The sequence below is a fragment of the Juglans regia genome, chromosome 7 (assembly GCF_001411555.2).
Source record: "Juglans regia cultivar Chandler chromosome 7, Walnut 2.0, whole genome shotgun sequence".
Taxonomy (NCBI): Eukaryota; Viridiplantae; Streptophyta; class Magnoliopsida; order Fagales; family Juglandaceae; genus Juglans; species Juglans regia.
This window is the reverse complement of record NC_049907.1, coordinates 41,833,694-41,942,605: the sequence shown is the minus strand read 5'-3', so window position 1 is coordinate 41,942,605 and position 108,912 is coordinate 41,833,694. Positions and strand designations below refer to the sequence as shown.

General features: G+C 34.0%; 10 protein-coding genes and 1 pseudogene across 12 annotated transcripts in view; 5 read left to right on the top strand and 6 right to left on the bottom strand.

The window, feature by feature from the left end:
* The window catches only part of LOC109009793 (beta-glucuronosyltransferase GlcAT14A-like), an 8,610-nt gene extending 1,210 nt beyond the window's left edge, over nt 1-7,400 (top strand). The window contains exon 4 of the mRNA XM_035692545.1: nt 6,635-7,400. Within this exon, the coding sequence (XP_035548438.1) occupies nt 6,635-7,149 (515 nt within the window). The 3' untranslated portion in view covers nt 7,150-7,400. The remainder of the gene's footprint in view (nt 1-6,634) is intronic.
* A 3,213-nt stretch (nt 7,401-10,613) lies between these two features.
* On the bottom strand, nt 10,614-18,611 carry LOC109009791 (protein PAM71-homolog, chloroplastic). The gene is made up of 10 exons (XM_035692544.1): nt 18,302-18,611; nt 17,510-17,669; nt 16,471-16,654; nt 15,509-15,556; nt 13,251-13,347; nt 11,987-12,150; nt 11,776-11,841; nt 11,425-11,475; nt 11,214-11,318; nt 10,614-11,134 (listed from the first exon to the last, which is right to left on the bottom strand). The coding sequence occupies exons 1-10, from the start codon at nt 18,426-18,428 to the stop codon at nt 11,069-11,071; spliced, it is 1,068 nt and encodes a 355-aa protein (XP_035548437.1). The 5' UTR covers nt 18,429-18,611; the 3' UTR covers nt 10,614-11,068.
* A 4,984-nt stretch (nt 18,612-23,595) lies between these two features.
* Nucleotides 23,596-25,765, top strand: LOC109009792 (GATA transcription factor 1). The gene is made up of 2 exons (XM_018990407.2): nt 23,596-23,968; nt 24,677-25,765. Exons 1-2 carry the CDS (start codon nt 23,786-23,788, stop codon nt 25,286-25,288), a joined length of 795 nt encoding a protein of 264 aa, XP_018845952.2. The 5' UTR covers nt 23,596-23,785; the 3' UTR covers nt 25,289-25,765.
* Nucleotides 25,766-41,448: 15,683 nt separating this feature from the next.
* LOC109009790 lies at nt 41,449-46,665 on the top strand (annotated as a pseudogene).
* Nucleotides 46,666-48,383: 1,718 nt separating this feature from the next.
* LOC109009785 (protein AGENET DOMAIN (AGD)-CONTAINING P1-like) lies at nt 48,384-49,378 on the top strand. The gene is made up of 2 exons (XM_035691547.1): nt 48,384-48,744; nt 48,822-49,378. The coding sequence occupies exons 1-2, from the start codon at nt 48,384-48,386 to the stop codon at nt 49,223-49,225; spliced, it is 765 nt and encodes a 254-aa protein (XP_035547440.1). The 3' UTR covers nt 49,226-49,378.
* On the bottom strand, nt 49,230-50,438 carry LOC109009782 (S-protein homolog 5-like). The gene is made up of 2 exons (XM_018990396.2): nt 50,102-50,438; nt 49,230-49,342 (listed from the first exon to the last, which is right to left on the bottom strand). Exons 1-2 carry the CDS (start codon nt 50,436-50,438, stop codon nt 49,230-49,232), a joined length of 450 nt encoding a protein of 149 aa, XP_018845941.2.
* Nucleotides 50,439-54,760: 4,322 nt separating this feature from the next.
* LOC109009781 (S-protein homolog 3-like) lies at nt 54,761-55,126 on the bottom strand. Its single transcript, XM_018990394.2, has one exon. It carries the CDS (start codon nt 55,124-55,126, stop codon nt 54,761-54,763), a length of 366 nt encoding a protein of 121 aa, XP_018845939.2.
* A 3,749-nt stretch (nt 55,127-58,875) lies between these two features.
* On the top strand, nt 58,876-63,382 carry LOC109009788 (cyclin-L1-1-like). Its single transcript, XM_018990403.2, has 10 exons — nt 58,876-59,184; nt 59,413-59,583; nt 59,691-59,772; nt 60,076-60,216; nt 60,429-60,598; nt 61,538-61,811; nt 62,133-62,538; nt 62,661-62,690; nt 62,778-62,861; nt 62,981-63,382. The coding sequence occupies exons 2-9, from the start codon at nt 59,432-59,434 to the stop codon at nt 62,846-62,848; spliced, it is 1,326 nt and encodes a 441-aa protein (XP_018845948.1). The 5' UTR covers nt 58,876-59,184; nt 59,413-59,431; the 3' UTR covers nt 62,849-62,861; nt 62,981-63,382.
* Nucleotides 63,383-77,271: 13,889 nt separating this feature from the next.
* Nucleotides 77,272-78,030, bottom strand: LOC109009787 (S-protein homolog 5). Its single transcript, XM_018990400.2, has one exon. The coding sequence runs from the start codon at nt 77,987-77,989 to the stop codon at nt 77,555-77,557; it is 435 nt and encodes a 144-aa protein (XP_018845945.1). The 5' UTR covers nt 77,990-78,030; the 3' UTR covers nt 77,272-77,554.
* A 3,852-nt stretch (nt 78,031-81,882) lies between these two features.
* Nucleotides 81,883-88,430, bottom strand: LOC109009786. 3 transcript variants are annotated; one of them, XR_004802032.1, is made up of 8 exons: nt 88,336-88,430; nt 87,483-87,575; nt 86,823-86,957; nt 86,616-86,705; nt 86,091-86,240; nt 83,589-85,189; nt 82,164-83,116; nt 81,883-82,051 (listed from the first exon to the last, which is right to left on the bottom strand). XR_004802032.1 is itself a non-coding variant. In XM_018990399.2 (7 exons), the coding sequence occupies exons 1-7, from the start codon at nt 88,396-88,398 to the stop codon at nt 82,219-82,221; spliced, it is 3,030 nt and encodes a 1,009-aa protein (XP_018845944.2). In that variant the 5' UTR covers nt 88,399-88,430; the 3' UTR covers nt 81,883-82,218. The 3 variants fall into 3 exon arrangements, 2 of the variants coding, with proteins under 2 accessions (XP_018845944.2, XP_035548436.1); XM_018990399.2 differs by having other exon boundaries at nt 81,883-83,116; XM_035692543.1 differs by lacking the exon at nt 88,336-88,430 and having other exon boundaries at nt 81,883-83,116; nt 86,823-86,961; nt 87,483-87,524.
* A 9,470-nt stretch (nt 88,431-97,900) lies between these two features.
* Nucleotides 97,901-98,943, bottom strand: LOC108991282 (glycine-rich protein 23-like). The gene has a single exon (XM_018965458.2). The coding sequence runs from the start codon at nt 98,686-98,688 to the stop codon at nt 98,188-98,190; it is 501 nt and encodes a 166-aa protein (XP_018821003.2). The 5' UTR covers nt 98,689-98,943; the 3' UTR covers nt 97,901-98,187.
* Nucleotides 98,944-108,912: the final 9,969 nt, after the last annotated feature.

The following is a 108,912-nucleotide window of genomic DNA, read 5'->3' as shown; positions in this document are numbered from 1 at the left end:
TGCTTTCAGTTATTGGTTCCAGTTATTGGTTCAATGATTGTATGGAATTATCTTACGTTGCACTTTGGTGAGTGCCTAAGCCAGTCGCTAATTTTACTAAAATATGCAATGTTGACTTCGGTGGAAGCACTTGGGTGGTCAATGGCTGATAATAATTATAGGTAGAAATATGGCGGTATAAAGAAAACAATATCTAGATTAATTTGCATAACTATCGTCGAGAGATTTTCACAATCTAGCTTTTGGTTGCTCGTTATATAATGTTGGCAATGTGAATAGCGCATCTAAGTTCCACTTGATGGAACTATGGAATTCTCTGATTAACATGAAATATTTCTTTCAATTTAGGTGTGAAATGGATTGGAAAATTATGTGTCTTAAGATAGTAGGACATTGAGAGTTTGGTTTATAATACATAGTCTGAGGTTGAATTGTAAAATTGTGAAATTAGAGTGGGTACAGCAGTTCTAATATGGTGTTTGATGGGTTTCACATAAGGAACAGAGAAACCTATCCCTTGTTGCGTCAGTCCAGTTAATAACTGGTCCTATTGTCAGTTTCTGAGCATGGGGCTCTTGAAGTAGCTATTACCCCAAAATTAACCACTACCGTTAAGCCCAAAATTTGGTTATCAAGCCAGTGCTGGTTTTTCCTGCATAGAATGGAGGTTGAAAATAGTTTGTTTGGTTCAATTTTAGCATATGCAGTAGTGCCAAAAAAGCATAGTAGTAGTTGCATCTTGCAATTTAGGCCAAAGAGCAAGTTAGATGACAGGCGATGGAGAAACAAGTTTAGAACACAAAAGTGGGTGGTGGTTCCAAGTGATAGAAGGTTGTTGCTTGGTGGTGGTGATGTGTGGAGAACCTAGAGTTTTGTATGAAAACGAGAAATTTCCATTGCAACAAATTGATTTTTATTTATTAGTCTCGTGCTCTTTCTGTTGATGGGAAGATCACAAGTGATAAGCATAATTACTTTTGTTCTCAATGAGGATTAAAATATATCTATCATGGATGGACTAGAAATTCGTCCTTGGCGTCAATATGCCAATGAAGCAGGATAGAATGAGCCTTTTGGTGGTTTATGATGAAGAGCATAGAACATGGAAGCGTTGATAGAATCAGTTTCATGCTCTTTCAACTAACAATATCCAATCTACAATATTGAAAATGACTATGGAAGTGACCAAATAGCTCTGGCAATATGACAACCATTCTTTACTTGTATATCATAAACTCATACGTAAGCTTTGCAAGAGTGTCTTATTTATAGGCATTTAAAGTTCTGAATGAACTAGCTTTGCATGCGAGAGATATGGGGTTCGATAGCCCGCATCTCCAATTCATTCTTAGACGTATCTTTTTTGCAAGAGTGTCTTATTTATAGGCATTTAATTATTCCAAAAAAAAAAAGTTTCGAATGAATATCTTTTTTTTTAAAGAATATGACAATACCCTAATTTTATTGATAACCCTCATTTATGGCAGAGGGATACCTTATACAAAGGGAGCATGGCGTTACAACTAAAATCCCAAAACAAGCTCCTAAAGAAAATTAAAAGTGGAAATTTATAATAAATGATGTACAAGTAGTTAGTCCATAAAGAAAATAATGATACTAGAATTAATGACGAAGGTTAGGAGCACCTGCATGATCCAGAGAAAACAGACCAAACACGATTAGGAAGTTGAACTAGAGAAGAGAAACTTACCGTGTTTCCCAAGGCTCCAAAAGAGGCGAGGCTATATCCCTTAAAGCATTACCTTCCCTGTAAACATGTTTGAGAGAGACTAAAAGGAAAATGATGCTTGATTATCCGTGTGGTTGTGCTAGCACAGTTTGATTATCCGTGTGGTTCTCCACTATTGGAGTTGAGTAGTCCTGCTGGGATATTTTCTGGGGATGATATTCCTCTTAATAATATGGTTTTAAGTGGTGAAACAAATAATTTGGGTGTTTCGGAATTGATTCTGATCTCCAAAAACAGTGTTGGGGAGGAGGGGGCTCTTACTCCTCTATATACACTCCCTCCCAGTTCTGATTATAGGAGTTGTTCGTCGAATTGGATTTTTAAAAAGGTAGAGGAGTTACAGAAAATTTTTGGGGTCTCTTTTGGAGGTTATGAGGAACAATTTATGGCCCTTCTTGTGGCTATTGAAGCTAGTCGTTCGAAATCAACTACAAAACAAGATATGGAACTTAAACGCTTAACATGCTCCATCAATTATGATGTTAAGGATGGGAGTAGCGGAAGGGTTAGATCAAAAGGGAGGGGAAAGTTAAGTTTTAATGAAGCCTAAGATTGTTTCATGGAATGTACGGGGTCTCAATGATAGTGACAAACGTCTTCGTATCAAAGCTTTATTGAAATTGTGAAAGGGTGATGTGATATGTTTGCAAGAAACAAAGTTGTGTTTTATTGATAGAAGATTTGTGCGTAGTATTTGGGGATGTCCGTATGTGGGTTGGTCCTATTTGGCCTCTCAGGGAGCATCAGGTGGAGTGTTATTAACGTGAGATAAAAGAGTGGTTGAGGTGATTGGGGAGTGTGTTGGAGAGTTTTCGTTTTCGGTGTTATTAAAAAATGTGAGCGATGGGTGGATTTGGGCTTTTGCAGGGTCTTATGGTCCCAACATGGATAGAGATAGACGACGGTTGTGGGAGGAGTTGGCGGGAATACACTCTTTATGTGACATGCCGTGGTGTATGGGGGGGGGGGGGATTTTAACATTACTCGTTTTTCTAGTGAACGATCGGGACATCATCGGCACACTCTAGCCATGGCGGAATTCTCTGAGTTCATCTTTGATATGGACCTTATGGACCTTCCTTTGGTGGGTGGTGAGTACACTTGGTCTAACGGTCGTGCTTGGTCGAAATTGGATAGATTCCTTGTATTGCTGTTATGGGAAGCCCACTATCCAGAAGTAAGTCAGAAAAGGTTAGCTCGAGTCAATTCAGACCATTTTCCCATTCTCTTAGATTGTGGGGGCATTCACGGGGGTCGTCGGTATTTCAAGTTTGAGAATATGTGGCTTAAAGTGAACGGGTTTGTAGAGATGGTGAGAACTTGGTGGACTTCATACCAGTTTAGTGGCACTCCGAGTTTTATTCTTGCAGGTAAGCTGAAGGCTTTAAAGCAAGACCTGAAGAAGTGAAACTTGGAAGTTTTTGGTCACACTGACAATCAAAAGTCTATTTTGTTGGAGGAGTTGCAGGAGTTGGAGGTAAGGAATTATTGGGAAGGGCCTCTGAGGAGGAGTTATTGAGGAAAGTCACGGTTGTGGCAGAGTTGGAAAGGGTTTTGTTGTCAGAGGAGACTTTATGGCGCCAAAAATCTAGAGCCCTTTGGTTGAAAGAGGGTGATAGGTGTACGAAGTTTTTTCACAAAATGGCTAATTCTCATCGACGTAATAATGCGATTGAGTTGTTACATTCAGGTACTCAGGTGCTATCTTCTCCTGCGGATCTAGAAAGTCATATTGCGCATTATTATAAGACTCTTCTTACCGAATCAGTAACTTGGAGGCCGAAGCTTGATGACTTACTGTTTGAGGCAATTGATCCGCAGCTTGTGAGTGTCTTGGAGAGACCTTTTGTTGAAGATGAGATTTTCAAGGTCATTTCTGGTATGGTTAAGGACAAAGCGCCGGGTTCGGATGGTTTCTCAATGGGTTTCTTCCAAACTTGTTGGGATGTGGTGAAAGGTGATGTCTTACGGGTGTTCAGTGAATTTCACACTTATCAAAAGTTTGAAAAATCACTTAACGCGACCTTTATTGCACTCATTTCCAAGAAATATGGGGCGTCAAGTATTGAGGATTTTCACCCAATAAGTTTGGTTAGCAGTGTCTGTAAGATTATTTTAAAGGTTCTTGCTAATCGGCTTAGTCCAGTGTTGGAAAATATTATCTCCAAGCCTCAGAATGCTTTTATTCATGGGAGATATATACTTGATTTGGTGCTCATTGCAAATGAGAGTTGGGATGCTAGATTGCGGGAGGGAAGTCCAGGTATTCTTTGCAAGCTAGACATGGAGAAGGCTTATGGTCATGTGAACTAGGATTTCCTTTTGTATTTGTTGCAGAGGTGTGGTTTTGGAGATAGGTGGATTTCTTGGATGCGTCATTGTATTTCAACGGCCCATTTTTCAGTGCTAGTTAATGGCACTCCTGCTGGTTTTTTTAATAGCTTGAGGGGTTTGCGACAGGATGATCCGTTATCTCCTCTTCTTTTTGTCATAGTTATGGAGGCGTTGAATAGGATGGTGCAGGCTACTGTTGGTGGGGGTTTTTTATTTGGTTTTCAGGTGGGAAATGGCTCTGGTAGCCCTTGTATCATTTCACATCTCTCTTTCATAGATGACACTCTGTTTTTTTGTGAAGCGGATCGGAGTCAGGTCCAAACTTTACGTGCATTATTACTTTGTTTTGAAGCAGTGTCAGGGCTTAAGGTGAACCTTGGCAAGTTTGAGATGGTTCCAGTGGGTGTGGTCCCTAATATACGCAATCTAGCAAGTTTTTTGGGTTGTAGGGTGTCCTCATTCCCAATGAAATATTTGGGCCTTCTGCTAGGTGCTACTTTCAAGAGTAGAGGAATATGGGATGGGGTGGTAGAGAAGATAGAGAAAAGGTTGGCTGGATGGAAAATGGTGTATCTATCGAAATGGGGTCGTCTCACTCTTATCAAGAGCATCACTAACCTTCTCACTTATTTTTTATCTCTCTTTCCTATACCTGCAGGGGTGGTGAATAGGATTGAGAAACACTTTAAGGCCTTTCTATGGGGAGGCTTAGGGGAGGAGAAGAAAGTTCATTTAGTTAATTGAAAGACAGTATGTTCTCCAGTTGTGAATGGGGGGTTGGGTATGTGTAATTTGAGAACTTTTAATAAAGTGTTGTTGGGGAAATGGCTTTGGAGATATATCATTTGGAAGGGGGATCTTTGTGGAAGGAAACTATAGATGCTAAATATGGTGTTGCTTGGGGTGGTTGGTGTTCCAAAGAAGTGAGAGGGGGGCATGGAGTGGGGCTATGGAAGTTTATAAGGAAGAGGTGGACTAGTTTTGTAAATCATATTCGTTTTGTCGCAGGTGAGGGCAACCGTATCTGTTTTTGGCAGGACGTGTGGTGTGGAGATCATGCATTGGAAAGAGTGTTTCCAGCTTTATATCGTATTGCAGTTAATAAGGAGGCTTCAGTGGCGGATGTGCGGCTATATGCTCATGGTTCGCATCAGTGGAATATTCTGTTTAATAGAGATATGCATGATTGGGAATTATCTATGGTTTCAGATTTTTTCAGCTTGCTACACTCCTGAGGGTCTACTATGGCGCAACATGATAGCTTGAAATGGAGGTTCCAGGATCACAAGAAATTCACAGTAAATGCGTATTACAAAATTTTGATTGCCCAGGATCACACCTCATTCCCTTGGAGGAACATTTGGAGGTCTCGAGTGCCCTCTAGAGTTGCTTTCTTTGTTTGGAATGCCGCCCTTGGGAAGATCTTGACCACGGACAACTTGAGGAAGAGAGGATGTGCTGTGCTGGATTGGTGTTACATGTGTAGAAAGAATGGAGAATCGGTAGATCATTTTTTACTACATTGTGACGTAGCGAGAGGGTTGTGGGATGAGATTTTTTGAAGGGTCGATGTGGCTTGGGTAATGCCTAGGAGGGTGGTGGAGTTGATGGGTTGTTGGAGAAAATTGCAGGGCAGTCATCAAGTGGCAGCAGTTTGGAGAATGATTCCGTTGTGTATCATGTGGTGTATTTGGACGGAAAGGAATATGCGTTGTTTTGAAGACAAGGATCGAACAATGGTGGAGCTGAAGAATTATTTTCTACATACTTTATTGCTTTGGTTTTCAGCTATTGTATTAAATGGGGATGATATTCATGAATTCTTATCTTTAGTTCACCGCTCTTAGAATGTATTTAGGTGTTCTATTGTATACTTCCTGTGTACTAGATACATGCCTATTTCATTCACATCAATAAAGTTTATCTCTTACTTATATAAAAAAAAAAGTATCAAAATATTAACAAGGGGTTTGGGATTCGGTGTTAAGCCAGTTAACCACAAGAAGAAAATCTGATTCAACAATGAGCTTAGAAACGCTTAACCGATAGCACATTACCAAACTTTAGATCTTTTGTTGCCTAAATTACTTGCAAATGTTATAGTGTCGTGAATGCCTTCCAAGAATAGTGTCATCTAAATGAATTATATGTCCTTTCATTTTGAGTATTATGGCCTCCCCCTTGTATATTTATGTCAGATCCTTGCTAACTTTGCCTATATGATAAACACAAGAATACTTGGTATTGTTAGAATAGCAACTGGTTGATGTAGGGTAAGAAGAGGGATCTACTGGGAAAATTTTTATAAAAAAAAATGCTTTGGTGTGACAGTGGTGTCACTGGACACCATTAACCCAAATAGCATCTCCTTTACTTGTTAAGAAAAAAGCATATCCTATACTGTTGACAGGCTAAATATAATCCAAAACTTGTTTATTTTTCCCTTCCTTATGGCATAGAGAATGAACATTTTTAGAGCACTGGTTTGTCCCATAGCAAATGGAAAATATAAACAAAATGCCTGACACTTAGGATCCTTTTTTTATGCAGGTTCATCTTTCTCCATTTTAAGTCGTAACTTTATTGAGTTTTGCATCCTGGCTACTGACAACCTCCCAAGGACGCTACTGATGTATTTGGCAAATACTCCATCATCCCTTTCCAATTATTTTTCTACTATTCTTTGTAATTCTCAGAAGTTCAACAAAACAGTCATAAACCACAACTTACTGTATGCCACCTCTGACAAACCTTCTAAGGGTGAGACCTACCTGCACGGTTCCAATGATTATGAAGCAATGATTCAGAGTGGAGCAGCCTTTGCCTCTGGATTCCGGTTAGATGATCCAATGCTCGACCGCATTGACCAAGAGATCTTGGGGCGCAGTAGTGGAAACGTAGTCCCTGGTGGCTGGTGCTTAGGTGAGTCTAGAAATCACACGTGTTCGGTTTGGGGAGATGCTGATGTTCTGAGGCCTGGTCTGGGAGCAAGAAGACTTGAAAAAAGAATTGTTGAATTGCTCTCAAATGCTACATTTCTGTCTCGTCAATGTATAGTTGAATGATCTAGTCTTTGTTCCGGCTAGAAGAATCCAGAACCCACCCAAAAAGTAAAGAGAAAAAAGAAACAGAGATTCAAATCATGAAAGAATGAATAGCTCTGATTTTAGGAAAATTTTTAGCTTGATCTGCATATTCTTTTAACAAAACTGAGTTTCTAGCTTATTCAAAACATGAGATTGTTGTAAAATGTGTTAAACAAATGATTTTGCTTTTGGATCTGACCCTTGTCTAGTGCCCTTCTGCGAAAGAAATGTTGTTTTCATGATACTTCATTGCTGTTCTGGACTGATGCTTGGATTGAAACACTAGGAATCTCACGTGTTTTAGACCAACCAGTATAAGTTGTGTTTGTAAGGAAAGCAATTCACTGTTGACATCCAAATTTGCCATTAACCCAGATGAAATCCTTTCAAATGTAGATTCCAAGTCATAGGCCAGAGTGTGTATGTGATTTATAGTTCACATTAGGGCATTTTGATTACAAACAGCTTAAACACTGAAGACAACATTTTGATTTTATTGTTGTTAACATATAATAAACCTTAACAACCAAACTGTAGAATACCGTTTGTTTTCACAGATGAGATGAGTTAAGATTAAAATTAAAAGTTAAATAAAATATTGTTATAATATATTTTTTTAATATTATTTTTATTTTGAGATTTGAAAAAGTTGACTTGTTTATTTTATTTTGTGTAGAAATTTAAAAAAATTATAATGATTAGATGAAATGAGTTTAAATGAGTTGTGAAAACAAACACAACTTTTGCTACAGACAACAAAGTTACAAACCCAGATATCTCCTGCTTACAACGCTGCCAAAGGTTTTTGGTTGGAGATAAAGAAACATGCATTAGCTACAGGCCTACAGCATCAACGTAACATGCTCCACTATTTTCCTGCATTTTCTCCTTGCAAAATCTGTCACAATCTGGTGATATGAAGCGATGGCCACAACGCCTACGACTCGGATGTTATATTTATTATAGATTGTAATATTAAATATATAAATTATTATTTATTTACGTGAATCATTATTTTAAAGATATGAATTAGTTCAGTAGTAATGATGTGTTGTTTTAAATGAAAGGGTATAAGTTTGAAACTCTACAAGTGCAGTTTGATTTATTTTGTAAAGTGTTAGACTTGGATAGACACAATGCTTGAGCCGGCTAAGCCTTGCATGTGGGCCAAACAGTCACAACGCTTGGGTGTTTTGTACATAGGCCGAATAGGCACTTTGATAGGATGTAGTAGTGCTTCAAAAAATCAATTTAATTGAAAAGACATTTTGTGAGACTCAAACAATTGCCCCCTTCTCAAGGGAGGCGCCTGACCACTAGGTTAAACACATACCCTTTGATTTTTAAGTGAAACATTATGACATTTAAATCAGTAACAGTCAGTTGAAAAGTCACAAGTTAAGAGTTACAATCTTTCACATAGTGTCACTTCATTCTCTATAAATAAGAGATGAGACCCACGAATCTATTCATTCTATTATCTCATATTTTCAGTCACTTACATAATTTTGTAAAGAAACTCTGAAAGAAAATTTTCAGAATTATTATCTGCAGTTGATGACTTTGTTATATTCTAAAAATGAATTGCTTATAATTTGATAGCATAACTCTTTTAAATGAAGGCAATTATCATTTTAAAGATAATGTTCTACACATTTCAAAATCGTATTTATTTTTTAAATTATTCTATCCACACAATTTTCTTCAACATCGGATATCTGTAGATTCGGACACCGTATCGTGGCAGCTACCTCACATCAACCCACAACCTTTTTAAACCATGCTTGCCTTGATTCTGACTCAACTACTTCATTGAATTTAATGCAATAAAATCTTTAAAATTCAAGTAAAAAAAATGGAATGTTTTAATCTAAAACTGAGAAATACTTTTCTTTATCTTTGATTTTTTTTAATCTTTAATTATATTTATTACGTGGCACATTTAAAATAACTATGATTTAAATAATTGATAGAAAAATAACTATTTAAAATTTGTATATATAAAATTAAAAATATGTCACGTCAAGTTGACAAGTTGTTAAGATAAAAAGCAGCATTTTTCTTTTTAAGTTTTCCTAAGCGAAAGCTTTTTATCCTCCCATAAAAGGCAGCATTTTTCTTTTGATTTATATGTTTTACGTACTATGTTTGTGCTTTTAACTGGAAGCCACGATCGAATTTGGATTTAGGCAATATATGAAGTAAATTGGGAAAAGCGGTTTGGTTGAGCAATCTTACATAATCTACCTCCAACACCACTTTTTTTTTTAAAAAATTTTTTTAATAATTTTCTTAATTTTTTTTTTGTAGTTTATTCTTTTTAAACTAATTCAATTCTTCTATTCATTATTCATATATTAAATCTTTGATAAAAAAATAATAAAAATTAAAAAACACATAGTGTGTGGAAGGAGTGTTAATAGTAAGAAATTGTACAGATTTTTTCCATTTGATTACCCACTTGAGATTCAATCTACCTCATATAGACCGTACGATAAGTTTCATTTGGATATCCAAACGGCTAGTAGGATATTTTTATTTCTTCTCTACATTTTAGGCTTCGTTTGGAATCATAACTTCTCTCAACTCATCTCAACTCATCATTACAACTTTTTCAAATTTCAACACAAAATATAATAAACAATTCAACTTTTTCAAATCCCAAAATAATAATAATAATAATAAATAATATTCTAACAATATTTTATTATCTCAACTCAACTCAACTCAACCCACTTCAACATCCAAACGCAACATTAGTCTTCATTTACGTTTTGAACTTAATACTTAATATAAACAATAAAAAGTTAAGTGAACAGTATAAGATTGATATAAATAGACTAAAGAATAAAATAAACAATACAAAACTGACCTAAATAGTAAAAAGTTATGTAAATAGTACACTTTTCTTTTTTTCTCATCCTATTTCGATTATTCCTCCTTATTCACACCTCTTCCCTTCTGTCAAAATCTACCATTTTAATTTTTGATAAAAATATAGAATAATTTCGATTAAAAAAATTATATTTTGAAATATAAATTTATTTATGATATAATTTTTAATTAATTATAAATATTACTTTCTATTAATACATTCATAACTATTTCTCAATAATTATAAAATAATCTTCAATCATTAGTGAAATCCACATATTTATCAAATTTCAAAAAATAAAAACTATTATTTTATCTCATTATTCAAATACATAATTTTTTATAAATCATCTCATATCAACTTAATTCAAAATTTTCATTACTATTTAACATATTTTATCTAATCTCATTTCATCTTCAAAGAAAATCAAACCAAGATGTTTCCAGACACAAAACCTCGTATGAAGTCAACCCAAGATGTTTCCAGACATAGGGAAAAGTGATGCTAAATACCTCAAACGCTATCATTCCTTTATCATTTAATGACATGATATGACATCTAATAAATAATAATAACTTTCAAATCATTTAATGTTTGATGAAAACATAATAATTAAAAGGATGATAATTAATATTTTTGGCGATTTGTAACATCTGTAGGTCCTCATTTTATAGGAGCTACCAAGACAATGAAAAAATGATAGAGAAGACCCACCCGGAATTCTCAAAAAGAATGTCAGTACAAAATCTTGTCTTCCTAACATCACCCGGAATTCTCAAGATCATGATCATCTTACAAACACCCTCTTAACAAGCCTAGCTTACAAACCATCAACGTTGAGCCTTGCTAAGAATAATATATGCTTCTCATACACAAGGCAAATCTCGCATTCCTTGTCCATTTACCTCTTTATTTTTTGCGATTTGTTTTGCATGGTCTCTGCATTTTGCATTGTTCCACTGTGGTTGAGCTAAGAACTCACCGCTCTCCCATTTCCCTCTACTGTGGCTTCCAAATACTTCATCAGAATACTCCGAAGAGTGTGGCTACAGCAAAAACTAGGAAAAGTGCTCCACCCAAATAGCCAACCTGAATGAGGATTGAGTGAGTTGCAAGGGTATCAAAATGCTCCAGTTCTAAGTCGCAAGCAACGATTTCTAGCTCTTACCATCTTTTCAGAAATGTAGTTGGCGAGAAAGGCACCTCCTAGAATAGCCATAGACGTTGCAATCAGGTGTCCGGCGATGGCTCCACCTGCCACACCCCATGGGGACTGAAAAAAAAAAAAAAACAGAGGGATGGGGGAGAAGAGAAGTTATGGACTGTGTATTGTAAAATGTGATTCTGATGCATCGGTTTGAATATTTGGAAATTTGTACCTGTGCCGCGCCAAGAGCAATTGTTGCAAGCATAGAGCGGTCTCCCCATTCCTACAAGCAATAACAATAAGCTGACTTTCGTAATGTGGTTCAATATGTAAAACTTAGTCACACTTTATACCCAGATGAAGTTTCTTTTTTAAACCCAACCCCTAGGTTCCAAGTTAAATGATGACTACTTTTACACCAATGTGATGCCAAAAATTTGGCAATCACAGAAGGTTATGAAGTTTGAAGTAATCAATTAAGTTTTTTGTTTATGAATATCGATCAAAATTGGTTAAAAGCCAAGAAAACATATCCTAACCTTTTTTAAAAAAACTACTGCAAATAAGGACAGAAAATACTTACAGCAAAGAATACAAGGCTGAATGACTTCCAGACAATTTCAAGCGGATTAGAGAGCCGTTTTGACACCTAAAGGGGAAAAAATACATCATAACATTGCGGGTATCATCTAATAGAACAATCAGACACAACAGAGCCTGCCAGAATCGTGGGGAAAGCAATGAACCTCAAGGTGGAACCCCATTACTGGTAGGTTATGAAATAAGACGGTTACCTTTTTTTTCACAAGCACCTCAGCTTCAACAAATTCATCGAGTTCAGGGCTGCTCTTGTCACCACTTTGAACTGCATTTGCAGGAAGGTCCCATGCATCTTTAATAGATTTAAGGCCAAAGAACAACAAAAGAGTTACCGCTGCATATTCTCCAATTGGCAATGCTGTTCAGATGGCAGAAAGAAAACTTCATGTGAAAAAATGTTTAACGGATGGTTTATGCAGACAAAAATGTTGTTATATTCAAAAGTAACTAATTTGAAGCAATGCAACTTGATATACTATAAGCAAAAAACACGTGCACTCCATGTTGCAGGTTATGCCAGTGAGCTCTTCCACCTATGAGAATTGATGAGCCAACTTCAGAGAATGTTAACCAGCATGGGAACTGGGAACTGGGAACTGGAAACTAACCATTTGCATCACACAGAAACTGAGTTGTCCAATATCAATCTCAGTGACAAAGAATCCAGGACCAAAACAACATAAAACTCATAACAAGAGATATCTAGCTCCATCTTGGATAGTTAATGGACATTTATTTTTCTGGTTTAATCAAGAAATGAGCCAAGTTTATACAATATCTTTGAATCAACCTCTGCCATAGACAGATACCACTTCGCATGAAAGAAAAGCAAAAGAATATCCACCTAATTCTTTTGAATAACCATATTGGCAGTGTTTGGGGCCAATGACACAGACAGATACGAGGCATTCTAAGATTAACACTCATGATGCTTGAAGGCGCCTCTAAGTGCAAGTCCTAGGAATATCCCAATCAAGTCTTCCTGAAATGAGACAATGTATCAAACAATGCCAGCTAAATGTTATAACATTTAACTGCAATATGGTTCCTTTTTTTCCCCAAACATTTGAAATATCATTTTGAACAAGAGATCTTTCTATGCATTAATAGAAGCACAATTGTGCAACTGGAGGAAAAGACAGGAACAAATGCGCAACAAAGGCAGCAATTGTACTGGCCCAAAGGGGTAACAAATCAAGAAAAACTCAAGCTCAAATATTGATATAAAGCTTTGCTGTCCACCAAGCTTGTCTGAGCTTTGCCGTCTGCCAAGCAGAGTTGTGTCCACAACTTATACAGGTCAATATTGTAGTCTGATGAAAAATCAAAAAAATATCTTGCTTTGATTATATTTTTAAGGAAAGTATTCGGAATACAATTGATGATTGGGACACAGTCAAGTAGTTAGGCAAATAAGCAAATTTGGTCAAGATGACAGATACTGATGATACAACTTACTGGTCTTAAATTGAGCAGGCACTGAATGGAATACCAGTCCAATTACAACTGATAGCACTGTCATAAGTGCAAGAGCACCAATTGACCCCAACAAAACCTGTCCAATTATTAAATACTATGTGAGAACAACAAACTATCAAAATAACTTTCCTAATTCGATGCAAAATCCTTTTCCAGGCATTAGTACACAGTGTCAACAAGATATTTGATCTCAGCACCTTTTTTTTAGAGAGAGAAAATTCACTGTGCAGTACTAGTTTACAACATTTTCTGTATACAAGAATGCAGTACAATCCAAGTAATAATCAAGCAGTAAGACATTGGTATAAATTATGAAGATTATTTTGTTTGCACACAAGCTAGAATAAATATGAAGAGAATGAATATGACCTGCACCACTTTGAAATTCTCCCAAGTAAAGGGAAAGCTTGAGATTTGACCCTTTCATTGGATATATTAGTGTTATAAAACTAATTAATGTTTGGCTAATTCAATAATACAGTTACATCCTTTATAGCCTCTGGAAGTTGGGTACTTCATGTATTTTATCCTAGGCCATATATAAGCCACCAGGGCTATATAGCATTTTGCTTGGCAACAAACCATATATTTCATCCAATGCAACAAGACTTTCCTAGCTTGCAAATGAGTTTGGGTGAAGTGGTCCCAATCCTAGAGTTCTCTCTCTTGGTCCGTTTGGCAACACAACTGTTCTCAAGTATTTTAAGATATTCTCATATATTTTCCTCCCAAACATCACTCAAACACAAAACACTTGCAATTTCAAATCTTCAACTTTTTCATCTAATCATTACAACTTTCACAAACTCCCAAACAAAATACATAAAACAATACTACTTTTTCAAATTTCAAAACAAAAATAATATGAAAAAATTATATTCAAACAACTTTTTAATTTTATAATATTTTTATTCAACTTTTTTCTCTCTTTTCCCAAAATCCAATAAAACATCTTAACTCAAATCATTTCATTATTATTCACAGATATACTGAGATATTCTAAGTATCCAAAAGGGCCCTTATTCTCTTATTCTCTTACAACATGCAATTATATACAATTACAACCATGTCATATTGACAAGCCTTTTATATTATTGGAAGGGGAAATAATGTATGCAATGTGGTTTCTAAATACATGGAGGAAACATTTAATCATTGTATTTATTCGAATGTTTCATGTATGTGCAATTATATTTACTTAATTGATCAATCTCGCTGATTAGAAGATGCAACAATCCAGCATGATTGCAAGCCTTTGTTAAAACAGGAAGTGAATAAATGGGTGTGCTCTAGTTGCCATATGCTTGAAGGAAAATGTTCAAATCACTATGTTTCAAAAGATTCACACTCCCAAAGACAAACATATGAATGTCTGCCATTCATTTCTCTTCGCTCAAATGACCTTTTGAGCTAGAGTTCAATCACAAAGACAGAATAATATTTAAGGTGACCTGCTTTCTAATCTCCACTTCTGCACATTGGATTGCATTCCAAATGAGCACACAAGTTAAGAAAAATTATCTACCAATGTTTCATGAGATATGTGGAGTCCACTACTTATAGGTTACTTGATGCTGAGCAAGACATTGCTGCAAGAAATTCAGAGTTGGAAACTCTCTTAAACTGAATTTATCAAAGAAATTTATATAGTAGTATGTCCCATGATTATATATACATAATTCAGGCAGTGCAAAGTAGTCTGTTCAGCATTACTTTAAATGATAAGAATCATATTAATTTTTTATGATTTACGTGCACATTCATTAAAAGTGGATACAAATTTATCAAGGAACAATGTTTAAAAGCAGACTGAAAAATGCCAAAACTCCACAACAAACAAGCTCAGACATAAAATGTATAAATGATCAAGCATCGTCATGTTTCTTCAATTCTGATCCTCTCTCAGAATTTTTTCATGTCTTTTTTTTTAAAGAAAGAGCTCCCGTATATCCTAACAAATGGTCAATAGCAAAAATTTCAGATGCCACTCAAAAAAATTTGCATGCTTGTCCACTTTGATCTGCAACTCTCTCTATTTCTTTTAATTTTAAACCACATAGAACAAAAACAGAAAACACATAAATATATAGGATGAAGGATGTGCAGAATGACAAAAGAGGAAAAGGGTGGTAGACCAATAAATTTGCTTGAGAGGGTGTGTAGACACACACAAATACTCACTGAGAGAGAGAGAGAGAGAGAGAGAGAGAGAGATGAAAGGTTTGGAGAGATCATACCAGTCCTTTCTCGTATTGCATGGCCAAGAGTGCCGCAATGAAGAATGTCTGATTAACGGATAAAAAGTAAATTAAAAGCCAACATACTTCTCGTTTAAAACCTTGAATGCAAAAAGGGTAACAATATTCACTGCAAGCATATAGACATGCACGGTAAAAACAGTTGACGTAACTATCACCTCGTTTTATGTTTGGGCAATCACTTTTTGTTTATGGCATTCTTGTCATTAATTATATCTCCTCATTCAAGGTAGCTGAATCTCTAACCTCAAGATGTATTCTCATTGACCACCTCACCAGGGACTAGGACCAAGCTGAAAATGTTTATTCCCACATTGTAACCCAATGCATACATCCAAAACACAGAGAGCTTTTTTCATATGAGTAATAGAACATTTTATTATTACAAAACACAAAAGGTATATTATCCTAAAGTACACCAGATCTATTCAAGAGGGACACTGATTAAAAACAGAAAGATACGAGAAAATCACAAAAATTTATACCAGTAAAATCTATAGTGGTTGCCCAAAGGAACAGAATATTGACAAAAGAAACTTTTAGGCTCTTTTGTAGCTCTTTACGATCCTCGAAAGTTCTAACATTCCTTTTCCTCTAAATACACCACACTAGACAGATAGGGACCATATTCCACACTGTTGCAACTCGTTGGGGTTTTTTTTTATCGATACAACTCATGGGCTAATATAAAGAGATTAAATCAAGAAAAATCATTGTTTGGGAAAAAGGAAAATGGAAAGAGTCATCTATCAATAGATCAGAGCAAGTGAAAGTATAGGGCTACAATGACAGATAAGGGTTCCCGGCAGGATACAAGAAATAGAATGACAAGGACAACTGAAAAGAACATTTTAGCCATACATAAATTAAACTAGTTTCCCAATACTGCAAATTTAAACAGGAGACATGAAATGACATCTAGTCTATGCTACTTTATTTACCTTGTCTCCAATTTCAGACACAAGTATCAACAAGAATGCAGCAGTGAATCCTGACTTTGAAATTGCTGCTAAAATTGATGAAGGTCCTCCTTTCACAAATGCAACCAGTGAAAACACTAAACCACATCCAAACAGCGCAAGAGCTATAGAGAGAGGATAAGGCATTCGATTTTGATGCCTCTCACTGCCAAATCAAGAGACATACACCCATGAGTACAGATTCAAGGTAAGGGGGGCATTATGTTCCACCGGCAGTTCAACATAAAATTTCAAATGCATTATATTGGACGGCATACAAGACCATTCAACAAGATGGGGGCAAAAGAAGAAATATATGCACAACGTTTGAACCATTGGGGATCTTCAAGAGTCACAGAGCAAGTTTGGTTTCTTAAATTCAAGCTGCAAATTTAATCTTATCTTGACAAACATACAATCAGACCTCCAGCATAAGAAACTCTAAAGTAGGTGCCAAGACATTTGGAAGTTCAATTGATACTTTGCAAATGTGTGACCCATGAAAAGAATAAAAGGTAGGGGCCAAACCTATGCTGTTTATATTTCCAGTAATAACGTGCATATGAAATATTCTATTAGAAGGGAGCACAACATAACAGCTATTGCTCTACTTTTTAAAACAAACTCCACTATCTATTCCCAAAAACACATTAAAGTAACAAACTACAATTACAGAAGAAGAATTAGCTTCCCCTTCTGGACTTTTTATTCTTCTTTTTTTTTTTTAACATCTCAGGAAGATTAATAAACCCATGCTTTTGTTCTAGCATGCAAATCATTCAACCGATTTTTATATGATGAAAAGGATGCCCCAAAAGTCTAGTAACATCCGTAGGAACAAGAAATTTTATAGCATGTAATTGGTTTCACAATCAAAACTCAAACACCAGTTTGTTGCTAATACTAACAGTAAATTCATCTCAAAATATATTTGTTGTTAAGTAAATTATTCGTCTCAAAATATTGACACCTAAAAGTTAGCAATCTTAGCATCATCCATATTAAATCTCTTATAACTCACATTTCAGATGAATTATCATTGGGTAGACCATTGGAGAATATCTTTTTGTTGTCCTCTTCTCCTCGGCCTTCATAGCCCTCGGATCCGATGCTAACATTGGATGCTTGGGCTCTGACCATGCCACGCGCCAAGCTCAGCCTTGATATTCCTCTACATCTCACTATCAATCAGTCAGGAAATATGTTACTCATAGATGAAAGGTATGATCATAACCTTCAGAGATGTTAGAACTAACTTATTAAAGGCATTCCTTTGAATCAGTCTCAATCGCAAAAAGGAATAACACTCGACTGAACAGAAATATGCAATATCCCTGCTACCTGGGCACAAAGGCAATACGTTTACAAGATTTGAACTTTCTCTCCATCCAATCCAATTTCGTTACATAATTGGATTTAATTCCGAGCGTTTATTGATCTAAATAAAAAAGCAACTTTCACCGCTGCTAATTTATGTCCACCAGCACCACAAAATCTCCCACCAAGATCCAGACAAAATTCGTTGACTACACGTAACCGTTACATTTAAAATCCTACCATAACCAAGGCGATTCGTGCCCAAACTTACCCAAAATCTTCACAAGCCAATAGCTCAAAGTCCACCCAAATCCATCACCAAAAAACCCCTAATATTCTACCACCCTTGTTCGGGAAGTACTTAAAATTTAAACTTATCAAGTGAATACAATCCAAAGTTGATTTCGTACTAAACCATTCTTGAAGTCAACTACCCAAATCTGTGTCAAAATGAAATTTTAAAAACAAAATTAAGTGAAATTCGCGGGGAACTTACACGAGGGCGAGGGTGAGATGTTCTTTCTACAAATGCTGGCAGAGCATGGAAGTGTGTCTACCAGAGCTAACAAAGGAAGCTTTTTCCCACTGGTAATGAAAGGTGCATGAAGCACCAACCCCTTCATTTTTGGTCTCTTTCTTTTTCCTTAAAGACTGTTCTTACAATTTCATCTCCACACACTTCATAATCTCAACAACTCTCTGTCTCTTCTTAGTACCGCGGGTTCTGCAATTCAGAAGAAATCTGCAGATGAATTGAAGAAAACCCGTTGCCCAGTTGAACAGCAAGTTTAGTAGATTTTTCAGGGTGGGGGGTTCTTCCAGGCTGCCACGTGTGTAATGGAGGGATGACGCAACGACAGCGTACTAGGATCTTTACCTCTTCACGGCTCCGGATTGGCTCGGGACTGTCAGAGCCCAAATTTGGGTTGTTTGGGCCCATCTTTTGTCCCAATATTCCAGGCCTTCTGCTCAGCTTGAGCCCATCGAGGGTGGACTGGTTTTCTAGGCTGGGCCTGGTTTGTAAATCTTGGACTTATAGGCTCGATGGTTTAGCTATTGCATTGTGTGATTTAATTTTATGACAAAGGTATAGATATACTAAAGAGAATAACTCATTGAGATAGAGGAATAACCATTCAATAGAGTAACACCAAGTTTTTAAAAAGTTCCTTACTACATAGAGATTAAATACAAACATTACTATATAGATTACTATATAGTTTTTAAACATATGCGCATCGAAAAAAGGTTTGCAAATTTAGTAATTAGTAGTTCAAGAATAAGGGATATATGAATCTATGATACTCTTATCTTATCATAATACACCATGTTGTTAAAAATAAGTATTTACATAAAAAAAAAATGATATTTTGTTATAAGATTTGAGCATGGAGCCATCTATAATTAAGAATGATTAATAGTTTTCCTTTTGAATTGGAGTTTACTACACTATTCAAATATATATGGTCAAAAGAAAATTTATATTTTCAAGTCGATGTATAGAGCACGCCTAATAAAATACATACATAATATAATTTAATTTAGAAAATAAATTTTGAATTTTGAATTTTGAATTATATTGATTAAATTTTATCATGTAAGTGATGTGAATGGTATACTCTATGTACAGATTAATAATAAAAAACATTCTGATATCCGTCTTTCTTATCAAGATATTTTAGTGCCATCAATTTTAAATCTAACAAATCCATATCATCACATCCTTATTCAACCCCACCAACCTACCTAAATATTTACACGAAGTCCAAAACTATTGGATATTTGATAAATTATAAAATTTTTAATTAAAAAAAATATATATTTACAGTATTGACGAGCTAAAAATAAAAAACAAAAGCATTATTGGGTTCATGAATGTTGGTATCTTATCTCAAATAACCGATCACAAGCCAAGTGTCTTCGTCTTTTTCTAAGGGACAAGTCAAACGGCTCGTCCTTTTAAGATCAAAGATAACTCTGGTCCGGGCCAAAGGTTGGTCAGCAGGCCGTTCAATATATTTTGACATTTTGTAGCTTAAATCGAGTTATTAATATGAGATTTTAATTTGAAAATAATGATAATATTTAAATATTATCACCTATTCATAATTTTTTTTAATATTCATTTAATTACACAAATAAAATGAGATGAGAATTAAAAATTAAATAAAATATTCTTATTTTGAGATTTAAAAAATTAAACTATTTATTATATTTTGTGTGAGAGTTTGAAAAAATTGTAATGATTATATGATATGAGATAAAATGAGATAATTTACTTGAAAATTTTTTAAAACAAATCAAGGGCATCAATATCAATATACACATCACATTTTAGAAAATATTTGAGAGTAATACATCATCATCTACATCTTGCCACTTTTATTCAAGCTTCTTTGTTGTTTGAAAATCTTGTACATTTTGTGTAAGATTTTTTTAAATAAAACTTCTACAATTACAAGTTATTTTAACAAATTTTAAAGTTTAAGGTTGATTTTATTCTAGGCAAGATTCTCTCCATCTTTTATGTTAATCAATTTTTTTTTTATTATAATTTATATTTTGAGATTTGTTTTTGTTATGGGGGCTACTCAAGGTGGGGAGCCTTGATTGCCTACCCATTGAGCTACCCTGATTAGTTTAAGGTGCTGTTTAGATTAATATTTTGAATACTGTATCGAAAGTTGTACCGGTCAAGGTACTAGAACGAAATATTTCGATACCGGTATCGTTTCGAGATAGTCGATATATAAATAAATTATATATAAATACACATATATAAATTATAAATAACCTAGTCTAAATTAAGGGTCAAAAAATAAGCTTGTAGTTTGAAAAAATGAAGAAAAAAAATTTTAAAAAGGAGGGCCGAAATATCGGCCGGTACCGGCCGAAATATAAGCCGGTATAGGCCGAAATTGAGGCTGGTACGACCGGTACCGGCTGATTCGAAACGTATGGAGTACATGTACCGGCCCAGCGACCGGTATGGAAAATTTCGGCCGTACTGGCCGGTACGGTATAAAATTTAAAACAATAGTTTAGATAGTGAGTTGAGATGAGATGAGTTTAGATTAAAATTAAAAGTTCAATAAAATTTTATTATTATTATGTTGAGATTTGAAAATGTTGAATTATTTATTATATTTTACGTGAGAATTTAATAAAATTATAATGATTAGATGAGATGAGTTGAGTTAAAATCACTTTTATATCCAAACCAAACCCCTTCAATTTTATTGCAAACAACCGCGTTGGAGCCAAAAATAGTAATGATTTGTGAGAACTTAATACAACATTGTATAGAAGTTTATCGCATAAATTAAGAGACAATTGAAAATGATATACGCACAACATTCTTCAAAACCCTTTTTGCAACTCATATATATATATATATATATATATATATATAAACAATAACTGACTTTATTATTCATTCAATAACCTCAAAATCATTACAAAGGTTTTCGCTCATCTCATAGTTCTCTACTTGTGCAGGAACTTCCTCAATCCAAATTCTATCCTCATGAAAAGAAGGGGATAACTTTGCTAGCTTATGTGCCACATTATTGGATTATCTGTATGTAAAACAGACCCTCCAGTTCAGCCTATCAGTTAGCATACCTCTAACATGTTTTGTCACACTTCCATAGTTGGTATCAATATCATCAATACTATTACCATTCCTCACAATTGTTTGATAATCCCCTTCAAATATAACTTGTGACAGACCCAAATCAACACAGAACTCCAAAGCTCTCCCTAGGGCCAAAGCTTTTGCAATAACTGGTTCTACCATACAATTTAGGCTCGAGCATAACATTACCATACTCTCACTCTCATTGTTTTTTACTGTAATCCCCATACCAACCTTATTTGTCTGCTTATCCACTGCTACATCCCAATTTGCCATATAATTAAGACCAGTTGGTTTTCTGCAATAACTTGCAGTTATGTTAGCTGTTACTTGATGCATTTTTGCCCTCTGTTGGTCTTGTACTTCAGCAAATTCCTAATGAACTAGCTTTGCCTCTAGCATTAAGCCTCTTGGATGACCAAACTTGCCTTCAAATAGCAATGAATTCCTTCTCAACCAAATTAATCTCATAACATATGCCATTAAAGCTATATCCTCTAGACATAACTGCTCATTTAGCCTCTTCTATAAGTCCATGAAACCAACTTTAGAACACACCCATTTCTGCACTGGATTGCCAATTTCAGACCAAACGTCTGATGAAGCAGGATAACTCCATACAATATGTATAGAAAACTCATCCTTCCTTCCATATACTGGGCACAAGCTATCCATTGCAGCTTCTTCGTAAACAAATTCAACTTAGTAGGCAGTATTTCTTATCCCAGCTTCCATTGGAACATCTTGACTTTCCCTTCCACATTCAGACTCCAGATTTGTTCCAGCCTTCTGACATGTCAATAGAATCAGATGTCTCCCTTCGTACCATTCTCCTCCTCGACTACTCTAATGGTAAGCACTCTTAACAGAGAACTTCTCATCCCTAGTATGTACCTATATTAGTTGGTCTTCAATTCTCAATCTGCTCAGAGGAATACTCATGATTATCTCAACCTCAGCATTACTAAGATTGCATTTGGATGTTAAACTGAGTTGAGTTGAGTTGAGATGATAAAATATTGTTAGAATATTATTTCGATATTTAAAAAAATTAAATTATTTATTATATTTTGTGTTGAGATTTAAAAAAGTTATAATGATTAGTTGAGATGAATTTAGATTCCAAACAAAGCTTGTATCAGCAATTAATTGGGTTTTCCATTCACCTATACCTTGTTCAATAAGCTCACCAACAGTACCTTCTTCATCCAGATTTTTTAATGGAGATTGCTCCTGATATGAAGTTAGGACAAATAGCCAGCTATCTTTCCAAATCTTTATCTTATCATATCCCCTTACCATATTTAAATTTAAATGATACACGTATGCTTAATATATGTTAGCTTGTCATTGTACACGTTACTGTAACTTATTCTTAATTATTTTTTATTTTTTATTTTTTGAAATAACTTATTCTTAATTATTAAGTATGAATGAAGTATTCCTTTTATAAAAAAAATAATAATAATCTTTTCAAAATAGTCTTTTTTATAATTGCGAGAGACGAGATTCATGCATTTAAGAATAATAGTATTAGATATAATTATGAATTTTGTAATTCTCGTATATTTTATTTAAAAAAATTAATTTTTTAAAAAGAAATAAATATAATTAATTTTTAAATAATAACAATATAATTTGGATTCGGTGGTAGCATGTGAGATGCACGTTGTTTTGAGAACGTGGGCATGGCGTTATTATCTCTGGGGGGATGGTATCTATCTATATATGATCTATCTATCCATCCCACCTAACGCTACTCAATTGGCAACGTGGGTGGGCCCCACCCAACACATGCAAAATAGAGCATGCACACTCAGGGTCCCACCACTCGACCTTCAGCTTCAGATTTTTCAGATTTGGAAGCACAGCCACTTTTGAAGTTTAGGTCCAGAAATCTGCCTCTCATAAATCAATTACCGAAATTCAATCTGCTCCGCTCATTCTTCCTTACTGGGGAATGGAGTAATGGACCCCACGTCCCAGTCATCGCACGGCTACCGTTACCTTCCTGGGTGGAACCTTTCGACTCTCCTGAGTGTTCATGATGGAGGTCCTTGGCAAAACAGGTGGGGTCATCGCAGGAAAGTATTTTCCCTAGTGTACGTTACGGGTGAATTAATGAAAAATTAAAGCTGAAAAGAAAATAACCAAAAAATCAACGTCCCCTCGTTTCCACCCGAAAACCCTCCGCAAACAAATATAGCCAAAAGAAAGAACGGGAAAAGCTCTCTCTCTCTCTCTCTCTCCCTCTCTGTCTGGGTGAAAACATAAGGAAAGTTCTTTTCGTGGGTTGGGTTGGGTTGGGTTGGGTTGGGTTCTCTCTCTGTCTCTCTGTTCGTAATGGAAGCTCCTGACACGGCGACTTGCTTTGTCGACGACCTGCTGGACTTCGCGTCGGATATAGGCGAGGAAGACGACGACGAAGACAAACCTAGAAAGGCTCTTCCTCCACTTAACCGTCGCGGGCATGGACCCTTGTCGTTCGACCTTTTGCACTCGGACGATCCTGGCCTTCCATCCTCTGTAAGTTGTTCTAGCGGTCCTTTTTTCTTTCGTCTATCAAAGCATGGCGAGTTTGCCGCCGACTCCGGGGGTTTGGTAGGATCTCCGGGGGGTGGTATTCGATGTCTTGGTTAGGGTTAAGGTCGGGCCCCACTCGACTCGGGGGAGTTTGACCGATTGTTTTCGGTTTCATTTCCGAGTCGACCATGAGTCGGTCGAGTCAGAGCTGATGGCTTAATGAAGATGTGGTACTATTCTATGCGTGAGGACAATCTAACCCCTGTAAACCCTAGTGCAAAATACTAGATATTATGTAGTTGTCGGCATAGACAAAGGGTGTTATTGTCAATTCGATGTTCCAATCTGGGGGTCTTAATTATCGTGAGCTGTTCCTCACGAGGTCATAGTTGCACCAATGAATGGGAAGAGAGATATTCTCATATCTGCCCATCACTTTGACGTGCTGTCTTAACAGAAAGCCATCGAAAATACAATATTACCCTTCTGTTGGAGCATCTCTGTCTACCCCGGGTCACTGTAAGAAATCAATCCGGCTTTTTATGCCCTTTGCTGTCCACGCTAAAATTATTACAAAACAAAACCGGTGCTTTCTTTTCTCAAATCGACTCGGTCGAGTGACTTTCAACCGGTTGAGTTAAGCTATATACTTTTTCTGTTTTTGCTTCCCAAAGCGAATCTAAGCTAAGCTAAGCTATCTGGCACGTACAGGAGGAGCTTGCTGAGGAGGACCTGGAATGGATATCGAACAAAGACGCGTTCCCAGCGGTGGAAACATTCGCAGGGATACTCTCGGAGCACCCGGGGAGTATATCCAAGCACCACAGCCCGGTCTCGTTGCTCGAAAGCAGCACCACAAGCAGCCTCACCAACAGCACCACCAATAGTAGTACACTCGTGAGGTGCTGTGGCAGCCTCAAGTTCCCCGTGCGAGCTCGCAGCAAGTGCCGCCAAAAGCGTCGCCGTTACATGCCGTGCCAGCTGCAGCTATGGTGGAGCCGACAACAAGCGACTACCAAGAATGTCAAACCGGTAGCGTCTACGGCGACGATCGGGAGGAAATGTCAGCATTGTGGGTCTGAAAAGACCCCGCAATGGCGGGCAGGTCCTTTCGGGCCCAAAACCCTGTGTAATGCTTGTGGGGTGCGATACAAGTCCGGTAGGCTCGTGCCCGAGTACCGCCCGGCGAGTAGCCCCTCGTTCTCCGCCGAGTTGCATTCCAATTCTCACAGGAAGATACTGGAGATGAGGAGACAGAAACATACGGGAATGGGAATGGGGATGGGGATGGGGATGGTGGTGACGTCTGTGGATAAAGGGTAGAGTAGAATATCTAAAAAAATTTACATTTTAGCGTAGTTAGGAGTTAGGGGTTTGTTGTATCGGCTGGTTAGGGTGGTTAGTGAAAGTTCATTTGTTTTAATCAAACGTCTGGTAGGGGAATTTTTGACTTAAGTGTGTTGGGTTATGCCATAGACTAGAAACAGAGGATAGCGTTCTTTGGTTTCGCCCAATTTAATTCTTTTGTTTTATTGCTGTTTGGATTGGAGAATCGAGATATGGGAGATTAAGGTGAAAGAAAAAAAAAAAAAAAAATTGTGGAATGCTGCATTGTGGGGCTTTGGTGATTTGCTTGGTTGAGACTTTGAGAGAAGTGGTAGTTTTGCTCTTGGTTTGAGCCGACTTCTGAATCCCTTTTTGCTAAAGACGATGTACTATAAGTTTGGCTGTTCTACTTATTGCTGCAATCCACAAACTGATTTTTGTTTTCTCTCATAATCATGGCTTGCATTTTCCGTTCATGTGTTGCCAAAACATTGTTGAATTTCAAGTTCTAGGCAGCAGCATGTACGTGTATCCATGGAGTTGTTCCAGCGAATAAACAAGGCGTCTATGCGTGTCTATAAGAATTTGTTTTGAACCTAAGGTGAGTTCTCTAATCTTTTGCCCGTGTTGAATGGATTGGGACAGTCGATGGTTTTTAATTTTGGTCACTCGAAGTAACACGTAAAGAGGCAAACGCTGTTCTGATTTGCAGAAATTTGATTGCCCGCCAGGCAAGTCTGCTTGATCTGTAACTCCTGCTTCGGTGGTACAAGATTCAGAGTTGCAATCTTTTAAACTAACCCCATTTCTTTACCAGTATCCTATCCATCAATGGGACATCGGCTCCAAATGATGGGCAAATAGCAAGTGAATTTCGTTGGGTGATTCGAGGTGGTGGTGGTAACTTTTCACCGGATCCCAGGAAGAATAAGAGGCAAAGGAATGGAAAATCGTCAAAATGCTGGAGATGGTCAAATGGTAGGGCGGTTTGTTGATCCTCCTTGTAATAATTGGAAGAGAGAAATTTCTTCTTACTTATCAAAAAAATAATAATTGGAAGAGATATAGACAGTACGTGGACCAATGCAACTTTGAAACATCAAACCGGACAGTGTGACACACCGCTCTACCGATAAGAAAAAAACTATTATGTCGTCTTACCGCTCCATTTGACAGCTAATGAATTTTGTTTTTGTTTTTGTTTTTTTTTTATTTAATAATTAATGAAATCATTTTTAGTATATTGAAGTATTTTTTATATTTTTTAAAATATTTAAAAATGATAAAAAAAATGTGAATAAAAAAAAAATATTACCTTTACACAGCGGTCACTTGCAGCGGTACAGAAGTGCAGCTCGACCGATAATCACTCTCACAATCCTGGCTCAAAAGTCAAAACATGGCTCAGGGGAGGCTGAATAAAGGAGAGACAGCATTACAAGTAGTCGAATTGTCAAACTTAAAAAGAAACCCTTCGCCAACCCACTCGGTTCAAACAAATCCTCTTATCTGAAAATAATCTTATTATCAGATTGGAAGATTTATTTTCTTAAATTATTTAAAGTGCATTTATAAAAATTTCTTATCGAGAGTCCTTATACTCTCGAAATTAATCCGGATGTTGTTTTTAAACACTCGGTACCAATAAAAAACTATCTAAGATAAAAGTATTAGTATCGAACTGATCATTATATTCTTCAAATTTTAATTAATATATATCTTTTTCACCTTTAGCTAATCATTCAAAACTTGAAGTTTACATTGAATTAGTTATCACGCTCTCTATAATAATAAAATATTATAATTTTTTATTATTTATATTTTTTTAATTAATTTTTATTTTATTTTCATAATCTTTAATAACCTCTAACAAATTATATTCATTTTTATTTTCACAATCTAACAATCTATAATATAATAATCTCATATGTATATAGATAATAAAATCTCATATCTATAATTAGGGCTGCAACCCGTTAAACATTTGGGCCCGACCCGACCCGCATATTCAACCTGTGTTATCTCCTCTTCCTTCAAGTCATACTCTCGCAATATTGTTGGCTCTCAATTTCACTTTTCACTTCACGGATTGTAAACCCAAGGTCTCTGCTCCCACTACTGCTAGCCCGTCACCAACTCGCCGTCGGTTGCCTCTAGATCTCTACCCCGTCGTTATGGTTCTCAATGTAAAGTGAAGTAAAAATGTAAAATAAGATGACTAAGGAAATATAAATGGATGTATTGTGAAATGAATGTAATCAGGAAAATGAATTAAAGAGAAAATGGTGCATTGCGTGAGAAAAGTGAAAAACTTGTGAAGTGTTTGATAAAATGGGAAGATGAACTCAGAAAACTCAAATAGCCATGGTCTTGGTTCTCTCACAGTCGCACTTCCAACTCACTGAGCTCAACAACTTGGTCTCCATCGACGAAGTCCTCCACCTCACCGCTAGTCCCGTCCTCCATAACTAATCTTCCTCCCTCAACTTCACCCATGCATTCCACAATTGCTGCAAAACCAAGACCTTAAGACTCTATACCTTCGACGGTAGCAAACAAGACTTTGTAAGCGGGTTAAAACCGATTTTGGGAGGGGGCTAGGGTTTCAACTGTAGATTTTGTAAGCGGTTTGTACGGGTCGAACCTGATCAAGTGTTAGACCCGTATTGTTCGGGTCGGGTCGGGTCGTTTTTTGCACATGCCTATCTATAATATAATAATCTCAAAAAAAATTTTAGACTTGTTATAGTTTTTTTTTATATTTGAAAAGAAGAATGAATTTACTGTAACTTATAGTTTGAATAAAAATAATTTAACTAATTTAATGTGGAGTAAATATAGATAATATTTATTAAATTTAAAAATAAAAAAATATTTAATCAATTCAATATCAATGCTCTAATGGGCATGATGGTACACTATGTTATCAAAAAGGTCTACAGACCAATAATATGATCTTCCCCTAAAAAAAAAAATTAAAAAAAAAAAAAAAGAGGATAATTGAGAGAGGATCGTTCAAGATAAAAATATAGGGGGAGACAAATGGGCCACTCAACCTATATATATCTCTCTATTTTCTTTTTTTCTTTTTGTAATCTTTATTTGGTTCCATTCACGAGGTAGATAAAGTCACGCAGCATAGGCTTCCCATGGAAGAGAAAATCAACTGTGTCTGCTTTTTTGGCCACCATTAATTGTCTGTTTCTTAGTACAGAGAATAATTAGATCATTAGATCTAGCTGTTTAAATGAGTGGTGAAGGCGTAAAGTAAAGTAAAAGGGTACAAGGGCAGCTTTTACTTTCATGTTCATTTTCTTTTGGAAATTAGGGGGTAAGCGGCTTGACTCATGTTGTCTACTTTCCAATTCCCTGAGTCGGATATAAAGCTGGGTTCCTTTCTGGACAGGTTGGTCTAATGCCATCTCAGCATTACATGTAATATTCCATTTTCCTTCGTGTATGTGTGTTGGAACAAGGGACAGCTTTGAGAAAAAAGCTTCCCCCAGCCTGCCCTCCTGATGCCCATGTTCTCTGTCATTCAATGCAACTGATTGGCTTGCATTACCGCCTTTATTCACGAAGAAGAAAAGTGTTATAATTATACCAATAAATTTATAAATTAATATAAATATATAGATATATTAAGTTTATTTTACAATTTAACGTATAAAATCAAGTCACGTCAATTTATGAATTTATTTTTATAATTAAATCATTTCTTATTCGTGAATAACAGTAACAATGAACTCTTTCTTAAAAGATATAGCCATTTATGTAAAAATTTGTTGGTTATGAAAGTTTTAAATGGTTGAGATAGGGTTTTACAAATGTGAAATGAAAGAATGACCCTCCCATTGGAGGGAATTAGAGCCGACTCTCTGTCTCTCCCTCTCTTCGCAAAAAATAGATAAATGAACTGATCGGTTCATTGAATCTTGGGTTGGAACAAGCGAAGCTCAAATCCACAGCTTCCATCTTGATAGGGCGGTGCTCTAACCAATTGGAACACAATTCTTGAAAAATTAAGTACACAACCTTCCAATTATTTGTTTCTCATTAGATTTAATTCACCAATAAGATCATAAGAAACGATGAATATGGTCATCACTAAACTACTATTTCAACTTTTTTTTTTTTTTTTTTGTAATTTTAAATTTAGGTTTGGAGATTTGGTTACTCAAAAATTCCCAATAATAATGCAAAATGCCTTGTAAGTTGTACCACACTACCAATCCTAAAAGATGATAGCATATGCATTTTCTTTTATAAAACCTGTGGTTCATTTGGGCTCATCCTTAAACTGTAGCTGGCCAGGATCATTTCAGTGCTGTCCGTCCTCTCTGCAAATAAAGACTTTTGCATTATTGCATGCGAGTGGAGGATAATATGAACCCCTAAATTCACATATTTGTGGTTCAACTTCATTCATTTCACTTACGTTAGTGCCATTTTGTACAATTCCACTCAGGCTTCTCTTTCTTTGTGCGCAAAACCTTTTTTGCAGGAAAAAAAAAAAAGGGCTCTATTATTTGTCGGCTTTCCTATAGTCAACCAATAAAACCTTCTAGATAATATATTTTGTCAACGACTGTTTAGATTCAAATAATGCCGATGGGTTTCTGCCTAATTTTGATGGCTTGGGCTCTCCATAATTTTCTTTTCCAAAAATGCCTTAGCTTGCAAATGTAGGAATGTTCTGTATTAGGTTCTGAAATCAAGGAGCTTTTCTCGGTTTTTTCAAGTTCTCCCAAGACTTAGAAATTTAGAATCAAGGTTTTTAATTTCATTTTAGCCGAAGTATGCCGTACCGGTACGGCAGGGTAACCAGTATAGAGAAGGGTCAAGTTTTGTATTGGTCAGAATTTCGACTGTATCGGCCTGTACCGACCTATATTTCAGATTTCAGCCTTTACTTATTTTTTATTTTTTCATTTCTTCTTCATTTTAGACATTCAATTCAAACTAGACTATTTATAATTTATATAATTCAAAACATTGCTTAGAATTGAAGATCTAACATGGGTCTTCAAAAGTTAGGAACATTAGGTATCGTTTGGATGTTGAGTTAAGTTCTTTATGAATAGTAGTAAGTTAACATTAGAACCCACATAAGATGCATTTAGATGTGTTTGAATGTTAAAATGAATTTAGATGTATTTATGGAATATTGAGGAATAATCTCATATTGCCTATGGAGAAGATCTTAGGTATGTTTATAAGTAATTGACAATCCTATTTTATAGGACCGATTTTATGAGATGAGTTAAACTCATGAATTTTTTCATGAAAAGTTGAAAAATGTTGTAGGGATTATGCATGTAAAGAGACGTTGAGTTGAAAATAATTGTGAGTTCTACGTGTAAAGATGCTTTGAGTTAAAATGAGTTTAGTGATTTGAGAATTAAGTATTTAAACATTATATTCAATTTAAAATTAGATTGAATTGAATTGATCTTTAATTGATCTTCTTGATCTGAATTAGTTAATTGTTCAAGATGATATTTATTTTCATGCATCTTTATCATAGGGTTCTTGAAAGCTAGGAGCTGAAAATTGATGTTTTTTTTCTTGTTTAATCATCATCACTAATTGACCTATGGAAAAGCTATGGATTGACATCAAAATCTGAGAGACTTGGTGGAGTTGGCAAAATGGCAACCATGGCGTTGACTACCAACTGGGCTCCTACATGTAGCCTTGATGACTTTATATTTGGTTGATGGATGAATAATTTTTTTTTTTTTTTATTCAGATTTACGTTTTTGTGAATGTTTTTACATGTTCTTATTTTTTTCGATTTACTTATAGACCAGTAAAATACAATGATCAAGGTCTTGCGGACAGATGTTGGGCATGGTTACCATAATCTTAATCTTAGGGTCAATTTGGAGGCTTAGAATATTTTGATATATTTAAGAATAGTAATGACATTATTTGAGTTAAAATATTTTATTAGATTTTGATAAATAACAAAAAAAGTTGAATAAAAATATTATAAAGTTAAAAAAATATTTAAATATTATTTTTATTTAGAAATTTTAAAAAATAATATTATTTTTTATATTTTATTTAAAAATTTGGACAAATTATAATAATAAAGTAATGATCAGATAAAAGAATTGAATATTTAAAATTAAAAATATTTTATATTTAAATTATTTTTTAGAGGAAAATATCTAAAAGTATTTTAGAACAGTTTTCTTGCCAAACGAGCCGCAAACAACGTTCCTAATTTCCTAATTACTTGTTTCAAAGCCACGTACCTACTCTTTTCATGGCCATCCCTAATTAGAAGTGTGAGATCAGAAGGGATAGGGCTGTCCATCTTCCATGGCATCTTGATATGGGTAAGGAAAGCACTAAGCAAGTTGCAGAATTGCAGTGCAGAGTCTGATGTTACCTTCCATTGCTTGAATATCTGCACTGGGATTAGTTCTTGCTTAGGTTTTTTTTCTTAAGCTGCGGTTTTGATTGGAATTCATTTCAATTTATTTCATCTTATTATTATAATTTTTTAAAATTTTTACATAAAATATAATAAATAATTTAAATTTTTCAAAATTTTAAAATAATAATATTATTAAAAATTAATATTTTAATAATATTTTATTCAACTCATTTAAAATCATATCAACTCATCTTTAAATCTAAATAGAACAGTCTTGTTTGAACAGTAAATTGTAATAAAAAATAAATAAATAATTATTTTTAATAATATTATTATTTTGATATTTAAAAAATTAAATTATTTATTATGTTTTTTATAAAAATTTAAAAAAAATTATAATAATAAGAAAAAAGATAAAATACTATCCAAACGGATTAATGGATGAGTGCCAAAAGTTTTTTTTCTTTTATTTTTATTTTTTAATTATTATTATTTTTATTTTTATTTTAAACAAATAATATATTTCATTAAAAAATATGATATGAAAAGAGGGAACGAAGTTTTCTAACAAACACTCTAGAATGATAATATAAAATGATGAATATAAAAGTAAAAAAACTAATTTTTGTAACAAATTTTTTTATTTTTACCTATGTCCTACAGAAAGGATACCGTCTTAAAAGATAAAAATAATATGTTCATAAAAAATTATGAACAATAAAATTACTATTAGAAGTGGTGGAACTTCCGCTGAAATTTACTCCTTTATTAATATGCAAACTTTTATTTTTAAATGTATTGGAAATTTTATTTACCCAAATAAATAAAGTGTTTTGAAATTGAGATATTGTAAAGGACAACGCTTGAGATTCCATTGGGAGCTCCCGTTTTTATTTTTTTAGTGGTTAAAAAAGTTTTTTTTTTTTTACATATTATTTTAACACTTTTAAATATTTTAAAAAAATTATAATATTATTAAATAACATTTTTTTAATTATTAAATAAAAAATCTAAATAAAATAAGTTGGAGCGGGAGATCCTATCATTTTACTTTTGTAAAATCCAATAGGATCGAGGAAAATTACAACAAGTTATTCCTAAACGTGCAAATTTTTTTAAAATATTTTAATAAAATCATAAATTTATTAAAAAATAATTATTTAATCATTGAGTACAAAAAAAAAAATACAATCGGTTTTGTGGTGACTTTTTCCTATAGGAAAATCATTTCTCAAACCCAATAATATAGAAAAAAAAAAAAAAGATAAGGCTATGAACAATTTTCAAGGAAATATTTATTTGTGGGTAGTCAGAATGCTTTGTCTCTCTTCCATTCAGCATAATGCGATTGTGATTATGTGCATGTATGATTGATGGGGAAACGGAAAAATCTATGTGAAAATTATGGGTAAATCAGGAATTTTATAAGTTAATTTAAAATGCAGTTAAATTGAGCAAACAGGCCTTATGAACGTCTATATAAATTATGAGTTATGATTCATATAATCATTTTTACATATATTTTACACATTCTATTGATATAATTAACCAAATCCATTATTTTATATTAAAAAAAGTGACACGACCAATCACATAACTAGAGTGCGTAAAAGTGACTGTTCATATAATTCTTGATAAATTATTACCATGTCTCCATCTTAATTTTTTTATTTGGAAACTAGTATGAAAAACATATATTTCATATTATTATAGTGAGTCACCCATGTAGATACTAGACTTATCGGCTTTATTGGCCTGTATTTCAGTTTATACCGGCCTATATTTCGACTATTTCGGCTTGTAGCGGCCGATATTTTGGCTTTTATTTTTTTTTCATTTTTTCAAACTACAAACATATTTTTTGACTTTCAATTCAAATTAGAGTATGTAAAAATTACGTAAAAGTGATTGCATATATAATTCTTGATAAATTATTACCATGTCTCCATCTTAAGTTTTTTATTTGGAAACTAGTATGAAAAACATATATTTCATATTATTATAGTGAGTCACCCACGTAGACTTATCGGCTTTATCGGCCTGTATTTCAGTCTATACCGGCCTATATTTCGACTATTTCAGCTTGTACCGACCGATATTTTGGCCTTTAATTTTTTTTTTCATTTTTTCAAACTACAAACATATTTTTTGACTTTCAATTCAAATTAGACTATTTATAATTTATATATATGTATTTATATATAATTTATTTATATATAGACTATTATTTTCGAATATAATTTTTATATATAATTTATTCATATCTCGAAACGGTATACGAACCAGTATCAGTATTGAAATATTTCGTTCCAGTGCCTTGACTGATACGACATCCAGTACGGTATTCAAAACATTGGTGCAGAGTCTAATGTTACATTTCTTTGCTTGAATATCTACACTGGGATTAGTTCTTGCTTACGTTTTTTTCTTAAGCTTCGGTTCTGATTGGAACTCACTTCAATTTATTTTATCTTATGATTATAATTTTTTAAATTTTTACATAAGATATAATAAAAAATTTAAAATTTTAAAATTTCAAAACAATAATACTATTAAAAACTAATATTATAACAATATTTTATTTAATTCATTTAAAATCAACTCAACTCATATTTAAATTTAAATAGAACAGTCTCATTTGAACAGTAAATTGAAATAAAAAAGAAATTAAATTATTTTTAATAACACTATTATTTTGATATTTAAAAAATTAAATTATTTATTATATTTTATATAAAAATTAAACAAAATTATAATAATAAGATAAAAGATAAAATACTATCCAAACAGACTCAATGGATGAGTGCCCTAAAGTTTACTACTTTACTAAGAGCATTGGCAATGGTCTAGCCATTGTCAAGTCTAAAGTTTGGCTAGAATCTTAACTTTTGGCTATAATATCAATTTTTGACTAGGTGAGTCCACATTGGACTAGTCATTATAAAGTTAAAATAATAATATAATATAATATTTTTTATTTTTTTATTTGCAAATATAATTTATATATTTCTTAGATCTTCATGTTTTGTAGAAATAATGTGTCTATTCTATCAATCAGTATAAATAATGTGCATGCCATGCATGTTTTACCATTCAAAGAGAGAGAGAAGTGATGAAATAATTAAATATTGCTTTCCATTGTGAATAGTAACTAGTCATATTTGGAGAGGACTTAAGATTTACTATTCATCCAGTCTTGAGCTTTAGACCATTGACTAGTCCAATGTGAAGACTTTTTTTCACATCTAGCTAAAGTTTGGACTTACATTGATATTTAGCTAGTCCATTGCCAATGCTCTAACACGTGAAAGGCTCGGGGGCCACAAGAAAGGGCCCACTTAGGAGTTGGCAGTCTAGTTTGGCAATCATAGCTGGGGGCCTAAAGTTTCCTTTTTCTAATTTTTTTTTAATTTTAAATAAATAATATATTTCATTAAAAAATATGATACAAAAAAAGAGAATGAGATTCCCTAATAAATACTTTATAATAATAATAATAATATAAAATAGTGAATTAAAAAAAAAACTGATTTTTGTAACTAATTTATTGATCTTCACTTCTATTTTATAAAAAGAACGTCGTCTTGAAAAATAAAAATAATCTATTTATAAAAAATTACGAATAATAGAGCCACCCCTAAAAGTGGTGGAAGCTCGACCGAAAGTTTACTCCTTTATTGATATGCCGATTTTTTTTTTTTAAATGTATTGAAAAATTTATTTACCCAAATAAATAAAGTGTTTTGAAATTGGGATTTTGTAAAGGACAACGCTTGGGGATCCCGAGCTCCCGCTTTGTTCTTTTATTTTTAGTGGTCAAAAAAATACTGTTTAATAATATTATAATTTTTTTTAAAAAAAAAAAATTTAAAGTGTTAAAATAATATGTGAAAAAAATTGATTTTTTTTTTCTTTTTTTTCATATTCTTTAACACTTTTAAATAATTTTTTTAAAAAAATTTCGCAATATTATTAAATAATATTTTCTTAATTACTAAGTAAAAAAAAACTAAAAAAAAAATTTAGAGCGGGAGATCCCTATCATTTTACTTTTGTAAAATCCAATAGGATCGAGGAAAATTACAACAAGTTATTCCTAAACGTGCAAATTTTTTTAAAATATTTTAATAAAATCATAAATTTATTAAAAAGTAATTATTTAATCATTGAGTAAAAAAAAATTACAATCGGTTTTGTGGTGACTTTTTCCTATAGGAATATCATTTCTCAAACCCAATAATATAGAAAAAAAAAACATGAAAGATAAGGCTATGAGCAATTTTCAAGGAAATATTTATTTGTGGGTAGTCAGACTGCCTTCTCTCTCTTCCATTCAGCTCCATTTAATATAAAAGAAGTGATATTTATAATCATAAGTGTACAAATACTATATAATCATTTTGAAAAAAATGAATAAATAAAATATTTACATGAAAATAAATTAAATTTTTAATAATAGACCTCCACCATTTTTCAAAATGAATGTACAGTATTTACGTATTCTACGACTATATGTAATATTACTCTTAATCTAATGTGATTGTGATTATGTGCAAGTATGATTGATGGGGAAACGAAAAAATCTATGTGAAAATTATGGGTAAATCAGGAATTTAAGTTAATTTCAAATGCAGTTAAATTGAGCAAACATGCCATATGAACCTCTATATAAATTATGAGTTATGCTTATATAATTACTTTTACATATTTCTTACACACTCTATTGATATAATTGATCAAAACCGTTATTTTATATTAAAAAAAATGACATAGTTAATCACATTAGTTGAGTGTATAAAAATTACGTAAAAGTAACTCTTCATATAATTCTTGGTAAATTATTACCATATCTTCATCTTAAGTTTTTTATCTGGAAACTAGTATGAAAAACATATATTTCATATTATTAAAGTGTGAGATCAGAAGGGATAGGGCTGTCCATCTTCCATGGCATCTTGATATGGGTAAGGAAAGCACTAAGCAAGTTGCAGAATTGCAGTGCAGAGTCTGATGTTACCTTCCATTGCTTGAATATCTGCACTGGGATTAGTTCTTGCTTAGGTTTTTTTTCTTAAGCTGAGGTTTTGATTGGAATTCATTTCATCTTATTATTATAATTTTTTAAAATTTTTACATAAAACATAATAAATAATTTAAATTTTTTAAAATTTTAAAATAATAATATTATTAAAAATTAATATTTTAATAATATTTTATTCAACTCATTTAAAATCATATTAACTCATCTTTAAATTTAAATAGAACAGTCTTGTTTGAACAGTAAATTGTAATAAAAAATAAATAAATAATTATTTTTAATAATATTATTATTTTAATATTTAAAAAATTAAATTATTTATTATGTTTTTTATAAAAATTTTAAAAAAATTATAATAAAAAGAAAAAAGATAAAATACTATTCAAACGGACTTAATGGATGAGTGCCTAAAGTTTACTACTTTACTAACACGTGAAAGGCTCAGCGGCAACAAGAAAGGGCCCCACTTTGGAGTTGGCAGTCTAGTTTGGCAATCATGGCTGTGGCCCAAAGTTTTATTTTTTTCTTTTATTTTTTTTAATTATTATTATTTTTTATTTTAAGTAAATAATATATTTCATTAAAAAATATGATATGAAAAGAGGGAACGAAGTTTTCAAACAAACATTCTAGAATGATAATATAAAATGAAGAATATAAAAGTAAAAAAACTAATTTTTGTAACAAATTTCTTGATTTTCACTTATGTTCTTTAGAAAGGATGTCGTCTTAAAAGATAAAAATAATATGTTCACAAAAAATTGTGAATAATAAAATCACTATTAAAAATGGTGGAACTTTTGCTGAAATTTATTCCTTTATTAATATGCAAATTTTTATTTTTAAATGTATTGGAAAATTTATTTACCCAAATAAATAAAGTGTTTTGAAATTGAGATATTGTAAAGGACAACGCTTGAGATTCCATTGGGAGCTGCCGTTTTTCTTTTTTTAGTGGTTAAAAAAGTTTTTTTTTTTTACATATTATTTTAACATTTTTAAATATTTTAAAAAAATTATAATATTATTAAATAACATTTTTTAATTATTAAATAAAAAAATAAATTGGAGCGGGAGATCCCTATCATTTTACTTTTGTAAAGTCCAATAGGATCGATGAAAATTACAAGAAGTTATTCCTAAACGTGCAAATTTTTTTAAAATATTTTAATAAAATCATAAATTTATTAAAAAATAATTAGTTAATCATTGAGTAAAAAAAAAATGCAATCGGTTTTGTGGTGACTTTTTCCTATAGGGTTCGTTTGTTTTTAGAGATAATATGAGATTAAAATTAAAAAGTTGAATAAAGTATTGTTAAAATATATTTTTTAATATTATTTTTGTTTTGGGATTTGAAAAAGTTGAATTGTTTATTTTATTTTATATTATAAGTTGAAAAAGTTGTAATGATCAGATGAAATAAGATGAGATGTTTTCTGAAAACAAACGAGGCCTTAGAAGCCAAAAAAAAACTCTAAATAAAATCATGTACTTGATTAATCACAACATGTCAATGTAGGTGTTTTCTTAATAATTTTATTATTCAGTGATAGTAAATATTCTCAACATAATTAATTTGAATAGGTTGAGAATATTGATAAGAACTTTATTATTATTATTATTATTAAGAATTAACCCTAGACAAAATATGATAAAAACACTCACAGCTTGCCACGTGTTAAACATGTAAGATCACTTCCATGGGATTTTACTTTATTTTTACATGCGATAAAACTTACTTTTTAGACAATGTTATTTATTTATTTTTTGAAGGTGGACAATGTTATTTATTAAATTGTAAGAACATTGACGAAATATCACATTTTTATAGAGTCTTAGAACTAGCCGAACCGGCCGATTGGAGGAGAGAAAATCAGTAGCCTCAATCTCCGTGTGAATCGGTGCGGTTCGTTGATCTACCGTCCACATCTTTGTCAAGGAGGAGGAGAGCAACTGACTATACCGTCAATAGGAAAAAGCGAACCTGCATAGGAAAAAATTAAAGAGACTAAGAAAAAGTGTGAAGAAGAGGAATAAGGAGATTATTAATCTTAGGTTTCATCTTCTTCTTCTTTTTTTGTTTTGTTTTAGTTTTTTTCTTTTTAATAATAAAACTCATTAGTAAAACGACACAATTTTACTTAAGTGATTGAAACAACGTTGTTTTATATACGTATAATATATAAAATATATATATAATTGGCCGGTTTCAAACTTTGGTAGCCAGTTTGCGACGATGACAACTAGTCTCATTGGTTTCTCTACAGCCCTAATTGACAACCTAGCTAATTACAATGTTATGAGACATACATTAAGTTTTTCATCTCTTATTCGTGAATTTCTTATGTATATGATTATTTTGTTTTCTATGAATTATGCATGTCTTTTGTCTATTCAGCACTAATTTTTCTAAAGACTCGGTATTTATATAGTATAAAGTGAAGTAATCAATAAAATTAACATACCGTCTTATTCTTAAAAGAGAATCTTAAGTATATCATACAAAATAATACAATATGGAAAACTTGATAAATTTTAAAATAAAAAGTAACGTTACTTTACAACTAAAAATTAAGGTTGCGTTTGGATGTTGAAGTGAGTTGAATTGAGTTGAGTTGAGATAATAAAATATTGTTAGAATATTATTTATTATTATTATTATTATTTTGAGATTTGAAAAAGTTGAATTATTTATTAAATTTTATATTGAGATTTAAAAAAGTTGTAATGATAAGTTGAGATGAGTTGAAATGATTTTTGGTTCCAAACGAAACCTAAAAGATAAAAACATAAACAAATTGTTAACACAAAACCTTTTTTGGGATATAAAATGATAGGAATTTGGACGCCCTCTCAACACATACTGACCATTGGATGGATGGATTCTGGTTATGTGGCTAAAAAAAAAAAAAAGAGAATGTACAGTGAAGAAGCAACAGTCGGTACAAGGAGCTGAAAATGTGCCCCAGTCCCAACAGTTCTCCTCAATTTCCACAATTTCAAGTGGGCCCCACACTAGTTCTCGCCTTTCAACATTGCATCATTTGTCGACAGACTGACTGATTAGACCACTAACTTGGACCGTCGATAGGGACATAAAGCCAAGTGTTTGGACGCGTCCAAATTCTCGAGACCGATAATGATTAATGTTATATATAGCTATAAAATGTACGTTTTAAAAAAAAATTTAATTTATTATAAAAAAATTAATTTTTATTCATATAAATCTTATAATTATTTATTTTTTAAAAATAATTATATAGTGCTTAGTATTTAAGATGATAACCATCATTTTTATTATTATTATTTTATTATTTTACAGTGAATTTGAAATTTTTATTTTCTTAAATTGTTTTTTTAAAGTATTTTTTAATATATTTAATTATTAATTTTTTTTTATAAAATATAAAACTTTATTAACAGTCATTTTCTTAATTATTAAGTAAATAGGATAGTAATAAAAAATTAAAAAAAATAAAGAGAATAATAAATAGATGGTAGGAAATAGTAAATCTATTATTATCCTAAACTAAATAGTTATCCTCTCTTAGAGCATCCTTATTGGTTCGGCCAAATTCATTTTTAAAATTTAGCCAATATTACACTTTTTTGTATTTGTCTATTCCATTTAAATTTTAAATTTAACCTCTACATTAGATCATTCACTCTCTATATAATAATAAAATATTATTTATTTAATTTTTTTTATCACATTTTGTATCTCTACTAATTAAATGTTAATAATAATTATATTCTAATTAAATTAATATTAAAAAAATCATATTTTCAAAAGTCATTTAATGCTAATAAAAAAAATATTTGATTAAACTCATTTAAAATTCTATCTAAATTTTTTAATTACAAACCAAATAGTATTTTTGCTTGGAGTGAGAAACTAATATTTAATATTTGTTTGGAGTGAAAAATTAGTATTTTAATGTTTGGTGAATCAACTGTAGTTCTCCATATTTGACCAATCACTATAGCAAAAGTCTAAATTATTTTAGATTTGCCCCAGTCAATGTGGAGTGATTTTGACATCAATTATACAAATTTTAGCTAATCTCTTCATTTGGCCAAGCCAATGAGGATGCTCTTAGAGAACAATAATATACCATTTGGATAGTGAGTTGAAAAAAAACTCTACTCATCAACCCCACAAACCACACACCATACATAATTTTTAATTTTTTTTTCTCTTTTTAAATGTGTAGTGTATTGATGATGAGTAGAAGAACTCAATTAGTTCAGGAAAAATAAAATAAAAAAAAAACTAACTTAAAAAAAAAATGTTGTTTGTGGATGATGAGTAGCAAAACTCGTGAGTTGAGATGAGATGAAAGTTAAAAATTAAATAAAATATTATTAACATATTATTTTTTAATTTTATTATTATTTTGAGAATTAAAAAAATTAAATTATTTATTAAATTTTGTATATAAATTTAAAAAAATTATAATAATAAAATAAAATAAAATAAAACAAAACACTTTCACTATCCGAACCAAGTGTATAATTTTGGATGAATGCGTTAATCCTTTTGATTCTTCATCTTCTTTGAGTGCTCTTTTTTTTTTTTCCTCCACTGAACTTGGTGTATAGGTTAAATTTCTTCCCCCAAAAAAAAGTAAGAATTTTTTAAGGATATTTATTTATTTTAATATTAATTAAGCAATGTGAGCAATGAAATCCACTCTAAACTGATAAGAACTTTAGGCCATTTTTAAGCGCTAAAAAGTTGTGGCAGGCTGACATGAATATTTATTCATGGAGGACTTGGAAGCAAGAATAGATTAGAGGCGGCCGCAAAACCAGAGAAGCAAACTGCAGTGGCTACCTACCAAGCCCAAGCAGCCGTCCTAATCAGAAAAATCCCGAAGTTCTCTCTTCTGTTCACTTTTTTCAAGCACTAAGATGCTGAGAGAAACTTATACACAGCTGATATCCCCACTCCGGAGACGGCATCAGCCGTAGCCATTAAGGCGAGGAGGAAACGAGGGCACGCCTTGTCGGCCATTAAATCTTCGACGGAGAGCTGTTGTCCGTCCCTTTGAATCTACCTAAAAGAACCTTCACGAGTCACGACAGCAACCATAACTGTAGCACAAAGTTTCGGCTTTGCAATCTTTTTCAATAAAATATTGTAGAGAAAATCATTTTTTCGGATTTATTGCACTTTGAGTTTCCTGGTTGAAAAGCCGCAAAAAGGAGGGTAGATTTTTCTGATTCTTTTTGTAACTGTTTTTTTTTCCTCTTTTCCCTCTTCTTTTTGGAACAAAATCTTGGCCCGTCGATCGAGGATCCCACCAATTGTGAGGAAAAGGCGAACTGGGTTTCCTTGTTTTCACCCTTCGATTCATGAATTACACGGTTTTCATTTTGTCATGGCAAGCAGGACTCTGTTGGCAGTGGTGGTCTCGCTGCTTTCATCATGTCTTTCTTGACGAGTGATCACGGGCTTTGAAAGGTGCGTTTTAACTTGTAATAGTCACTGTGATCTTTGTTGGAAATTTTCAATTTTGTGTATTGTTTGCTTGTTTGGACTATATTTCATTGGTTTGGTAACAAGCTGACTTCTTTTGATTATTGAATTTCAGGGTGGTGGTTACTTGGTTTACCAGTCGTAAATATTTTTAGTTGTTCAGGTGAGTTGTTCAGGTGATGGCTTTATCACTGTTTTCATCTATCTTTTAATTCCTCTTAAGTTGTTCTTTTTATTCGTTTAGATGATTGAATTGAATTTGTAGATTATTCGCTCAATCACTTATTTTAGTTTGTTTAGTTAATTGAAAACTGATTTTGGGTACACTCATTTTGATTGTTTCATCTCACTTTTTGAAATTTTTTTGTCATTATAGAAATGTGATGTTACTATAATTTGTAATCTGAAGTAGTTATGCTTGTGCAGGTATTATTATGTCGTAATTCTTATCAGTTAGAGCACCACTAAAATGTCGGGGAATATCAATTCGAGGAGCATTGTGGGATTGAGGTTTATTGGGTTCTTGCTTGTTGCTACCTTACTTTTTTGTATTTCAGAGGGGTTGAATTCGGAGGGGCTTTACCTCCTGGAGCTGAGAAAGGGTCTTGGCGATCATTTTAACTTTTTGAGTAATTGGAACTCCACTGATCAAACACCATGTGGATGGGTTGGTGTGAATTGCACCTCTGATAATGATCCCGTCGTCTATTCGCTTCACTTGAATTCAAAGAATCTTTCTGGAACCCTGAGCTCTAGCATTGGTGGTTTGGTCCATCTTACTGAGCTTAATCTCTCTGATAATGGGCTCACTGGAGACATACCTAGGGAGATTGGAAACTGTTCCATGTTGAAGCATCTTTATTTGAATAATAATCAATTTGATGGGCAACTTCCTGCTGAGTTGGGGAATCTGTCTTGTTTAATAGGATTGAATGTATGCAACAATAGAATATCTGGCCCTATTCCGGAGGAGTTCGGAAACTTGTCTTTATTGGTTGATTTTGTGGTGTATACCAACAATCTCACAGGCCCATTACCTCGTTCTATTGGGAATCTCAAGCAGCTAACTTCATTTAGAGCTGGGCAAAATGCTATTTCTGGTAGCATACCAGCCGAAATAGGTGGGTGTGAGAGCTTGAAATTACTTGGTCTTACCCAAAATAATATAGGAGGGAAAATACCAAGGGAAATTGGGATGCTGGGCAAGTTGAAAGATCTGATTCTACATTCAAACCAGCTTTCGGGGTTTATCCCAAAGGAACTTGGGAACTGTACAAGCCTTGTGACCCTTGCTTTGAATGATAATGATCTCGGGGGATCTATACCTAAGGAGATTGGGAACCTCAAATCATTGAGGATGTTGTACCTATATAGGAATAAGTTGAATGGATCGATTCCGAGGGAGGTCGGGAATCTTTCTCTGGCCCTTGAAATTGATTTCTCGGAGAACTATTTGACAGGTGAGATCCCCTCCGAGTTCAGTAAGATCACAAACTTAAGCTTACTATACCTTTTCCAGAACCAGCTTACAGGTGTTATACCCATTGAGCTCGGTAGCTTGATGAGCCTGACAAAAGTTGACCTCTCAATTAATCAGCTCACAGGTTCTATTCCATTTCGGTTTCAGTGTTTGACTAACATGATCATGTTACAGCTTTTCAACAACTTTCTGAGTGGTAGAATTCCTCCGGGGCTAGGTCTATACAGCAGACTTTGGGTGCTTGACTTATCAAACAACCAACTAACAGGAAGAATACCACCTCATCTTTGCCAACACTCTAACCTGATTTTGTTGAATCTGGACTCTAATAAGCTGTATGGAAATATCCCAGCTGGGGTCACCAACTGCCAATCATTGGTGCAACTTCGTCTGGTTGGAAACAGGCTTACTGGAAGCTTCCCGTCAGACTTGTGCAAATTAGTGAACCTTTCTGCTGTTGAATTGGATCAAAACTGGTTCAATGGTCCAATTCCTCAAGTTATTGGGAACTGCCAAAAGTTGCAGAGACTCCATATTGCAGAAAATAACTTTACATCAGAGTTGCCTAAGGAAATAGGAAATCTATCTCAATTGGTGACTTTTAATGTTTCTTCGAACTTGCTTACGGGAAGGATTCCGCTGGAAATTGTTAATTGCAAGATGCTTCAACGGCTTGATCTCAGCCAAAATAGGTTTATTGATGCGTTACCAAATGAGCTCGGAATCCTTTTGCAGCTGGAGCTTCTCAGACTATCAGAAAATAATTTCTCTGGAGAAATACCTTCAGCATTGGGAAACCTCTCCCACTTGACAGAGTTGCAGATGGGTGGCAATTCTTTTTCTGGTGAAATACCTCTTGAGTTGGGTTCTCTTTCAAGCTTGCAGATTGCATTGAATCTGAGCAATAATAATCTCACTGGGAGAATACCAGAAGAGCTTGGCAATCTTAAAATACTGGAATACCTCTACCTCAATAATAATCAATTGACTGGTGAAATTCCCAGCACATTTGAAAATCTGTCGAGTTTATTGGGCTGCAATTTCTCATACAATGACCTTACTGGACCTTTACCTTCTGTATCACTGTTTCAGAACATGGACATCAACAGCTTCACTGGGAACAAAGGGCTTTGTGGTGGCCTTCTTCGAGGTTGCAGTGGAAAATCATCTTCATCATCTATTCCATCTTTGGAAAGAGTTGGTGCTCCTCAGGGTAAAATCATTACAGCAATTGCGGCTGCCGTGGGTGGGGTTTCTCTCATTCTAATTGTGATTCTTCTGTATTTCATGAGACGTCCAGCTGAGACAGTTCCTTCCTTGCAAGATAAGGACATTCCATCGCCAGATTCAGACATCTATTTTCCACCAAAAGATGGGTTCACTTTCCAAGATCTGGTTGAGGCCACGAACAATTTTCATGACAGCTATGTTGTTGGAAGGGGAGCTTGTGGAACAGTTTATAAAGCAGTCATGCATTCTGGAAAGACCATTGCCGTTAAGAAGCTAGCATCTAACAGGGAGGGGAACAGCATTGAGAACAGTTTTCGGGCCGAGATTTCAACTCTTGGGAAGATTAGGCATCGTAACATTGTGAAGCTATATGGTTTCTGCTATCAGCATGGTTCCAATCTGCTTCTGTATGAGTACATGGCTAAGGGTAGCTTGGGTGAAATGCTTCATCGGGCCTCTTGTAGTTTGGAATGGCCAACTCGGTTCACAATAGCTCTTGGAGCCGCTGAAGGTCTTTCTTATTTACATCATGATTGCAAACCAAGGATTATTCACCGCGATATAAAGTCCAATAATATTCTACTAGATGAAGGCTTTGAAGCCCATGTTGGTGACTTTGGTTTGGCAAAAGTAATCGACATGCCTCAATCTAAATCAATGTCAGCGGTCGCAGGATCATATGGGTACATTGCTCCAGGTAAGCATGCTACATCCTTTTAAGCGCTTTCAGACTCCCGTTTTAGACTCACTAAAGACACTTTATTATTATTAGTCTATAAGATTATTTCTAATACAGAGTCTGTTATAAGGAAATGCTTACTATGGTTAATAGAGTCCTAGCCATGATAGGGCACTTTGATTCGTCAAAATGATCCTATCATACTGACAGATGACAAAACAAATACAAATTTTAAGTTTGGCTCAGTGGCAAATATCTCTCTCTCTCTCTGCATTGCTTAGCTAAGTCATGCTTTGAATATTACAATTCAGTGTTTACATAGAAATGATTAAAACATTATACTCTTGTTTGTGCAGAATATGCATACACTATGAAGGTTACAGAAAAATGTGACATCTATAGCTATGGAGTGGTTTTATTAGAGTTGCTAACTGGAAAAACTCCTGTACAACCACTAGATCAAGGGGGTGATCTTGTCACATGGGTGAGAAAGTACGTTCGAGACCATTCATTGACATCTGTGATACTTGACCCGAGACTGAATCTTGAAGACAATAGTATAGTTGAACACATGCTTACCGTCTTAAAAATTGCTTTGATGTGCACAAGTATGTCGCATTTGGACCGACCATCAATGCGAGAAGTCGTCTCGATGCTTATCGAGTCTAATGAGTGAGAAGGGAACTTTACCGGCTCCAATTTATGATCTGCTTAAAGTTGATGCCTTCTGTAAGTATGTGACCGTTTCAAATATCTATTAACCGAGGTGATTTCTTGGGGGCTGGTTCTTCCTAGTATTTTTCACAAGGGAAAAAATGACAGTCTCTTGTACATGTTTTCATCAAAAGAATATCATTGTTGGGCTTCTGCTTTTAGTTTATGGGGGAACTTATAATTCTCTGAAATACCATATTTGCTTTTGCAATTACTGCGGTATGATCACTCTGGTGTTCTGCTGTAGTACTTTTCCATATGTATCTTAAAGGTCCTCAAGTTAATGGAATTGGTTGAAGGATGATATTTATCTTCATGTATATAATACCTCGAAGGATGTGAATAATTTATTGCTGATTATATATGGTGGTGAACACTTTACATGGCACACATGAATGTTCTCTCAATGCCAAGGTAGTATGCAAGACTGATGGAATTGCTTCTGTTTGGATTACTCTAGGTTGAGTTAGTTGCTAACAAATTAGTGGACATGTCATTTCAAATACTAGAAAGCTTGGCTTTCAGATGCTTTGCTTGGCCAAGTAGTTGTATTGAACATCATTGAATCAAGGTCCTATTTTTCTAGAATGCTTTTTTCTTCCTACATTATTTCTAGTGCTCTAGTTTGCAATATGGTTGCTTCCAAGTTCCACCCCCATCTGTGCACGTAATCTGGGCGCGCTGTGAGATGAATGAAGCGACACGAGCTCGGTTCAAAATTGGGTTGATCGGGTAATCAGGTTCCAAATGACTCGGTACTCAGCTTTGAAAGATCAACGAACCAAGTCTGCGAAACCAACTAATTGAGTCGACCCTTTTCTTTTCCTTAAAAAAGTTAAATCTAGCTGAGCTTGAATCTAGTTTGGCTCAACAAACTACTTATTTAAGAAGCTCTTAATAAACAAGACTAGTCAAGTAGCTACTCGAGATGAGTTAGATCAAACTCGAGTTTGGTTCGATTCGTTTATTAAATGTGGCATTTGTAAATAAAAAACCATGATCGATTATCAAATTATACAACTTGTATAAATTCTGACTTGATTTGTATATGCTCATATAAATTCGATAACTTTGTATTTATTATTATTTTTATAATATCATTTTTAACTTTATAATAATGAGAATATCTAAAATCTTAAAAAGATAGGATGAAATTATGCTCTTAATACTATATGTGTTGCTTGAGCCCTTATGAATTAATGTAATAATTAATACGTACGTGTATATGAACTAAATAAATATATTTAAGAGAAATGTTAGAGATCAGCTTACTGTACGTTGCACTCTCCACACAATTTACATAGTTTTTTTTTTTTTTTTCAACTCAACAAATTAGGTGTGCTGGGGCTTCTACCAACAGTAGAGTGTGAAAAAGATTTTTTCTTTGTTAAAAACAAGTAGCTTATGTTTGAACTTATTTTTATAATAAAGTTGTTCGTGAACTGAAAATATATATGATTCGATGATCAATTTAAGATATTCGTATTCATGTTTGAATAAAAATTAAAACAATACAACATAACCACCCACAACTCCTTTACACTCCTAAATTCATTCAAGGTTGTTCGAGAGAAAAATTGCATCAAAGTTTTGAGTTTCCTACTACGTTATACGTACATACGCTTAATACATACTCTGCTCATTTACAAGCTCCTGCATGTGTGCATGCGAAGAAAACAATTTAAGATCAGTAAAAAGCAATCAGATCGTGAAATGGAAGCTGCTTAATTGGTTTAATCAGAAGTTTCCATCTGTTTTTGAAGGAGACCCATTTTCGGTTTCCCTGATCTCCTTCATTTGTTTTTGTCAAGTTCTTTTTTTTTTTAATTGATACTGGATGTTCAAGAACACAGTCTCCAACTAATCTTTGAGTATGCACAGACCTCGACAAAGGAGTTTCCATCAGTACACGTCCTTTCTTTTTAACCATATGTATCAGTTTTTTTCGAAGTTCATGACCAGTTCAAGTATTCATTACTGGGCACGGCCTATTATCGTGGTGGAACGTTAAAGGTCTCCTTCCCCGACACCGAAACCCTAAAGAAGTTGAACAAGAGAAGGAAAATCCTGAAGCCTTGATGGCTAGCAGTAAGGCAAACCCGGCTCGGTCTTACCTTAAGATAGGAGCCGAGGTCGAGGCCACCAGTGTAGACCCCGGCCTACGAGGCACGCTATTCCCCGCGACGATAATCGCTGGGCCATCCGAAAGCAACAAGTTCGTGGTTGAATACAAGAATCTACAGGAAAACGATGAATCCTTGAGGGAAGAGGTTGATATGGCGCTCTTAAGGCCCTTCCCTCCACCAGAACACGATTACAGTTTCGATTTTGGGGATGAGGTCGGTGAGGGTCCGACGTACTGGGTTTACTTTAGGTTTGCGCAGCAGCAGTTTTCGTTTCAGGCCGAGGAGCTAAGGCATCATCGGGAGTGGGTAGAGGGTTATTGGCTTCCACCTAGGGAATGGTCGATCAAGAAAGACGCAAATTCAAGCAAGGCAAGGATGAAAAAGTTTAAGGAACACCAGTGGAGGTAAGCAGTGACGAAGATGGATTTCAAGGTGCTTGGTTTGCTGCAACAGTTCTTGATGCTATAAGACAGGAAAAATACCTCATTGAGTACCGGAGCCTGAGAACAGAAGATGGCACAAACTTTTTGAGAGAAGAGGTTGATATACAGCACATAAGGCCGCCGCCTCCTGAAAGTGTCATGGCTTGTGATTTCAATTTGAATGAAGAAGTTGATTACAATGATGGTTGGTGGGAGGGTGTGATTTCCAGGGTTCTCAAGGGCTCAAGGTACAAAGTTTACGTCAAGGGCACGAAAGACGAAGAGGAGTTTCAGCACTCTGCCTTAAGGCCCCGCCTAGATTGGATAGATGGAACTTGGGTCAGGGCTTCTCAGGCCGCCTTAAAGTATTGATTAATCAAAGCTGGCTTCTGACCATGTTAATGGGAACCTGGTATCCTTCCTCAGACCCGTCGCTGATCATATTGCGTCCAGGGGTGTGCGTCTGATGCCATAGTGAATTAGTACAGCCTGCTCGAACAAAACAAAACAGAACAAAATGCCCTGGTCAAGTGTACACGTGTTGGTTGCTTTACCCTGTTTCCGACTTGTCTCGTTATATAAATTTTGACTTCTATCAAAAAAAAAAAAAAAAAAATGTATTCAGTACTGCAAGGGTCTAACACAGCTCGTTTTCAAACTCTCTCTCTCTCTCGATAAAGCACGGGAATTGGACAGCATGCAACGTGAATCTCGGCCTTAAACTCAAGCAGTGATAGAGGCTGCAAATATGTTTATAGAATCCCTGTAAATCTGCACTAATGTATATAATTATCTGTGCATGATCCTAGGCTAGACAATTTCCATATTTCTGCTGACAGCAATCTTGTACATTGTCTATATATTTGTAATATCTTGACATATAATGCACGACAGTTTCCATCCATCACTTTGTTCTGTTTTAGGGTCACCTGGTCATTAAGAAGCAATTTTTGTATTGATGGCCAGAATCAAATAATTTTCAAATCCTTTTGGAAGGAAGTTATGAGAAGGGTGAGATCGATCGATCGTGGATATTAAGTTAATCGTATATCATGGCAAATTCAAACAAGAAAGAAAATAAAAGTAAAAAAAGACCCAAAGGGAGGGAATGCCAATAGAAAGAAAAGGCAGGCCAGGGGGGGATTCTTTATTTGATCTTGAAGGAGCAAATTAACATATGAACTGTGGAGGCCGGAGGGTCTAGGAGTACTGTTCATGGAGACCAGTCATAGCAGAGATCGTACTTACTAGTCTCTTCATTAAGCATACAAGGATGATCTGCCTTAATGTTCCACAAACAAAGGGTGCAATGCTTTTGATCCCTATTGGCGATGTATATATCAAAATGATGGGACACATCATTCCATTGAAAGCCGCAGTGGAAAAGCGTAGTCCCCTGGAAGTTGGGCCTGAATCCGAATTCGTAGTAACCAGAATGATAGGGAATAAGGTGGGTGCCAAGGTCATCCTCCCCTGACACACAGTGCACTGAAAGGTCCATACCTTCACCCAAATCGTTACTGATGCGTACGCGTGCTTTGTGTTGCAAAAACCCGGCCTCGCTCATGCAGAACACTCTAGCCATCAGGATCATGAGCACCAAAACTACTACATGTTTGCTTATGCATGGAACCATGTTGATGATGATGATGATGATGATATTGTTCTGATCTCTGTCTTCTTCTCTTCTGATCTTAAGTTGTTTTTGGTGGCCGGGGTGGAAACCATGAAACGTCCTTATTTATAGGGGAGGATGAATGATCAGTATCGACATTGTTTTCTGTCCAATTAATTAATGTGGTTTTACATCTTTACATTCGGCATCGGGCTGTAAGTACGTAGTAAAACTTGTCTAAATACTTGTAATCTATTGACAATACGTAAAATAATACATCACATTAATGTTTCTAGAATTTTAATATAATTTATGATATCATAATTAATATACTCCTCCCTTTAATGACGAGGTCTAATACATAAAATATTTAATTAATTTATGGGATTCAGGTTTTGTTATGATTGTTTGGAAAATTTAAGTCAATAATTAATGTAGTTAATATTTTTTTTTTAAATCTGGGTTATACATTAAAGTGGTATAGGTGAATTGACCTGCATTTAGACTATATTCTAATATTGCTATATGTATTTATAACTATTTAGATTATATTCTAATATAGATTATTGAGAGAGATAGGCAGATAATTAAAATAAGCATTATATATAACAATTATTAGATGTATATTAATATTATATATCCAAGAAATTATATATACCACATTATATTATATTGAACTTATAAGTGATCTAAAACCCGATTTATTCCTCTGCAATGTGAAGGAGTAGAAGAAGTTAATCGGTGTTTATTATCCTAATTAATTTATTAGTATTTTATGTCCTAGCTTGGTGATCTGTCTCGAGAGAAATATGGTCTCACCGGTTATAGAAACGATTTAGTAATGGCATTTTAGAAAGGGAGAGCTATTAATTAGTAATTATGGGTGATGCCAAATTAAAGCAAGTGGCCGTGAGGAACGTCGCAACTAAACGTTAGTGATTAATTTCTTCGACTAAAAATATTTTAAGGAGTAATGCTATATACAGTTGTGGAATGCGCAAACGTCATGCAGTCGCTTTGAAAAAGAGTGGGGTCTACTCATAAAAAATTAATTTCTTTTCATGTGGGTCCCGTATTTATTCACTTTTTCTAAAGCGATTGTACGATGCTTGCACACTTAAGACTGCAAGTATCATTTCTCAATTGCTATAGTGTTTTTTTTTTTGTTTCTCCCGTTAATTTTTCTTGTTTCCCGTTAAATCCGTTAACTTTTGCCCAACCAGCGTAACCAAAGCCACAGTTCCTTCAAGCGGCAACTCCACTCTATCTTCCATTCCCCACTTTCAGCCACTTTCCACAACAGTTGCTTAGCCATAAACCAACTCTACTAAACCAAAAGAGAACGACAGAGAGAGAGTGGCGAGCATAGAGACTCATAGACAGACCTAAAGTGAAGAGTAAAACAAATGAAAAATAATGCAAGAGAGGAGAAGAGAAGAGAAGGCTCGAATTTGTAGCAAAACAGTAACAAGATCATAGAGATTTAAATGCAAGCTATTACCAGACAAAAAATGAGGAGGAGAGCTGCGGTACAACCAGATTTGCAGATGAAGAAAGATGAAACCAAAAAATCTTCTTAGAGCACGGGTAGAGGGAAAAAGAAATGGAAATGCAAGGGCGTTTTTCACAAGCTTGAACCTGAAATACTAAGGGAACGACGAAGAGAGAGTGATGAGCATGGAGACTTAGCTATGCTCACGGTTTGGGGTTAAAACAGGGCACAAGTTTGGGCAAAAAAATAGAGCATGGGATGGGGGAGAAATGGAGGTGAAGGCAGATGATGGTTCTCACCGAGGAGCGCAGAGGAGAAATGGCGGGGAGAGAGAGAGAGAGAGAGAGAGAGGCCAGCAAGGAGGCTCACATATAAGGTCTGCAATGGAGAAAAACAGAGGAAACCAAGAAGAGGAAGAAGAAGGAAGGCAGCGGCGCGCAGGAGAAGAAGAAAACCCTAAGGGCTGGACAAAACGGTGTCGTTTGAGGAAGAGAGGGTTGGATTGAAAACAAGCCCATGGGCTGGGCTTCACAAAGCCAAACGAGCTAGGCTCAAAACAGAGAAAATCCACTAAAAACAAGCCCTATCCAAAAAATACAGGCCCAATAAAATAAAAAGACACAAAAAAATAGAAAAAAGGTAAATAAAAACACTATAACTAAAAATTAATAAAATAAAACAATAAAGCCCAACAATGAAATAAATTAAAATAGAGAACAATTTAAATATTAAACAATAATTAATATCACAAAAGCACGTCAAAATAAATTTCACAACTTAGTTATCACAAAATAATAAAATGAAAATCATGTTAAATTTAAAACAAGAGAACCAATATTACTAATAAATAAAATAATTATTTAATTAAAATATATGAAAATACGGATATTACAAAAGAAGCGATTATGTTGGGACACCAAAGAAGCACTAGCCCAACCCGTTGGTATAGTTTTCCTTGGATCGTATTATGTTGGGGCTGGGATGGACAACCATGTCAACCCGTAGGGTTTTCTCTCATGGGCAACTCATATTCTATGAATGGTCCTCTAGGCATGTTAGAAATTGTATATTTCTCCTAATGGTTTCCCAACAAATTCTTGTTGCACGTGTGTTGACAATAATTAAAGTACTGATTGTAATAGTTAATTTGTTTGTTAAAGTTCTTTTGTAATATTCTATTAATTATATTACTTGTATAAAGTTGAAGCAATGTCTTCTAAGCTATACATACCATCAACTATTTTTACAAGTTTTGTAAAAAAATATATTATTTTTGTAAAACAACTATTTGATCTAAATAGGCAAACGTGCTTTACACGTTACTTTGACATAGTATATGTGTGTCTGTGTGTAAGGGCTAAAAAGGACAGGAAGATAATTTATATATATATATATATATATATGAAGCCAAATACAAGTAAAAAATAAATGACAGATACTACTGATAATATATAGTTTAAGCTGGCTTCTTAAATTGTTAATTATTTGGTAATTTTTCGTAATGGATGTAACTATATATATATAAGAAAAACTCAACATTTCTACCGGCCTATACACATTTTATTTTTAAAACAAACTACCACATCATACTTGAATGCTGTAAAGTTTAATTAATATCTCTTATCTTTTTTCGAGTTTAAATAATTTAAGTCGAAAAAATATATCACAATATCAAACCGAAATCAAAAGGCTTGAGATCATATATTCGTCATTGTACATAGACTCTAAACTTATAAAAAAATCACTAAGAAAAAAACAAACACAAACATGAAATTATTTGTTAGTGTATAAATGAAATCACAGCTTATCCCAAAGGTTTAAATTGTTTGAATTCAAGATCTCAGTTCTGATACTATGTGAAATCACTATATATCCTAAAATTTTAAGCTCATAAAAAGAGGTAGATTTATTTATTTATATTATATTCTTAAAAGAATTATTCTATTCTCAAACAATGTGTAGCAAATGAACAAATTAGCATCAAAGTTTTGAGTAACCTAATACATACACTCAATACATACTGTGCTCATTTACAAGCCCCCGTGTGCATGCAAAGAAAACATTTTAAGAGTAAAAAGCAATCAGGTAGCTAGTGAATTAATGGAAGCTGCTTGATCTTTAGTTGGTTTAACCAGAAGTTTCCATCTGTTTTTAAAGGAGACGCATTTTCGGTTTCCCTCTCGTAGGTTCATTTGTTTTTGTCAAGCTTTCTTTTTACCCACATATATCAGTTTTTTTCAAATTTCACCGGTTCAAGTATTCATTATTATTTTTCTATTGGCATCAGATGTCCAGTAATAGCGTCTCGATTAATCTCGAGAGTATATAGATCATTCGTAAGAAGTTATTCGCAAGTGCATTTCAAGTAATTCAAAAAAAAAAAAATCAATAACCCCTTAAGATTGTTTGCATCAATAGAATTTGAATCTTAGATCTTGGAGGAGCATATATACCATCGTGACCAAGACGTTTACCATTTGAGCCAACTGCTATATAAGTTCAGTTCAAGTATTCATTAATGCAAGGGGCTAGAACTAGTTTTCAAACTCTCATGATAAACCATAGGAATTGGGTCACCTAGTCATTAAGAAGCAATTTTTATATTGATGGCCAGAATCAAATAATTTCAAATCCTTATGAAAGAAAGCTATGAGAAGGGTGAGATTGTGGAAAATAAAAGGAAAAAAAACCCAAAGGGAATGCCAATAGAAAGAAAAGGCTGGAGAGGTTCTTTATTTGATGATCTTAAAGGAGCAAAATTAACACATGAACTGCATGTGGAGGGTCTAGCTAGGACTGTTCATGGAGACCAGTCATAGCAGAGATCGTACTTACTAGTCTCTTTATTAAACATACAAGGACGATCAGCCTTAATGTTCCACAAACAAAGGTTGCAAAGCAGTTGATCTCTAACGGCGTTGTATATATCAAAATGATGGAACACATCATTCCATTGAAAGCCGCAGTGGAAAAGCGTAGTCCCCTGGAAGTTGGGCCGGAATCCGAATTCGTAGTAACCAGAATGATAGGGAATAAGGTGGGTGCCAAGGTCATCGTCCCCTGAGATACAGTGCACTGAAAGGTCCATACCTTCACCCAAATCGTTACTGATGCGCACGCGTGCTTTGTGTTGCAGAAACCCGGCCTCGCTCTTGGACACAGCCATCAGAATCATGAGCACCAAAACTACTACATTTCTGCTTATGCATGGAACCATGTTGTTGATGATGATGTTCTCTCTGTCCTGTTCTGTACGTACTTGTTTTTGGTGGGGTGGAAATTATGAGGACTCCCTAACCCTATTTATAGGGGAGAATCAGTATCATGGTTTTCTGTCCAATCTATTCATAATACTCCTCATTAATGAGTAGGTATAATAAATAAAATATTTAATTTTATAAATTTAAGGAATAGAGCCAGGATTCAAATTTTGATACCATATTAAATTGATGATTGTTTGAGAAAATTAAAATATATATGAAGCCAAAGACAAGTAAAAAGAAATGACAGATCGATACTGCTAATTATAGTTTAAGCTGGCTTCTTAAATTTTTAATTATTTGGTAATTTTTCTTAAGGGATTTAACAATATAAGAAAAAACTCAACCTTTCCACCTGCATATACATGTTTTATTTAAAAAAAAAAAAACTACCATATCATACTTGAATGTTATAAAGTTTTAAAAAAATTCTTCTCATCAGTCACTGTTTACTACTTCATACCTCACACCTTATAAAAAACACCTCACACTTTATTAGAAAAAAAAAATTATATATATGGAGTATGTGAGTGAATATTGACTAATGAGAAAAATTCTTCAAAGTTTAATATATTCGATCTTTTTTTCAAGTTAAATAATTTATTTAAAAAAAAAATCACATCAAACTGAAACCAAAACGCTTGAGATCGTATATTTGCCGTTACATAAACTCCAAACTCCGTAAAAAATTACTAAGAAAAAAAAAACACGCACGCACGCAAATACAAAACTTCTTGTTAACGAATAAAAGGAATTACCACTTATTCAAAAAGTCTAAGCTATTTGAATTTAGGACTTCTGGTTTTATATCATATGAAATCATTATATATCCTAAAAGTTTAAGATAAAAAGATATAAATTTAATTATCTATAATATATTCTTAATAGAGTTATTTTATTCTCAAATAGTGTGTACAACATACCATTTATATAATTTAAATTGTAAAATTTTATATATAAAATTTAAAATTTAAAATTTATTTTTTAACTTAAATTATATCGTATAAATATTTTATTAGGTGTACCCACCACCGACTTGAAAATAACAATTTTGTTTATTCTTATTCAACTTCTTTAGTTAAAGTACGCAAAACCTTGAGAAACAAAACATGCTGTGAAGAAAAGGAAAACGACAGCAAAAATATAGTTGATAGCATGGATGATGGTGAAACGATTGTAGGTGTGGAGGATAATAAATACGTTGCTACCATGTCGCCAGTGTTTATCGTTGGAAAATTGTAAGTGCTTGGTGCAAACAGCGTGTAAACGTGATTGACGTGGAAATACTTGATGAGAGAGATCGAGCTGATGAGAGAGAGCTGAGAAGAGGGAGAGATCAAGCTGATGAGAGAGAGCTGATGAGAGAAAGATCAGCTGATGAGAGAGAGAGATGATGAGAGAGAGAGATGATGAGAGAGAAAGAATTCATTTAAAATCTGACGTGGTATGGACGACTGCACACCGGTTGTATCTAACGATTGTATATAGAAGAACTGTTATCGTTGGGCGTGCTCCGATGTAAATTGTATTTTTTTAAATTATTATTTAAATATTTTTAAATATTAAAAAAATATATTAATATATTAAGAATAATATTATACACTACACTCTTATTTTATTTTTATCTTATTGTGCAAGATGTGTCATATTTATCATCATTAGATGATAAAGAATCATAACAGTGCTGCTACATACAATCGGTGTGTGCAACCGCAGTGTAACCGACTGATGCCATCTGACAAAAAATTAAAAATAGAAAAATAAAAAGAGAAGCCATCGATTGAAACTCGAAATTTGATATTTTGCATTTCACATTTGAAAAGCTCGGAAGAAAATTGAGAAGAAGCAGAAGAAAGCTGAAGGAACCTTTCGCATTTGAGAAGCTATCCCATTTCGCATTTTGCACTAAAAGGAAGAAGAAGAAGAAACATAACATTAGCGGAAAGGAAGAAGAAAAATTTTTGTTGGGCATTTCAAGAAGAAACTTTGCAACTTGATTCCGTGAGGGCTTTTCGACGGAAAGGGAGAAGCCATTTGAGAAGAAAAATGCCCAAACCCATTTTGACAGAAAGGAAGAAGATAAACCTGCTCGCGCTTTGCTTTCTTCTCTATACTTCTTGTAGCCAAGAGCACAACAACTAGCTTGGCTTCTGCATAATCTGTGATCTACAACATATGTGCAATTACCTATTTTTTAGTTGCAAAAACCCAAGGGCCAAGGCTATGAAAAATAATGCTTTTTTAATGTCTAAATGAAGTGACTAAACATTTGTTAAAGAGAGATGATTGCACTATGGTCAGAGCTGGAATTCCAACAAGCTCGATACACCACTTCGACGAATTCTTTTGCAATAGCTTCAATGGAACCAGCTCTAAATCTATAAATTTTAGAGGCAATTACATCAATGGGAACTGAATAATCGAAATGGGGACTTAGGGTTAGGGAGAAGGGATGAATGGAAGAAAGAAGAAAGCTTGCAGAAGGAAAAAAAAACTTAGAATTAGCTTACGGAAAGGAAGTTAAGGAAAAAACTTGAAAGAAACTTAGAAAAAAGCTTACGGAAGGAAGAAACTTGGAATTTGCTTACGAGAAGGAAGCTTGAGGAAAAAACTTAGAAAAAATTTGGAAGAAAGCTTAGAGCATTGGCATTGGATTAGCCAAATGTCTTTTCATCTTTAAATTTAGCAAATATCATCTATATTTACTCCACATTAAATTAGTTAAATTATTTTCATCCAAACTATAAGGTACAGTAAATCCATTATTCTTTTCAAATATAAAAAGAACTATAGCAAGTCTAAAAGTATTTTTTAAAATTATTATATTATAGATATGAGATTTTTATTCATATGAGATTTTACTATCTATATACATATGAGATTATTATATTATAGATTGTTATATTGTGAAAATAAAAATAAATATGATTTGTTGGAAGTTATTAAAGATTATGAAAATAAAATAAAAATTAATAATAAAATAAAAATAATAAAAAATAATAATATTTTATTATTATAGAGAGTGTGATGACTAATCCAATGTAGACTTCAAGTTTTGAATGATTAGCTAAAGGTAAAAAAATTATATATTAGTCAAAATTTGAAGAATAAGATAGCCAATCTAATGCTAATGCTCTTATGGAAAGAAGAACAAAGCAAATTTCATCTCCTCGCTATGCAGAAAATTGAGAACGAAACACACCATTTTATTTATCTGATGTGACGATTACATATCGGTTGTACTGGCCGGTTGCATTCAACATTTTTGTATTAATAAAATAAAAAAAATTAAAAACTTAAAAAGAAAAAGTAAAAAAATTAAAAAAAAAAAACCAAAATAAAATACTTAAAGGTTCCAAACAAGAATGGCATACTATCATTTTTGGACAATTGGTGGAAGAACAAGAACTCCATTTCCAGATCGATAGCCCTTTTTTTTTTCATATCATTTTTGGACAATTGGTGGAAGAACAAGAATGGCATACCGAATTTGTGTACGAAGAAGTGTCTTGAATGGTATTTTTTTTTAATGATTATAAATATTTTTTTTAAAAATTAAAAAATTTATAGTATTATTAAAATTTATTTTTTTAATTATTAAATAAATAAAAAATCATTCGAGACACAAATTTGAAACGCCAAGCATTTCTGATTCAATTTCTGATTCCATTAGGCTAAGTAAAAATAAGAAAGAAAAATAAAAGAAGAAGAAGAAGAAGGAAGCACCCGATTTCGTTGAAAACAGTCGGGTCGTTATCTTTACCCTTTTTCTTCTCAAATTTCCTACCTACACAGTACGCCCACGCCATACCCTTCGATAGCTCATCACCACCACCACCAACGCCACCGCTACTACCGGCCGCGACGACTCCCTTGCAGCGACCTAATTACGTAGTCCTAGAGCTCACTTTCGGAGCCAGGAACTGCCCCCCCTCTAGGCTCGGCAATCCGTACAATACTCAAGGTAGTTTTCTCAATTCTTCCTCTTAAATGTTGGATTCCTGGAAGTATCTAATGGGTTCTTTAAAAACTTTCTTTTGGGTTGTGCGCTAGTTCTGAATTCGTACGAAAAATCTCTCCTTCGCCCTTCTCCCCTCAATTTCTTTCCGTTCTCTTCCCCCTCCCTTTTTCCAAGGGCCTCGATTGGTTTTTACATGTTAATTCTGAGAGTGAGGTTGTTATTTTGTGGCAGGATTGAAGCTTGTTGAACAATGATATATACAGCGATTGACAATTTCTACTTGACCGATGAGCAGCTAGAGAACTCACCTTCTAGGAAAGATGGTATAGATGAAGCGACAGAAACTGCCCTACGAATCTATGGCTGTGATCTCATCCAAGAAAGTGGCATCTTGCTTAAGTTGTATCCTGTGTTGTTTCTTGGTCGAGTACATGTTCGTTTATGGAATTGCTTCCTTTTCCTACATTTTTTTAGTTCAGTGTTGTTTCCTTAAGTCTTCTTACTTACAGGCCTCAAGCTATAATGGCCACTGGCCAGGTTGTATTCCATCGTTTCTACTGCAAGAAGTCATTTGCACGCTTCAATGTGAAGGTTAAGAACACCCCTCCCAAATCATTCTCTCATTCTTTGCTGAGACACAGGAAAAGGAGGAAAAGGACTTTTAAAGTACATTAATAATGTTCTAGTTTCGGATCGAGTACTAGTACACACCTTTGCTAGGCCAAATAGTTGTATTGAACATCATCGAATTAGAGTCCTAGTTTTCTAGAATGGTTTTTTCTTCCTACATTTTCTTAACAACCAATGCTTGCTTTATTGACTTGAAACGGCCCAATACCTTTATGCCCATGTTCTTCATCTTAAACTTATCTGATATGCGATAATGTCTCGCAGAAAGTTGCTGCAGGCTGTGTGTGGCTTGCATCAAAGCTGGAGGAAAGCCCTAGGAAAGCAAGACAAGTCCTCATTGTTTTCCATAGAATGGAATGTAGGAGGGAGAACTTGCCCATAGAGCATTTGGAAATTGGATCGCTGGTTAGACATCCACCTTCTTTATGTTTGGAATTACTTTTGTTATTTTTTATTGTTTTCTTCTTTTGTATGCGTTGTTTCCTTTCTGGCGTCTTTGTAGTATGCTGGATTTTTGTCTGCACAAGTGGTTGATTTTAGCTGTTCAAGTTTTGTTTTTATTTTTTCTCAAGTCCATTTTCATGGTTTCCTAATTCTTTGGGTTTTTTTTCTAACAGAAATATCATGCGCTCAAGACAGACTTGAGTCGAACAGAAAGACATATATTGAAAGAGATGGGATTCATTTGTCATGTTGAACATCCTCATAAATTCATATCTAACTACCTTGCCACCCTTGAAACACCTCCAGAACTGACGCAAGAAGCTTGGAATCTCGCAAATGATAGGTACCTTCTGTAAATAAAGTACTTGTAGATATATCTTCTAGTAGTTAATACATAACTTATGTGCTTTGTGTTCTTATTATTTTGACATCCATTTAACACAAAAGCTTTGCATCTCTAGAATATGCTTACACAAATTGTGGTAGACTTAAATCTACTTTTCATGCACAAATTGGCATTGGTACACAATAGAAAATAAGAAGTAACAATAACTTCCAATGAAGGACTGTACATTGACCCCATTGGCTCTTGTGAAGTTTTGTTTACATAGAACTATGGTAGACTCAAATATTGCTTATTTGAAGATAAATCGTCCAACAGTAGAAACGGAACTTGTCAAAATTGCTGACATCACGTGATTAAATTGTCTCCTTTTGGTTTTCTCAAGATGTCATGAGCTATTGAACTATTGTTGTTGCCAATCAAGTCATGCTCCAAGTGTAGATTCGATTTGATTTGAATCTTTCCACCTAATCTTCTTCTGGTTGTTATTTATGTAGAAATAGCTATAGAATCATAATAATTATTTTATTTTGTTCCATACTTCTAATTCCTGCATGTTCCTTATTTTCAGTCACTGGAATAGAATCTACAAAATTTAGATTGACCAATACTAGAGTGATGCAACAATACTTCTGTTACTTGGTAGAAGAACTTTCCAAGTTTCTAACGATCAACCCACCACGAGTAATTTCTTGAAAGTTGTTTATCTGTAACCCCACTGCTTGAATTTGGTGCACTGGATGGAATTGCATTCTACAATATTTTATAATTTAAAATGATGGTTAGAACTCCAAAAGCATATTCTGCCTTTCCCCAATTGTTTGTAGCATTTTGACCTCTGATTCTGACATTTTTTTCTATTTTACACTATGCCTTATACTTCCATTACTAGGCTTTATTTATTGTTTCCTTCTGTTTCTAACATCAAAATTTTATCAGTTTGCGTACGACGTTGTGTGTTCGATTCAAGAGTGAGGTTGTGGCTTGTGGGGTTGTCTATGTAGCTGCACGTCGGTTCCAGGTACCCCTTCCTGAGAATCCTCCATGGTGGAAGGCATTCGATGCAGACAAGTCTGGGATTGATGAAGTTTGTAGAGTTCTGGCTCACCTGTACAGCCTTTCTAAGGCACTGTACATTCCAGTCTGTAAGGATGGAGATTCTTTTACATTTTCTAACAAGTCAAGGGATTCGCAATCTCAGCCTGTTCCCAAGGTATTATATCTTATTCTTTCACTCTTATAACTTTCATTGGAAACATTGAGCTTATGATAATATGCTTTTTACAATTTTTCAATTGCCAATCCCTTATAGTTTTTTTCCAAAAATTCTAACTGTGGAGTTGGCTTGTTAGACCACTTGATTTTTGGTTATGTTACAGCATCACTGATGCTCTTTCTAAAGAAAGAATGGCAGTTGTGAGGACTGCAGAAAACTTGTTTCACCAGATGATGGCACGTATTGACACTATCATCTCCCAATGAGACTAGAATCACATTAGTAAGGCCGGGTTTTTATATCATTGCTTTTCTGTAGGAGGTTCAGCAGACTAGCCCTACAGCTAATGCCAAGCCAACTTTAGCAGCAGCTAATCCAGGATCTGGTGGATCCAAAGATGTATTGATAAGAGTAGCCATTGACAAGTTGAAGGAGACTAAGAAAAGTGATGATGAACCAACGAACGCGCCTGTTGAAGGAGATGCAAGAGAAGAGCCCATGCTAAAATCCTATCCCGAGCACAGGACAGAGGCAAGTAGGGAACGAAACAGGGAGAGAGAGAAAGAGAGGGAAAGGGACAGGGACAGGGAGGACAGAATAAAGGCTCGTGATCGTGATAGGGGCAGAGATTCTGACCGGGAATGGGACCGAGAGGAAAGTGAGAGGGACAGAGATAAAGTCAAGGATCACAGTCATCTTTCTAGGGATAGAGGAAAGGATTCAGGTATGTTTACAACCATTTTTGTTCAAGGATAGGGTGTATACTTGAAACTTGATTGTAGCGTGGCCCTTTTCATTTGTTCTCTAACATTTTCTATTGATGTCATCTTTGTCTTGTGGATGCAGGAGGACGCTCGAGACATCACTCATCACGAGGTATGTGCTTGTTTCCCCTTTGGTATTTTGTAGTATGGGTTCTCGTTAGACCATAGTTCCATTATCTGAACCCCTTCTTCATTTCAGATCGTGACTACTACAGTTCCTCGTATTCTTCAAGGGACAAGGATCGTCATAGACATCGTTCATATTCTTAAACCTGTCTCTGAGGCATGTTATTTGTATACTCTTTTATCCATCTCTGTCAGTCACGTTTAGGTAGGAAATACAAAATAGTGGAGGAAAATGAAAATATGCTTCATTGAAACAATAATTACTTTTGACTGCAGATGTACGACCGGATTTGCTAATCAACCTCTGTACAAGATCAACTGTTGATTTTGTACACAGCTATCGATAGTGCTGCTACTACAATTAGTTTTACATTTCGTCTCATTCCCATCAAAATGCTTGGAATTTATTGTACTGGGGTATTAATCAGTACATTTTTGCCCCTTTTTTTGTTTTTTTGTCTTTTTTTTTTTCCGTTTTGCTCTAAATTCTGACCTGTTTCGAACTGTTCTGACCAACCTGATCGACTAGAATTTGCATTCTGGTATGGAATTTGATTTATGGCATTTGTGTGCTTTTTTTGTTTAAACTCAAATGGTATGTATATATGTAACCTTTTAAGTTCTTGGCCGTAGCATTGTGTTAATTTTGAGTATGAATGATATTTTTGTAATTTTGAATTTGGATGACATCTATGTAAGTTTGAATCTGTTCCCTCATTTTCTCCTTGCTTTCTTAGCTCTGTTTTCTTTAATTTTCATTTTGTTTAACATACATGTTGTATGAATTTTCAGATTTTGTTTCAACATTATGCATTCTGTTGTGGTTGTTAATTAGTCGTACGTTATGGTTTGTTTCTCGTGGGTTTTAACATGCAGTAATACAAAAATTGTATTCTAATATCTAAATATGAATACTATTGATCACCCTAACAAAATTCAAGACTTTTATACAACACATGATCTTGGAGCGTTTTTCTCATCTTATAACGAACGTCTACCTTCCGTGCGGATCCCATGCATTGTTGTTATTCATACTTTACGTGTTTAGCTCTTTTCCACTTTTAACCCTGAAGTCATCGACAACCGATTATAGAATATATATATATATACACACATCCCTACTTTCTCTAGATACCAAAAATAAAAAAGGTTTGTGCTTGAGTTTAATTTAAAGAGTTACAACAATCCACGTACGGCATGAGTGGATGATGATCATATGCTTACTAAAGCAGCTTGATATATAATATGAATGTTACGTCCAACGAAGGGAATGCAATTAGGAGATCAAGAATTAGGAGATCAAGGAAATATATATGTTGCATGCAGGCCGGGTGATTTAATTTCCACCGATTTAACAGTAGGAAAGAAGATGCATGGATGCATTCTTAATTAGGTGGATCAGAAATCTTAATTCACCATTTCTTCAAATTAAACAATTAATCTTTTAAGGTTTCCTTGTACTAGGGATTTTGTGCTGTCACGGCGGCCGCTTTGGCCTTGCTTGGCGGTCCCATGTTGGCAACGAAGGCCAGTCCTTTGCTGACTTGGTTATGGCCGTTCCGCAGCCTCTACCAGAAGTTATTCTTCCGATGAGGCCTCCCAAGATTATAGATGGACATGTTTGTTTTATGTTTTCAAAGGAAGAAGTGGCAATGTTGGCGGCACCATTTAGGTATTCACTGATCCTTAAGTTTCTTAGGAAAAGACCTACTTTTGATGCGATAAGGTTGTTTGTAAAGAACAAATGGGGCTTAATGGGAACTGTTGTCGTCTCCTCCATGCACAAGAGTATAAATATTTTTTTTTGCCTAACATCGGAGGATGATTTCAACAAAGCATTTTCTTGTTAAGCATGCGAGATTGATGGGATTACCCCCGAACTTTTACCATGACTCTATTCTTAGGATATTGACGGCTCTACTCAAAAAGTTCATTCGGTCTAATAACTCCACACGTTGTGCGACCAGAATGGATGGTGCACACGTTTGTCTTGAGATGGATGCATCTAAACAGCAGTTGGATTTCTTTTGGCAACAGAAGGTTGAGTTTTAAACTCTGTCGACTTTTTGCACATCTTGTAAATTGCAAGGGCATAACAAGCTAACTTGTAGAAAGGGTAAAGGTGATCGAGATATTAGGAAGCCAGGGAAGCAAAAGGCTCGGATGGAGTACCGTGAAGTCAAAAAATTACCAGATGTAGTAGGTCATTCATTTTCAAAGGAAGAGGAGATGGGTGTGGAAAATAATATTGAGGTCCAGGAATCAACACAACCATGTTGGAAGGGTTGGAAGTGAATCTAAGTGCGGAGGAAAGAAAAGAGAGAAATAGGCAGTTTGTACCGGAACTAATTTCACAGGGTGCAGTGGAGACTAGCACGGTGGAAGAGTAAGGCGAGAGGCAGTTGAAGGAAAAGGAAAAGCAAAATGAACAAGGGAAAAATCCTTTGCGGAATGGGGGCGAGCAGATGGTGAATATAGAGAGGATAAATGATGACCGAAATGATATGGCTCTTGTGGAGGAAAATAGTACTCAGAAGGATATGACCCTAGGAGAAATGGAACATGAGAAAGAGACAGATGCCAAGCTTGGGCAAAATGTAGAACAAGAGGTTGTTTTAGATAGTAGACCAGAGGGGAATAATAGCATGTAGTAGGGGAATTGTGATGTTCATAGTAGGGACCGTGGTGAACAATCTAAAGCTGGAAGTGATGAAAATGTTGTCCTGATTGAGAATGTGCCTATTGATGAGTTGGGGCAAGAGATACATGAGGGCGATACAGAGGTTGAGTAGCAATCCTTGTCTGACAAGAAAGAGAATGTTCCAAATGCTATAGTGGGGAAAGAAAAAGATTACTTGACTGGGGAAGAAAATAGTGGACTCAAGAATGAAGGAGTCAAGGGTGGAATGTGTCAATTATGAAGTACTAAGCGGGCTATTACCTGTCCCTTAAAACTGAACTTATGATTGGTTCCATTATGTTTTGGAATATTAGGGGATTGGGTACTTCAAGGGGAAGGTTGAGGAAGCTTGTAATAAAATTCAAACCCAAGGTTGTAGCTTTGGCAGAGACCTTTGTTGATGAGAGTAACATGGGAAATTTGATGAGAACTATATGGTTTGAGCATGACCGGTCTAATCAATTGCAGGTTGGGAAGCTTTGGATTTTGTGGGACAATGCTGTAAATGTGAGTATCGTGCGCATGAGTGACCAATTTATCACGGTCAAGGTGTTGGAGGGGAGCACGAAATTTTTAATTACATTTATATATGCTAAATGTAATTATGGGCTATGTAGACAATTATGGTGTGATCTAGAAGAGGATGTGCAGACTAATTTACCATGGATGATTCTAGGGGACTTCAATATAATCAGAAGTGATGATGAACGCGGGGGTTCCTCGTCCTTTGATAAAGATGGAGGAGTTTAATACTCGGATTAACGAATGTGGCTTACTTGAAATTAATTCCCAAGGTAAGAGCCTTTCTTGGTGCAATAGGCAGGAAGGGTTAGCAAGGAGTTGGGCTTGTCTTGATCGAGGTTTTTTAAATGCCGAGTTTTTAGATTTGTTTTCTCAAACATTGTTGAGATACTTGAGGCGTAACACATCGGACCATTCTCCTATGATATTATCATGTGATCAAAATTTCTAATGGTATGGGCCATCTCCTTTTTGGTTCCAACAAATGTGGGTGGATCATAAAGATTTTTTTTTCACGTGTCAAGAGATGTTGGGAAAAGGAAGGGCGTGGTTTTAGGTTGGAGAATCTGGCTTTTAAAATGAAGCACATGAATCATGTTTTTAAAACGTGGAACAAGAATGTTTTTGGACGTGTTGAAACAATAATATGTGATCTAGAGCAGCAGATTGAGTTGCTTGAAACTCACCTCTAGGACAGGTATGAAGCAGCGGTGGAGCAAGAATTATTAATTTCTAAGATTGAACTAGCAACTTGGTGAGAAAGGAGGTTATGCTTGCGCAAAAAGTCAAAGTCAAATGGCTACATGAAAGTGATAATAACACAAGTTTTTTTCATGCGGTCTTGAAGAAAAATTAGCAGAATCATGTAACCAATATGATCTTGTTTGATGGTACTTCATTTGATTCACCAGAGGCCATTCATGAGGGTGTGGTCAATTATTTCCAAGATTTCTTGAGTGACAAGTACGAGGGTGAGTTGCCTAATCTGAGTTCGATTATTGACAATGTCATTTCGGAGGAAGAGAATATAAATATTACTAAGACCCCCTCAATAGAAAAAGTTCGACAGACCTTACTTAGTATTCCTCTATAGAGTAGCCCGGTTCTAGATGGATTTGGATCAGGTTTTTTCAGAGCATGTTGGGACATTGTACATAGTGATGTGGTTGATGCCATTACAGAATTTTTTGAAGGCAAACAGTTACCAAGGTTCTACACTGCTTCTTATGTGACTGTTATCCCCAAGGTACAATAGCCTTCTGGGTTTGATAAATTCCGACCAATAAGTCTATGCTCTATGATTTATAAAGTATGCTAAAAAATTATTGTTGCACGGTTGACATCTTTATTGTTTAGGGTGATCTCACAGGAGCAAGGTGTTTTTATTCACAATAGAATCATTTTTTAAAATATTAGTCTTACATAAGAAATGACCCAGTATAAAAAATGAATGGAGGAAATGTGTTGTTGAAGTTGGATATGTCCAAGGCGTATGATCGTGTAAACTGAGATTTCTTGTTACATGTTTTGGCTTCCCTTTGGATTTTCTGAAGAGGTTTGTGGGTTGATCAAACCTTGTATTACAATGCCGTGGTATTCCATTCTTCTGAATGGAACTAGTAAGAGCTTCTTTAAGGGGGAAAGAAGGCTTCGACAGGGGGACCCCCTCTCACCATATTTATTTATTTTGATGGAGGAAGTCTTCACAAGATTGCTCAAGCAAAAATATGATAATGGAACAATTGGGAGTTTTTCTTAAGCTAGAGATACGCCTTTAATTTTTCACTTATTATATGAGGACGATATAGTGATTTTCACTAATGGAGCTAAGAGGTCTATAAAAGCCTTGGTAAAAAAAGTCTTGGAATTGTATGAGAAGTGATCTAGACAACAAGTGAGTAATGAGAAATCGGCAATTATTTTTTCTAAACATATCTTGTCTGCTAGGAGAAGAGGTATCCTTAATATCAAGGGTTTTAGAGAGTGTTGCTTCCCTACTTGGGAGTGTTTATTGTGAATGGCAAGTTAACTGTTAGGCACTTGGAGGAGCTTATTAAAAAAATTCGTGACAGGGTGGGTGGATGGGAAATGTGACTACTCTCTGTTGGAGGTAAACTTATTCTGTTGAAGCATGTTTTATCTAGTATGCCAATTCACCTTCTATTGGTTCTACAGGTGCCTAAGTCGGTGTCTACTATCATTAATCGTATACTAGCACCTTTTTTTGGAGTGAAACGGATGGATCTTCAAAAAAGAAGTGGCGTGCTTGGCATAAAATTTGCAAGCCTATTACTGAAGGTGGACTAAGTCTCTGGGATTTTGAGGAGATTCAAAAGTGATCTCTACATATGAAATTTGCCTGAAAAGTTCTTAAGGACAATTCTTTATGTGAACATTTTTTTAGGGGAAAATATGTGGAGGAAATGCACTTATCTCTTGTTGAGAACACTAAAGGTACACAGTTTTGGAGAATGGTGATAAAACAAATTCCTAATGTGTTGGAGCACTCTAGATGGAAAGTGCGTGAGGGTTATGTTTCTTTTTGGTTTGATTCATGGGTTGGAGATGGTCCCCTGGCATATTCGTTAGAGGTTACTGAATTACTTGGGCTTAAAGTTTGTGATTGTAAGATGGACAATGAGTGGGATGTGCAACTTTTGGAGCACCTGGTTGGAGTGGAAAAAATGGAGGAGATTATTGAGGCCTTGGGAAATTCACAAGAGGGGCATGACCTGCTTATATGGACCCCTTCAATAGATGGAAAGTTTACCTCTCGTATTGCATGAGATTGTCCACGTGTGAGGACTCCAGAGACTCCATGGTCGGCGTGGGTTTGGCATGAGTTTCTGTCTAAGAAAATATTGATTATGGTATGGAAAGCATGGAATAATAACCTTAGTGTGACTTGAATATTGCGGTGCTTCTTGTGAAACCAAAGCACGTCCAGGTGGTTAGGTGGATGAAGCCATGACAAGATAGATACAAATTAACTACAAATGGATGTAGCACGAGCAACCCATGAGCTTCGGACTCCTCCCTAACGAATAGGGTAACGTGATGTTTGCTTATTCTGTAAGCCTTGGGAAGCAATAATGCAACAGAATTAAGGGCCATTTTGCATGGATTTAAGTTGTGTTGAGCACTAAGGTTCCAAGGGGTGGATGTTGAAACTGATTCATTGATGGTGGTTCAATGGGTTAGTGGTGCTTTGTGTGGAGTGTGGTATCTTGAAGACTATTGGGAGGAGATCTTGCAAATTCTTAGAGATGAAGGTCACTCTATATAGCATGTCTTCCTTGAAGGAAATGCCCCTGCTGACTATTTGGCGAAGCTAGGTGCTCAAGGGCAAGATCGAGTATGGCACAATATCATGCATGTACCTAGGAAGCTTCGAGGTCTTATCTGAACGGATAAGCTAAACCTCTCCTATTTACTATCCGATAGTATTTCTCTTGGTTGTTGATATTTTTCGAGTCTTTTAACGGCTTTTAGTGTGGGTCCTGTAAACAATGGCGGAACTTAATAGGGGTAGCCCCCCCCCCCCCCCCCCCCAAAAAAAAAAAGGAAATATATATATATATATATTAGTTTTTTATGATTTAATAGGATGATATTAATTCATCTTGTGTTGGCCCCTCTCTAAAAATTTATCTTGGCCCCCCCTTTATAAAATTATTTTGTTCTTATAGATTAATTACTAATTTAAAAAAATTTAATCTGATTTAAAAATATAATAAATAAAATTTATTTCACATGAAATAAAATAATCTAATAATATGATGACATGTTTTTACTATAGATAAAAAAAATAAAAAAAATAAAAAAAAGTTTGATAGTTTATAGCCTACAATTCGCAGACTCTAGCCTCTCTTTCTATTTTCCAAAGCACTGCAAGTCTACATACTTACGCCACTGCAGTCTGCCATTGCAACTCTCCATTTTCCAAAGCCTCTTTTTTACTATTTCCATTGTCCATTGCATTGATTGCAAGTCAGTGAAGTCCCAAGTTGAAGTTCATACTAAGAATTCTCTTACTCATTTCCTTTCAATTTTCATCCATTGTTGAGTGCTTCTCCAACAGCGACGCCTTGTCCTACTCTCCCACTCTCTCTCTAGTCTCCTTCAGGCTTCAAGGCTTCAAGGTATTATTGTCTATTGACTACTCTACTTCAACTCAATCTTGATTCAAAGTGTTTAAGTGATATATGATTTATGATTATATCCCTTGTTTCTAACTTATGTTTCACTATTTTAAATCAACGCCATATTTCACTTTTGTTTTATTTAGTTTTTGCACTCTTCGATAGTCTCTGTGTTTAAGTATATTGCATATTATACACGGTTTGATTTTTGTTGATTTCTCATGTTTTACTTTTGATAGATTATAAGTACTGATTTAAATTGCTTATTTTAAATTTGATTTTAAATTCAGGTTAATGAATGATATCTAAATTAAAAACTATCGACTTATTCTTTAAAAGAAAAGAAGTTGATATTTCAGAAAATTCTTCAAAAGTTTCAAGGATTGAACCTGAGGAAAATCTTGATCTTAACTCTCCAATTTTGAAGTCTGAAGAGATTTTTTTTACATCGTCAACACTTGATTCTAAAGACATTGATATATCTTCTCTACAACGATATCTAGGATTACGTCCTCCTATGTGGGACTATTTAGTCAGTCAACGTGATGAAATAAGAAGAGCTTACTTGAAAATTGGTCTATATCAAATACGTCTCTCAAAATATCCATTTTCTGGTTCTGAAAAGCATCTCGTCGCTTTCAAGTTTCTTGGTTTGTACAATTTGCATCTTGGCTAAAGTATTCTTCATCAAAGGATGCTGCATATTGTTGACCTTGTTATCTTTTTACAATGAAATCATCTCATCGTTCTGGATGGGATGTATTTACTGTTATAGGATTTAGAAATTGGAAAAAATTAATGATAAAAAATATTGTGCCTTTTTGAATCATATTGGAGAGGATCCTTGCTTTTGTCATAATAATGCTGTGAAATTTTGTGAGGATTTATTAAAACAATCACAACATATTGATAAAGTAATGAATGCACAAAACTTAAAACAAATTCTCAACAATCGACTCTGAGTAAAAACATCTATTGATGTTGTTCGATGGTTTGCATTTCAAGGATGTGCCTTTAAAAGTCAGATCCCTGAGTAAAAAAATCGAGGTAATTTCCCTAAGATGCTTAAACTCTTGGCTTCGTATAATGACAAGGTTGGAAAAATTTTTCTGGAAAATGCTCATAAATCTTCAAAGTATACTTAAGCGAAAATTCTAAAAGAGATTTTGGAAGTTCTTGCAAAAAAAGTGCGAAATAAAATTCGTGAAGATGTTAGAAATTCTAAATTTTACATTATTGTTGATGAGACACGAGATGAGTCTAAGAGGGAGCAAATGACTATAATCTTGAGATTTGTTGATAATGATGGTTTTATTCAAGAATGATTTTTTGATCTTATACATGTTAAAGATACATCGGCATTGATTCTAAAGAATGAAATATCTGCAGTTCTTTCTCATTATTGTCTGGATATTCAAAATATTTGTGGGCAAGGATATGATGGTGCTAGTAATATGCGTGGTAAATGGAAAGGACTACAAGCATTATTTCTTAAAGATTGTCTATATGCATACTATGTTTATTGTTTTGCTCACCGATTACAATTAGTATTAGTTGCTGCATCTAGAGAGGTAGTTTATGTTCATGGATTCTTCTCAAATTCAAATTTCATTATCAATGTAGTGGGCGCTTCATGTAAACGTCATGATGAACTACAAGCTGCTCAGGTAATACAAATTGCACATATGATAGCTATTGATGAACTTGAAAGTGAAAAAATGAGCTAATCAAATTGGCACTATCAAACGAGCCGGTGATTCTCGTTGGGGTTCTCATTTTTATTCTATTTGCAGTCTACTACGAATGTTTAGAGCCACTTGCGCAGTACTTGAAAACATAATAAAAGAAAGATCCACTTACTCCCAATGCGGGGATGCAAATGCTGCTCATAAAATGATTACATCATTCTAATTTATATTTATTTTGCGCTTAATGAAGGAAATCATGGGTATTACTAATGTTTTTTGTCAAGTTTGGCAGCAAAAATCTCAAAACATCTTGAATGCCTGAATATGGTTTCTACTACAAAATGACTCATCCAAGAGTTGAGAAATGAAGGTTGGAAAAAATTTACTTGAGAATGTTATCACTTTCTCCAAGAAATTTGATATTGACATTCCAGAATTGAGCTCTCATTATGTCCAAGGTCGTGGTTGCCATCAATGAGATCACATTACGATAGAGTATCATTATCATTTTGAAATATTAATGCTACTATAGACTTTCAAATATAAGAGCTTGACAGTAGGTTTGGTGAAGGAGCGACAAAACTTTTAACCTTTAACTCAGCATTGGATCCAAAGGATGCTTATAAATCCTTTAATATTAATGATATTTGTCATCTTGCGGAAGAGTATTATCCTCTGGATTTTTTTGAGAATGAAAAAATTAATTTAAGGTTTCAATTGAAGCATTTTGAAGTTGATGTGCTTACTAATCCGAAGTTTCAGAATTTGTCATTCATTACAGATTTATGTCAAAGATTGGTAGAGATAGAGAAATCAAAGACATACTATCTTATTGATAGATTGATTCGTCTTTTTTTTACTTTTCCATTATCTATAGCGATCAATGAATGAGCATTTTCAGCTATGAAATTGTTAAAACAAGATTTCGCAACAAAATTAAAGATGAGTTTTTAGCAAATAATTTAGTTGTCCATGACTCTATATTGAAAGATAAATAGTTAAGAATTTTGATTTAGATTCAATACTTAATGATTTTGTTTCTTTAAAAGATCGCAGGTTACAATTTTAGACATTATGGTTCTTTTGTTTAATATATTTATATGAGTGTCTTTATGTTATTTTGTGATATACTTTTTTAATACACAGGTTGTATTAAACGTATTTTATTTTTATTTTAGATTTTACTATCTGATTGTTCTATACCGCAGAAAAATTGGTATAGAAATAGAATAAAAAACATCTTATTATATTTTTAACTTTACTTGGCCCCTTAAAACAAATTTCTGGTTTCGACACTGCCTGTAAATATGACTTTCCTTCACTGTAAGTGAAGTTTTATCAATAAAAAGGGAGGTGCCACCCTCTTTCTTACAAAAAAACAAAAAACAAAAAATCACCTTTCTTCAAATATAATAAACAAACAATATTAATGGTCGATCATGAATATATTATGAGTTTTGTTATGTATACGTAAATTTGTGTATCAATCTGCATATTAATATTATTGCCTTCATATTCTAAATTTAATTAGCACTATTTTTAATAAAATCTACTTTCTGATCAATAATATTAAATGAGTACGCGTATTAATGTTCAAAATCGCTTACAATTAGATTTTTTCATATATTATAAGAATCCGAATTCCCATTTCTCAATTTCCTGCCCAAATTGTCTGTACTTTACGTGACATCAAACATGCAGGCAAGAAAACAGGAAATATAAATATATATATTTATATAAATATATATATATATATAAATATACTGGTAAAACAACTAAATTCCTTGAGATCATCAGTCGATCATCATGCATGGCGACGTAAACATGATTATCTGCAAATAGAAGAGAAATCCATGATGATCTCAAAACCTCCTGACTGATCAGAAATCACTCAGTTTGCCACGTTTCTTTTCTCACCCAACTAGAGTTATCCCAGCTGTGAAAGAAGCCATTATCCTTTACCAGCCAATACACAGTCTCATTACGCACATCTCTTTGGGGCTGAAACGCATGCCAGGAAGCAAAGAATCTGAACCATAGAGCTTGACAGTAGTATATTTCATTTTTTTCAACCGTCCACCTGTAATCGTCCCCGACTTTGAGCACCTCCTCCCCAAGCCGCACATGCATATTTTTCGACTCGCATTGGATCTTCAACGGATATAATGAGCTCTTTGGCAAGCCATTCATGACATGAACAACGGTCAAGTTATTGTCATCTTTCACTGCAGATGCTTTTACGAATAGAGCAATAGTGCATGCAAGAACAAGCTGGAAGACATGATCAAAGCCGCTCCGAGTTGTCATTTTTGTGATGAAGACGGTCATGCATGCATGTACGTACACAGCAGGATTTATTGTCCAGATCTTCCGACTAATTAGTTATAATAAAATATCGATGGTGGGGATCAGTACTACTTTGCATGCATGTTATAGTTTCGTGAGATCTTGCTGATCATTCCCCTTATTATATATATATATATATATATATATATATCCTTTTGTTGTGATTTAATATTATTAGAGAACGTACTTTTGGAGAAACTTATGGATTGTCGGTTAATATAAAAATAAAAAAAATAAAAAAAAAAGCCAGCTGGTCTAGTACTTTAATTATATAAAATTCTGTTGGGGTACTCCTATTTTTATCGATTCCAGAAGAAGGCCAGAACTACTTTCGGTAAAAGATAATCTCGTGTTATTAACTTATGAAAAATTTTCTTCACATTCTACTGTTTGTAGAAGCTTCAGCACACCCAACGTGTTGAGATGAAAAAAAAAAATAAAATAAAATAATTTTCCTTTACAGTGTGCTGCGGCTTCCGGCTGCACCTCAGCATATCTCTTAACTTATTACTCCATCTTGAGGGTACTTTAAGTTGGAAAGACGGATATTATATATAGCTTGAAACTGCATGGACAACAACTTGACAGTGACCTTATCGAGAAAATAAATATTGAGGACAAAATTAACCAATTAAAAGTGACGTGATAGCTAGTGAGATTCGTTGCTTGAATATTAATTATATATAGCAATATGGTATTGCAGATTTTGTTATACATCAATTTCTATTCATCACACACATCTCACACCTAATATTTTTATTTTTATTTTTATATCAGACCCATCACCCGTCACTCTAATTTCAATCTCTCTCATCAAGCTCTCTCTCTTTCCGACCTCTCTCTCTCTCTCTCTCAATATCGAACCCCCTCTCTCCCATCAATCTCTCTCTCTCCGACCTCTCTCTCTCTCTCTCTCATCAATCTCTCTCTCTCCGACCTCTCTCTCTCTCATCGTGCTTCCTTCGGGCGGGACTGAGTGGAGGGGTTGGGGCAAAAATCGATTCACTTGTTAATGAACCTGGTTTGTCACATAGGGTGTGAGATGTGGAGTAATGAATAGTGACTAATGAGAAGATTTAGTATATATATATAAAAAAAATCTACACAACCTCCCAATCTCCACACACCACACATTTTTTAATTTTTATTATTTTTTTCTTTCATCAAATTTTTAATATATGAATAATGAATAGAAAAATAAAATTATTTTAAAAAGAATAAACTCAAAAAAAAATTTTAAAAAAAAGTGGTGTGTGGAGGTTGGAGAGGTTATGTAGCGTTACTCATATATATATATGACTTAATTTCTAGATAGCTTAATTTTCTTGCACTTCTAACCGTTCTAATTAAGTTTAGCTTCCTCTCTGTTCTAATTAAGTATAGCTTCCTCTCTAGCTAGATGGCAAGGTGTGTATATATATATAAGGTACGGAAATTCCGGTAGTATTGTTGGCAGAATTGGTAAGCAAATTACTCTTATTAATTTAATCTTGTAATTACTAAGATTTATTGAGGAGGTCAAAAGAACATAAATTTAGAATTTCCCTTACAATATCTACATGATGTCTGGATTCGGATGATCTTCACAATTTATTGCTTAAATCTTCACTATTGATTTCTCCTTAAATTAAATTAATGTTAGTATATTTACAATTATATCAACCCAATATTAATAATTATTTTAATATTTTATATATGGTATTTTGCAAGTGCTGAATATTTATCACGTAAAATATATATATATATCGGCATTAAGCTACAAAATTTAGTGCCATATTAACTGGAGGGCACATGATCATCATATATCATTCATCATTATAAGAACAGTAACGCCTCTGCAGATGGGTGGATTAAGTTGGCAATGCCAATAGAATTTGAGAGACCGGGGCTCAAAAAAGGCATGTCAAGATTCAAATTGCCATAGATGCACTATACGTAATTTAACCCCATTACAATGGTACTGTTGGGGCATGCATATATGGCCAGCCGGCCCTATCGAATAGAAGAAGGTAGAAAACTGTTGAAGGAAACAGTGCAAAGATAGAAAGATCTCCTGGATATATAGTAGTCTCTGGATACTTATAAGAAAGAGACTGCTGCATGCCTGACCCTAGTGCAAGCTGGTGCCTTTTTCAGAATATTGAAAATGCCTGTTTTGGCCATCTCTAGTGTGGCACTTAATTTGAAAGCTAGCTAGCTTTAACGTACGCTTCATGATGATCAGCTTATAGCAGAGATCACCAAAACTTCTCCTGATCTCTTCATGATATGGGATGCTACAGTACCATGCCAGGTAACATAGCTAGGCAGGCATGCGTGACACATGACATTAGCTTTTGATGAAGCATTGTGAATGATCATGGATTTCTGAAAATGACTTGACTATTTGAGTACCGCACCACGATTACAGATCAGCTTTGTATATATGCGCTTCCAAATAAAAGTAGTATTCCCACGTCTTTGTCAAAGGCCGGCCTCGGTACTCGGAGGCTCCCACCTCGTATTTATCTCATGCCTAGCTATCTATCTATCTAGTTGGTCAAGAAAATTATTTATGAGAAAAATAACCCATGAAATTAGGAGATCATTGTTTTGAACTCTAAGCAGGAGACATGATTCATGTACTTTGAAGAAACATATTATAATATTATTTTTATTTGGATATTATAAAAAGTTAAATTATTTTTAATTTTTTATTTAAAAATTTAAAAAAATTATAATAATTAATTTTAAAAAAATTTAAAAATATTTGTATTTGAATTATATTTGAGAATAAGATAATATGATATGATATGATTAGATGCTTGGAATGAGATCTATTTTCAAATAAGCCTAAGAGACATGATTCATGTACTTTAAGAAACATATATATTTTCCTAATATGCCTATTAGGTTAAGGAATTAGATCTATAAAAACATCCCTATATATCTTTACATACTTTTTGATCTTGTCTTTTGTCTTTTTTTATCAACCACAATTGAATCCAAGAGTAGTCCTTGTAAACTTCTACTTCTAGCACATAAAGATTGGCGTTTTGTGCCTTTAAAGTTGCAATGCATAAAGCTCTTGCAATATCATGAATAGTACTCATCCAACTAGAAATTAAAGCTAGCATGGAAAATCTCTGGCTTTTAGCAGATAATATGATAATTAAAATTAATATTAAGGAGCCATTAATTAATTAAATTTCAGTGAAAAGTTTAACCTAACCTTGCAAATGAAAGCAACAATAATGAGACTTGTAGTCTTGCAGAAAAGAAAGGAACGTCTATTATTTTAGAAGAAGAAGATCAAGAAGAAGTCTAGATACAGAAAATATGTCTTCAGTCAAGGTCTCTGAAACCGCAAGTTCTGCTGACAAAGTCTCGGATCATTGAAATCCTCAGACAATATATAGCACAAAGCAAGGCAAGCCTGTCTGTCTGTCTGTCTGTCTCAATATTTTTGATGATGATCTCTCTCCAAAAACAGCTAATACCAAGAAAAGTCCTTTTTCCAATTCACATCATCATTGCTGAAATAAAACCCATCCTCTTTCACCAACCAGTAGCACTTCCTAAGAAGGCCGCAGCGATAACTATCCCTGGGAACCTTAAACGCATCGAAACTCTTCCTCTTTTGGTCCCATTTCATGGTGCAGAAGAAATGAGTACTAGAGCCCCAGAAATTGGTCCTGACAACCCAGCTGAAATCGTCGTGCTCTTGGAGTGCACGTCCACCCATATCACCGTCTTTTGATGTACACCAAATTACCAAAGGCAGAGAGGAGTTGTCTGTGAATCCATTCACCACCCGCACCTCATATTCCATGCCGTTTAGGTGCTGCGGTTGTGATATTAGGGTGAATACAACAAACAATGCAATTGCAAGGGAGAGAGTGAGCAAAAGACTGATACGAATCTGCATCGTGATGTTGTTGATCTGCTACTACTGGCACTGGCCTTGGCCTTTGCCTGGAGTACTGATAAATTATATATCATGTGTCGGTTTATATATTCCTGTTTTTACATATTTGTATTTAATGATATCAATGCGTATTAATTGCAATACAACTCAAACCACATTAATTTCCAAAACATGCTAATTTATGCAAATAATTAAGCCAAAGTATATTTTATTTAAAAAACTACCACGTATATAAAGAGATTATATAAAATAAATTTATAAATTTATGTAGTTTTATAGAATCCGTTAGATCTACTTTACAATAAAAATAACTTTTACAATCTGACGTACTACGTCAAATTACATCAATTTATAAATTTACTATTATGTAACTCTTTTGTGTTCAAAATATTTCCCTTTTATTTATAGCTGCTCGATCGAACGTATGCGTAGTGCAAGCAAAAATCAATCACCCATAAAAGATTGGGATCATATGTTGTAATCTCGTGATCTTTCACGGTTTTCCCTAACATATATAGCTGCATTTTCATGGATTTCCAAATAGGGATAAATAAACACTGTATTTTTTTCATATATCATGCGAATTTTATATGTGTCCCATTTTTTTCATAAAATATGTACGAAAAAGACAGCTTGTAATGTATATATACTTAAGACTAAATCATTTTTCATTCTTAATTGTTCCATTCTTGACTAGTCAAAGGCCTTGGGATTTTAGCCCTAGCTACTACTAGGTAAGCTTTTCCCTCAATTGTCCATAAAAATAGCCTCACTTTATAATTCATTTCTTCTCAATCCTATAAATATATATATATATATATATATATATATATATATCCTGTATCTACTTTTCGTCTCTGTTTGTAATGTTTCCAGTTAAGCGCCATGAGAGTGAGATAAATGAAAGTGATATGATCATATTATGCAATCACATCGCAATCACACGTTTCGCTAAGGAGATAAGATAAGAAATTCTCAATCTCATAGTTCATTTTTTTCTTAAATATCACTCAAATATAATATTTATTTTAAAACAAAAAAATATATATTAAAAAGTTATTTAAAAATAATTTTATAATAATTTTATTCAATTTTATTTCTTATCTTTTAAAATTTAACAAAAATATTTATCAAATTATTTTATTATTATTTACAAAATTATAAGATACTATAAATGTCCAAATCAATCCTTAAAGTATACTATTTTCCACATGAATTATTTTAAAAAAAAATCGAAACTTTAATTTTTTTTTAAAATTATAATGAGTCCGTACATAATAATTATTGTTGTGTTAACACACCGACATATGCATAGTGAGTTCCGATCTTAAATTATAAACTTAATTAAAAGAAAGAAGTCAAGTCAATTAATTAGTGAGTGAACAAGATCATGTTTAAATCCAACAAGTTTTTATTTTTTTTGAGAGAATAAAACAAAGGAGGCTTAATTGCAGTGAAATCTAGCAAAATCCAAACGGTGTACTTATGTCATTAATGTATGCATGTATCAAATTGCATGAGACAAATCTTGGCAGCAAGCCTATTAATCAAGTTGCCTCTTAAAAAGCAACAGATTCTCAAGATCAAAGTTGTAATCATACTGGATACACGACACATTTGTCCAGGCTATATCATGATAAGATTTTAGCAGTACTCTGGCAAAACTATCAAGATATGTCAAATCTCTGCATATATTTCTAAGAGAATATTATACCTCAATTATTATTTATTTTTATATTTTATATTTATAATTTTTTTATAAAATATAAAATATAAAAAAATAAATAATGATTGATGAGAATAATTTTTTATCTTTTTAATATATCTTAATTATGTTATATTCCGGCTATTTTATCACTAAACAAAGATAACATTTAAGGTGTTAAGATCTTTCGAATTAATTAATAACATCTTGATTTCTTGTTAAAAAAATTAATGATAGAATCTCTCTTATGAAAAAAAAAAAGAAGGGTAACATTCAAGGAATTTTTTTTTGTTTTTAGGGGTGGGGGTGGCATTGTGCCATCACGTGGGCAACAGGCAAGGTATACTCTTTCTTAAATGTTAAGGTACAATTGTGGTATGAAACATTGAAAAGAGAGAGCCATGATTCTTTTTTTGTTTTTGTCTTATTGTGGAAATAGTGGATGAGGAGGAGGAGGAGTCACTTCACGCACATTGATTTCTTTCTTTAATTAAGAACCACGCAACTGTTAGAAAAGGAAAAGTCAGAGAAGGGAAAAATCCTCCCATATTTCGTACATTCACTGTGCCGAACTCGAAAATGTTAAAAATAGCAATGCGATTACAATGGGGGAAGGAAGAAAGTATGCACAGAGGATTTTGAGATTCATATAATAGAAATCAAAGATTGAGAGCCCGGCTTATGATCTATACTTCCAATGATATTTAAGGATTCCTTTACTCATCAATAGATTTAAGAGTAGTGATGTATGCAGTCATAAAATACACAAGTATTGTATAATTATTTTTAAAAAAAATAAAATTTATTATTTAAAAATTAATTTTTTTTATATGTTCCATATCTATTCATTGTTTTTAAAATAATTATATGATTCTTACACATTTATAGTTATAACTATTATTTTTCTAGATTTAATTTTTTAAGTTTGTTTCGATTTTTTGTTAGATTTATAAGATTTGTCTGATCTGTTATGTTTATTTTGGCTTTTGTTTGGATTTATAAGATTGGTAAGTTTGTAACTCTGCTTTGTGCAATTTTTTATTAAAAAAAATATAGTGTTGGACATGGTGGCAGATGGATTGGAAGCAAGACTCGAATAAACGATTCGATTAAGAACGATACAAATTGAATCGATAAGAAATCAAACTGATTTTAGTAATTCACTGAATTGTTTCAATCAATCGATTCAAACTAATTTTAGTCGAATTTAGATTAATTTGAACCGATTTAAAATTATATTTATTTTTTAAGTTGTTTAACTGGATTTTTTCTTTTAATTTCTTGTACAAAAATATGATAGAATTAAATTTATATTAACTTTTTCATCATTATATTCAATAAGATTTGTAGAAAAATTGAAAGACAAAACATATAGTTTTTTTTATCTTTTTTAGTTGAACAAAAAATTAAAGAGACAAATGAACATTTTATATTAAATTTATGATTGTGCATAAAATATTACATTTTTCATGTGTTTATAATTTTATGGTCTTTATATTTTTTAAATATAAGGCAAAAAACTGTCGACTATTGAAGTTAATTATATAAATTACATATTTATTGAAATTAATATTATATTTTTATTAAAATTAGTCAATAAATTTATACTACATACTCTTTTATACATGATATAAAATGTTTGAATTGTATTAAATATAGTTTTTAATATTTTTTATTAATATTAAAATATTCGAGTCATGAATTGCCCGATTTATTGAATCGACCATTTCCGGATTTCCATTTTTCAAACCTCCCCAATCCGTCCTCCAGATTGGGGCACTCATCCACAAGGAGTGATGCCGAGATTCGAGGGCCCAAACTGCCCCTACCCATGCACTACCCATGTAGGGGCAGGACCTGGACAGCCCCGTCCCGGATGCGGGTAGAACTCCTACGACATTGCTAAATAAATTGGCCACAAAATGACACAGTTGCCTTCGTCTCGTATAATTTACGAAAAACCAAATGTGGTTGCTAAAAGGTTCTCGGGTGGAAACTCTTTTTTGTTGTGGCAACGGAATTGCCACACGTGGTTTATCCCTAAAACAATAATGATTAATGTTATATATAGTTATAGAATATATAAATAATTCACAATAATTTTAAAAGAGTAAAAATTACTGTTAAAAATTAATTTATTTTTATGTATATATTTACTCACTTTCTAAAATAGATTATGCAGCGCTTCTACAGTTTACGACTACAAATTTCATTTCAAGAAAATGGCGTCGTCACAGTTCAGTTAGTCACAGGAAACTTTTGCTTCGGGTCGTTGCGGCGGGAAGCTCTCTTTCTCCGTGAATTCTAGTTGGAAATAATTTTTTGGAATTGCCCGTTCAGGTACTGCAAATCTATATCTACACGTGAAGAAGTTGATAAATTTTCAAGTAGTGAGGCACTTACTTGCGATAGCTCTGATTCATCAACTCAGTTGTATCTATATCTACACATTTGAACTGAATTTCGTACCTTGGCTATTACGCCATTGACGATGACATTCTTTGAAGGGAGCTGTAATGAGAACCTAGCCACTGCCGGCCAGACCCACTAGTTGAGCAATTTCATCTTCAAGTCGAGAAATGTGAGCCATGAAATTGTCACGAAGTTCTGTGGCATCATTATCTTGCTGCCACCGGGAAAAACCGTCACCAATAACTTTTAAACCATTCTGCAGCAATTCCACGCCCTCACTAATTTCATCAGGAAGTTTCCTTTTCTTCTTGGATTGATTATTCTCGTCAGTCTTCATGCTCTCACACCCCACTACCCCTGTTGTATCAATTCCACGAATATTTTGAACAATTCTTTTCAGCATCAGACCTTCCCCTACGAGCTGCCCAAGCTGCTCGGAGCTTGGTGTAATTGTAAGAAGAGCCCTTTCTTTCTCAAGAAATGCCTTCAATTCAGACATAAATCTCTCCTCATTTGCCTCATTTCCTGACACTAGATCGTATGATAGAGCAGCAGTCTGGGGCACGAATCTCCATAGTTGATTACAAGAAGTGCGGGCAGCAAAATATCCAAACGCCGTGATTGCCAAATGAATTAATGCCCAATGCTGCTCTCTCAGTAGCATGTGATACAATTCCCAGATGGCAGAACACTTGGCACTCGTATCACTTTCTGTCATTTCCATATGACCAAGTCCGGCCATGAAAAGAGCCAGATGCGGTTTGCATACATGCAATCGAGTATCAGAGGCTGCTGGCCCTGAGATAAATAGGTTTTCAAGCTCTAAGATGACTTCTTCCATCTCAGCTGCTGCATATAGATGCTTGTTATTCGCGATGATTACTAACGTTTCACTCAAAAGCTTCCGGTAATGGGCCTTTGTCAGTTCGTCCCCTGAGTTTCTGTAGTTATGAGTGATAGCAACCATAAACTTCAGGGTCTTCGCGTTACTATCAGACATGTTGAGCTGCCTATAGGATATGTAAAGTTTCATTAAATAATAGTGTCAATGAGTGAAAGTGGCAATCTGCATGAAAAACTAATTGGATAGAGTATGATTTGGAACTCAGAAATCTAAAAGCATGGCAAGAAGTTGACACAGCAGTAAGCAATAAAATTTAATGATATTTCTGAATTGAGAGATAAATTAAAAGCACCCTGCCCCGAGCCAAAAAACATATTGATGGGAAAGCAACATACGGAGGAGAAATAAAATGGTTCTGTTGACGGGATCTTATTCATATTATCTCAAAATCTTCGTGAAAATCTATTCAAAATGCACACAGTACTCATGAATTGAAACGCTTAAAATGGTTCTAGCATAAAATTTTGGGCCTTCTTCAAAAGCTCTTCAATAAAGTCAAAACTCCCTAATGGAACTTAGTGGATCATCATTAACAGAAACAGTTCACGTCTCATGCTTCTAGGAACCGGATTACTTACAGAGACTGCAATGAGGCAGACAGAGCAAAGACTGGAACTCCATAAACACTCGAACTGCAAGCTCTCATCGATTTGTCATCAAAACTCTCTAAGAAGCCAAAGTAATCAGCAAAAATTATCTGAGTAGCAATATTTCTCATCCTCTCAGAGAGAAAATTCAACGGAAAGCCTTCCATGAACAAGGCTACATGCATAACCGCTGACAATGGAGACCTGTTGTCACCAATAATGGAGTTGTAAACATGGTCTACCATAGATTGTGTACCATAACTAAGTATCATGCAAAGCGATCTTGCCACTTTTCTCATAGCAGAACCAGGAATAAAAACTGACTCCGAGGATGCCACCAACCTCAATAATGAGGAAAGTTTATCTGTAACACCATTCACCACATTTATCTCAGCATGACGCACCATAAAACACCAAAGCTCAACTACAATCTCCTGGCAAAGGAAGTGAGGATGAAAGAAATTCTCGAGCAAAAAAGACTCAAATTCCCCCCATGCAATGCTTGAAGAGAGCACAATCATGAATGTTTCCAGTGCATGTAAAAGAGAAGAAAACATAGGCTGCCAATTAATTTCAACAGTGTTCTGTGAACCAAATAGTTCGGGAATTTGGAGGGCCAGAATGGAAGAATATACCTCTTCATCAACTAATATGTCAAAAAACCATCCAAGCTTACTGATCATTCCAAGTTTTACATCTTCGTCAAGATCAAGAGAATATTTTAGTAAATTGAGAAACACTGCAACCCGACCAAGCAACAATGTTCTTGCCTCAGTCATGTCTTCACAACCTACCGAAAAGATTTCTTCCATTGAAGTTATTCCGCTATTACTAATTAAATCTCCATTGGCAGGATTTGAGTTGCTTTCATTGATGAACAACCAGTCCAGAATTCTCAACTTCAGCTCCTGTTTCAATTGAGCAGAATTTAGCAAAGACTTGAGAAGATCCATGGATGTTTGTTCTAGAAGCTCTGTTATTACTTCACCAGCAGTTTTCATAAGTTCTTCATCACTCAGTGAAGTTTTTAAGGTTGAGATTATCAGGATGCAGAGTGTTATCTCCCTGTATACCAGGTATGCTTGGCTTGGATATAGGAAGGATATTTTTACAGCATTAATCAGGTAGAACTTTACTGGAACAAATATTCTTCTAGCTTCAGTTACAGAAATAGCTTCCTTGAGGGAAGAGGACCAAGCTTTAGCTGCACATCTCAGAGACTCATTAACGAGTGAAAGAAGTGCAAGAATAATATCTGCCACTTTCACCTTTACGGATAAAGCCCCCTTGCCAAGTTGAAGCAAGGTAACCACACCTTTCCATGACACATTAAGAATGGTAACCAAACTCCCACCATCATTAGCTGCAAGAATTCCCAATTCACACAGCTTTTCTATTGTACATTTTGCTATTTTACTAACATGATTCACACTATTGGCTGCTTCAAAATCCATGCAGCTTTCATCTTTCTCAGGATGTCCATCACATAACTCCCGATTAACAGCGAGGGAATACACTCTACAAAGTCTTATCACAGCATCTATGACAATCTGAGCAGCCTTTACTACTTCTGATGCAAGTGACCCAATTCTCTGTTTAAATATGATTAAAGACTGCCCTTAGCAAAAATGTACCAAGTAGGTTCTTGAGGTAAATATAAACCATATAAACAAACTCGGTTTAAAGTACTTAATTAAGTTTAAGGAAGTAAATGGCATCTGTTAAGGAGGGAGGGGATGGGAGAGAAAAAAGGACAAAAAAAAAAATACACTGAGATCTATGCAAAGATCTCTATCATGATAAAAATTCGTGTTCAGGCAACTGAGAAGGCTTTTGCAAATCTCTAAACAATTCTGGATGATCCTTGAATGAACAAATATTAATAATGGCATGTAATTCATAAAACCCTACTAATCAAGAGAACTTCTTGAGAGCCTACAACAAATTATGCACCACTGTGTGACATCAAAAAAGAAAAAGAAAATGCAGAGTCGCAGACACTTGAGTCTGGAAAATCCTCCTGCTCACTTATATAAACCTTAAGTCTCTCTCTCTCAACTCAATTCCGCGAAGTTTAATCCTAATTTTTAAAGACCAGCCTATGGTATGTAACTAAAAATATAATTCACTTTATTTTGCCACTCGCCTTCTTTTAGAGCTTTTATAATGAAAACATTACATTTATTTCAGCTGCAAGGACACCTCTCCTCTGCGCACAACCAGATTTTTTCCTGTCAATTTTCTCTGCTTTTGTCCTCAATACTCTCATTGCTCCATGTCATCCATAGTGATCTAACCATTTAATTAATTTCTGACATGTGCTTTCTCTCTTTCAGTCACTGTCAATACTTCTTGTATCTTAATTCCCCTAAATCCCGACATCCTCATTAGGGTCTATGTTTTGCAGCATGCTTTTGCAGAGGAATTAGCAGTTCTCTAAATTAAATGCTTCTTAACAGTTAGCATCAAGATCATGGTGCAGCAATTCAGTACCTTAACCTCTGCTATAGAGTTTTTTGTTAAATTTAACTGTTCTGAAATATAATTCTCTACACTATCCATCAATGGTTCATCATCTGAAACATGGTATGTGGCCAAAGCTGAAAAGCTAGCAGCAGAGAATCTCAACAAGTCCAAAAGCAGCTGCAAAAATTAAGTTCAAGATGTCAGCAGAGAGACTATCAAACTAATGGGCCATGGCAGGTTTCAAACAGCAGACATAATCTCCATCTATGAGAGTGCAAGCACAGCAAAATAAGCTACTTCAAAATGGATGGGAAGTATTTAAGTAATTATTGGTTTAAAGAACAATGGGTGATGATGAGTATTGAATAGTTACCCTTAACTGTACTAGCTCGTTTTCAGAGAGAAGGTTTGTCCAGACTCACTGATTACGACAAACCCCCACTCGAGGACCCATGCGATTAGCATTTAAGCAAAATACTATGGATGAACAATCAAGTGAATCTGAATTAACCACTTTCCATGTGATCTAAGCCTGTTTCAAGTATCACTTACCTGAAAAAATATGTCATCATGCTCCTCTTCTTGAGATCCCTCATTTGACATAAGAATCATCTTCAGATGCTTTCCACACCATATGCTGGCCTAATATACAATTCTCAACATTATATCCTTCCAATAAGGTTAAGAAATTGATATGTACATCTGTCCTACCTCACAAACATATAACAAATAGAATGAAAGTGGAGAGAACATATATACCTTGGTCCCTAGGGAAAGAAATTGTGATAAGCAGCCAGATATATCTGACTCTAGGTGTTTAACAGCAACATGTAAGATGGATTTGTTTAACAGGCACTGAGATGCATCCAAACAAGTGAAGTCTTCCCAATATGTCAAGCTTGTCGTCAAGGTAAAAAAAAAAGATGCACCTCATGAAGAACACTTATATGGCAACTTTTTGCCATCTGAAAGTGGTTATGGTTTGTTTTTCATAAACCTTAAGTGTCCATATGCAAAATTAGAAATGCAAACAAACAGCTATTTTTATATTGTCAAAAGAGCAGAAAGAACTAGAATGAGTAGCTCACATAAAGTATCTATTCACATTATAAACATAATGACTAATAGGATCACCAGTGAAAAGGTTTGTAAAATTCATTGAGCCACCATGCAAGCAGCTTCTGTCAATCCTGCCCACGGAGATATTAAAAAGGAATATCCTCAAAGTTATTCTGAGAGCATGAATTATGCCTATTCAAATATTCAAATTTAGCCAATGGCACATTTAAGGATCATATATAGTTTGTTTTCTCTATGCTGATCAAGGAAAGGTGCACCAAACTCTTTCTATTATTTATGCAATAAAATAAATGGAGCAACTAAGACAAGTTATAAACGAATGGACATTGGAATGGATACTGTGAGGCGTTCCATAAGCAAATGCAAGTCAGATCGATCTGATATTTCTAAGTCCCGGAGCTTAGTAAGTAGTTCAACACGACTCTCCACAACCTGTTACAAAACATGTCCAAGTTATCGATACATCTTAAATTACAAGATGCATAGAAGCAATTTATTCCCAATTAATTATGTTATATGACTCGAACTTATTGAGCATAAAGCAATCTGACGGCAAACTTTTAAAATGAAAGGTCTTCCTGATCTTTCGAAAATTAAATGATAGAAACAAGAAAACAAAAAAGAATGAAATTCCCTCTAGATTCCCTGAAATAACACGGAGGAACAAAACAGATAGAATTTTTTGTGGCCTCGTGAACCTATACTGTCAGCTAGTAAATGCTTATATCCTCGTGTCCTCGATATTTAAATGTTTTTAAATCAGACGTTTCAATTTATTCTGTTTGGCTACATTTTCTCGGAAACCAGCAGTGACAGATTTTGGCCAAATCAAGGATCTAGAATTGAAAGTGCTCAAAGAAGCTACCAATAAGGAAAACACAAGTTAGTGCTCAAACAATGAGGAAATTAGTGCCCAAAGAAGCTAACAATGAGGAAAACACGAAGGAAAAATAGCGTAAATTCCTAATCTGATGAAGCAACAAACAGATTTAAGTGTTTTAAAACCTAACACAAGTTGAGAAAATTGATACTCATGATGTATAAATGCTTGAAGATTGCAGAGCACTGATGGTATTGTGAGGATCATATATGCAAAAATTCTGAGGAGCAAATAGAAGTAATTTTCAACCAAAAAAATGAAAAAAAAAATATGGAGGTGCGAGCTGAATGTGGAAGCTTTGGAAGAGCTTACATCCGAGGATTTAATTGCTTCTAGTAAGCGCTGCAAGTCGCTGCTTGAGTAGTCCGTCTCCATCTCTGTTTCTTCCTTTCTGATTTTCCCGCTAATTCTCCCTCTCTTCGATTTTCTAATGGCTCGCTTTTCCCGCGTTCAGACAGGTAAATAAAACGACTGATAAGTGGGGCAATTAATTTGTACTTTCACCCCTTTTGCTTTTGTAATTTCTCGTTCTCATATACTTTTCAAACGTACGAATCGAAGTTATCGAACCGCATATGACAATTGGCAAAGTACAAAATCGCCCTTTTATTTGTTTTATTACTTTACTTTTCTTTTTACAATAATTTAACTTAAAGATAATTTACATTTTAATGATAATTTTGTGCTTTAGATATAAAGATAAAAAGTATAGTGGATTGTTTTTTTCTTTTTTCAAACAATAGAAGAATCAATGAGCATTTAAATGACAAAAAATATCGTTAATTAGAGTCGTATTAGATATTTGACAATCAAGATTTTAGGTTAGAGAAATTTTATGCATTAGTCACTGTTCATTGTTACATTTCACACCTATAAATTTTTTTTTTTTATAAAATGTGGGATGTGCAATAATAAATAACAAATGATGAGAATAATTTTTCTTTTAGGTTATATTTATGATTTAATTAAGGTGACATTTTATAACCCCCACAATATTACTAATTTACTGCATGTATTCCCGTTTCGAGAGTACTTAATTCACTCTCTGAAATCTGCACATCTAATTCGATCCTCTCACACACACACACATACACACAAATATATATATATATATATATATATATATATATATATATATATCCCTTCCATTGTACTTATTTATGCACAAGAAAACAGAAATACAATTGTATAATTGAAACAAAAAAAAACCTCCTGTCGTTGTTAAAAAAAAATCATGGCCTTTGCTTCAGGGGCGGAACTAGGATTTGGTGCTTGGAAGGGCGATCAGTAAAATGTGTCATATGTAGAGGTGAACAGTAACCGATATTTAAGCTAACAAAGTGTGTTACCGATATTTAACATTAACAATATAAGGATGTTATCTAGGGACAAACTAAATTATTAAAGTCACCCATCTAAACCTCTCATTTGAGCTCCATCGAACTCAAATGAAAGATAAAAATTAAGACAAAAATAGTCATGTAAGATTTTTGAAGCAAATGATAAAAATTAAGTAAACAAAGATAAACTTTTTTGTTGAATCTAAGATTAAATATTGTAAAGTCTCTATAATATAATTACAAATAGCTATGTGAGATTTGTTGCATTCACTCCTAATTGTTAACTTGATGGTAGTTATATATATATATATAATATATATACTTATTAATAAAACTAATCCAAACAAGCTAGCTGGTGGAAGACTTAAAAGGGAAAGTGTAAATAAATAGGAAAAATGAGGTTGTAAATTTACCAAATAGTTTATAAAAAGAGACCAAGATATTTTATTGCCACTTATGACATGTAAAAAAAGAAATGAGAATGTGACCGATTTTATTAATGACAAAAAATATGTGTAATTATGAAAAAATTATTAAAAAAACTAAAAGAAACCTAGACAACTAAGTACTAAATGAGATTTTTGAAAATGTTTTGGGGGGGGCAAATTATATTTATATTAGGATATCTTTGAAAAAACCATATACTAAACCATATTTTTGAAAAATTTTGGGGGGGCCAACGACCAACGTAGGTCCACCCTTGCTTTGCTTATTCTTTCCAAAATTAACAAAATTCATAAAGTTAAAAGCTTAGTCACAGATTGATCAGGCATGTTGGCAATGACTAGCTAGTCAAGTAACAACTAAGAAAACATACACTTAAATTTAGAGAAATGATATTTATAGTAATAAAATACGTAAACGTCGCATATTCTTATTGAAAAAATGAATAAATATGAGACTAACATAAAATAAAAATAATTTTTAAATAGTAGACTTAACCCTTTTTTAAATGAATGTGGCATTTGCACATACAACTCATAACTGCATGTAACATTATTATTTTATTTAAGTTTTTCTTTCTCATATCTATTATACTATTAAAGTGGTTATCAGCACGTGAACAAGAATCCACAGTAATTTTGTTTGACACTTTTTTTTCGTTTATGCCCATGTGGGGTTGGTTTTTATTATGATTTTGCCCCTAACCAAGTATGAACAATTTCTTCATCCAATAATTTCTTCCCAATTTTGCCTCGAATTTTGTCACGAAATTTCATCTTTTTGCTTCCTTTCGTCTGACTTCATAGTAGGAGTGATAAACGGTCCAGTCGAACCGAACGGACCGACCGGACCAACCGTTTCGGTCCGGACCGAGACTTAGACCGGTCTGGTCCGGTCCACATTTTAAATGACTGAAAAGTTTCGGTCCGGTCCACGGTCCAGGATTTTTTTGGACCAGACTGGACCAAATGAAAAATAAAAAAATATATTTTTTTTATATATAATAATTGTACAATTAACAATATAAATTTTTAAATATATTATTAATACTTGTTAATATTCTATAAATTAACAATATTTTATATATATCTTCATCTAACTTATCACTATTAACAATATAAAATTTTAAATATGTTATTAACACTTGTTAATATTCTATGAATTAACTAATATATATCAATTAGTTAATTATATAGTAATTATATAAATTAATAATATAATTTTCATCTAATTTATTATCATTGATCATATAAAATATTTTTTTATTGAGTTTGTTACATAATCCACATTAATAAGTCACTTAATTTAATTTAGTATTTTAAATAATTTTTTTTATTAATTATTTTAAAAAAAAGAAGACCGGCCCGGACCGATAGCTATCGGTCCGGTCCGGTCCCTTTGGGTGTTTGGTCCGGTCCGATCCGGAAAAATGATAGACTGAAAATATTCGGTCCATCGCTGGACTGGACCATTTGCAGCCCTACTTCATAGTGTTTTTTGTCTGACATTTTTTTTCTCTCTATCTCTCTCTCTCTCTCTTCTGCCACCGTCATAGTTAAGCTTTTGTTTGCTCTCTTTCTTTTGCCACAACCATAGTTAAGTTTCTTCCCAATCCCTCATTCTGATACAAAAGAGCTCCGATTTACACCCCACTTCGACCACCAAACACCAAGACTCACCATCGGACAACCACCAAACACTAAAAAAAATTGTTGATGAGACCATTAAGAAACATAAACAACAGAGATCTTAGAGATTCTTACATGGAGGCATTGAGGCGGCGTGAGGTTGTAGGCCGTGGAGGTTGGCAGTTGTTGTTTGTGAACATTGGACGAAATGGAGTGGAGATATGAGAGAGTTTGATCGAGTGATGGAAAGAGAGAGAGAGAGAGAGAGAGAGAGAGAGAGAGAGAGAGAGAGAGAGAGAGAGAGAGAGAGAGAGAGAGAGATGGAAGAGAAGAGTTGTGGACATAGACGGAGGGAGGAAGACGGCGGCCGTTACTGTTGGTGATGAGAGGATTTGACGGCAAGACAACGGAGAGAGTTGCGGAGAAGAGTTGCAGAGAACATGGTGTAGAGAGAGAGAGAGAGAGAGAGAGAGAGAGAGATGGAGACGTGGGGAGAGATATGTCGTTTGAAAGTATTCGTTTGTGAGAACTTGATGGGTTGAGAGAGAGAGAGAGATCAGAGCGAGAAAATTTTAGGGTTTAGTATATAATTGCCTTAAACGACACCATGTGGAATGAGGAGGAGGGCCTGGGCTTCCGTTTATAACCTTTAGGCTTAACATGTGACAAATAGACCACTTTCTAAATTAGTCCAGCTAGGTAAAAAATTTATCCCAAATGGCCTATAGTCTTCTTTTTTATTTTCTTGCAAATTAATGGTAACTCTTCATAAAATCTTTATTAAAAAAAATTAACTCTTCAAAAAACAAGCATTAATATTGGACAACATCTTATTTTATTTTATATTCTGTGCATGTTGAATCGAATTGTTACATTTTTACTATGAAAAATTCTAAACATAAGCCTCACACTCTACACACTCACTTAAAATCACATGTTTTTAAGTGGGTGTGTAGAGTGTGAGGCTTCTGTATAGCACAACTCTTTTACTATATATCAATCTGTAGTTGGTTATATAATTTTTTTTTTCGTTTCTTATTGATTTCTCCATATTAATTTATTAAGATATATAAATTTGAAAGTTAAATGTTTGCTTTATTTTTCTATGAATTGAATAGTTTATTTATTAACCTAAAATTAATAAAGATATTCGAAACAGATTTACCGTTTCAATTTTACTATATATAGTTTGTTTATTTTATTTTAAATTTAAAAGATGGGTCTTTCTCATATCTCATTTCTTATCAATTGTATTTCTCATATTTTTGCAACTGCATGTGCCTTTAGTACTAGTAGTGTATATGTATATGTACACAGTATATATATATATATATATATATATATATATATTATAAATACAGAATTAATAATTGGACAGTACGGGTAATTAATGATCAGTACTAAAAACAAAGATACGCTGCGGCACATGAGTGGAAGTTGTACAGGTGGTCGCCATGCAGAAGGGAAGTTCAGTACCCAATTAATATATATCATCATTTACTGCATTCTATGCGTGCCGGCGTAAGAAATTTGTGTGTATAATAACACGTTGATGACATGCATGCATGCATGCAGTACTCTTCGGTTATGATCTTCTGATCTATCAGATTTTCTTTGTTTTATTTTTGGTAATCGATAAAGATCAACTAATCACAAGCCATGCACGATTCATAGGTAGCTGGTTTTCTTATGCCGTTCAGTTTGATACATATCATATATAAACCGGATCCAATCTACATGCACGCACTACAACAAATATGGACTTTTTTCACGAATTCTTTTTTCATGATATACGATCGTGACAAATAATAGGCTGATAACACGAAAATTGTTTGTAGAAAAAAATACAAGCTTTTTGGCATGAGATCATGCTGGCAAGAAAAACTTTGTGGAAAATGATTTTTTGCCACGAAACAAACCCCTTTTGCGGCGAGTAATAGTCGCCACAAATAAAACTACCAAAAATATGTTGCTTTCGTGGATTATTAGTTTTTGCCACAAGGTAATTAGTTTTTTGCGGCGACATTTTCTTGCCGAAAATAATCTTACCAGAATAATTTCCTTCTCGTGGGTTATTGGTTTTTTTGCGGCGAGATTGTTATGTTTTGCGGCGACATTTTTCGCCACAAATAGATCAACCTTTTTAAATATGGGTTATTTTTATTTGCGGCGGTGTTATAAGTTATTGCGGCGATTATAATCCGCCGGAAAACAAACCAGAAATTAAATCCCCCGCTCGTTTCTTCCTTTCTCCCAAAAAACCCCCCGCGATACTCTCCTCTCTCTCTCTCTCTCTCTCTCTCTCTCTCTCTCTCTCTCTCTCTCTCCTTGCGACTGTCGAGACTCGAGCCTCTCCTCCCTACTGGGCCAGCGCGAACGGCTCCCCGTGCCGTCGAGCCACCGTGGGTGTTCCCCCTCAGCCCTCCCTCTCGCCGACTCTCTCTCTCTCTCCCTCTGCCTCTTGGATCCCAACAGATCCGTGCACCTCCGCCGTCTCCAGCCATGGCCATCACCTCCCTCAGCCGCCCTACGGTTCCGCCAGCTCCACCCCAGCTCCCGCATCTCTCTCCCTCGCACGGTCTCTCTTGCGGGTCTCCACGGCACACGCCCCACGGTTTTCTGATTACAGTGGCCTTCCCCGCTACCGTGAGCCACCATCTCCGCCTCCAGCCAAGACGTAGGACCACCACGAGTAACCCATGGACGCAGGAGCACCTCCCGGATGCCTCCTTAGCTGTCCAGCCCTTAAGCATGGTAAAAATCCTACCTTTGTGTCTCAAGTGAATTATTTTAGTGTACTTTTGCAGGACAAACTCGTTGATGAGCTATGTTCACTTTTTCACATTATATAAATCTATATATGCTTATTCTTGTTTCATGAATCATTAACTTATGTTTACTTCTACGAGTGTTTGTTTAAACATCTTGCATCCCTTGTGACTATGTAAATAAATCACATATCGGTTTGGATGTGAACAAAAAGTAGGTGAAAATGAAAAATTAGATCAAATAGCTTCTTATATGACCTCTCATTATTATTATTTTGCTCATCTACTCAATTTGGTGCTTTTAGAGTAAACTATATGAGGATTTGTGAATGCATTTGTGCAAGTTGGTGTGCCATCACTTGTGTGTTTTCTAAATAAGGTCGATGCTATTGACGATCCTGAGTTACTGGAGCTTGTGGAAATGGAGCTACGTGGTAGGGTGGCTTTTTGAGAATGTCATTTAAATATATATATTTCCACACTTAGATTAATTTTGATTCTGCACTACAAGGTACAAATGAAGAGATAGGCAAAAAAGCTATCCTGAAATTAATGGATGCTGTGGATGAATACAATCCTGACCCTGTACGCCAGCTTGACAAACCTTTTCTGATGCCTATTGAAGATGTATTCTCAATTCAGGTAAAAGCATTCATTCAGCATCAATGGTTAAGCTTTTCATTAGGAAAGAAACTGCATTTGAGTGAGAATGAATTTTATTACTTATTTTCACTATGCTTCTATGATTTATGCCTTTCTGCATTTGAGGGATACCTTAAAGTTGGCGTAGACTGTATGTTTTTATTTGCATTTCACTTAATTTATTGATTTCAGTGGATCCATAGAATAAAAAAGTGAAGAAATAAGGTAGTGCAACTGAAATGTTATCATTTCCGCGATTAAACTTTTTATGAAATGACCATTTCAGACTATAGGCCTTTTATCAATGTTCTTGTTTGATATTCTCTGTGCTTTAAACTTAAGATGGATTCTTTACTCTTTTGCTGCTCATATACTTTTATGGACAAAGATTTTTCTTGAAAATTTCAACATAGTTTTAATAATTTTGTCTATTTAAGGGGCGTGGAACTGTTGCCACTAGTCGTGTTGAACAAGGAATTATTAAAGTTGGTGATGAAGTTGAGGTTTTGGGGTTAAGGCAGGCAAGTGTGTAATCATTTTTAGTAGTCTTATTTCTGCAGAACCCTTGGGCAGTCAATTCTCAAATGACTTGATTAATTACTCTGTACTATGATAATGAATCTGTCATTACTGATGCAGCTGTGCCTCCTTTGTCTTTTGTTTCAATAGTGACAACGTAATTTGTCTTTTGTCTTTGTAGGAGTATTGCTTCCTATGCCTTGGTCCACTAGAATGAAAATTGCATTTGAAGCTGCAAAAGGACTTGCCTTTCTCTATGAAGCTAGAAACCTGTCATCTATCGTGATTTTAACAGGTCTAATATTCTGTTAGACTTTGTTAGTATACGAACTGAATAATTGTTGAAGAAATAAAATCAAGTACTTATTTGGCTTCCCTTTGTTTCATATCATAGAAAAATACACCATTCAATTTCTTAGATGAAGGCTTATTATAGATTATAATGATGGAACTTTGTTCTTTTAATACAAATGCATTAACTATAAAATGTGGCAGCAGTTGGAATTTGGTAAGGGGAAAGGTGGATTCCTACTATACCGCCTCAAAAGTTTACCAATTGGATTAGGAGTATACAATCAATATGAAACATTTTAAGTAGTTCAGCGTTTTACCTTGTTGGACCTTATTTTTTGGATAAAGAATTCACTACAAATTCCTTGAAACTTACATATATTAAGGAGACAAATCTATTCTATTCTTGTGCAATCAAAGTACTATTATGTCAAATTATAATCAAATCACCAGCTTTTAACTTACTACTTGAGTTTTTATATACATGATTCACAAATAGGACTACAATGCAAAGCTCTCCGACTTTGGCCTTGCAAAAGATGGGCCAGAGTGAGACAAGTCTCATGTTTCTACTGCAAGCATGGGCAGCAAGCATTGATGGAATGGAGTGGGCAGCAAGCATGCTATATGCAAGCATGGTCAACTAAAGTAAGTGTAATTTTGCTAGATTAAATTACATGGGCAGCAAGCATGCTATATGTTTTATTAGTGAAATTATGTATATGGAAGTGTGTATAGGAATTCATGAATTTGGTGCTAAGTAGCCAAGTGTGTTATGTATTGATGGAATGGAGTGGCTTCACTCACTACAACAAATATGGGCTAAGGTATGGCAGACCTTTATGTTTCCATTGTTCTCACTTCTCCTTACCTATAATTTGTTTGATCTTAAGCTATTATGCCTCTTTAAGCTAAGTTCTTGTTCTTACAGCTACTTTTCCTGTCTCAAGCCTACGGGCAGCTTCACCACCAACCATCCGAGACATTCTTAGTCCCAAGAGTTTTGGTATAACCTCTATTTCCCTATCTCTTAGATTAATAAGCACACTTGATTAAATGATCTTGTATTTGAATGCTTGGACATAGGCAAGTTGTGTTTATTGGGTTGGAATTGATTTGAGCCATGAATGAAACTTATAAATCTTTATGATTGTGTTTAGGGTTGGTGTATAAATAAAATTCAAGATTTATACATTGAATGTGTTGGTTTCAATGAACCAAGAAAAATAATGTGTAGGTTGGGAATTGTGTGGAGCCATGAATGAAGCTTATTAAAATTTTGAAATTTGTAATTGTGTTGGATTGATGTAGATGGGCAGCAAATATGTTAGTAAGTTTTATAATTGATAAATTGAGTATGTGTATGGGCAACAAATATGTTAGATTTTACTTAAATGCAATGGTTTATAAATTTGAATTTACATGAGGAACTTGAAGTCCAATAATTGGACAGATTTGATTATGTTGAGTGTGCTATGCATGAACAATGGATTGTGTGATAGAGCTTAGTTTAGGAAAGTTATGCATTTTTTCATTGATTAAATAAATTAAAGGTAGTTTAATTATAAACAAATTTTAATTAAATCTAGTTGTTTGGGTTAGTTATAATCTTTCATTGGTTCGGATATAATAATCATAGCCTCTATTAGACTATTTGTTATGATTATTTTTGGCTCAGTCTTTTTTTTTTATTAGACAATTTTTTTTTTCTGAAATCTCTTAGCATTTGCTGGGAATGAAACTCATGGCAAATACTTTTTTTTTGTTGGAAGTAATTATTTCCCACGATAAAATTTCTTCATAAATAAGTATTTTTGACAAAATATTTTGTGAAAAATATATATTTCCGCCATCTAGTACTATTTGTCACGAAATTTTGTATATTTTTTCCGCCATTGATGTCATGGAGAAAGATATTTTTTTGTCATGAATTAAATTTTTGGTGAAAAAAAGCCTTACTTCACTAGTTATATGCCACCAAGCTGCCATGGGATCAATTTGGTGGGAAAAATCTTTTTGTCACTATGGATATATTTTTTCTGACCATTGTTTCTCTTGACAAAAACTAGTATATGTTGTAGTGACGCCTGCACGATCGGTATATATATATTATACGTAGTCTGCATCCGATCGGATAAGGTTAGCATTTCCCTTTGTAAAGAAGATCACGTCAAATTTTCTTGAAGAAACTTTTCGAAACACTTTTTAAGAAAAAAATACCATATAAAAAAGGCCAGAAGCTAGCTGATGAAGCACACAAGTTACACTGACTCCAAATTACTTCAATGACAGCAATAATTAGAACTAAAACGTGAAAATTAAAATCAGCAATGACAGACACATGAACTGATCACAATCATCGGAGCTCCGATCATAAGAGGCAGCTAAACGTACGACCACAGTGAAGGTACACTAGTACCCCCAAAACAAAACAGCATAAAAACACAGAAACAAAGACCACGTACGTACGGCTGGTACCCTACGAAGTGAACAAATTATTGGAAAATCGTACTTAACGATGGATGACATGACTTAAGGACTTGGGAAAAGGCCACCATGGCCGCCAGCAAGCCCACCAGCACCACCCAGGCCACCGGCGCCGCCAAATCCGCCCCCTACGCTGCCGCCAGTACCAACTCCGCCACCTACGCTGCCGCCGGTACCAACTCCGCCACCACCCAGACCGCCTGCACTACCGAGACCCCCAATGCCACTATACCCACCTATCCCCCCAACCCCACCTATTCCACCAACCTTGCCGATTCCTGGACCGACGCCACCAAGGATTGGCAGCACACCACCAGTAATGCCCGCAAAACCACCCATCCCTGCAAATCCTCCAACACCTCCGTATACAAAATTCTTCTTGTCGTCAAGGCCCTCGGCGTTAGGTGACTCTGTCTCCGGTGCACTGGGATGCACTAGTAGCGTGTGGTCGTCATGAGCATGATCACCACCATTACTAGGCATCTCGCGTGCATTTGCATGAACTACAACTGAAACAAGCACGAAAATCACGCACCACTTAGGCATTTTTCTCTGTGTGTATATGTGTGTGTGGGAGACCTAGTGTTGCATGGGGGCCTTTAAATAGGAGAATACGGTGGGGGACAGTTGAGAATAATAAAGTGTGGCAGTAAATGAGAACGATACATTGCAGTCTAATAATCTCGATAAGAGAAAATCTTTGAATTCTGAATCAGTACAGGGTTAGGTAGAATCCAAAGAAGAGAAATTTGAAGGAACTCATAGTCATATATCATGTAATTCCTGTCTGTTTGCAAATGTGTTCGTGGTGACTGAAATACGGCACCCAAGACGACGCAATACTGCAATGTATCGTATTCATTTGCAAACGCGGTGCCGTATATATGTTGGATATATAAATATATATATATATCCAACATACAACTAATATATATATCCCATGCATGCGTCACTTTCATCATGAGTAGCAGTACCATTGCTAGCAGCTGGAGTTAAGGAGGTGCATGAGGAATATGGCCCACGGATATATCTCGATTCTCTACCATTGTCAAGATCCAGTTGCTCATCGTGCATGGCTGCTTTTGCCCTGCTGATCTTGATCTTTAATTTTCACAGCTTCTAACGCTTGGTAATGCAAAAATGGAAAATCATGTTGCAACCATATGCAGGGACGATTTTTAATTTTTCTCTTTGAATCTCATTTTCAGCTAGCTCGCTAGCTCTTCCCCATTGATTACTTTGCCTTTCTTTTCTTTTCTTTTTTTTTTCCTTATCCTCAGTCAGAATGCTTCTTCAATGGTTTTAATTATACACTACAATAAAACTGACTTTTATGGACGAATTTATTTAGAGATAAACTAAATTTCATTCCTAAAAATTATTTTTTAGGATAAAATTTAAATTTCATTCCAAAAAATTGATGATTTTACAAAACCGTTTGACCAGATAAATATATGTTCGAACAATATTTTCTATAACAAATTAAATCGTCTCAAAAAGTTTTTTTTGTTCGAACGGAAAAAAATCCGTTCAAATAAAAAAATCTTAGCGGGAAAGTAATTTATTATGCAGAGGAAAATTCAAAACCGTTCGAACGATAATTATTTTTGTTCGAACGGAAAATATTTGGTGGCAAAACTAGCGGGAAGGTTTCTAAACCATTCGAACAGAATATATTTAGTTCGAACATATTCAAGCACCACATCTATACATTTGAACATATAATATTAATATTGGTACGTAGCTTGAAATATAAAAAATATATATCATATATACAAATTCATTAATTAATTTTATGTAATTAATTTAAAATATTTTAATAATTTTTCTTATGTTAAATAAGATTTTTGGTTAAATAAATATTATCAGCCATACACCACATAATATAAATCAATAATTATTCCAAAAAAGATAAAATATTTAATTTACAACTAAATCAAATTATCAAAACACCATATATATTGTCCATAACTATAACAAAAAAAATAAAAAATAGAAACTACTGTGATGCGAGGTCTCAGCACACATCCTCGACTGCAGCTAATTGTCTCTCTACTTGTGTCAGTCGAGTATTAAGCGTGATCTGAGTTGCATTATTGGCATTAATCTCTATATGTAACTCATTAATCTTTGCACATAACTCAAAGACGCTAGTAGTAATCTCTGTACACACCTCAGACATGGCAGTATGCACTATATCGATCAACGTTGATGTGTGTATGCTAATCTCAGCACGCAATATGTCAGCCATCTCCTCGCGCGTAAATGTGCGTGATGCCTCACTAGCCGATACTCCAGTATCTTCTGGCTGTGCATCTCTCTGAATATCAGCTCTGTCAAGAACATGTCCACGGAAACAAAATCTCGAGTGTCCATGCTCCGTGACAGGGTGGTGTTGTTGATCAGTCTCATCGGCTCACGTGCACGCTTGGAAACTTCTGGCATGACCCCGGAATGTAGCAAAAATTGAGTGATCAGGATCTTAAACAACAGTATATCTGTCACAATGTACTGATCCTCTAATCGGATCCTCTCAAATATATACTCCATGAGGTCGATAGGCTATAGCAATGCCACGAGCGACCTGTATCATAAATCTCGCTCGATTCATGCCAACCTCGGTTTTATGCTGCCGATGGTCAATATTGTTGGCAATGATCAAATTCATGATCTTGAAGAAAGAACATAAATATGTCTGCCTAATGCTTTTCGTCTCATCGTACACTAGAGCATCTGAACCAACAATCAAGTCTCTGACCTCATGATCAACAAGTGTATCGATCTCATCTGTGTAAATTGGTCTCTCGTCCTGAGACATCTCTACATCACTTGAAGGATCAGACTCTCTAGGCAGCAGGGTCGGATAGGCATCGACCAGCCTAGGAATACCGAGATATGCAACGAGTAGGTTCGCTGAAAATGTAACAGAAGCTCCTCGGACACAAATCTTGTATGCCCCCTCCATCGTCTGGGCTAGCACCACCGAACTCTTTATAGAACTCAGCAACGATATCAATGTAGGAAACGAGCTCCACTCCTTCTTCTCGCTAATATGGGTATAATTTCAAACCGGAAAACCGGATCGGACCGGTTGATTAAAAATATATATAAAAAAACAATATTTGTATTATTGTATGTATAAGTTTTATATAAAATATTATATATATTAATAATTAATATATATAAGTTTTATATATTATGTATAATTATAAATTTTTATGTGAAATTTTTATATATAATATATATAATTATATATATTCATAATATCATATATGAAATAATTTCTTATTATAATTTATAAATTATTACATAAAATGTTAATACTAAATCACTAAAAATTTATAACAAATACTAATAGCCTAATATAGACTAATGACTATAGTTATACTTATAATTAATACTACAAGTTTTTACTAAAAGTTTATAACTAATACTAATATTAAATATATAGTTTATAACTAATACTAATATATAACTTATAACTATACCAATAGTCTAATATTAATACTATTATATAGTCTAATATATTATTTAGTTATACTAATATATAAATAGACTAATAGTTATAGACTATTTAACTATTTAACTAATACTAATAGTCTAATATAAACTATAGATTATAGTTATACTTATAATTAATACTAATATATGACTATACTAATAAGCTAATATTAATACTATTATATATTTTAATATATTATATAGCTATACTAATATACAAGTCTATAACTATTTAACTAATAGTCTAATGCTAATAGTTTAATATAGACTATAGACTATAGTTATACTTGTATAGTTATACTAAATCACTATAACTAGTACTAATATACAATTATACTAATATGCTAATATTAATATTATTATATAGTCTAATATATTATATAGCTATACTAATATATAAGTCTATAACTATTTAACTAATATTAATAGTTTAATATAGACTATAGTTATAGTCATACTAATATAGTTATACTAAATGACCATAACTAATACTAATATATAACTATACTAGTAGGCTAATATTAATACTATTAGACTAGTCTAATATATTATATAGCTATACTAATATATAAGTCTATAACTATTTAACTAATATTAATAGTTTAATATAGACTATAGTTATAGTTCTACTAATATAGTTCTACTAAATCATCATAACTAATACTAATATATAACTATACTAGTAGGCTAATATTAATACTATTAGACTACGGTATATTAAATGTATTAGGAATATATAAATAATATATATATTATATAGTCTATTATATAAAATATTTGACTATAGTATATTAAATGTATTACAAATATATATAGTTAAATCACTATAATCACTATAGTCTATAGTCTATTAAATGTATTACAAATATATAAAATTTTAATTATCATTTAAAAAAACACATTAAAAAGATTCAAAGAATTAAATTTTAATTAAATGGTAAAGGCCAAACGGCGCCGTTTTAATCTATTTGAAAACCCTAAAGTTGGAACTAATCTCTTTCGTGAACTCAGCAGTTAGCGATGCAGCGTCTTCAACTTTTCGTCTCTTCGTCTCTCACTTCTCAGTCACAGAGTTCTCACTTCTCGCTCACTCTGCTCTCGCCGCTCGCAGCAAGCTCTCTCCGTCTCTTGTGCCTTCGTGCCGCGTGCGCATTGCCCTTGGTGGCTCACTCTCTCGCAATCGTAGCTCTCTCTCTCCATCTCTCACTCTCTCATCTCACTCTCAGCATCTCACTCTCTCGTCTCTCACTCTCAACTCTCCCCTGTCTCACTCTCTCGTCTCTCAACTCTCTTGGCCCCTGTCTCAGTCTTTCTGCCGATCTGCCTCCAGCCCACGGTAATTTTTTTTTTTTTTTGAAATTACATACTAGCAGTAGCCTACTATGATTTTTGTGATTAGATTTTGTGATATTAGGATTTTTGTGATTAGGTTTTGGGATTTTGGAATTTTTGTGAATCTTGATTGCTGATTGGGTTGATTGGATTTTGTGATATTAGGGTGCTTTTTTTTAATCTGAAATTTATTATTATTCTTTATTGCCGATTGGGTTGTTGTTGGTTGTGAACTTGTGGCCTAGGCTTTGTCGTTGAATTGGTCTAATGCCCATTCTCCGGTAATGAAATGAACCATTCTACTCAAACCTTAATTAGGTTGATCGGTAAAATGCAGTCCATGTATGTGTGGTATTTAATGTTAACACCAGGTAACTTAACCAAATAAAATGAATGGCCTAGATCAGTGGATGGTTAACATGTATAGAAACCAAATGAACCATGGGATTTTTCAGATTTTACAATCAGTGCAAGTAAGCCGGAAAACCCGACCGAACCGGAAACTGGTAAAACTGGAAGTACCGGTTTATGAGGGTAACCGGTACGTAATCGGTTTTGGAAAATACAAAACCGGTACATACCGGTTCGATCCTAGATTTTGTCTAAAATCGAACCAGACCAGACCGGTTACATCCCTACTCGCTGATCTAAAATTAGTGCCCAACCACGATTATTGAATACTTATAGGAGGGAATGACCCTCCCATATAAGAGTTACAAAATCATACAGTTTTACCTGCCTCTCAAGTAAAACAGTCCGCTCTATAACTGTTTGAATGGAAGATTCTCCTAATCTACCACGTTTACGGTCCCTATAAGACATTATTATAAACTTGAAATTTTAAAAATAAAATATATATATTCAACGTTAGTGATAAAATCTAATATGAGAAAAGATTTACAAAATTATATACTAATAACAATTTAATAAATTAATTGATAGAACAATTTCATAAAACGATGAAAATAATTTAATAAGCTAATACAAAGTAAATCGTTCGAACGTAATATAAAGTGGTCGAATGACAATTTTTACGTTTGAACGACAAAAAAAGTGGCCGAATGGAAAACAACTTGTTTGGTTCAAACTGTTCAAAAGTTTAAAAAGGTGTTCGAACGGCAGGTTAAACTCGTTCGAACACATTCGAACGGAAAACAGATTGAGCTCGCCCATGGCTGAGTCAACTCAGCAGCCATGAAAACACATAAAAATGCATCGATTTCGTGGGTTTCTTCGATAAAACACATAATACTCTTCATTTCTAAAAATGCTACATTGGATTTGTGGTGTTTTACGGTGACTCTTGATGAAAAAAATATAATTTTCTAGAGAAAACAAATAAAATCAAAAAAATAAATGATAAAATAACTTTTAAAGTGCATACCTTCACTTAGGAAAAATAGTGTTTGACGTAGGTGGTGATTATGGCGGCAGACGACGGCGATTGATGGGCATTCAAATGTTGAATATCATTTTCAAATGGTGGGGCTGACGACGTTCGAGAAAGTTCTGACCGCGATAACTTATATGTGCAAAACCGTTCGAACGTTATATTTAACCATTCGAATGGTTTTAAATTACTGTTCGAACATTATTATTTACCGTTCAGACGTATTTGTTTCAATTTTAATAAAATTTATATTATATTTTATTATATTTATAATCTTATAATTTAATATAATATATATACTATTATAGTAGATTATATATACTGTAATATATATGTAATGTTATAGTATATTATAATATAGATTACTATATATATGATAATATATATTACTATTATATATGATAGTATATATTACTAATACACATGATCTTATATTTTCCTTTATACTTTAGCATAATATAATATATATGATACTATATATATGATATTTAAAATAGATTACTATATATATATGATAATATATCTTACTATATATATGGTAGTATATATTATTAATACATATGATCTTACAGTTTTCATATAATGATGAAAATAAATATATTATTTAAACATTAAGGTGATGTGTTCGAACGGTTTCCGTAAACCGTTCAAGGGCTTTATTTGAGTTTGAACATATGAAAAAAAACATTCGAATAATTTATTGCAGTGGTGGAAAAATATCCCGCCAATTAATGACTCTGGATTACCGTTCGAATGTCTTTTGTCATCGTTCAAACGAATTATTACATTGGTGGGAAAATATCCCGCTAGTTAATGACTCTGGATTACCGTTCGAATGTCATTTGTCATCATTGTTCGAACGAATTGTTGCAGTGGTAAGAAAATATTCCTCCAATTAATGACTGATGGATTACCGTTCGAACATCCTTTGTCATTGTTCGAACGGATTATTGCAGTAGTGGGAAAATATCCCTCAAATTAATGACTCATGGATTACCGTTTGAATGTCATTTGTTTCCGTTCGAACACGTTGAAAAAAGTTGTGTTCACATTATACAGTATCTTGCAATTATACCACCAAAGAGGAAGAAAGTTCGCATTCCATCTCCACATATTTCTAGCTCTCCATTTGACTCATAATTATAGATTGACTCTACGGAACAAAGTAAATAACTAATATTCATTTTTTCAATTAAGATATGTGATAATTGATATGAGGTAAATAACTGATATTATTTTATAGAGATAACAATACAATCTTGTCACGGACGAGGCACTACTAGAGGCGTGACGTTGGAGAAATATCGTAAAGTAGGTAAAATTAAGATTAACATTCCTAACGAACATACTGGAGGCGAGGGACAACAAACAGCTTGGCTTGCATCGCATCTGGGTGCTTTTACATGGACTTACGCACCTCTAGCTATGAGTTCATGTCATAAAGTTCTATAAGATGTGAAAGACCTTATAAAGAAGCATTATTTGGTACGTAATATTTAAATAATAAATTTATATCGATATTATTTAATATTCTAAATGATAATATTTTTGTGTATATACTTTTTCTAATATGACTTCGAACTAAATTTTGGTCGAAGAGAGGAGCGTAGGACTGTCGAAGAACTGATGTGTAATGCATTCCGCAAGTAAAAAACGAGGTGTCACGAGCATTATAAGAAGTACGAGAACAAGGAAGATGCATACCAGCATCCTTTTTAGGATGTCCAACCTGAAGAATGGGAAAAATTTTGCCACATGTTTGAGGATCTATCATATAAGGTAAATTAAATGAATTTTTTATGTGTCATATTTGTAATTTTCACTTGCTAACTTTTACAACTTCTATATAGGAACGAAGTTCTATAAACAAAATGAATAGATTGAAGTTGAAGATTCATCATCATGCAGGCCCAAGATCTTTCTATCGCCTCTCTTAAAAATTGGTAATGTATTTTTTTTTTAATATAGTTTGTTTTTAATATTGACTTTATATCTTAACAATATCTCTTGTAGAAAGAGTCAGACATCAATTATAATATGACAAAATTATATGCTGCATCACATACTAAAAGTAATGGAGAGTGGACTCATCCCCGATACTCGTGAGAATTATGTAAGTATTATAATTTTTTTTAATTAAACATATTTAAATTATTGTGTCAATATTAATTTTATATGTTGTGTGTATGATAAAATAGTTGCTCTCTATGCTGAAACTGAATCATATCATAATTTATCAAGTGATGTTAAAATTTTTACATAAGTTCTAGGTCGACGTTCAGGATATTTGAGGGGTTTGGGTCAGTGTGTAAAGCCTTCAAGCTCTTCATCAACGTCAAGCACTACTGTCATTGCGTTAGAGAATGTAAATTCTAGGATCGAAGAATTGATTGCAAAACAGCATGAGTTAGATGTTCAATTGATGAAACAAGCAGACATGAAGATGCGCATAAAATAACAAGAAAATCAACAAAAAGAGATGCAACTTCAAATGCAAGAACAATAAAGACAGATGTAACTTCAAATGCATATGCTTATGTAACAATTCAGCCTCCAGGCAATTGATTTTCGTTAGAAGTGTTTTGCATATTGAAAAATTATATATCATATACTGATAATTTTATTAGTATTATTAGTATTTTATTTATTTAGTTCTCACTTATTAGATTAGTTTTTTTTATATTGAACAATTTGTAATGTATTTTTGAAATATAAATATCTATTTGGTAAATTAGTATTGTCCATGAAAATAATAACCATTCAAACTCTCATCAAACGTTCGAACATATATAAATCGAACACAACCGTTCGAACATCACAAGTTAGAGTTCGAATGGTAAAAAAGTTGTGCGTCGTTCGAACATGCAATTTACTATTTGCATTCAATCATCAATTTGTTTGTTCGAACATTTCTTTATGTGTATTTAGTCAAACAGACTGAAATTGATCAACAGGCCATGAAGTACCCGTTCGAACAAAAATATTGTTTGAACGTTATTTACGTCATTCGAACGATTTTTCGAGACGAAATTAAATCGTCTCAGAAAACAAAATCCGTTCGAACGTGATCAAACGGTCCAGCTTAATTTGTCTCAAAAGATATTTTTTGGGACGAATTTGTGATTTTCGTCTTAAAATTCTTTTTAGAACAGTTTTATTGGGAATACATTGAGATATTTTTTTTGTGTCTCAAAATATATTTTGAGACGAAATTGGAACGAAACTTTTTGTTTTAAAAGACCTTATTTGTTGTAGTGTTAGCTAGACACTTTTGTCACTTCCCTCCTAAGTTTTTTTTTTTTTTCCTTGATGATCTATTTCTTGATTGAGGATCGAAATTAAGATCCAACGAACAGTACGGCTAATTTTTGCACGTCCGAGTAAATACGTACGTTAATATTAAAGACTAGCAACATATATTAACTGTGTAAGTACTGATCCTTTGATTAACCTTTTTCCATCCAAACCAATAATTCCATCCACATATCAACCATCAGCCACTCAACTAACCCTTGAAAAATAAATATTTAAAAAAAAAAAATGAATAAATGGATAAAAATGGGATTATGGGTTTGCATTACAAATAAAATAAGAGAAATAATATTTACAGTTATATATAGAAAATGTTTATATTTTACTCCTTTAAAAGAATTATTTTTAATGATAGATTTAAAAGAATTATGCAAAATTTACATATATATATACTAAGATTATATCACTAGAAAACAAAAGGGTGTGGAAGTAAAATATTTCAAGCTACACGATTATCATCATCAATGACAAGCAACTATTCATGCCATTAACTTTGAAACTTCCAATGCTATCTTGTAAAAAGAAAGAAGGCAACTTTTAAATCTTATTTCCTTTCTCCAGATCTAGAAACTCAATTATTTGATGGACCTACACCCAATATCTACCGAGGGTGTAGCACGAGAAAAGTTATCGAGAAGGTCATTTAACCTCTTTTTTAAATATTTTTTTAGGTTTCATTTAGTTATTGAACTCAATTGAGTTCAGTTAAATTTAGTCTAATTTTAAACTAAATCTAACTTCTAAATACTTAACTTTTAAATTATTAAACTCATCCTAACTCAAGACCTTCTTATACATGGGACCTACAATATTTTTCAACTTAAAACATATTTATATATAGAACTCATAATCTTTTTCAATTTCTTATAAAAAATACTAAACTCATCTTAATATCTAAATATACTTTAAATTTAGTTTAGATGAGTCCCATATAATTCTTTTTACTATTTAACTCATTATTATTTATAAAGAATTCAACTCAACTGAATTCAATTCAACATTCTTAAACTCTTTAAACATTTTAAAAATATTTACAATATTATTAAAAAATATTTACTTAATTATTACGTTAAAAAAAAAAAAATCGGGACTATTGTTGTGACACCAAGCATACCCACTCATAGAGCAAAATCATCTGTTAGGTGAAAGCTTTTTCTGACCTCTCTAACTTTTATTACTGAAAAAGTGAAAATGCAGTCCTAATAGGCTATTATGCCACAGACAGACAAAGCAGC

Coding starts and splice junctions, on each gene's coding strand:
- LOC109009791 (XM_035692544.1), bottom strand. CDS start 18,428: ATGAAGGGGTTGGTGCTTCATGCACCTTTCATTACCAGTGGGAAAAAG. Junction 17,670..18,301: donor CATCTCACCCTCGCCCTCGT/GTAAGTTCCCCG, acceptor ACTGATTGATAG/TGAGATGTAGAGGAATATCA. Junction 16,655..17,509: donor AATGATAATTCATCTGAAAT/GTGAGTTATAAG, acceptor TTGATTTGGCAG/TGAGAGGCATCAAAATCGAA.
- LOC109009792 (XM_018990407.2), top strand. CDS start 23,786: ATGGAAGCTCCTGACACGGCGACTTGCTTTGTCGACGACCTGCTGGAC. Junction 23,969..24,676: donor ATCCTGGCCTTCCATCCTCT/GTAAGTTGTTCT, acceptor TGGCACGTACAG/GAGGAGCTTGCTGAGGAGGA.
- LOC109009785 (XM_035691547.1), top strand. CDS start 48,384: ATGGCTAGCAGTAAGGCAAACCCGGCTCGGTCTTACCTTAAGATAGGA. Junction 48,745..48,821: donor TCATCGGGAGTGGGTAGAGG/GTTATTGGCTTC, acceptor AAAAAGTTTAAG/GAACACCAGTGGAGGTAAGC.
- LOC109009782 (XM_018990396.2), bottom strand. CDS start 50,438: ATGGCTAGAGTGTTCTGCATGAGCGAGGCCGGGTTTTTGCAACACAAA. Junction 49,343..50,101: donor TATGCTTAATGAAGAGACTA/GTAAGTACGATC, acceptor TTGTTCGAGCAG/GCTGTACTAATTCACTATGG.
- LOC109009781 (XM_018990394.2), bottom strand. CDS start 55,126: ATGGCTGTGTCCAAGAGCGAGGCCGGGTTTCTGCAACACAAAGCACGC.
- LOC109009788 (XM_018990403.2), top strand. CDS start 59,432: ATGATATATACAGCGATTGACAATTTCTACTTGACCGATGAGCAGCTA. Junction 60,217..60,428: donor ATTTGGAAATTGGATCGCTG/GTTAGACATCCA, acceptor TTTTTCTAACAG/AAATATCATGCGCTCAAGAC. Junction 62,691..62,777: donor GAGACATCACTCATCACGAG/GTATGTGCTTGT, acceptor TCTTCATTTCAG/ATCGTGACTACTACAGTTCC.
- LOC109009787 (XM_018990400.2), bottom strand. CDS start 77,989: ATGCAGATTCGTATCAGTCTTTTGCTCACTCTCTCCCTTGCAATTGCA.
- LOC109009786 (XM_018990399.2), bottom strand. CDS start 88,398: ATGGAGACGGACTACTCAAGCAGCGACTTGCAGCGCTTACTAGAAGCA. Junction 86,958..87,482: donor TGCTTATGGAACGCCTCACA/GTATCCATTCCA, acceptor ACGACAAGCTTG/ACATATTGGGAAGACTTCAC. Junction 85,190..86,090: donor ACTCTATAGCAGAGGTTAAG/GTACTGAATTGC, acceptor ATATTTAAACAG/AGAATTGGGTCACTTGCATC.
- LOC108991282 (XM_018965458.2), bottom strand. CDS start 98,688: ATGCCTAAGTGGTGCGTGATTTTCGTGCTTGTTTCAGTTGTAGTTCAT.